The sequence below is a fragment of the Trachurus trachurus genome, assembly GCF_905171665.1.
Source record: "Trachurus trachurus genome assembly, chromosome: 16".
Taxonomy (NCBI): Eukaryota; Metazoa; Chordata; class Actinopteri; order Carangiformes; family Carangidae; genus Trachurus; species Trachurus trachurus.
The window spans coordinates 24,081,546-24,225,724 of NC_139902.1; the positions used below are offsets into that span (position 1 = coordinate 24,081,546).

General features: G+C 41.4%; 4 protein-coding genes across 4 annotated transcripts; 2 read left to right on the forward strand and 2 right to left on the reverse strand.

The window, feature by feature from the left end:
* Positions 1-322: 322 nt before the first annotated feature.
* On the reverse strand, positions 323-27,178 carry eif3ea (eukaryotic translation initiation factor 3, subunit E, a). Its single transcript, XM_083988905.1, has 13 exons — positions 27,068-27,178; positions 25,390-25,507; positions 25,032-25,149; positions 22,910-22,952; positions 21,768-21,872; positions 16,313-16,438; positions 15,810-15,934; positions 13,455-13,581; positions 12,747-12,848; positions 8,257-8,366; positions 2,258-2,360; positions 1,670-1,804; positions 323-492 (listed from the first exon to the last, which is right to left on the reverse strand). The coding sequence occupies exons 1-13, from the start codon at positions 27,155-27,157 to the stop codon at positions 457-459; spliced, it is 1,338 nt and encodes a 445-aa protein (XP_083845031.1). The 5' UTR covers positions 27,158-27,178; the 3' UTR covers positions 323-456.
* Positions 27,179-35,214: 8,036 nt separating this feature from the next.
* Positions 35,215-61,483, forward strand: emc2 (ER membrane protein complex subunit 2). Its single transcript, XM_083989763.1, has 11 exons — positions 35,215-35,262; positions 35,903-36,016; positions 40,081-40,145; positions 41,069-41,154; positions 42,950-43,007; positions 47,462-47,547; positions 47,857-47,916; positions 52,287-52,368; positions 52,626-52,736; positions 54,550-54,654; positions 59,810-61,483. The coding sequence occupies exons 1-11, from the start codon at positions 35,223-35,225 to the stop codon at positions 59,894-59,896; spliced, it is 894 nt and encodes a 297-aa protein (XP_083845889.1). The 5' UTR covers positions 35,215-35,222; the 3' UTR covers positions 59,897-61,483.
* Positions 61,484-105,680: 44,197 nt separating this feature from the next.
* On the reverse strand, positions 105,681-106,529 carry tmem74 (transmembrane protein 74; the record flags this gene model as incomplete). Its single annotated transcript, XM_083988832.1, has 1 exon — positions 105,681-106,529. One exon carries the CDS (start codon positions 106,527-106,529, stop codon positions 105,681-105,683), a length of 849 nt encoding a protein of 282 aa, XP_083844958.1.
* A 15,589-nt stretch (positions 106,530-122,118) lies between these two features.
* trhra (thyrotropin-releasing hormone receptor a) lies at positions 122,119-127,939 on the forward strand (the record flags this gene model as incomplete). The annotated part of the gene is made up of 2 exons (XM_083990316.1): positions 122,119-122,925; positions 127,514-127,939. The coding sequence occupies 2 exons, from the start codon at positions 122,119-122,121 to the stop codon at positions 127,937-127,939; spliced, it is 1,233 nt and encodes a 410-aa protein (XP_083846442.1).
* Positions 127,940-144,179: the final 16,240 nt, after the last annotated feature.

Below are 144,179 nucleotides of genomic sequence, written 5' to 3' on the forward strand. Positions count from 1 at the left end.
GGATGACTGGCAGAGAGTGTGACCACTGGTAACTGTACATCACCTCTGTTTGCCCCCTTCAGCTGACGTCCCACTCAGCGAGACTGCCTGCCACGGTGAAGCGAACCACTAAAACACCATAAAACCAACAGACTAAACAGCCATTCATCATTACTGCGCACACACATGAGCCGCATCACACACAGCAGTCTTAACTGTCCCACTCAGTGACTCAATGCACACATTAAAACTTCATCAAGTATTACCGATACAAAAAAGTCTGACCACTCAAACCTCAACCGCCATTTGTAATGTCCAGAAATAAGGCAATCATGGGTGAAAATGGTTTTGTTGGTCACTTTTATTGAACTGGTGATGACTTGAACCAAGTGCAAAACAGTACTGTGCTCCTTGAGAGACAAGTGTGGAAAAAGGATGTAAAATATTGAGTCGGATGGCTCCATCTTCACTGTGTCACTAAAATCCAGATTCCTGACCTGCCCAGTTCGGTGTCTGGAAGAAAGGCGTGAAGAAAAATAAAAGGCAAGTTAGACCATTTGAGGATCACTGAAAACGATCAAAACAAAAATTCTGCCGGAAATGTGAAAAAGCATCATACATGTGCAAGCAGTTAAGTGCTGATGTTTTTCCTCGTCGGGAATGTGTAATGTGTGTGCTCTGTTGGTGAGCGCTGGGTGGTGGTGAGGGCTGACAGGGACCCTAAGCAGCCAGCCCAGATGGCAGGCAGTAAATGTTCTCTATATGCAAGTGATTTGTAGCCTTGAGGACAGCAGGATGTAGTGGTGCTCTGTGAGTTGTTTGCAGCCTCTTTTGTCTAATTACAAAAACTTCTTAATGAGTGGGGCCGCTGCTTTTTTTTTTTTTTTTTTTTTTTTACAGGACAGGGTTATGGCAGCACTCCTGCTGCAGACATTCAAACAATAGGAAGGAGGGTAACTGAGCACATCAAAGATTAGCCACTCAAGAGCGGCACAGTTAAAAAGTGAACATTTAACGTGTCAGTTGTAACTCTGTGGCCTTGGTGCTGTCAGGGCTGTCGGGTGCGGGAGCCGGCCCATCAATCTGCTTTGACAGACGTGTCATGTCTTCATGCGGTGTGAAGCAACAGCTCTCAGCTTCAGTTCAGAGTATGCGTGTGATCATGACATTCTGTGTAGTTGCAGTGCTTGAGCGGTCTACATACCACTAAAATGCACAAGGTCAACATCAAAAACACACGTAAATGGGATGACTGGACCCTGAGCCAGACATCTGCAACAGGACCTAAGTGCAGGGAACTCTAAGCTTTGAGTAATGTTCACCAAAAGCCGGTGAGGGTCCACCTTATTTACGTTGCTGAGCTGAGTCACTGAGCTCAGGACTCGTTTTATGGTTGTTTGGAATCTACCTTGTCATTAGGCCTTTGAAGAGCAATGGAGGGATGAAAGCCTTCGCTCTGTTAAACTTGCTCTTACTGGCTTATTTCGTGTAAAGAGAGCTTTTGTTGATGGTTGTTCATCAACATTCTTCAGCCTTGTTCTTCTGAGCTGATCATTTGAGACACTTTGAACTGCCCTGAGCTCATGTTGACCTTCTAGCGATCCGATTGGTAAAGGGAGGGACGGTCGCCTCCAGCTGGGAGAGGTGGTATGTGTGCATTTTGCATTTACAGTATGTGTGCGTTATTCACCTCGTTCCTGGTGCTGTGGGCCTGCTTCTTCTCAATGTTCATGGCCAGCATCTGGCTGCGGAATGAGAGGCTCTTGGTCTTCTCAATCACCTGCTGGTATGGAGATATGGCGTTGTTCCCCATGACCACATGGCCCTGAAAACACAGATGAAAATGAATCATGCATTCACAATTACTCCAAAGAGCCAATCAAATTCGCTCTTGCAGACACACCATCTTACAAGCACCAATCAGAGGTTGCAAAGATCCCATTGACATCTACTGTAGGCTCATCCACATAATTCCATGTCATTCTGAAGGACTGATTACAGAGGACTGCTGTGATGTGTAGGCAAAAACATGCAGGGGACCTAACAAGGGTGAGATATTGTGGTTGCGATGTCCTTACAGCAGTCTTTACCCTTCAATTACAAAGTCACAGCACAAATAATGCCTCTTTATCTTCCCGAGGACGTTCAGGAGGAGCTCCTGTAAAGAGCTAAGTGATAATCACAACCACATCTGGATTGGAAAGGTCCTTTTGAAAAGCTTTGATTAAGCAGTTAAGTGCTGAGCTGATTGATTAAGGAAGAAGACAGGAGGTCTCACCAGTTTGGAGTCTATCTTGGCATCCAGCCTGGCGTTGCGGATAAGGTTCACGATCCATCTCTCAGCCTCCTCAGGCGTCATGTTCAGTTTGTCTGCAAGCATGCTGTTGAGAAAACAGAGATGTGGGGCTTAGACCTGGGTCTGGGTAGGAGTGAACAGAAAGGCTTGTCCGTCTCAGCGGTGTGCAGGTTCTGATAAAAACTAAAAAAGGGATTAACCTGGGTCTGCAGCACTGTAATATTATCGTGCATGAGGCCCTCAAAATGCATGAATCACCATGAATGAGTGAATTAATGCTATTCTGAAGGATGATGGGGTAAAAAAAACTTGACGTTTGTCAATGCATTCAGTTTTGGATGCAATATTGATCTGTAGGTTTGTCCACTCCATTGGTCTCAGACGGCCTTGTACCATGAATGTCAAGACATCCTTCACAAATCTTTGTCCAGACATTCATGGTTCAAGGATGTATCAAGGTGACTTTGGTGACCTTCTGACTGAGCAAAGCCATGAGGTCACCCCCCTCCCCCAATATGCTTCAAATGGCTGAAAATGAATGACACTGGTTCAATCTTAGCTATGGTTTGTGTTTAGTGCTAATTAGAAAACATAAGCAAGGTAACACACAAAGCAAAGATGGTTAATATCATAAACATGATAGCCTCTAAACACCAACACTGTCTCTGTGAGCATTTTAGCACATTGGCTCGTTAATGACAGACAAGATATAGAAAGGACATTTCAATGTATAAATCAAACCAAACTAAAATAACTACTGTTGATGTTACTGAACCGTCTTGGTTTTCAACACAAGATATGGCACAGATATTCTCTGCAGCTCATCGATATGATAGGTCTTCTGCAAACAGTGACTTCAATTAAACTGGGCTGCTCTCTGGACATGATGTATTCTTAAAATATGTAATAGCACCAAATAACTCTTAGTTAACACTACACTACATTATGATGGATGTTGTACATTAGTTGCCAAATGACTAGTCACGATTTTCATTTGACAGTTTTAATAGATGGCCAACATATTGCGCTTCAGGCAAAAGGTGTATAATATGAAGCACGTTCCAAAACACTTCTAATGGTCCTCTGCTAATGGGAGCTTGATTTACAGACTTGTATGAATAACTCAATTAGACGTGCTAGGACTGCCCCATGTTGTGAGCCTCTGTGGTTACTTAACCTTTTATTTTTTGAACCTCTGTCCAGGACACCTGGCCACTTAAGCTCGTCATGGCACACTGGTCCAACCGGTGACTGTCCCTTGAAATAAAAGCCAGGTTGGAGACTGGGCTGCTCTTTGATACAGCTATACGTGGATGTGTCACAGCGTCGGGAGGGGAGGCATGAGGGTGGCTGGCATTCTTTGATCCAAAGCTTTACCCAGTGCAGCTGGCTTCCCTTGTGGCTTTCAAAATAACTAGACCCCCTCGATATCCCCATCTAGACCCCCTTCCCGCCCCACATTTCCTGCCCCCTCCCCTCCTGTCTGACCCCCACCACCCTCCACGCCTACCACATTTCATATAAGGGCCCCAATAAATATCCTCAACCCCTCTGTGCACTGCCCACAATTACTACAGCAATCTTACCTCAAAAGCAAGACGTGGGCCCCTCCCACCCTTCGGAAAACCTAACACAAATACTGTAGGGACAAATTTGTCATTGTGTGTAGTCACTGTTTGTTTGCACAAAATAATAGGGGTTATAAGGACTATATAAAAACAATTTACTCAACTAATTATCACTTCCTGGTCCATTAATCATGTTTTGTGAGACTCCCTCAGTGAGTAAGCTTGAATCTACCCAGACCAAAACTACTTCTCACACCACGGCTCTTCACACAGACCCCACCACCAGTCATTTCTGATCGCAACTCAGGCCGACTTATTCAAGACATTCTTTTGGTGGAAAGTAATCTTATTTGGGATTTGCGATAATGTCTGTCTTACCTCAAGGCTCAAACAAACAAACAGAAAAAAAGGACTACCACTTTCTAACCCATGAATGTTTGCCAAATGGTGGCAAAACCACATAAAGAAGGGAAGTAAAATGATGTCAGTGTCTGGATAGGGGCATTAAAAGCATAAACAACAAACAAAGAGCATTACCTCAGCATAATGAGCAAAATGGGGTTTGGTCTCCAAGTGACAGTGCATCTCTCTCAACACTTTCACCGCAGTGAAGTGATGGAGGAGGTGGATAACAAGTAAGAAAAACACCAGTTGTGAGCCGATTCATGTTCATCCCAGCAGCCCAGAGGGAAGAGAAAGGAGTATAGAGAGACTGATTAACCTGTCACTCACATCAGTAAACTAGTAACACTAGCTCTGGTGGACAGATGATTACACTCCAGGTCACAAAAAACCTGGAGAAAACGACGCATGACAACAAAATTACTCCTACAGATTATTACGGGGACCTAACAAGTTCGGAAAAGTGTCAGCTGTCTAATGACTCAAGTTTGACTGGAGATGGATACCACATGTCAGCAATCATAGAGTGACACCAAGGTTTTAAGTCTGTGGACCTACATGTTGCTAGAGCAAGTGGCATATTATTAATAGTTGCACCTCAATATGATTGACTGGATATGAGCTTATGTCAAACAAACAGAAACACATTCCAAATTAATGAAATCAAACAAATTAATGACCCAACCTGTTGTGTCAAAAATGAACCTAAAATAGATCCAACATCCATCTGATAACCTGATGTGCCAATTGGTTTCTTACATTGAACCATTTGGGAATGTTTTGTGGGAAAAGTTTGGAAAAGGGGGAAGCTTCTTAGCCTGCCATCTTTAAAAAGAAAAATTGTGCATATATTTTTCCTTAGCTGCAAACAGTTCCTTTCTCATAAGATGCCGATTGGTCCTAACCACAAGTGAATAGAAGGGAAATCCCACTGCATTGTAAGGTTACCTGTCTGACATAGTGCATAAATGCTGCTTGTTACAAGCTTCACAGTATAGTAGGGCTAAAGCAATGGATGGTAATGGATTGCATAACAATGTATAGTTATGTGTTATGCCTAACCCAACATCTTCTCGCACAATCATGTAAAAACTACTAGAATAGTCAACTTCTCTTAAGAGCTCCACTCCATCATACTCACTGACATTCGGAAACACTCTTCACATATTTATCTAACAATCAAGTAATCTCGGTCAAATTTGAATGAAATTTGTTATTGGTTCAGATTTTACCCATATGATTAAGTGATTGCTGCACAGGGGTACTGGGTGTTTTGTTTGGCAATTCGGTAAAGTGGGGGCACAAGTCAGTCAAGTCCAGGTCAGATATGATGATCAAAATAAACATGGTCTGGTTTCCTCACAGGGGAGTTAAGCCATAACCCCTAACCCCTCTAAACGTGATCTGTGCAGCATAACACAGGAACAGAGCGTGCCCCAAAAGGCCCAGGGCCTCGGCCTGTACCAGTCAAAGTCCTCTAATCTAATTTATGAAAGAAAGTCTGGCAATGTTTTCCTCTCAGGAAGGACATTTGTATATCAGAGCAGGGTTACTTTATCTCATTGTCTCAGAGAGCTCTACAGCAGCTAAGTAAGAAAAGAGTGGGAGAAAAAAAAGGAGATGTGAGAGGGAACAGGTCGGACTCAAACAACCTACACTATTGACATCCTTTGGCCCTTAAGCCAAGCAGACAGCCTCCATGACTGGTTTTGTTTTACACAACCATGATCCCGTTCCTTGGGGGAGAGGGGATCACTTTCATTTCGACCCTTTACTCACTCTGGCTCCTGAGCTTTCGACTTGAGGCTAGGGGACTCCTGTGGGTCTCAGTACCTACCTCACACTTGAAGAGAGAGGTCAGGGATTGGGGTCTAGCGCACTTTGGGGAGAAAGGAGGATGGGGGCTGCTTCTCAAAAAGTAGCCCCCTTCTTAACATGGCTTGCCTGAAATGAATGCATTGTTAAACACTAACATATGATAGCGTTTGGGAGACTCGAAGCCATTTGGAGCAACCTTGCTGTTAGGCTTGGGGTGAAATTGATTTTTCGGGGAAACCGAAATGATCGTGTGGTCGTTTTAATGACTCAATTGTGAGGTGGAAAGATCCTCAGTGTTACATCCAAATACACGAGACGCTCCATCCAACTACCAGTAAGCAGTTGTGTACAAATACAATCTAGTAATGGGGAGGGAAAAAACTGCCCAAATGATCATGTCTCAAGCATTTACTCAAAATGTCAAAGGACAAGTGTGCGTTTGAGGTCAGTGCAGGGTCTCGTCACTGAAACGTTCATGGAAGGACTGAAGGAAACAAACCCTGTAAATCAAACTGGGAAAACAAAGCTAAATTGGAAACACACACACTCGGGACACTGAACAGTCTAGACAAAAGGATGTGTGTGTATGCAATTATGAGAGCAGGCTGAATCGCGTTTTCACTCCCTACAGTACATTTTACATAAGACTTTATTGCATAAAATAACTCAATTACGCCGACTTCGGGTCCACTTCTGTGTTCCAGGCTGTGGGCAAATGGCGAGCTAAATATCTGTGAAACCATCATGGCCAACAGCTGTAAAAATGTCCTCATTAAAAACAGCCATCAAACTCATTTGAGTCCACACTTGGGTACAGAGGGCTTCTGGGCAACGTACTAATGACATGGAATTTGGGTGTCTGTCAAAAAATAGACATGTTCTGTCCATCGTCATAACATCGCCAAAAATAAAGATGGAAATCCCTGAAACTGACCCTGATAAGTGTTCCTGCTTCGGAAACCTCAACAAACAGCGAGCTGAGGACACAGGAAAAAGGTGAAAAGTAGAAAAATCACCGTTCAACTTCCTCTTTCAGTGTTACCACTAACCTTTGTGGTCCTTAACAAGTAAATGGATCCAATTGCAGTAAGTCTGCCAAAAAGAACCAGGACTCCTAATCAATTCCAGACAATCTGCAACTGGAGATTTCGACAGGGCCTGATCATGTTCCACGGTTCAACCTTGACTACAGACCTCCACGGCTCTATATAACAGTCAATGCAATCATTTTCGTGTCAACAGAAGTAATTCATTCCCTCTTTCCACTGAACATCATGTGTTCGTGGACCATATTTGAAATGCAGACCCTGCTTCAAACCTTCAGCATTCATAGTATGCCAGAGGAACAGCACACTATGAATACAGCAGTGGGGAATTTGTACTAAGAATTAGTGAGAAAAAGAATAAACAATAACACATGCATTAGCTACGAGATTAGGTTCAGCAACAAGCTTAAATCCTCCATTACAAAGACGAGGATTAATGACTGGTATTGGTGAATGCCTCTTTATTTTTCTTACTCATTAAAACTGATGTTAAGAGGCTGCCAAATTCTGTAATCTATCTTAATTGTAAACAATCACTTTAACCAATTTCTCCTCTCTCTGCTGATGCTCACTGTAATTGGGATTGACTCCATTTCTTGGTCTGAGTGGTGACATCAAAAGGTCGGTTTTATTTTAGGAGTCAATAGAGATCTAGAGACCTCTCTGACTTCCATGCCTCAGAGAAAGGGAAGCTGAAATGTTCCTGTGTATTAGAGCAGGTAGGTAGGAACCTGTCTAAATCCTGACCTCTTGCTGGGAGAAGCCTGTCCGAATTGCTCTCGGGACAGGTGGTCTTAAAAGTTTAGTGAGCACAGCAACCTGTGGAGACCCTGGAAGCAGTTAAAGCTCACAATGCTTAATCCTCAAGATGTGTGCGGTCAGCATGGCTGTGTGTGGACGGGCAATAAACACTTATCTGTGAGGGAGACTCCACTCATCGCTAAGCCTATGTTCTCACTTCCTGTTTGCTGAATGCTTACATAGTCTGGAGATAGCAAATCTTCCTGACTAGTCTTTAAGGATGTCTGTCAGAATTCTGCTGAGTGATAACTGTAGCATCCCCCATATGGCATCCCCAACAACACTACTGCTACAGTGGCTCCCAAGGGTTAGTTTCACTTGGGGTGGTTTGTACTTAGTGACTAACCTGATGCTAATGCACTGGTGAATTCTGCAGAAGGTCTCAAAGATGAAGAGGCGGGCGTTCTCAATGAAGTCCTCCAGGCAAGCCACCAGGAAGAAGTCATTCACAAGAACCTAGGAAACAAAAACCATGTTATGTTAAAAGCAGTGTAAATATTACACAAAGAGTTATTTCTGGCCGTTTTTACAAGGGCCACTTCAAAGGTTCTCCTATAACAGTTTAAGGTTCAAGTTAGGACAAACAGTTAAACAGAGAGAAGTCAGAGCTTTTCTTAGACTCATCAGGGCAATCCATTGTTGTCCGGCCTAAAGGTCCCAGTCTGAGAGTCATGAGAGTCACAAGTTTCAATCTGTCTGCTCTACAAAGTAATGTCTCATTCAATTAGGCAAAAAATCTATTCAGTGAAACAACAGTCCAATCCATTTTTTTTATAAGTCCACAGTAAACAAGGCAGGTAGGACCAGACTGTCAACAAGTACCTCACCAAAAAATCTGTTTTGGCTGAAGTTTTATAATTAAATAGTTCCTTCTATAAATGCCAGCAACACACTGCCCGCATAGCATGACAATGAGCATGGAGAATGACATCGTTAACTGCTGTAGAGAGATGCGTGTGTGTGTTCAGCGTTTACTGCTGCAGCAGCTCTGAATCTCTACATAGAGTTTGCAGGTTACTGATGGGATTTATCTTTATAAAATATAAGTTTGTAATATAATCTTTTTTTTTTTTTATGTCTGTATATAGTGGAAGGTGTCAGTTTTGTTTAATAGACGAGAAGCTGAATCTCTGGATCACACAACCAAAACACAAGGGAAGTGTGTCTCATGCAGCCAGTCTATCAGCTCTAAGCCATTACCATGTGCACTGAAATGAAACATGTTCCGCAGCTGCCACGCTCACGCCACACATTCAGTGCGTTCCTGGCCAAAGTCGGTAAGTCTGTTCGTGACCCCGGGCCGTGCACGGTGCTTCAGATCAACCACAAATCTTTTCACTTCTACAGATGCCGTGTACAATACAGTGAAAAAGCAGGGGCCGACCGCAGAGGCGGCCGCATTGTCTGCGACTCGTCATCAGTCATCTGGTCTGGTGGTTCAGTGTCAACTCTCCTGTCCCGGATCACCAAATTTCATAGCTACAGTCATCCACCAGCGGCAGCAGCACCTCCAGTCCAAATAAACTCACAGATGAGAGCAAGTCCTTTCAGCCGTCTATATACAGTATCACCTGTGCCTTGTTACCAGTGAGAAATACGGCCCTGCTTGGACTCTTTGACGTCTGCTACATATGGCCGATTCATCTACTTCATCTACTGTAAATGCTCGTGACCCAGCTATGGCCCCAGAGGTACCACTGTGTGAAATGGTCCCATTTCTCAGTGCTCGCTGCATTCCAACTCTCCAGTGAGTGCTATTTCACATCACAGACCTCCATCTTCAAAAGTTCTCCGAGAATTACTCCGTGCTTGGTTTGCTTAAGCTTAGAAAGCCGCTATCTGTCCTGAGTTCTGCTTGAATAAATCCCAACTACATGGCGCTATCAGGCAACACGCATTTCAGCTATGACAACGCTTATCTAAGGCTGATAAACTTTGAGGAGTTAAGTGCCCTAATTACTGTCATCTGGGATTCAAGCCACAAAAGCTTAAACAAATTCTGAAAGGGGGCTTAAAGAGCCCTTTTATGTGCAATCTGAGGGCCTGACTATAGGTAGGCCTATACTTTTCAGTCTTTGACATGCAAGATTCAAACATCTGACAGTGATTCCAGATTCAGGTGGAGTGGGAAAGAAACAAAAAGAAAACTTATGCAGCCTGAACAGGACAATTTAAACCGAGCTAAACTCTCCCTCTGAAAGCACTTAGCTCAAACTATTGTACAGGGTACAGTGAACTGAGCACAGGGGAGCTGAAAACAATACCCATATCTTGCCATTACAGCAATCAGTAAATAGATAGGTGCCACTCTTCTCAATGGCTCAAAATTGATGCATTACAAATGCTCATCAAGACAACAGCCCATCCCAATGGGGTATCGGCTTACCTCAATCACCGAAACATCCTTTTACCTCTGAAATAATGCACTTTTTAAAGGCTTCCGTGTGAATTTCTGCGGGCGGAAAAAAAACTGCACGACAAACTTCAAACAGGACCATTTTGGGAAATGTTTGCAGACCATCACAGGCAATGCATTAAAGGTGCTGTTAAACACTTTTGGAACCACCCACTTCGCTAGACCTGCTTGTGAACTAAACAGAGTCAATAGAGGGCTTTTGTACCTACTGGACACGCTCTGTTAAGACTGACAGGTAGTCCAGAGTTTAAAGCACCTGGAATAACTTGGGCCTCGACCTCGGAGGTGGCCGGGACTGAGAATCTCTTTCCACCAAAGAAGAGTCTCTGTAAACAGGGTCCCATGAGGCAAGGTCAGGACCAATCCAGAGAGCTCCTAAGAAGTGCATGCAAGTGTTTAACAAGGTTGGTGATTGAGGGCGTGTGTCGTGTCTCAGCTGAAATAGGATACAGCTCTAATATTGTTGATAGTACATGTCATCATTTGGAGATGGCCCCTGGAGGCCTCTGCACAGGAAAAATCTCATTTTCTCTTGGAACATGCTGTGGATTTTTTTCTAACCACGATGAACAGATTTTTTTTTTGAGGGTATAACCAAGTAAAAACAAATCTGCCCAAATGAGTTTGGTTTAAACTTCCTCATTTGTTAAATAGTGCTAAAGCCCAAGACTCTTTGTATTAGCTTGAAAATAGACTAAAATGAAACGGAACCTTCACTAAACCGCTGACATGATTTATAAACATTTACTCCTGGGAAAGAACCATTTGATCAGGCCAGATGTTTTTCATTTCGAAGGTTTATCGTTGAGAGGCAAAAGATGAAAAAGGGGCCAAATAACCCTCTAGCCTTTTATTCCACTGTAGGTCCAAATTATCATGTCATCTGGGAAAACCAAATTACAGTGCATATGCAAAGAATGCACCAGTAGATCGAGTTACACAAAATATACATACATCACAACACCAGCTAGGACACCTGTTCTCTCTCTGAATCTGATTACCGTTCACTGATTGTGTCCACGGGATCTGACCAGACCCTCGTAATAGGGCCTCCTGGGCTTATGCCATCAACGCAACACATAATTTGCCATTTATCATTATTATGATCACGTATAGGTATTTGTGTTATTGTGTCCATCCTGTTTGTCCAGCTGCACTTTCACTGCAGTATCTGAGAATTCACACTAAGCAATTTGTAGAGTGAAACATCAAAGCCCCACAATTGCTTGTTATACTGACAACAGGTCCCACACATTAAATTAAGTTTTCCTTAAACAAAAAGGATATGTACTGACATATGACTCCTATTGTGTATATGTTTAGAAATAAATATATTGCATATACTTATACCAGTAGTAGGTTCACCACCTAGGTAGACTCAAAACATAATATTACATCATATTCAGCTGTTATTGTCAGATTATACTGACACTTTTTTTTACTTAAAGGGGGTGGACAGAGTATTAGAAACACCCACATATGGATGTGATGAGGTTAAAGCCTCTGTGCACTATAAAAGTGAAAATAAACACCAATTCAGCTTCAAGAAATAGGATAATACCTTCATTATTTTTGTGACTCATGGACTCGAATGCATTTGTTTCCTATTAGGGTTGAAAGAAAGGCAACTGTAATACGACTGATGTTATGGAGATATATGGAGAAGGTGATGACTATATCACAGCTGTTTACTTAGTGGACACAAAGGCATAAAAAGGGGTCAGTTTGTCAAAAAAGACCGGACTTACTGATAACAAGATCAATCGGTCAAATGACAAGATTTTCATTTTATCTTTCATTGAGCTATAAATATCATCCTCTAACGTTTTTTGTGTTAAGCTGTGTTGTCAACATAAAGAGTGGACTCCTACTGTGTGCTCTCAGTCCCATTCTCACATCAGGGATGACAGTTACATTTAGCCATTACACACCGAAATTGAAATTAACACTCTAAATGAGGGAGCTATGACAAATCTCCCACAGAAAATGAGTGTCTGCACGCCTCTGTGGAGACCTTTGCTTATAAAGGTTTTACTGTTAACTACTAGCCTGGTGGGTCAATTACAGGCCATAGTAAAATCTGACTGCAGCCTGAGTCATACAATGTCCGAGCAGCCCTCTATATCCGACAGTAAGAAACAAGGCGCAGGCCATCACCGTCCTGACCCACGCAGACCTCCGGCGAATAGGAACATTGTGTGAACAGGCAGAAGGTCACGTAGAGCTCACATGGTCACTAACCATGTTTACTGCCATGTTCCATGTGAAAGTTCAGGAGTCTGACCCACAAATCACTGGTCTTCAGAAGACCTCTGTATTGTCAAGGAGAGGCACAATAAACCCAAGACTAGCTCCTCCTCGTAGTTTGGGAAGAAAAGGTTGGGTTGAATGTTGTTGGGGTTACTGAAGTGGTTACTCACCGACTCGCACTCCCTGAGTTTCTTCTGAGCACTGTCGAAGTCAAAGTTCACGTACAGACACTCCACAAACTCTGTGATTGGATCTTTGTAGGTGTAAGACTCCTGAGAAAAAATAAACAAAAATCGAATCATCAACTCCACATGCATCTACTGTATATGCTTACATATATATTATGCAGCTCCCGCTCTTGTTTTTTATAAAACAATGTTAAGATGCAAATGAAGAAGTAGTATATTTACACAGACAAGCATACTGTATATAAGACACATTGAAATTTAATACATGATTTATTACAGTTACTGGGACGACATCCAAAGTGGTTTTGGAATCATCTCGTGTGCATTCATTAAAACAAACACACTCAATCTGAACTGGAACTTGAAAATGTCAAGTCCCAACCTGACCCGAGTCCAGTGACCAGAGATAGCAGTGATTAGATCTGTGCTCAGATCACTGAAGTACCTGCTGCCATTAGTGAGAAGGTGCACTGCAGGTACATGGCATTCAGTCCGTTCACCACCATTTACCAGAAGTAATAGGCTGAAGGCTTCTCCAGCTTGGAACCAAACGCCACCATTCACTCTCTGCTCTTAAAAGAAGTGCTAGCACTGTTCTTGGGTTACACCGGTCAGTGACTCATCCTTCAAAGTATGTACCGCCTGTAAGCAATGACCTGATAACTGTGTGAAAAGGAAAAAGTCCGTTACCTGCTGTATGACCTTCACCAAATCCTTCAGAACCTGCCGACGCTTCCGGACATCCTTGTTAGTGATGACCGCTGTGGTCAGGTAACGCAAGATGTGGGGGCACATAGTCTGGATCGCATTGAGGTATCTGGAATGAGGAAGGATAAAAGTAATCACTTATCAGAGCAAAGACATGATCTTTACAAGGACACATAATATAACATTTTGGCTGCTTATAGGGCTCCTGGCATTTAAAGCAGAGAAAAAGCCTTTGCAGCTGAACAGATAAATGTCCAAACAGGACTCTCACTGCTGGACATGGCTCCTAGATTTAAGCCGTCTCTTTCATTAGTGTCCTATGAGAGGAGGAGGAAAAGGAAACCCTGACAAGAAGATATAGATCAGTGAGCAGGGACCTGCCCAGTAGCTGAAACCCAATCCATCAGGGACTGATGTTTCAACCACAGGTCAACCGGCTAAGGGCTGAACACAAGAGACAGGACGCCGTTACAGGCTGATTATAATCCCACACCAACTCTGGAGACGGTGCTCTGTAAAAACAATGTGTACACTTTGCACGCACATGGACTCACGGTGAAGTACGCGCCATTTTTTATTTTTTTAAATTTTTTTTACAAGATGGCAATCGGTCAACACATCGACCGTATCACCAAAACTCCTCACTGGATTCTGAATGCCTATCTTTGAACTTCACCCTGCCTGCACTCGAACCCCCACTGACAAAAATGTAATCATAAAAGAGGAAGTGGAGAGGGCCCCTTATGGTCTCCTTTAGCTCAGTCCAGAGCAACACATGGGGTTCAGAGAAAGAGTGCCGACGACAGTTTAATTAGCTGAAACAATTAAAGGGACAGGGGACCTGTGGCAGTTGTGATGTTGAGTCTAAAAACAGAAGTGGGCTCTTTGGCAAAGCCGTCGTCAGCCTGGTTTTAGGGAGCTGGCTCCCCCTCCTCTCCCCTCCCCTCCCTCCCTCCCTTTGTAGTTGCTTGACTCCCGTGGAAGACCGCAACGCTCTGTGCTGTGTTCCTGATTAACTTACACCTACTCACTCTCCAGGGGGGGGTCCAATGGCAAGCAATCTTGCATGAGTCACTGTACCATATCTTGGGGCATTCACCCTACCCCACTTAAGGGACTTCATCTTTTTCTTTTTTTTTTAAGTTGAGTTTTGAAGCAACAAGCAAAGCTGCACTGGTTTGCTGAAGATGCTACTGAGGCATGCAGCCAAGGAATCAAGTAAGAGTTCAAATTTCCTCCGTTGAAGGGGGGGCTGTGGGAGAACACAGACGAGGGACAGACAGACGAGGTAACGTTTCACAGCTCATCAGGAAACGAAAATGATGTTCAACAACCAAACAAGTGATATAGACAAATCAAATGACTCGGTATGCGCCACCGGTTTGCACCTGTATCCTACTTAAGTTTGCATTATCTGCTCTGAGGTCAGTGCAGTCTGTCAGTAGTACACAAACAAGACGTTGGATGAACATCTGCTGACTGCAGGGGTAACGGAGGTCAAATGTGGAGCCGAAGGCCAGCCACTGGTCAACGACTTCAGCCAAAGGAAGTACTGGTCAAGAGATGGGAAACAAGAGCCAAGCCAAGCCTCAGTGGGGAAAACATGAGGTTTCTAGACTGTGAAACTGCAAAGCACACAAAACTACCTCAGTTTATCCACACAGATGGCTGGGTGAGCTTTTCATGAGTAATTATTGGGCTGGCCTCCTTAATCATCCACAATAAAATTAAAAACTGAGTAAAATTCAGGGAACCAGACATTTGAGAGTGCTGTGTTGTGGTCGCCTGTCATACTGTCTGTGGAGCCCAATCATCTGTACAATTATACAAGCCTGCAATCAGAACAGGGGGAGGGAGCAAATACATCAAAATAGGTGGTGTGCAAATTTTAACACAGTGTATAAAGTTTCCGATCTGCAATACACATGGCCTCGTTCTCGACTTGGAGAGTAAACAGACCACACGAAAAACACACACTTCTGAAACCACTTTAAAAATACCAGCAGGGTTCACGAAGAAGCCCACCACCCAAAAATGTGTTATTAAAGCAAATGGTTTTCTCTAAATCAAGTTTGTGCTATAAAAATGACCGATCTTTTTTCCAAATGCTTCTGGAGATATAGTGTAATAATAAAATTACTGTAATTACACACGCTGTACCTATCAACACAACTCAGAGGAAAACACACAAGTGGTCACAATGTAACAAAACTGGACTGGAAAAAAATGTCAGATTTGTCAGAAACAGCTGTTGTCAAAATACGGTAAGTAAAGAGAGATGTTATGCACTCAAAGTTTCAACAATCAAATTTAATACTGTATTATAAATGTACTTACTGTGGCTGATACAGAAAGAGCTCGATGATGTTGTCTCTTCCCTTGGGGTGGTTGAAGAAGACAAAGAGAGACCAGTGAATGAGCCATGTCCTCTGCTGCAGAGACTGGAGAGGAGAGCTGACGGACTGGACGAGGAGAGGACAGAAATCCACGCAGGCAGGAGGAACGAGAGGTGACAAAGCAAAGACGAGACAGACATACAACAAAGAAGATGTTAAAAACCTGTAAATTCACCTGGACCAGTCCTTTTCTCCAACAGGGTATACGGTTAAAAAAAAAGACAAAGAAAAAAGAAATGTGCGTGTGTGCCCTACATGGCCATCAATCAAACAAAGACAACCACTTAATTCTCAACTACAAGTTCCTAAGCAGTCGGATGAGTGTGTATGTAGGTCAGGAATAAAATGCCACAGCAGAGCTGCAGTCAAAGTGAAATGTCAATATGGAGGTCTATGTAAGGGAATCTAGATGAGGTATCAAATTCTGAGAAGTGGAGCATTTACGTTGTTATCGATAGTCTCCCTCAGGCGGGTAAGGTCCTCCATGGCTGCCTCCCAGTTCTGCATCAGGATCTCAGAGGCCAGTTTGCCCCACAGAGAGTTCAGGGCATTCCTGTCCGTCGATGGGACCTTGTGGACAGAAAACATGGGACACATGCTGAAAACTTACATTACAACATATGAAGCAGCAATTTTTTCCACAACCATTTGACAGACGTGATGCTAATTAAGCATCTTGTTATACACGCTGGCGGACTATTAAGTAACATCTGCCTCTGTACACAGCTTTGCCACTACTTGCTTGGCTTCAGTGGCACTGCTGCACAGAGCAGTCACTTTTCTTATTTATACTGGATAAACTGATTAAATTATGTCATCCTAAGGGAATGGGGCTTGACAGAAAAAGAGAAATGGATCATGAAAGACTGTTTAGCTTTTTATAAAACTGAATTTGCTGCACTTTTAGATACGACAGCCACTGCATTGCAGTTGACCATACAGTCTGAAAATTACCAGATCAAATAAAGGCATGTTTAGAGCATGTGTGCCACTACGCTGCCCAAACAATTTGCAAAAACTAAATCATTTTAATAGCAGTGGAGCTTGACTTGATTGAGTAATGTTGAACGTCCTCAAATCTAATTGCATATCAGCAATGATAGACTTATAATCAATGCCAATTATAATTTGGGCCTACTTACAGAAAACAGTTCAAAATGTCATTTAACTTGTCTGCAGTCAAAAATAATCCTGTGATTTAGTATCATAGTCCCAAATTAGTGCATCAGAAGTCCAGATATGCTGACTTTTATTGCTAAGTATGAATCAGATGACAGGACCATGATGCCAAAGTCTATCTCTGAAATTGCCATTTCATAGCACTGGTCAGATCCATCCTGATAAGTATTAAATATAGAGTGTAGTTATATCACCAACAAAAAATTTAAAACCAGATATTTGGCTCCGCCCACACTTAAAGCGCCAAAAAATGTATGATTGATTGCAATGAAATGAAACTGCACAACATAGCTGATCAATCACATAATCTGCTACATTGAAGAGTGTTTGTTATTATAAAATAAAGAATCACCATGGTTTATTATTTATTTACCCTTAAATATATTGTTAATTATTAGGTTTGGCAAGCCTGACTGATATTGTAATACAAGCCTGTGTTTATTATTAAAGTTTATTCAGTTTCTCTTGGCTCTAGGCTGTCAAGCCGATGAATAGGCCATCTAATAACCTGTCAAATAACAATGCCTAATATGTACAGTGCATTGAATGCAAGTTTTTCATTTTTTTGTGTGTTAACACACACACACACACACACGCACACACTCAACTTGAGAACAAACATTGCAAAAATTTCAATGCCCTGACACATGAACTGGCTCAGCTTGACATTACCTTCAGTGACTGTGGACAACTTTGTCGTTATCACAAGGTAATTAGGCTGAAATATGAACTGACACTAACAAGACACAACTTTGTGACGATAATCACCTGGAAATGTTGCAGGCTACTGTTTCTGATTTCCAGCACAGGCCAAAACAAACAAAAAAAGAATCAGGTAATGAAACACAGGTTGAGAATTCCTCTGAACCTCGGCGGCGCAATCACTCTGTAGCGGACATTAGACTACACCCTAGGGCTCATGGGAAACTCTGCGCCACAGTAGTTCACGATAACACCAAACACCAGACGCAGTGACATGAGTCAAGCAGGAAGTCAGGGTGGGTGTCTGCTGAGCGGCCAGAGAAACCTAGATGCTAACCACACGCCCCCGTACACCGACGGACAGCCGCTAAAGTGGACTGTGAGACACGACAGATGTGCGAGTGGAGGAAACACTAAAAAAAGAACAGGTTTCCGCTGGAACCCCAAAAATTGGTAAAATTATTCTGATATAAAGGTTCCTCTTTTTATCTTGGCAAAGCCCAGTTCCACGCTGATAACGTTTCAACAAAGTGCAATAATATGAAATGATGGCAGGTAAATGTTTGGAAAATCTCCTGTGGTATTCCACCAGAGGAGAACCCAGCAAGACGGCGTGTTCATCCATCCAGTCAGAGCGGCACAGTTTCTTTGATCAGGGTACAACTCAGGTATATTATGAATGATTCTTTTTTTCAGAAGTCAAAGGAGAGAGAGAAAAGAGATCAGTATTGTAACAGTTAGAGGAGAAAAAAAAACGGCTACACTGCCCGGATAAAAGGTCAGTGTTTCATCTGTTGAAGTGTTTTGTTTTGTTTGTTAGTTTTTTCCCTCTCTTGGAAGTCCCTGCCCGCTATGTTTGGCTAACCTCCAGGTCATTATGGCAGCCTTCTACACACACACACACACACACACAGTCTGGCTTTCACTAGTGGCCACGCTAGAAAAGTTTCAATACCTGGGTTTTTCCAGCAGTTACCTTAAGTTTCCATTGGTTTGTGAAATGGGCACATTTCACTGACTGACCAGCAACAATAAATTTACTGTGCTGGGGATCCGACAGGATACTCAATCTTTATTCTTAACATTCAATCCCTGCATTAAGTGATGATATGAATAAGTTGCTCTTTTCGGGCTAGGCCACACTGTAACAAGACCTGAGGCATGGATTTTGCAAGGCTGGCTTCCTTCGTTTAATTGACTGGGTTTCCCACGTTAAATGACTTTATGGAGCCTCACCTCTCCCATACGGGGGAGGGGGAGACAGACAAGGGGCCTGTGAGGATGGGAGGTCCACAAAACACTGAGAAAAGGGAAGGGGGGGAGAGCAGTACACAGACTCCCACTAATGAAATCCATTTCTACCTTTCCCCCCCATCTAAAAAGCCTCTTGCATTGTCAAGAGTAAGCAACAGATATCTAGTTACAGAGCCCGATCTGGCTGGAACTTAAAATGAGGGGTCTCACAATTTGAGGGGTAAAAGCAAAAAAAAAAACCCTCTCTCCTGGACTTCGAACAACATACCTCAATTAGAGCAATTTTGGTTTATTTAGACTGAGTTGCAAAGCCATAAACAACTGTTGCTGGAGCAGTGAGACATATCCGTTGCAAGCTTTTGAAAACTTTTCTTTAATGCTTTTTTTTTTTTTTTTTTGAGGCGAGGGAGTGGAAGTGGAAAGCCTGGGTGAATTACTTGTCATTTTGTCTCGGATGCAACTCTTCCTTCTACAGATTTGGGCAGATCAGTGAAAAACCCATCAAATGAAGTACCCAACTGCTTTGCGTTAAGAGGGTTGTTTATTGCGAAGAGGGTTCATCATTGCACAAAGTCACTGCCAAGTTTTTTTTCAGGAGGGGACACTTCGGCGTAGTGAATGTGCATGACTAGCCAGTCACTGACATTCGAAAGACAAGAGGCAACACAGTGCAGTATCAAATGCCAATTAGAATGGGAACAAAAGATGGTCTTAATGTTTTTCACTCTAATGAATAGACAAAATGTTGATCTTATTCTTGCCCATTCTTTCAAAGCTGGTTTTGGCTTGGGTCCTGGCTTTACCGCAAAGCTAAATGTTGAACCAAAGACAAACAAAAGCAAGAGGACAAGTGAATGACACTTGGAAACCACTGACTATGCAGGCTGGTTCCACTGGTCATTATAGGCCATTCAGTTGAGTTGAACTTACTCACACTTCATACAGCATCACACCAGAAGAGTCAAACATTGCTACGTTTCTGCTGGGAATTTGGTTTTATTCCAAATGGAGCAATAATCTAAGACAAGGAGCTGGACACAAAACCTGAAGATACTGTGCATGCGATCTGGAAGGAATCACTGGGACACAGTGATTGTAATTTTGAGCTTTGCCTTTGCTAGCTTCTTGAAATTGGACATGCTTGGTGGAGAGATGGTGGTTTAAGTGTCTGATTTTAAGGTTGCCGTTCCAAAAGTTTTTGTATTTGTTCCTCCGTGGCTTACTTTGGACTTGCAGGCATTAAAGTGTAAGCTTTGAGTCTTTCTCAATCATGGCGAACAGTCAGTCTGGGGAAGGTTATACGTCTCCTCACAGTTCATGGTTCCATTGATAGTTATTGCTGTTGTTGTCCCTCGAGCAGTGTTTTGTCCAGTTCATAATGTCAAGACTCACCGTGACTTGTGACTGGGTATTGGGCAAGTCCTTTCATTATGCCATTTTCAGGGATGAACAGTAGTTCTGAATTGACTGGAGAAAAGCCATGGTCTCTTGTCAACAGCACATTAACACCTGATAAAACATCTCATGTAAAATGCCCTCGCCAGTAGTAGTTGTTTCTCGACATGTACGCCACCCCTGGAGATTTTCGACTCTCTAAAAATACAAATTACTGCAGAGATGCAGCTGCTTGTGCCAGTGCACAGCTTCATTTGTAATTAAAGACTAGCCTCACACGGAAGATAAAGCTTAACGGTCAAATCGTAAATAAAAAAGATGAGGTGGTACCTTCCACACAATAAACAGCACATTATGAAATGAGATGCTGCTATAATAGCTCCATATTGGCTCCAGAAACAGGCCATAGAGAACAAGTTTTGGGAAGCAGCAGCAGCCCAGTCTCGCAGTCGAGCTGCACCTAGCCCATTCACAGCCACGTTCATCCTTCACTCATTTCCGAGGGCAACGGGAGAAAAACCACGAACTCCAGAACCCAGGCAACAAATCTCTTTGTTTATAGAGGAAATAGGGAGTGTGCATGGGCACTAACAAGAATTCTGCCAGCAGTCTCTGTGAACTGTAATTATCTTCCACTGCAAAACAACAAAACTTAGGAATTATCAGATTAAAAAAAAAAAACAGTTACCTTGAAAATAATTTAATCAAAACGTATACACATTTCTGTTCTTCTTCTTATCTTCTTTTTCATCACTTTAAATTAGATGAAAGTCCCCCGGCTCTAATCATACAGTACACCCACCCGCCCACCCACACACACACACACACACCCTTCCAGAAACACCTTGCAAAATGTGTGGAGCCCTCTTCGTGCTAACTAACAGATGCCTCGCATAACTAAGCACACCATAAGCTCAGAAGTCGTGACAAGGGACTCTTGGCCACAGCACTCAAATCAATAAAGTGTCTGCTGAGACCCGCCCCTTGAGGAGACTACAGACAGATTATGCATTCCGCCACTGATCACTTGGCCCAGTAAAAGATCCTACTCAAGTCCTAGAGCAGCAGTCTCCTCCTAATACAGAAGACGTGCAGTGAATTGAATAGGCAATGACGTAAGCTTTTCACATTCAATTACTTCTAAGTGTTCTTTTCCTATCCTGTGCGAGCATTGGCCTTTTGAGGAATTAAAGCAATCTGGCAGACGTAATGTGATGTTCAATTTTAATATGTCAGAGGAATGCCTTAAGCAGTATATAAATGAGGACAGTAAAACACTGAAGACACAGTTATGTGTACAGTTATCAACAAAAAACACTATTAATGTTAAATGGCATTGAATCAGTGTGATAAAAATCTGAAAACTTACCAAGACACGGAAGAAGTAAAGGTACTCTGCGGCGCCGGAGTAGTTTCCACACTCGTACTGGAACTTGGCATATCTGTATAGCGTGTCCAAGTACTCCTGACGAAACTTCAGGAGAAATACGATGTATCAATATCACAAACGGAGAACATGTGAATCGCTGACAGACCAAGTCAAACAATACTTCGGCATATTTACAAATGAAACACTGTGCTGTGCTTCGTCTGTAATTTTATGCAGCTCTGGTGCCTAAGGACATTCCAGTTTTGTGTCGTATCTGTTGGCGTTTCTTCAGAGTCAGGGTGTTGTATTTTTTTTAATCATAATAAATATGTCTGGTCTACACCAAATGTATTGTAGACCGCTGTGACTAAATTACAAATCCCATTTAATTTCATATTTACTTGTAGCAGTGACATAGTTTCCCTACTGTGGTGGCACACCACTGCTAAATGAATATAGAGTAAACACCGCTATATCATATCAGTGGTATTTGGCCACAGCAAGAGAATATTTAACTTTTGGAACAAATCTGCCAAGAAGTGGTCATGTGAACCAAATTAGCAATGCATACGTACATAAATATATAGGGCTATCATTTCAAGCCTACTTGTCTTCCTATATTTATCTGTCCTTCCTGCTGTCCAGTATCTCAGAGCAGTGTCTGCACTGACGTCAGATCTTTCACTAAGGTTCGGTTTAACTGTGACAGCCAGTGGGTGCTTTGGGCCGCACCAGGCCTTGCCCACAGCAGGCTGTGGGACCCTGAGCCTGGGCTGTGTGGAGGTGCACTGAGGACAGCATGCAGGTCAGCGGGATACCGGAGTGGGAGGGGACCGATGGAGGGGAGGGTAGGAAGCCAAACATCACGGTAAATATAGAACCTCCGGCATTCTTGCGGCTCTATCCACGAGTCCCGAGCTACTCCGTTTATTCTTAACAATTCACCACAGAATGTAAATGTCCGCAGAATTTGTGCAAGCCATACAAACCCTGAAAATGAGTTAAGGGTTTTGGGAAGTAATTCTGCATTTCCCTGCTCAGCCTGCCCCTCCTACTTCGCCCCTAAAACAACCATGGGTTCACACAAGAGCCATGGGAAATGCAGGGAAGAAGTGAGATGTCAGCAAATCAGGCCAACTTACGTTATGTTTTTCTGCCAAATAGTCAAAGAGCATTCGTCCATCCCTGCAACAAAAAAAGAAGAAAAAAAAAGAAGTTAAGACAGTTCCTGTAGTTAGAGGTCATTTAACTTGAGTCGCCATTTGGCTGACGTCCTGGTGTTTTGAGCCCCATTCAGGTATATTTTTCCACTTCTGGTCTAAATCAAGAGCCGTGCATAAATGAAGACCATTTCATATTTAAAACAGTGTGATGGGTTGTATATTACATTTGGTTTGGCTACTACAAATCTATGTTAGCCTTGTCTAACAAATTATGTCTGGTGAATAAAGTGAATCCTGATTTCTCAGCACAGCATGTGAGTCTTTATGGCTTTGTCAAGAAGGAATGCACTGGCTCTTCTTAACTGTCCTGTCCAAACTGCATTTTACAACTGTGCCTGTGACCTAAAATCTTGGTATTTCTGTAAACACCACACTGAAACTGCATGTCAATCAAGGGTATGTATGTGCATTTTCAGAATGTGCATTTGCTAACATTTGAGATGTGTGTTTAGTGAATTTCATTTAGTCTGAGGTTGGATTTCTTTACTGCTTTCGAGGGTCCGTCCACTCCGTTGCCTGCACAGAAGTTAATAACAGATCGACTCTATAAGCTCCTGGGTGCCTTCCCAGTAGTGCTGTATGTCAGTCTCCTGTCCACTGCTGAAACACTGACCCCAATAATATATACAAGCCACTCACTTTCCATTACTGTCACCACCAAAATCTTTTTTTTGTTACTTTTTAAACCCGTCTACACTGCATATAAATCCCTCATATAGAAACAGAGAACAAGAGAATAATATCTGCGCCATGTCCTGACAGTGATACAAAACATCTTACATTTTACTTTGCACTTGTCGAGAGATTTACATGAGAGCCAGCTATTGAGATTTACTGGTGGCAACTGCTCATGAAAACGTCTGCACAACATTACTGCCACCTTCTGCACTGAAAAAAATCCAAGGAGCCATCTGCAGCATGTTGACTCAAAAACTCAAAAAGTGGTTTCAAAGCTTCAACAAATGAGAACATATGATCCCTCAATGATCCCTCAACGCTGATAATGACCCACAGACTTGTATCTAATTGTGATACTGCTTATAAATGCAATAATAATAATAATAATGTTAATAATAATATGATTTACTATAATGGCTGGGCTTCTTTTCTGGCCTAGTTGTCCAAACAAAGCCTAGTAACCAACCAATTATAGGTAAAGAGACAAATAGGTTCTGTGACCCAGTAAAATACTTAGTAAATGTGTGTGTATTAAACCCAATAGACAGGGTATCAGGGTTGAAATATCAACTAATTTATGATTTTCAGCACTGGATGATTCTCTAATCCAAACTCAATGTCGAAAACAAGCAACTGCATCAAGGGTAATTTGGGCCGTAATGATGGAATAAAACTGTCCAAGTCTGTTGGCCATACAGAGAATTCTTCATTGACCCCAGATGAGTTTCCCATTGTTTTACGAATCCAATGGTATGAAGAAAAAATAATGTATAACTAAAGACAGACACACGATTCCTGATCCAAAAGGTAGATTTCCTTTCCTCCCTCCACACTGACAGCAAACTAACAATCACATAGACATGTGTTAAGTCAATATTACTATTATCAGGCCTCAAATCTCACATAACAGTTCCTACAAATCTGTGGCTTAAATAAACATATGTCTACAGCCCAGCTAAAAAAATATAATAAAGCAGTGCAAACTGAAATGAGATGAAAATGGAAAATGTTTTTGATTAACTATACATGCTCGCGCCAAGAAACATTAGGAAAGGATAAAGGCTGAATATGACCAAACTATTTTAATCACTGTAGATGACAAAACAGTCTTAATAAAGTTAACCACAACATCTTGCGTCTGTCTCTTTTTACTTCTGTCTTTGCTGACTTCGCTCAGTTAAAGCACTGAAAAAGATTCATTCAAAATACAGTTTCATGTTCTTTACAAAATCCCTTTGCAATGCTGCCATGAACTCTACTGTTTCAAATAACAGGTTTTTACTAATCCTCCAATCATGCCAGCTAAGCCCAGCAATAAATTGCATACTACTCTGTAATAGAAAAAAAAAAAAACAGGCTTTACCTGGTAGACTGCATCTGCCTCGTTGTCTCAGGGTCCTCAAACATTTTCACAATGGGCTCCGTCTCTGACTGCAGCTGCTTAAGCTGGGCCACAACCTCTGTCCTCTTCTCCTTCAGGGCTGACACAGGGAAGATAAAGAAAGTCATTACCAAGAGCAACAACATAAACTTGAATGTGCATGGTCTGTGCCCCAGCACTGAAAATGCTGTAAAGCAAAGTTTACTGCTAAATCAATTCTAAATGGAGTAGGCAGGCAAGCGCAACAGCATTTTATGATGTATATCAGGCAATATTAATACCTTCCTTGGTTTTGTGCAAGTTAGCTCTGGGGAAAAGAGGATGAGCGTGTAACACTTACTATGGGGTATTTCCTTATCAGGAAAAAGACTCCTGTACACGTCCATGGCGAAGTCCACCATGTTTGTGTCACTGAGGAGATCCAGTTTTCCATGAAGCAGCTCCTGCTCATTGTAGATCTACAATAAAAAAGAAAAGAAAATAGAGTTGAGGGGGGAAAGTTTGTACAATAGGTGTTTTACCTGACCAGGAGACTCTGAACAAGCCAAGTTACCAATACCAACACTTTTACATCGAGTTAGTGGATAATAGGTTTAGCCCAGTTACTTCATTCATCACTTCTGGTCAAGTGGATCAAATCAGCCTTCATCGGCTAATAAGTACAGATGCGTTTCAAATTAAGGGAATATAGTGCTTTATTAAGATGAAGAGTCACCATGTGCCACCAGAACAGTTTTAATGTTCCTTTGCATTGATTCATCAATGTCAATGTCAATTTATTTATATAGCACATTTCATATGGCGAGCATATAAACTCAATGTGCTCAAGTCTCTGAACTGTAACGTTACTGAAGGGATGAACGCTATTCTTCTTATTGATGATGGCACTGAAAAGCCCTATTTAACCAGTCAGTGCAAAACCTCCCACTGGTGTGTATTATGTGATTATCATTACTTTTGAATAGCTAGTCAAACCATTCAGTGACTCTGTATGCCATATGGACTGGGGTATCGTATTTTTAAACTAATTTTCAGGGTTTCTCATTTAATCTATCACTTAACTGTTAATATATACATATTTTTGAGGTTGTAATATTACAATCCACACAATAATTGTTATATTAAAGACCTGCTGACTGTACTTGACAACGTTAATCTCAACGTGGGCTGAACATAGCAGGCAATGCTAATGAACTGACGTCCATGTTAGCTCTCTCTGGCTAGCCAGCGCTAACAACAGTTTAAGCGATTCTGATGGATATCTATATCTATATGTCCATTGTCCGTGGACCTTCACTTCCCGTAGCTGTGTGGATTAATATTTCCCCGCTGTCAAGCCATACTTTCCAGCTGTTACCTTAGCGCACATTTATATTTATTGTGTACGTTTTGTAACCACTCTGTCAGCATCTATGGATTAGCATTGTCCCAGGGCTATGTTTCGAGCGTTTCAGTGCCCAGTAATACTTCATTTGGGCAGCAATATCGCTGTCTTACGGTATGGTAAAGTGTAAATAAGCACAACACAAGACTGTGTAAAACGTAATACTCATGATGCAATAAACGCGCATTCCTGCAAGCATCTAAAACTGAAAAAGCGCGTGGTTCTCTCGGCTAACGTAAAGCTAATCACTAAGCAATGCACTACTTCCGGTGTCGTATTTTCAAATGAAAATGTATATCAAAACATTTGAGGGTCGTGATATTTCACGACCAAACGTTTCGACTGTGTTTTAGTCCACGTGGATTGATCCTATCGCCGAGGTGTTTGTAACAGTTTTTTGTATTCCGTTATCAAAGGCCTGCTACAGATAACGCGTTTTCCGCTTTTGTTTTGAAAGGGGAGCGCTCCGTTTCCGGCTCCACGCCGGTTGGAGCGTGGGTATTTTACATAGCTGTAGAAAATGTGACCAACTCCTCAGCGTACACGGCGTGTACAACTGTTTAAAACCCATAAATAGCTGACAGAATTAACAAAAAAATACGCGCAAGCGTTTACATGTTGATATATGTCGTACCTCTTTGACAGATAGGAACTCCAGCAGCGGAAAAACGAGATGACGGTCTAAAAAGTGGGCAATCTTGGTGGTGAGGTCGTATTCCGCCATCTTTGCTCCGAGGAAAGGGAAGTGAATGTGTGATGCAGTTGTGTAGAGAGGGACCGACCAATCAGCGACAACCACTCAGCATCCTCAATGAGAATGATATGAAAAGGTTTGTAATGTCGATGTTTCAGTGCTAATATGAGTTTGTCGATAGATAAATACTTAGATTCCACACTGACGATTTATTTAAGAACAATATTAGATAGCCTATGTTTTTGAGCTGTGTAGGCATGATTTCAAAACAAGAGTAACCAAACAATCATTTGTCATTTCATGTTTTCACTTATCATTGGCATTTTATCCACTTTACATAGCTAATAGTAATGTGGAAAAAAATAATAATAACATATATATATTATTATTAGTTTTATATATATATATATAGGCCCAAATATTATATGACATTATTGTTTTTGTCTGCCAGTCAGAAGCAGACAGAACTCCAGTGTTGATTGTTTAGCTATTACTGGGCTATATTTTATAGATGAAGGATCTTAGCCATCAGAAGGCACCACTCCAAGATATGCTGTGTCTGCAGAACTGCGAAAAAAAACAACACAGTTTTTTAACACACACACACACACACACACACACACACACACACACACAAAGCTGCTTTATTTTACTTTTCCAGGTTTAACTGTGTCCATCTTTTAGAATGATAATTCAGTTCAGATAATTTGATCCCTGGTAGGCTATATATATATTTTTTTTAAAACACTCCTGAATACCTGAATCATAAGTTAGCAGAGAAACAAGCTGAGCAAACATTAGGAGCGGCTTAGCTCGCAACCCCTTTGGGCAATTTTTACATTGCATTACATTACATTGAGTTTGCGATGGGTGAATAGGTTAAACACATGAATCCTCTAGGATAATGTGTTTTGACTTATGTGAAAATCACAAGCTGGTATTAATAGCCTATGTATTTTAACACTTCATTGCCCTATCCCCTTGTTTAAATAATGTAATTTATTCTAATCAGTCGTCAGGTACTGTTTGGTAAGGTTATGCACCAAAGTTATTTGGTCACATTTAGGAAAAGAGCATGATTTGGGTTAAAATGGACTCCTTCACAACATTAACCATGTGTTGGAAGGCTGGTCTACCAGAACTTATTCCATGTGAGTCACTGAGGTGGAGAAGCAGAGCCTAAAAAGTCAGGTATAAATAGCCTTGTTGACTGCAGACACATGGGTGGTTGTCCATGCTATAAGCTACAATGCATGTATATGAAAATATGTCTTTCCTAATCAGTGAACGTGTTCTCATACCTCTGGTTGTATATGTTTGGTGGTTGCTATGCTGCAGAATAAATTTGGGACTGCCTGATTAGACCCCTCCCTGACCGCTCCCTTTGATAGTGTTGCTTGTGGATAAAAACCTAAACACTAAGTGCCCTACAACTTTTTTTTCTTTCTTTTTTTTGGTTTCTGAGAAGGATGCATGACTGTGACTTGTAAACCTTTCAGACTTCCCATAATTTCCTTGTGGTGTTGATACAGTGAAACATTTCATTTATAAAGAGGGATCCAAGTGAAGGTTCTGTTGAATGTGAAAACATCGGCTTTCCTCCAGACACCACCAATATTTCTCCTAAAAGCCTGTGTGTGACTTCTTTATGAGACGAAAACCATTTGAGGGTAAATATAGTCATGATGAACCCCAACTACCAGCCTGCTAAATTTTAATGAAAACAACCGGATCATTTCCAATCGTTTGACTTTTCCACAAGGTTAGAATGTCTTCACTGTGCATCTGAACCATCCTCTTTCCCCCTTCGTCATTTCAGCAGCTGCCTCATAAAGCTGCCCATGTGTTGACCATACATGGCCGACAACAGCCAATATCAGCTACTAAATGACCCATCTCTAATAGGTTTCACTACTACCTTGTTTTCTTGACAACCACACGGCACTGTCTTGTGTCCTCACACAATTCTGCCCTTGTTACCACTGGGCTCTCTCTCCTCCGCTTCCACTTCTCCCTGCTGCCTGACAGCAGGTAGAAATGAGTCATAAACAGACACCATTCACCATGGCCAGTTGCTGTTTTACTGGGTGTTTCTGACATAGTCAGCTCCAGCTCAGTGGCAGCTTGCTTAAATTGAAAAAGAAAGAGAGAAAACACAACTTTACTCATCTGAAGCCTCCTTTGTCTCGTCGTCTTCCTTTCAGTCACCCATGCAATCGTTTGATCAGTTTTGGCAAGTATCATTTGGCAATTTAGTTTATTAGATCATTCATGGATTTGATTAAAATAATTTATAGCCCTGCCCCAGCCAGTTTTGTTGCTCCTAAATTAGCTTCAAAAGGTCACAATGAAATACTTTTTTGTAATAATGTTTTGTAATGAAGCATGAAATAAATGTGAACAGCTAGTTTTTCATAACCCTTTTACTTTGTGTATTTATACATCCGCTATATCCTCATTCTTCAGCATTCCTTCTCAGTATGCCTTTGCAGGATTTGTTGAAGGTTTTTGTTCTTTTCTTTTAAAAAAAGAAAAATCTGTGACCTTAATTGTGTAGTGTAATTATTTTAACCCAAACTATGACCTAATAAGGTCACAAATGTGATTGATAATACTAATCAAATAGTTTTGGTCCCTAAACCTGAACAAACTGGGACTGTTACAGAACATCAGCCATGTTTATTATTGTTACCAAGACGTTGTGCAGCGTCTGAGTAGAAACCTGTGGTTGTTTGATACACAAATGGGGTAGGCCGATTATTCTCACATGGTGTGTGTGTGTGTGTGTGTGTTAATTTTTAGCAAAGTGATCAAAGCCCTGTTACATGAAACAGGCGTGTGCCCTATATTGTCCATTTCCATTGTAATGTGAGTTGTGTGTGGGCATTTAAGAGCAGGCAATAATACTGGTTATTACACAATATTGAATTAGGAAGCAGCAGGAAAGATCTTAACTGGTGCAGGCAAAGCCAATAAGCATTCTCAGATAAGTTAAATACCACAAGCTAAATCCAAAATGACAAGAAATCATGTATTTTAAACAGTGATACGAGGCCAAATTGCTTTGGTTTCTCTTGTTTCAACCAGCCAATCTTCACAAAAAGAGGTGCATGGGAGGTGGTCTTTTGGAGAAGTGCGCGGGGGAATTCTCTTTTCTTTCTCCTGATTTTGGTCAGTTCTTTGCTGACGCCACAGTCATATTGTTTTGCTGATAACATGATCTCACAAAAATTATGCTCAATCAGTTTATCTCTGCAGACTTCAGACTCTTGGAATCATTTTTTTTTCTGGTATACACTAACACTTGGTCAGTTTACATTCTCTGAAGTCTCAGATGGAGTACAATTAGATAGAGAAATTTGCAAACCAAACAGTCCTAGCCACTGAACACCAATACAGCCTGAACTTAACCAATGTTTTTTAAACCATGTGGTGCCAGCTTGCTCATCCATTCCCTTAGAGGAAAGCAAAGCCAAACCCATGAATGAAAATGGGCATAGGGAGATTGAGACCATCAATAAAGCAAAAACCATGGACAGATCCAGGTGGTTTCCCACAGGACACTTTCTAGTAATATCTGGGGAATTAAATATGGGAGGGAAATTAAAATCGGTTAAACCATGAAATATTTAGGGCAATAGTATAGAGTTGCCTTAAATTGAGATTGTATTGAGATCTAGAAGAAACAAAGTGTTTATTTGACAGTTTGGGAATTTGCAGAGAAGTTAGATACCTCCCATACCCGACCCTATTTGTCTTATTTATTTTATTTGCACTTAATACATTTTTGCACTTTTGTACAAGCTACTCTTTCCACAGGTATTTAAATAAGGTGTTTTACAAGCAATTATGTAATTGGATGTCTGCATGTTGGTGGTCTTCACAGGATGCTGGTAGACAGATAGAGCCAACTGACTCATCCATTTCCATTCTTATTTCAATGCCAAGCTAACCAGCTGCTGGTTGTAGTTTAAATGTAACGCCCACAGTCAAAAGAGTGGTAACAATCATCTCTAAGCCTTGAAAAGATATCAAATAAACAAATTTCCCAAAATGTCAAGCAAGGTAAAGCTGATGCTATTGTGCACTGTGCAAAATAATGCGGTGGACTATTGTTTATCAAATTTGGTGTGTTTGTGGATACAGTTTATGCTGATCTGTTCACTGACAACTATGTCTTGGCGACAGCCTTGATAGCTCCTCTCTCCAGCAGAGTGAATGCAGCTAATGATTTGTTCTCAGGAACACTCAGACAATACCCAGCCAGTGAATGAAGAGGTTTGAGCTAAAGACTTATCAAAACTATGACCAAAGTCCATAATAGCGGAGTAAACATAGCAGTCAGCCACCATTTCTGTCTCTGTAAATCAAAGCATGTGAGTATTTTTGTTGGCTGAGGCAGCTGCAGGCAGTGATGGCTTTGACCACACATGATACCCAGGTTCAATACTGGGATGGTGTCAGGAACACCAACACATCTGAGCATGCAAAACAGTTATCCATCATTCTTACGTGTCTGTCTTGCAGAAAATACTCCTCGGCCTTAATGGGATAAACTGAGAGGGGCGCTGGAGTGATGGGCCAAATATTCCATGAAAAACCTCAGCTCTCCAGTTCCCTGAAAGCTTTCTTGGTCAACAAATGAGTCGAGGAGAGGGAGAGGAGATGACACTGCCAAAGACACCCACCACTGGCCTCATACTAATATCTGTCAAAATATAAATCAATAAGATCTGAAGACAAATGACTCGATGCTGGATGTTGCAATGCCAAGCATCCCTGCCCTGAATCCGGATTCCAGCAGCTCATATGAATTTAAATTATTCTTTTGTAAACTTTTTAGATATGCATCACCTCACTCCAAGTGCGTGTCAGGTTATAAATCAGCGGCCCACACTCCAGATACAGAATCTAGTGCTGACTTCAGCACTGTCACACTCAATGGCAATGGGATGAAGGTTATCGACCAGGCCTATGGACCAGAAAAACAGCATAAATGTACGGCGAATACCCAATGGCATGGGGCATGGCAGCACATCTGCACAACACATGTCCACTGCACAAATAGGGAGTGACTTGTATTCACACACATCAGCAATATCAGAGGAAAGGCACACAGGGAAGTCGATCAATATTTGACCCCTATAATCCTTGCTCAACAAGCTCTGCTCCCAGGCTCGCTCCTCTCGTCATGCATAACTTCACTTTTCCTCTGCAATTTTCCTTGAAAACATGACATTACAGAGAATGTGGCGCTATCTCCAAATTTGCGGTCATGAGTATTCTTACCAGTAAAGAAAAGTGAAATCTGATAACTCCAGATTATGCTGTTTAGTTACAGGCTTGCACTGCACGGGGGATGGGATTTGAATATTCCTCTTCCTGTGGATTGAAAATTTCTGTAATAATTGCTATTGTGTGTATTTATGTAGCTAAGTGGAGGCCTCTGAATAAAACCACTCTTGAAATAGTGGAAAGAAAGTAAGACCAGTGAACAATAGCCACGAGTTCTATGAATGTCAAACCTCAACTAAGACCCCCCGAGAGGCTGTAGAAGTGCTTTATATTATTATGATTTCAAGTTGGACCAATACAAAAAATGCTGCTGGAATGACAGAACTTCCACAGCTGCCGCAACTTAGAAATGAAGATGATGTGATTCTTGGATTCGACATGGAAAAAAATTTCAATGTTTGGCTCGGAGGTGTGAAAATTCTTACGTTACAGCCAAGTTCTCCCTTCAAAGACATCAAACTTTCACTTTAATAAGACTCTATGAGGGTTATGTAAGAATAGGTTCTAATTTAAAGTCCACTCATATCACTTTTTTTTTTACTGTAATAATTTCCAGGAGGAACGCAGCAATGTATTTCTTGTGGAAATCAATTTATGGTGTCATTACTTCTAATTCCAAATTACCATCATTTCTTATGATGAATGGGGCACATCATCTACACTCTGTGCTGGAGACTGTCGGACGTAATCTCATGCATGGTGATGTTAAATCCTTCTTCAAATTGAATGAGATGGGACAATTGGTTATTAAAACCAATCTTGCAACACATAATATACTACATGTGGTAATACTCCAATCCACAATATGCAATCAGCTACTGCACAAGGTGTCATGGGAGCAATACATCCTCGGCCTTGTACGGTGTAAGTAATGTCAATTCCTAGCATGGTGCCACTCTGACGAGGGGCTGAATATTATTCTTGACACTGAAGCCAAAAGAGAGAAGAGCAAGAGAGTGAAGAAGCCCTAATTGTGATGTGTCATAATTTCCCGCTCAGGGCCTCTCGCTCAGGATATGGGCGAGGTCAAAGGTGCAATAGAGGGAGTCCATCAGACGCGAAGCGTGCTGAAGTCATCTGTACAGAGTTATTCGTGGTGAGGTGAAAGCAACTTGGTCAGACAGTGGACCTAATCAGATTTCAAAGTAAACACGGTGCCGCCGGCTCCAGAGGGCTGAGTCCAAACATTGTTGCTAATTGCATCTGTCTTCATTTTCCGCAACTCACTGTACAACACCAACGAAAAAGAAATCTAGATGGAACAGGAACTATTTCAAAACCACAGAGAGCACCTCAACCTTACCTCAATTTTTAGTCCACAACTGTTCATTTTAGAGATTGCCAACTCTGATTGCTTCTGTCAGAAATCAAAATATAATGCCTGTGAAGTGTTTCTACTGGAATATTTCTTTTTTTTTCTTCATACATGGAGACTGAAAAGGAAAATATATATATGCTTGTCCCGTGTGCCATATGTGGGGGCTTCCAGAGCATGGAAACCTACGTAAGCACCAGTCAAGTAGTACAATTTGGGTTTTCAGATGGCTGCAATTGATCTCCCATATTGTGACATTTCTGTAAAAGAGCGCTGCTCCAAGTTAAACAGACGCCTTATGTCAAGAGGCTTTTTTCACCACCACCACATCCAGCTGCATCTCAAAGTTATAGACAGCTTGTTCACAGAGTGCTTTTACCATCACGTCCTGAAATCCCAGGAGTCACACCCATTTATAGTGTTTATTGCAGGTCACTATTAGGGCCCTGGCCTTCAGTGGCACCTTGGCAGACAGGGGAAGCCCTCTACCCTAGAGGACAGTATATGATTGTATTAATGTGGCGGTGTGGTATTTTGTGCTTCAGCAAAAACCCAACCACATATCAACTGACTGCCATGTGCAGACTCGAAAATTACAAGTGCACAGATCGCCAAAGCAGAACGTAATTTAAACTGTGCACACATTATTATTATTTGTACTCCTAAAAAACTTGATGGCATTTCATCATTCTCTGGTGCACTTGCGCACCGATGATAGGCTACTAAGTGATTTTACTCTGTAAGTGTCCTTTAGAAAGAAAACATCTCCTTGTTGCCTTTACGCAGCAGAAAATCGGCAAAGTGTGCATTACAGGTAGCTATGCTGTGAGTGGCACTTGATATGACATCAGATCTCTGAAATGTCTCTGTAAGCAAGTTTATACAGAGTCCACATCAACAAGTGTGTAATGTGGTAAGAGGGAAGTGTGTGAGCGAGCAGACACAATGTGAGGATTAGATTCACAGAGGCTCCTGGGGGAAATCAGGATAAAATGGAAGATGTGCATAATTGCATATGGGCTTATTTCATATTTTTAGAGAAATCTGAAACTAGGCCCAGTTGATTCTCCAACTAAATACCTATGAAATGTAGCCTAAAAGGAGCACGAGATGATCTTGATCTCTTGTAGCCCAGCTGTGCTGTGTGTCACTGACTGCTCAACCTTTTGACTAGTAGATGTAGTTTTGTTTAGGTAAACAAGAATTTACTTTGTGCTTAAAACAGTGCACGTGCATTTTGGTCTTCAGAGTCAAAATTATAACATGAACCTAAATAAAGTCATGGACTATCTATATAAAAAAAGAATTAAGATTCTTTAATTAATGACATCACTGCCTATTTCAGGACAAAGCAAACAAACAAACAAACAAAAAAAAAACAGTTCACAACTACTAACTGCAGTACCGCTTCTCTTCAGGCCACGCCTGCAGCCGGCCAAGTCCGTGACGTCGGCGAACAGCGCCTGTTGTCAATAGAAAAAAAAGATGGCGTCGGTCTCTGAAATGTATGATGTAGGCTGGGAAGGTAAGACCAACGATAAAAATGCAAGCTTTCTCGGTGTCAGTAAGACGTGCATTTCTTTTTTCTGGTAGCATTCGTCCTTTTCTCCGTGTAAGACTACGTGGAAGAATCGTCGCTGTCGTAGACTGAAAAAAATACAAGCTGACGAGTCAGCGTGAAGTGGTTAGCTAATGCTAGTTAGCACTGTCAGCTAACTCATCGTGTTCATCCATACACTCTGGACCAGTGTCTGCTCGGTAGCCGTCATTTAAACACAGTCGGTGATTGCATGAATGCAGCGTTTATTGTATAGCAGGATGCAATGTTTTTCCGTCATGAGATATAGCCTACCTCTAATGTCCGAGTCGATCATGATGCCTCGGCTAACGTTAGCCATGGCTTATGGCTACGTCTCAATATATGTCTATGGTTCTGATTAAGAAATGCAGTACAACAGAGGCAATGACAATAATTAATATGTTAGTACGACTTCTTGTTCACCAGTGAGTATAGTCGTCGCACCGGCATAATTATCATGTTGAGTTCAAATGAAGATTGAGGATTCAGTATCAATGGTATTGCATAATTGCTGAGGACCTTGCTTGATTCACGGTGTGTAGACGGACGCAGATTGCATCTCACTGTTTAACATCTTATTCCACAGAAATGAGAGACAAGCTGCGTAAATGGAGAGAAGATAACTGCAGGAATAGTGAACAAATAGTGGATGTTGGTGAAGAGCTCATCTGTGAACATTCATCAAAACTGGGAGATGACAGTAAGTGTGGCTGAAATAAGCATGAGTCAACATAGGCAGTGCTGTTTATTATTATTTCAGATAAATGATGTTAGTGCAAGAATTTAAGATATCTTTAGGTATCAGTCTGTGTTAAAACTAGTTACTGTAGAGTCTCTATGATAAACTCTTGTTAGCACGCAAAACACCACTGTTTTGGTTAAAAACACAATGGGCGACTTGTCATTATTCCCTTGTGCTACATTTCATGTCACATTATTAGAGTGGGAACAAATATAGCTTTCAGTTTTAAATTTAAAAACTAATTTTGAATGGAAGTCCAAAATCACTGAGTATCCCTCAGTTAAAACAGGTGTATTTTGTCTTTTGGATTGAGGCCTTGAATCTAAGGCCTCATTTGCACCTGTTTGTTGAAATTTAAACAGACGGCTGCAGACACCATAGATGTGTACTAGACATCATTTTAAAAATACAACAAAGGTCAAAAAGTGTCTCAGTCAAAGTTAAGTTACAACTCTGAGCTGTAGCTAATAGCCTAATAACCAAGTATTCATAATGTATGCATTAGGAGTCCAGATCATTCCAATGCTTTTGTTGGCGCCGTAACATTTGTGGGTCAATTTATTTGGACTGTGGAGAGAGACAGGAAAGTTGGGGAGAGGGATAGCAAAGGGCTGCAGATCAGATTCATACCTACCTATGGCTGCTGCAATTAGGGGAGAAAAGCCTACATGATAGGGTGAGCCCCCCCAGAGCCCTCAATCAATAAAGATTCACTACCACAAAATGACACAATAGAACAGATTTTTTTTTCAAATATACTAAAAAAGAGGAATACCTGAAATATGACATTGATGGAAGTATCTCTGACTCAAATTTACCTCAGGTTCCTATATTAACCTTGATCATCTTTGAGATGTTAAAACATTTTGACAGGAGTCCAACTGTGCTAAATCCAATTGATTGGACATGATTTGGAAAAGCACACAAAGTCGTACAGCTGACCATGCATATCAAAGCAAAAATCATAGCAGCCATAAGTTGAAAGGAACTGCCTGGAGAGCTCAGAGACAGGATTGCGTTGAGGCATAGAGCTGGGGAAGGTTATGAACATTTCTACTGCATTGAAGGTTCTCCAGACAGTTCAGACTTTGTTCTGGTCACACAGACAGATACAGTGTTATTCGTACAGTTGTTGTCCACATCAATCTGGGGTTCCACACGTGCACATTTTCCAATCAACACTCGCAGTAATGCACCACATTGCAGACCCCAATAAAACGCAAAAGGCAGAAGAAGAGGAAGACAAAAAGATAATATAATGAGCAACAGCTTAGCCCAGAGTTCAAGAGGGATACAGTTGAAAGACAGGTTTAATGGTGTAAAAGGTGTATCAAAGGCGTAGTTTGTTGCCTGCTGATGCATTAAGTACAGTATACTGTTGTTTTCTTTAGATTTTCTTCTCGAAGCAGCAGTAAGTTTTACCTACCATAAACATATCAAAGGTCATGGTTTCCTCTATAACAGTGCTGTCCTGCTGCATTACCCCATAAAACTCTCTCTTTTCCCCAGCTGTTATGATTCATACAGTCCTTAAAAGAGGCGGATAAACACTTAACATGCCATGGTTTTATTGAAACCAGCTCTTAAATTGGCTGTGAAATGAGATGGCAATTATCAGAACAAGAGTTGGCATCATTAAAGTCAAGACAAACTTCAGGCATTTGTTTGTTTTGGCAGACCCTGTCAGTTTTTGGGTGGTGTTTGGTTTTATTTTTCTTCTCAATTAACAGGGGCGTTCATTTGGCTGAACATGGCCAGTCTTCCTGTCAAAGCTGTCTGTCTAACATGTTTTATTAATTCCATTAATTGGCTTGTGTAGCCAGGCCGTTAGTCAGTATGTTATAATGTTACAGTTGAGTAAATTAAAACACATTTTAATAAACATTACATTTCATGTGGCTAACCACTAAGTGAAAAAAGTTAAGGAAATAGTACTGTTGTTAATGATGAACACCCAAAAAGCCTCTATAATGTAAGCCGCTTTAATCATATAACAGTGCTAAAATTTCAGACTTGATTGATATTGGTTTTTATATGGGTCTCAAAAAACAAAACACATTTGACAATATCAACCACAAGGTTTCAACACGAAGGGAATGTCATTAAGCGTAATGGAGCAGAAAGTCGATAAATCAGAGATATTTAATATTAGTGCAGCTAATGATGCAACCAGCTACAGCCAAACAAAATGTACACATCAGCTACGTTGTATGAGGTCAACAGGGAAAGACAGTGACTTCATCTGGCTCCTTTATTTTAAAATCTAAAAGCTGAACTGTCAATCCTTAGTTTCTTCATGATAATTCAGAATTTTCAAGAAGTAATTGACTATAATATGGTATACAACGTCTTTGAATATCCTCAAGGACATGGTGTCACTTGGGCTATGTTCAGACTGCAGGCAAAAGTGGCTCGGATCCAGTTTTTTTTAGGGTCAAGTGACCAGGTCAAGTAGTGTGAACACTCAAATCTGGCCCATCAGATTTAGACCACTTCCATATGTGGTCCTGAATCAGATTCAGATCCAATTTTTTTCCAATGCGACCCCAGTGTGAACAGCTAAGGTGGATTTGATGCGACTTTTATGTCACCTTACAATGTTTACTCTAGGTTTTGTTTGAAGAACACACAAAACGGCTCGATAAAATGCCAGATAATTTGACGTGCAGCAGCGCGTGTTTACCGACAACAGAACAGTTGTAGTGAGAAGCTGAGCGCTGAATAAGAGGAGATTATGAATAAAAAAAGACACGTGGTGTTAAACTTTGGGTTGTAATAACCTCGTTGACGTTGTTTCTTTTGCGCATGAGAGTCAGTTCGGAACCGCAAACTGTTCACGCTGGAATCTGATATAGGCCACATTTTAGATGGTAATGTGAACAGCCCAACAAAAAAATTGGATCTGAGCAAAAAATCTGAATTGAGCATTGAGGTGTGAACGTAGCCTTGAAATCTTCCAAGAAACTCAAACTAAAGTCCAGTTGAAAAAAAAAGAATCTTTTAAGATATTATAATGTAAAGAATCTTCATGGTGGTCTGATATTAAAATCTTTTATGTAAACCTATAGGCAATTCTTTACCATTACCCACTGATCCCATTATTTTATAATGCTGTACATGCATACTGAGCATGTTTTTATTTATTTAAATTTTTAGTACAAACACATCATGCATTGTGTTGCCAAACCAGCCTCATTTAGCTGTTTAAACTTGTTCTTGGCATTTGATCCACTACACTGACTGTTAAAATAGTTGCAGAGTCACACCGCTGAGACTAGGCAATGAGAGTTAGAGATGAGAGAAATGTTAAAATTAGTTGGGTTTTTTTCTTTAAAAAAAAAGCCTCAGGTCTCATGTAGCCAACCAAATCACATTTTCTTTTACTCTGGTACCAATGAAAAGCCCCTTTCAGTGTCTAACACTGTTTTTAGTAGTGGACGGGAGGTTGGAAGGTAATATTGAGAGAGTACAAACTCAGCTTGAAATTGGGAGGTAATCATAACAAATGTAACATCTTATTTCCCTTAATTTCGTTAAACTTAATTTCCTTAAATGTAACATTTTGACTAAAATTGAATTAGTTATTTATTACCGCCTCATTGCGGGGCAAATCAATAACAGGGCTGTAATGGCTTACATAAGGGCGTTGCATTCCACAATGTTCTTGCATTTATGATTCTCATTACTGCTGTGCTGTCCAACTTTTAAATGAACGTATGTTTTTTTTCCAAGTAGCATTATCTTCACTTCATGCCACGCAGAAAACACTAAATGTAGCATTAAATGTTACATTTAATGGGAAAGTTCTTCAAGTGAACTCTTAAGCTTTTGATTCACATCATTGAAGCCTGTTTGTGTGTGTGTAAAAAAAAGAAACACACGACATGCAGCTGTTGAGGACAGACTCTTAGGTTTGTACGTCAAGTGTACAATTCAATTTATCATGTTTTCATGCTACACCAGACAGTGGAATGGAAAGGGCGTTAACACAGTCTTTTTTTGTCTGTGTCTCTTCTGCTTAGTATGGATTATTTATGAGCAGGTGATGATCGCTGCGCTGGACTGCAGTCGGGATGACTTGGCTCTGGTAAGTTTTTACCGCGCTTCCTTACACACCCAGGAGCTTCAAAGGCAATCGTTCATTCTCTCACAGCCATTCCTGTTTTGCAGCACCCGCTCTGCCAAATGTGAAAATCTGATTTTTATTTGGCCAAATGGTATTACTCTGTCTGTAGTTTGGAAAAACAATTTGCTGAGAGTTGGAATTAGAGGGTGTAGCAAATGAGCGGAGAAGCATGCTTCAAGTGTTAGCTGAACTTGGCCATCATTTATGGAGTTCAACTTCAACTTTTTTTTTTTTTTCCCTTCAAGATTTATTTGCCATCCCTGAAGCTTAATGTGATGCTTCTGAGTTCACGTTCTGAAATGTTCACTGCTCTGAAAATAGTCAAATCTGCATGGGGGAAAAAAAAGAGGTCAATATAATTGAAATGGTTCATCTCTAATCAGTATGGAAGTGATGACTCCTTTGGCATAGAAAATGAGTCATTGAGTACAGAGGAGGCAGAACTCAGTGATTAGAAATAGTTGTCTGTTGGCTATCCTCTCAGCCCTGCTCCCAGACTTTAAAAAATCAGAAGGACCAGACATCGGCTTAATGATTCAGATCACACTGCAGACTTGAGCATCTCATTCAGACTAATGCTGAATGTGATTACAGCTACTCCTACTGTGTGATCGCATTAATTCAGCCCCTGTATAGAGGGAAGAGTAAGCGTGGTGGTTGCCCAAAACGAGTAACATGGAAACAGCAGATTTTCGCTGGCAGTCTATTTTTATATCGGTGCGTTAGGTTTGTTTAGCTGGAACATAAGCAAAATCTGACATTTTCAGGACAGGTGGTTTGTGTTGGAAAATCACGAGTATCTGAGTGCGAGTGCAAGAGTGTAACATAAAGTTTAGTTACAGCCAACTATAATTGCTCTCTCTCCTCTGCCCACATCCTTACAGACCTGTCTACAGGAACTGAGGAAGCAGTTTCCAGATAGCCACAGAGTGAAGCGATTATCGGGCATGAGGCTGGAAGCTTTGGAAAGGTAAGCATTGGGTACTAAAAGCTCCAGAGAGGGAGAGAGTAAAGAGGCAAAAAAAAGCACAGCCTTGCTGTTATGTATGGTAATTTGGGAGGCTTGGGGGCGAGAAACTGTTAGCAGATCCTAAGTGGTACAATGGTCTGGGTGTGTGTAAGTACAGTATGTGTGTGTTTACGTTGGATCACCCAGAACTCCTTTAGAGAAGAGGGGAGTGGAGAGGAAAGGTTCAACACTGGGTAGTCCTGTGGCACTTCAGCCTGAGTTAGGGATTCCCGGGAAGGAAGTGGTCAGATTCCACTGTTATTCTGGGGGTCCCTCAGTCCTCTCTGGTTTCTGTTCCTTCGTTGTTTCCTTATTTTGTTTCTCCTCATCTCGCTGTATTTTTTCTCTCTTTCCTCTCCTTATTTTCTTGCTTTTTTTCCCCCCACTTTGTCCTGTTTTGGTCTCTGTGCAGCGAGTATGTCTTGGCCCTGTGAATATTGACCTGCCACCATAATCTCAATTTTTTTTTGCCCCCACCCCTCCTCCTACTCCCTTAATGGTGTATTTCATTTTTGAATCTCCAGTTTATTGAAAAAAAGGTAGCCGAATGGAGAGACTGAGCAGGAAAGATAAACACGGGGGGTATTTTAGTCTGTGCTGAGCTGAAGTAAGGGTAATTCAATCTGTTTACTACCTCGCTCATGTTCCCCACCCAGATCACAATTGCTGGTTTATCGGTTATGTTGGAGTTTATGTGATAATTGAGAGTGATTGCTTCGGCACTGTCAGATTAAATAAACGGCACACTAGGATCTAATTGGCAGCAGACAGAGCTACACTTGAATGACACAGCTTCAAACGGCAAAGGCCCTTCCCCTTCACACATGCACACACACACACACCCACACACATGCACATACACTTGGTTCCTAAATAAATAAAGCAAATCAAAGTGGCTCGTGAGTGGTTGCCTGGTGCCATCTGAAATCTCCCAAAGTGTGGCTGAGTAATAAAGTGAATGTGAGGGAAGCAGCGGCGCTGGAAGTGGGGCTGCTCAGTGCTAATGGAAACCAGAGTTGCTTCTGTCTGTTGCAGGCTGTGGGGGCGGGACACTTTGTGATCGCTGAGCCCCGCCTTTGGCTGCTGAAACGTCAGTGCTGCAGATTGCCCCTTGTAAACAAAAAAAAAGTTGAAAAATCATCCTTCAGCGCCTGATTTAACATGACAAGTGAGGTGCACATGCCTCCTATTCCCAGATTTCTTTACCGTATGATTTGATATTTACAGCCCCTAAATTTCCCCTTTAAACAAAGTCATGTGTGTTCAGTCCAACAGTTTGAGCAAAGCCATGTTGGATATTGTTGCTTATCAGGTTCACATGTGTGCATTGTGGTAAATATGGGCAGAAAGACAGACAACTGAACCAACAACTTAAGCTGCTGATCTGGACAGATGCAAAGGCAGCAATTTAATTTTGTTTAAAGGTGAATCAAACTGGATCCAATCAAATTAAAATACAGTCTTTAAAATAGTGCTCTCTGTTTGTATTGATTTCATGACTGTGAAGTGATATAAGCCTCTCACTATGTTGGCTGTGTGACCAGCAACCTAAACTTAAACGAGTGTTTATTTCTTCCTTTGGATCACCACTGATTTCTGTGCAGCCTCACTGTAATCATAGGAACCTGCCATGCTGTATATAGAAACTCGATTACCTTGAACTCTGTTTGATTTCCCTACCAACTAATTTTAACCGACCGGGGACTGGGATCGATTAAAAAGAAGCAACTTGATGTTCTTTTCTCTCCCTCTGAAGGTACGATGAGGCCAGCAAGCACTACGATAGCATTCTCCAAGACGACCCCACCAACACGGTAAGACCAAGAAGAAAAAGAAAAAAAAAGTGGGGAGAAAGGGAAAAATCCCTCTGCTTAGCGTTCTACTTTGCTTCACTTTGTGGTCTCAGCTTTTTTGGACGGCATTAAATCTGCTGAAGCACTTTGGTGTTAGCGGTGTGAGTTTGCTAAGTTAAACTCCCCTTGGCCTCTCTGACCTCAACCACAATGCTGATCAGCCTAGCACCCACACAACTGAAAAGTGTTTAAGAGGTAGGAGGGGGTGTGATTCATGGTCCTAGTCAGTGGCAGACATGTTTGGTGGAAGTAAAGCGTAAATAAGGCCCCCGGTCTTTGAAGACGGTGATTTACTGGACCTTTCAGACCACCACCCTGGGAGAACAGGACTGGGTGTCCCACCTTCTCCATTTCATCCACTGACTTCAGGTGCAAAGTCTGACGTGAGTTAGGCTGATGGGAACAGCTCTATCTTCTCGCTGTGCTATCTTCTCCTCTCAATTTACTATTCATCGCTGTGAAATGACTTGCAGAAGCATGTCTAGCTCGCGTTCTGCCAATCCCACACCACCAACTCAAAACATAATGTACCTGCTGTAAATTGTTTCCATAAGGACATGAGGCCATGCAGGGAAATACATCTTTTTTATACTTTTCAACAGAAACCATGGTCCCATTTATTTTGGCCACCCCCCTACCTCTCCCCTTCATATCAACAGCTGTCTGTTTAAAACAAATGGAAGCCTTACAAAAAAAACAACAACTATTAATTCATACCTCGCTCTGATGCGGCCTACCCTCCCCGCTTTCTTTCACATAGAGATGTAGCCTCCTCATCTTTATTTTGCTCAGTCAATACCCACAGCTGCCGCCTCCCACCATGCTCTGTCTCATTCCCACATCACTGTATCAATACTATCTCTGTTTATTTTGTCCCTTTATTGCTTTTGGAAGTTTGTAAGTCGGATTGGCAGGTCAGCTTTTAATAAATGGGATAGGGTTGTTTTCATGGGCTAGTCCCTTTGGTCATAAGTCAATTAAAATAAGTGCTCAGGAGGACACACTTCATTTCAAGGCAAGTGATAGATAGCTATATAGTCTTGGAGAGCTTTATGAAAATTAAAATGAAGATGTGCAATTTTTGATTTCAAGTATTGTGATTTCCATTGGCACTGATGCTGCCAAAAAACAAATGCCACACAACAACAGAATTTCTCAGTGTGGTCTTTCAAACATCTTTGACTTTCAAAAACATTTTTGTAGTGATGGTCTCCTTTCTAAAATTGTGCTGGTTGCTTGTTCCCTGCCATGTCTGAAAGGAAAATAACATTTGGATGCTGCAGTGAATAATCTGAAAAAAATTCGTACCATGTAAGACAAGACTGAAGCAAAAGCCATAAATTGTGCTATTCTTTTGCAACTCTGTCATTTTCATACACAAGATGTGAGTCCCACCAGCAAATGTATGTGCAAGTAATTGGCATAATGTGTAACAATTTGTTTGCACTCATCCACTGTTTTGACAATGGGAGTTGTAATTTGAGTGAATCCCAGGGCTCCACCCCAACGTGGTAAAGATCTTTTGGGAATTCATGGGACATCCTCGGAAAGGGAACGGTTGATTTCCTGGTGTCTGAATGCTGGATACTGCAACCCTAGCAAGGGTAGGCTTGTCAGTCAAACCTGGGGCCGGGAATGGAACAAAACAGACAAATAGCTTCTCTGTCCATGGGATTTTAACCTTGAAACCTTTTTCCCACAATCCTCGTCCAGTATGACTATGGGTGTAGCGGTGGAGGGTGGAGCGATGATATGATGACATTGTTTGGGTCACCTGTTTTGCAACGAGAGGCTATCTCCTGCTTGCATGTTCTCCAACATGCTCTTAAGAATTGGGCAAGGGATGGGCCTGAGAAATGGCGGAAAATTGGCGACCACAAGGAAGACTTGCGAGGCATCCCAGCATGCGAAGCAGAGATTGGAAACTGAGCTGTTGTAATTACAGGCTGTGGAATAGATGTGGTACCCATTAACCAAAATTGTTGAATCAACAAAAATTGCTCAAGGTTTTTTTGCCATGGCGGTGTCCAAAAAATGTTTCAAACTCTTAGCCCTTCCATTGCTTGCTATGTTCCAATACCTACAGCAATGATCTGGCAAAATTCTTGTCTGCGTGCGTAAATGCATTTTTTCCACCTTTTCATTTCTTCTTGTGAGTATTTTGGATGATGAAGTGCCCACAACATTTGCATACAGGGATGTACGAATTTATTAATTATTTAACATCAAACTGACCCAAGCGATTGTTGTATTGAATTTGAGTGCTTTAATTTCACCCTTAAATTGTCTACTACATAAAGCTAGAATTTCTTAAATAAGCCACTGAGGTCACAGGGATGACTCCTGAGGTTGACCCGCAGTCATATGCAATTACAGATTCATTGTAGGATACGATTAGGTTTGTGTGGGTGAGGGAATTTGAGGAAATTGAATGCCTCAATTCAGAATTTGATTGAAAATAGAAAAGGAATGTGTTATCACACAAGAAAAAATTATGATTTATCATAATAATTGAAAATGTATGCTTTCATTGCTGCAATGTACAAATGTAAACAAACCTTTAATTTGTCTGTTCTAGACTAGACTAGGTTTAAGTATTTCCTCTTCCCTTTATTACTCTTTCTTGCAGCTGTTTCAGGTATTTGGCGTGTGCTAGGTGTGCCACCCCGGTTGCAGTGTTTCTTATTATAAAGGAGGGTTGCGGTAGGTCGTAGCAAAAAGCCAGGGGTGATGTAAATAATCCACTCCTCACTCCTAAGGTCTCCTCAGTGCGCTAATTAAAAAAGAATCATGACAACAGACGGATCAGACCTACTGCCAGGTTTTTCTGGATCATTAGTTAGAGAAAGGAGGAGAGAGAGGAGTGGTTTGGAATTGCTTCTCATTTAATAAAGTGTTGTGTGACTCTCTGGGCTACCAACTTCCATATGTTCCTTTTGAGCCCCAAGTGGTTCTTTATCTGGGAAAAGAAAAAAAAAGAAGAGAAAAAAGCTGGGAATGAAGAGCACTGGGTGTGGTGATGGCGGGAGAGCACAAGTGCAAAAATCCACATTCAACATCACTATAGTGTTTGTTTTTTTTTTGTTTTTTTTCTGCTTCCCTTTTTTGGTATTGGACGAGGAACGCTCCCACATGCTTGTAATTTAGTCTGAAGTGAGTATAAATTCCTGAATCTCACATAGCATCAAGTTCTGGTGAAATGTGTTGGATGTAGTGTGGTGTGATCTCTGTTTTATAGTCAGAAAACATAAAAGAGGAAATAATGGGTTGACCTTCCGCTGCTCCTTGTTGCTCGATAACCTCATAACATATTTAAATAATTTGCTCTCAAGCTGCCTTCAGGCCACCAAGACACTAAAAATATACACTTCCCTCGGATGCGTGCAGCGTGTTTGGGAGTCATTACTGTTGATGTTAGAATCGTTGTTTGCTTTGTCCTGTTTTTTTTTCTCCAAGAAGTGAATATACTGCTTGTCAGTGGTGGAGGCTGCCGTGTCTCTGGAGGTCCCTGTCCAGGCTTGATGGATAAGTGGATTTCTTATGATGGAAGTGTCAGAAGGGCCCCAAATTTACAGCCCCCGAGACATGAGTCATACCCGGCCTTCAATAGCTTTGGTTATGCGTATAGAAGAGGAAGCCCCACTCAATCAATTGCCAGTCCATAAATAAAATAAGCAGTGACAGCGTAGTGCCCTTCTAATGGGGCTGCAGCCTCCTGTTAAGGTTTTCACTTACTACCAAAAAGAGGGGGGGAAAGGATTGGGGGAAGGGGGGTAAAACATTTGGAAAAGTCAGAGCAGCAGGACTAATACTTTCTAATTCAGATTGATGAGAATCTAATCCACCTTAAGGTCACTTCAACATCAAAACGAAGCGGAAAGCAATTTTCAGCTGATGTAAGTTGGGCTGGTGCAGCGCTAGATGCGTGCCGTGCCGGCAGGAAGACAGGCGTTGGGGTTTTGGGGAAGTGTGCCATTTTCCCCACTTGGTTAGGGGATGACTCACCACTTTATCTCAGACACTGAGCTCATTCCAACTCCCAAACATTGACTCATAATGTGTGTGCCCATCTTCTGTTGTACATGGCCACGAACTATCTCCATTTATATCTTGGCATGCGTAGATTCTTTTAAACTTCCAAGTAATAATATGAATGAACTTGACAAAGTATCTGCACCTTTTGTCCTTTCCTTATTTTCGCAGCTGTTATTGTAATGCACTAAAGTGCTGATTCATCTTATAGATTATCATAAGATGAATCATAGCAGAACTTTAAGCAGGATTGTGGTACACTGAAAATACACTAATGTACACACTTAAACTCACAACTCTTGCTCTCACCCGTCCTCTAACCCCCCTTCAGACAAACACTTGAGGAGCTGAGTTCCTAATCCTGTTTACTCTCTGCTCTACAGGCAGCAAGGAAGCGTAAGATCTCCATACTAAAGGCCCAGGGGAAGAGCACTGAAGCCATCCGGGAGCTCAACGAGTATCTGGAGCAGTGAGTTTTTCTATAACATGGGGAGAGGGTCAGGCGCCCTCTCCTCTCAACCTCTCCTGGCTTTATTTTAATTAAAAACTCAGTCTGCTTTCAATTGAGCTGGCACAACTCGTGCATAAACTGCTCAAAACCTATTTCCCCTGCCTTGAAAGTTGGATGAATGTTATTATAGGTATTGTAATAAGTAATATTACACTTGCATTTTTACTTTTCTATGTTACAAATGCTTTTTCTGTTTTGGCATTGCTGTAGTGATTTGATGCATGGTACAATGAGTGAGGAAGAGAACTTGTCATTTTGTGTTAATAGGTTTGTTGGCGACCAAGAGGCATGGCATGAGTTGTCAGAGCTCTACATCAACGAACATGAGTAAGCACATTTTTATATACAAACATATCTTAAAATTAGTTAGGCCAAAGCCCAACAGTGATTTACTTTTCATTTCCTAATGGCAGAGAACACCACAGTGACAAATTTGAAGTTCGTAAAAAGTTATTTATCACAATAAACAAAGCTAGTATGACCTTTTAAAGGTGCATTAAAATGCAGAAAAAAGTTGAGTCATCTTGTTGTATTCATTGATGCATTCAGCAACACTGTAAGATGTGATGTGGAAGTCCAACATTGCGTATATTATCAACTCTTTTTCTCTTTGCCTGCTCATAATACTGGGTTGAACCAGAACCTCACACTGTTTTTGGTAATGGTGATATCCACTGTGGTTATTACATCATAAAATAAGTTCTCATGTCAGTATTAATTTACGAATAATAAGCAGTTTTAACAGCACTAGCGTCAAAACAACAACTTTCAAAACAGCAAGTGCAAAAGTGAAACTTAAGGTGATGCAGAAAATTGGCAATATTTTAAGCTTATGCAATGATCTGTTAGATCTCAGCACACCCCTTATTTAAAGCAGAACTATGCAACTTGGCCGGAAATAGCTCGCTCCTTCGTTGGTTTCTCTTTTTTTCCCTCTCCGGGGCTCCCCCACAGTTCTGGGAGGCACATGTCACTGTCGTAAAAAAAAAACTCGCCGCCCCACCTCCTCCACCCCCTCCCTACATGTGCTTGTGTTTACTGCTGAAGGTAGAGAGCGGTGTTTGCTAAGCACGGAGCTAATGCTAACACGGAGCTAACGCTAACAGGGAGCTAATGCTAACACGGAGCTAACGCTAATACGGCCACACACAGACAAAGACACAAAGACACAGACATACACACACACATGAATAAAGGTTCCAAAACGCGAAGGCGTGTGTGTGTGTGTGTCATGATGTATTACATTATCTTATAAAAGATCCATGGTGTGTGTGTGTGTCTGTTAGCATTAGCTCCGTGTTAGCCACAAGCCGAACTTCATCAGTACAAACATGTTTCCATGGTTTCCTCCGACTTTCCGAACTCAAACCAATCACGATTCATGACATGCATGACGTCATCTGCGTTCTTATCTCGTACTGCCGTAAGGCAGTTTCTCGCGATAGTTCTATCCATTGATGAGATTTACACCGAGACGGAGGACTGATCTTGCAAGTGCGGTTTTCAGCCAGTGGGGGGGGTGAGCGCATTGGCCTAGACCCCATTCACCTCATAATAGGTCACTCTACCATCACAGTGACTCTGAGCCACAATAATTACAGCCGAAATCCTGCATAGTTCTGCTTTAAAGGATAGAGGAGCACCTACTACTTTTATTTATTTAATCTTTATTTTACCAGGCAAATTGCTTGAGATAAAAAAAAATCTCTTTTACAAGCAACCTCATATTTGTTAAAAAAAGAAAAGAAAAATAGCAGGACATTATCATCAATCATGCAGAACCTTATTTGATCAATCATAGTGGCCCCAAAAAAAAAAAAAAAACAACTTAAGAAAATAACGAAACATCCTCTGTAATAACATTCATACGGTCTGAGGTGTTTCAGCTGTGTGTTTCTGTCAGTCGAGAGTCGAGACCTTTTCCTGTAATCGCGAATGTTTGCCATGAACAAAAAGTGCCTCCCAAAAAAAGTAATCTGTTTCCAGTAAGGCCGCCACATGTTTGGGGTATATCTGTCAGTTTAACGGGGCTTCGCTTCAGACTGATGGCTTGATCTCTGGAGGGCCATTGGATGGCTACAATAGAAGGCGGTGAGATGCCTAACTCAGCCAGGGGTCTGAATGGAGCCCTGTCCATGTTTGTCACATAAGAGTAGTTTAATAGGATTTCAGTCTTAAGTCTCCTCTCCTGCATATGAGAGGAGAAAGACTCCACGGCCTCCCACTGATATCTCAGTCGCTAAGGAGAGTTGCCAGACAAGACAAGAGCATTGTAAGACAAAAAAATAATTTTATTTGTGTCACCTTTTATCCCTCCTTAATTGTCCTGGGGCTCAGAAGTTGCTGAAGCGGTATCTGTTGTTGGACTATAGTTTTGTATGTGTGTGTGGGCACGCTGACTCTGGCTGCCCGGTTGCTCCGGTACGAAGGCAGTGGCAGCAGGAATGTGTAGCACGGTGAGAAGGCTACTTATTGGATATTTCTTGCTTTTGTCTGGGAGGCTTTATTGCTGTAGTAGTCAGAGGAAATCCAGGGGTGAGCGGATTATCTCCCAGCTTATCCCAACACTTCTAATATCACACCATTCACTCCCACAGCCCCCTTATCTACAGGCGTGTCAATTTCTTTTCTTTGTTTTCTTTATTTTGGGTTACAAACTCCCTGTTTCCCCTCCTCCTCCTCTTCCGGATAGCCCGGCATTATCGCCACTCTTTTCCAAAAGGGATAGAGCGGGAGGCAGAGAGAGAGAACACTTGCTGTGAAATTCCCAGGAGAAGGTGGTGGCACTATAACCGCCCCCCTCCTCCACCACCACCACCACCACCACCACCCCTCACCCTTCCCACCCCCTCCAGCCAGAGAAAACAGAGGCTGATGGAGAAGCGAGCAAGAGAAATAAACTCTCCTCCCCTCACTGCACAACACCCTGGGAGCTAAAAATAAACAAAGCAGTGTGTGTCTGCGCTGCCATTGTTAGGGGTTGCAGCAGGCATCGGTGTTAACACATTAAAAATGTAACTAATAGCCTCTTAGTTGACACTGTTAAAACAACCCCCGATGCCAACTGTGTTTAGACTGGAGACTGTTTTGTCTGTTTGCAAGTATTGCATGGAGCCACTGCTGGAATCTGCTGCTGGCTCTCACTCTGAGCCATCGTATGAGACTGTTCAACAAAATTGGACTGGTCATCCGAAATTACAGGATAAATAGTAATAATTTTTTCAAACATACTTTAGACAGTCTGAATCCATTTTTGTCTTATATGCAGTCAGAATGTGGTATTGAAATGGGGGGAAAGCCACTGCTGATGGTTTTTACTAACCTCCAAGAGAAACAAATACGATTCTCTCAGTCTCGCACATGATGGTGGCTACAACCTTACTCGAGCGCTGTGGTAAGGAGCGAGCTTAAGAGCAGCCATAGCGAGCAGCCCGGCGATGGCGGGGTAAGGGTTAGATGGCTCGGGGAGGAAGAGCAGAAGAGGTAAGGGTCTGGCTCTGGTACAAGATTTTGGTTGATGGCTGATGGAGCGGGCTCTGTTGCAGGCCACGGCCACTGCACGAGCACATCTGAAAGTCTTTATGGAGAGGAAGTGGTAATTGTAAGCAGCCCCCAACCATCCGAGCCCTCTGATCTCCCCCTCCACTCAACCCCTTCCCCCTGTTTATTTCTTTCTTTCTCTGTCCGCACCTTCCTTTCCCCTCCTATGCTGTTAATCTTTCAGCTAGTTACCATGGCAGACTCTAAATAGACTGATAGGTTCTTCATGTTGTGGCAGGCAGCATTTTGATCATTCGGTTCCCACAAAAAACTCAGCATCGTAGCATTTCCCTCATTTCTCACAAGTAGAGAAAAAAAGGCCCCATCTTTAAGCGCCTGTTGACGCAAACAGGGCTCTTATGGTCTTTCTTTTAACTGCCATGGTTTGTTCAGAAGTGTATGAAATGTTGCAGGATGATAAAATCGACTACTCAAGAGGCTTTAAAGCTCTGCTGGAAAAAAACAACTCGACTTTAAATCAGTTTAAATGTGTTGATAGACAGCCTGTGAAACCCATCTTCAGCGTGTGGGACTGTTTCTGCCTCGGTTTCTGTGTGTTGGCTTCCATTTTGTTAGGTGTATACACGTTTTTATGGCTTTGTGTTCCAATGATATACTGTATCTTAGCTCATCTTGGCCTGGTACCGTGAAGGGGAAACTGTGTATTAGAAGTGGAGTGGCAGCAGATTAGTGTGAGGTCAACAGCTCAGCAGTCTGCTGCTGAGAAGTGATCTCATCTGAGTATAGGCACAGTGTGCCAGCTTTTACTGTAGTGCTGACCTCAGGAAGGTAGTTAACTACACATTAAAGGCTGAAAAAACACACAGACGGACAAGATTGATCCTCGGTGTCCCCAAAGGAGGGAGAATCACCACACTAGATAGGCTTCTACCTTTGCCAGCTGTCTGGACAGGGTAACCTTTACTGTAAACCTTTAAATAAACTTTATGTAACGTGGAAGATCTTTACAGATCTCCGCAACATCGGCTATAAGTCTGTCACGTATAAACTGACCTGCATCCCTCCCGTGTAGTTTTCAATTTAAGATTTATACCTGTTAGTTTATAGATGTTGTGCTTCACAGTTGAGCAAGCTAGAGGATGAGACATCCACAGCTGTATCAATCGCCTTACTGTTTCCCCTTGTCATTTCCACAGCTATGGAAAAGCTGCGTTTTGTCTGGAGGAGCTGATGATGACCAATCCTCACAATCACTTGTACTGTGAGCAGTACGCTGAGGTAGGTTGGACGTCCGTCATCAAGCATGGGGGGGGGGCAAACCGTGGAATAAATGTTAGCTCTCTGTGAATGGTGCCTCTCTGTAACACAGAGAGTCAGCGACGCACACTTAACGTCATTGGGAATATAGGCTCATGAAAGGAGATGTGTTTACATGGGTTTGTCACGTGTTGCTTATTCAGATGCCGTGCTGTCATTGCGTGAACTGCCTCTTTAACACAGCTTATTGGTCGTGTTTTAATGCCTCCCGAACACAGGTGAAGTACACTCAGGGGGGCCTGGAAAACTTGGAGCTGTCCAGAAAGTATTTTGCCCAGGCGCTGAGGCTGAACAACCGAAACATGAGGGCATTGTTTGGTCTGTACATGGTGAGTACTGCTTTGCATGGAGAGAAAGTGGGAAGAGAAATAAGAAGAAGAAGGAGAAAAAAAAAACAGTAGAACCTTTTTTGTAACCCTGTGGTTTGTCAAGGTTGAGGCTGCCCACTGAGTGTGTCAAGCAAGACTGTAGTGTGTGTGTGTGTGTGTGTGTGTGTAAGTGTGTTTTTTGGGGGGAGCGAAGAAGGGGCTCTCAGACAGGTCAGCTCATTGCTGACTCAGACGGTGAACTCCAGCATCGGAAAAGTCTGCCCCTCTGGAGCTCTTTATTTAAGTAATAATACCCCTTTGGTGAGACCATCTTTATGTTTATGACTTGAATAAATAAAGTAGGCACGGAGTTAAAAAAAAAAAAAAGCACCAGAGACAGAGAGAGGGAGAGAAAAAGAGAGAGAGAGAGAGCAGAACAACTGCTGTAAGCATTTTGTCACTGGCAAATTATCCAACCAGGTGCCAGTTGGATGCAGTCTTGGTCCGAACAGCACTTTCATCTACATATTTGTTTAAACAGGATGTTGTCTGCTCGCTCCAATGCATCATATGTAAGTGAGACCTGACATAAAAACACAAACAAAGCGGTGCAGGGAATAAAAGGTGGGAGAGGGGAAGCAGGTCTAACACAGAGAGCCCCAGTGTTTTCCTTCATGCTGCACTGGTATTCCTCAGGTACTCCAAACACACTCACAGCAGCCCGTACTTTGGGAAACGGCTCCGAGGTGTACTAGGCAGAGTACAGGAGGAACAGGGCAGGGTCAAAGCCAGACGTTTTGCTTCTGTTAAATCTCACTATGCGTCTGGAGACAGAGCAGGCCCTGTACGACTTCCTGACAAGTCATCTACTGACACTCCGCTCTTTAGTGGATACTTCGGATGGGAGTTTATTCTTTATCAGGCACAGATCTGTCCAAGGAGTGTGTGTGTGTGTGTGTGTGTTTTGCGGATTGTCAGCTCGTCTCGGTGGTTGAGCTCCTGACAGGTGCAAGAAGTTCAGTGTGAGGTCATGAAACTTTCACCATCTCAGACCATCTCAGCCAGTCCCACAGACGACCTGGTAGCACTGACCACAGTCTGGTTGTGGGTTAGTTACTCACAACACTTGCGTGGGGATTCCCCTCCATAATGGTGCACGCTGTTATTCGGGGATAGCCTGTCTGGGTTGACATCATCTTAAACTGAGGTTTCTCTCGAGTTGAAAAAAATAAAAAAAATAGAAATAAAGAAAATGCTTACTAAAAAAAATACAGAAGCCAAACCATTTTATAGAAAAAAACCAGGGCCAGGTTGATTGGTGTGTAGTTAAAGTTTCAGCACACTGGTAGGGAGGGCTTTGAAGTGCAGGCAGGGTAAGCCCTCTGGGGTTTGCTGTGTGGAGATGATGGCAGGAACATGGGAAAGACATGGGATTTGTGGTTCGGAGGGGAGCTGTCGGTGCAGGCAGAGACCGTGATTCACACGGCTCTGCTCTCAATGCGCGCCGGGTTTTCCTTTTTCGAAGACATACAAGGTCCTTTCATCACCAGGAATCAATGGTGTTGGAGAAATTAGGCCCCGTTAAGTGACAATTTACGTACGAAGCATTAAAACACTCACTTTTTCCCCCCATAAATGATTTCTCCTGTGTCATCAGGCCTAGGTCTGTTTTTTCTCTTCATTCTGCCACAATGACTAGTGGAGTGGTAGATGGTAAGAGTGGTTGCACATTCATCTCAATTATGCTTTTATTGCTGTTTCACCAAGTTTTGATATAAGAACACCCCTTCCCCTCTTCTCTCATTTTGTTTCTTCCTCTCGTTTTTTCCTCTAGTCTGCAAGTCACATCGCTGCCAGTCCTAAAGTCAGTGCCAAGGTGAAGAAGGACAATATGAAGTATGCTGCCTGGGCTGCCACTCAAATAAATAGGGCCTATAAGGTGAGTCACATATAGTTTGTCGTCATGAGGCTTAATGTAAAAGCATCTAGCTTTGTTACGCATTTTATGCTTGCCTTCATATCTTTGGTGTCTCTGTCCTCTACTGAGAAACATCTTTTTACTTTTTCCCACATCAGCCTTCATTTCGTCAGACACTTGAAACCACCAGTCATAGGACTGCTCTGTTGTGTTTTAGCTTTCGTGGGATATTTGCACACAACATCCCGACGTCCAGAAATCCCCTTCATTTGCATAGTATGCAAACAGCATTCACCGCCAGCAAATGACCCCTGAATGCAACGCAATCCTGAAGGATGCCTTAGACTCGCAGTCTTGGAATAACCGCCCTGGTGTCTTTCTGGTGTGTCTGGGTACATTTACTATTAATGTGTTGACTTAGGGCCACAATGTCTGCTAAGATTTTATCCCACACCCTGGCTTCACGGATGATCCTCTCGCAAAACCACAATCTCATTCTCCGAGGACAACAATCACACCAGACTAACTTTCGGTATCTGTTTTGTCTCTGACCTGTTGCCAGAGAAAGTTTGAAGAATGTGGGCAAATAGGACAGATAAATGATGATAAAAAAAAAAATGCACACGCGCCTTCATATTAGCATCTGCAAAAATGCAAAGTAAAGAGGGGAAAAAGTGAGGAGCGCCTCAGATGGTATCACTAAAATGGTTTATGCCGTCGTCATGGCAACCTAGGTATTAAAGCATATTTAAGAGAAAACTTATTTCCCATACGAGCCATATGTGTTGCTTATTTGGGCATCGACAGTTAAAACGTGTAATAAGTGGTTCCTAGCTCAGCATGTGTGGGTCCTGTTGAGAGAGAGGTTCCCTGCTGAGCCTCTAAAGACCTCGTCTCACCACACTCGGCTCTCTTTGCCTCATAGACACATTTCACGTGTCGAGCGCGTGCTGTTGCAAGTGAGTGTGCATGTAAGAAACATCACAGTTAGTGGCTTTTCCCGTTTGGAGTGAAGAAGTGTCGTAGAGAAGCTCTAAACGTCTGCTTGCTCATTTAGGTTTGATTTTAGGTGGAATAAAGAGGTTCAACTTATTTCTTTTATCAGGTTTATACCTTAATATACAGAGATAGATCTCTTTAATAAACAGAGAAATGCAGAGGTGGCTTCGGCCAACAAAACTGGCCCATCAAGTGTGTGCAATACTCCTCACTTTGATCCGTACACTTGCTGACCGTACCTCGCTGTCCTATGAAGTCTTTGATCCCAACAGGAGACAAGATGGATATCTCAAAGTGGAAACCTTTGATCACAAGACAGGAGGCCCATAGAAGGGGGGGAGGGATGGCACAAAGTGGTAAAAATAAAAAATCATATCTGGAGGAAACTTGGTATGGTCCGAATATCTGGAGGATAGAAATGAAATCCGAGAGGCATCGTGCTTTGAGGGGATGGCTGACATTTTGAAGGACAAGAGAAAGGGCTGCCAGCCAGATAAGATCCTACCTATTCCCTGTGGACATATTACACTAAATACACCAAGTTTTATTTGTTTATAAAACTCACTGATCTATAATAACTCATATATAATTCAGGTTCATAATTCTAATCATCGGTAGTTGCTAGAAAGAAACATCAGACACGCTCAGAAATGTATCGATACCGACATTAAAGTTATTACTATAGGGATTTACCGTACATTAGGGATGAGACAGTATCTTAACCAGTGTGTGTTTCAATGCTTAAGTATTTTCTTTGTTGCCAGGAAGGTGTGGAAGATGGTTGACTCACTGACAGGGAGCACACATCTTAGTGTATATCACTTACATAGTGATATTCGTTATTAACAGATGAAACAGCGTAGATGTCAGTGCTCTAGTCGCCCAGAGGAAAATAGTTTTGGCAGAGTTGTTATGATGACAGACTGAAATTGTTGAGCTGCTGTAAAAGACCCGTGGACAAAGCCGAAGTGTTGAACAGTCAGAGTGTGTGAGGTTCTGATCCCCTGGTGATAATAAAGAGATACTTCACATACAGTCACACCTTTGTCCTCGGTGAAACATGACGGGAGCATGCATCCCTCCCCCACCTTTTTTCTGCGCTCGTCTACAACCTCTTGTATTTGTTTAAGTTGCCTAGTAATAGTGAAGTTGTTGGGATTTCAACTGGTGTGTGTTTGTACAGTATGCGTATGCAAGCTTGGCATCACGCACATGTGCACTTGTAGATGTGTTTTATTTTTCGGTTGCTGTGTGAGACGAGTTAAATGAAAAGGTGTGCGGTTGCCTCCTGTATTTTTTTTTTTTTTTTGTTGCCCCCCCCAACACCTCCAGTTAAATGACTTCAGAGATCTTTAAAGGGAGCGGCGGTGTGGGCCTCCGTCAGACAGCTGCAGGCTGCTGTGGGCCAGCGCTGGCTGATTGATGGCCCCTTTAAAGTGTTGCTCGTGTCAGTCGTCCGCTTTTATTAGGCCCCAGTACCTGGTGATTGTCATACCTCAGTGTGAGAAAAAGGTGGGCAGGTGAGTGCAAGTGGGAGCAGACGTCAGCGAGAGGTCACGACTGACTTAAACAAAAAAAAAAATGTAATTACCATAGTGGGGGTCAACTGACATGTGAAAGACCTGGAGATGTGTGGCTTGTAGGTGCAGGGGTCTTTTAAGCAGCCCTACATGACTTGCCCTCCTGCCCTGACTCTCTAAACAGATTCTCTGATTAGCTCCTCTGTCACGGACCACGGGCTCCCACCGCGTCATGACTCTATTATCAGACGCTCTAAATAGACGTGGAGCTGTCTGGTCTGCTCCTACTGTTGTAGAACAGGGCAAGAGTTAATGCGGTGGTCTCACCTCAGGCTGAGGACATAATTGACTACTGGGCCCGGAGTAATGGCGCATTAGGCAGCAAGGCAATGAAATGCACTGATCATTATAGCTACCCCACCACACACACACACACCCTAACTCTAGAAGAATGAGTCACCACTGGAAATTGCGTAGCCGATTGCACACCTTAGCCAGCTGCCCTCTCTTAAGCTGGAGTTGGGCAAAAGAGAAGGGAAAAAAAAAGTTTTGCCATGGATGGAAATGGAGTATCAGTTTGGTTTCAGCTACAGTTGGTCCCTGTTTGCAGAAACTGAGGCTGGGCCAAAGGTTGAATGAATAAATGTGTTGCAGTATTAAATTCAGCACCTTGTTATAAATGTAGGATTGCTTTGATTATGTTGGAATATAAAAATAGCTGTGTGTGTTCAAGTATTGAAATTGTTGTGTTTAGAGTGTGCATGTGTGTGTGCCAGTGGTGCCTCTGTCTGACCGAGTGTGCACACACTCTCTTGGGGCTCATCTCTCACCTTGGACATGAAGAATGTGCTCTGTTGTCCAGGGGTAGTGTTGCCATGTGGTTGAAACGGTATCCCCCCCCCCCTCCATCCCTGTGTTTGACTTAGGGTGGGGATGGGGGGGGGGGGGGGGTAATGGTAATGGTATTTTCATAATGATTTAATTCAAAGGACCCTGCGATGCCGTTTGCCTCCTGTTTGTCCTTTGCTGTCCAGCTGAGTCAAAGCCGTTGATGACACATCCTTTACAGAGCAGCAGATATTATTCTACGTCGTGTACCTCGAGGGGGAAACGCTGACTGATGCGCTGCAGCGATCTGTCAGAGCTGAGCAGCAAATTGTTCCAGGGATCTTACTTACACAGGTCTTAAATTGCCAGTGATGTATCAGTGTCCGCTGCTATCAGCCACTGTACCTTGTTCGTGATACTACCACTTTGTAGAAGACTAAAGTCTTAAAGTGACATTTTACACTTTTTATTTTTTAGTCTTCTAGATTTTATTATGTTTGTATTTAGAGCCAATTACCAAAAATGTTGGCTTGATAAAATGCAAATCTTAGATAGTGAAGATGAAAGACATGGCATCAGTGCATTATTATGTTGGCATAGGCATTATATGCATGTTAGCCTTCAGATTGAAGCACTGCTGTGTTCAAGTACATGGCTGTGGTTATTATAGCCTTGTTTGTTTATTCTCAGTGCAGCTTTAATTTCCATCTCACTTGCACTAAAACTTGACCACAATGGAAAATAAGAAAAACATATGGTGGAACTGCAGGCCATATCGTCTCATATCATAATGAAGGCTGCATGTTGATATGCGTTATAATATTGTAGCATATAGTTTAGGGCTGACCCAAAAAAATCGAAGCTTCGAAGCTTCGTTCGTTGGCATGGAAAATTGATCATGAAGTCCGTGATCGATTGTTTTTTTTTCTTCCTTTTTTCCTTTTTGACACCGGTTCTCATCGGCACTTGTTACATTACAATGAATAGGCTACTTGGCATCCTCGAAACCTGCCTGATTTTGGATATATGCAGTGTTTGTTTGCCATTACTTTCATTATCCCCCCCCCCCCGGTCAGACGTTACGGTCGGCCCGATAGCACACCCTGCCGGCCTTCGATTATCAAAATATGATAATCGGGTCAGCCCTAATATAGTTTTATATAATTTTGGAAGGATTTCATAACGATTCGTGTCGGATCTATAAATGTGGGTGAGGCGAGGTCAGATTCACTGACCCTGTATCATCTCCCTGCTCTCCTGCCTAAGGTTCAGGAAGTCGTGTTTCTTCTTTGGTATGTTTTCAGGGGATGTCACATCCCTTTTGCAAAAAGTTTAATTGGGTAGAAAAAGTGTGTGCCTGTTATGTGCATGCGTGAGTAATCATGTATGTGTTTGTGGATTATAATTTGCGGCACTTCCGGTGAAACCCCGTGGACAGTGTTAAAATTAGCGTGCAGTGTTATGTACTCCTGTACTAGAGGCGATGGAAGTGGACTAATGTGGGCTTCACACACACATACACAATGCACACTTACTAAAATGGCAGTTACTTAACAGAGGAGGAAAAATCCTTAATTTAGAGATAGCGTTTCACTTTGCATGACTTGTTGATCATTTCGGTCTAATTATCGTCGTGGCTTCAGTCGTTGTTGGGTACAGGAAGGATGAGGGCATCGATGCCTCCATGAGGCTGTCTTCAAGTGAGTTTGGCTCTCCGTTACTTTAGTTGGCAGAAACTCTAATGAGCTGATGTTCTCTTTTCCTCTCCCCTGCTCTCTTTCTCTCCCTCACTGTCTCTCTGCCTTTCACCTTCCCTCTCTGACATGCAGCTGGCCGGTCGTGGGACCAAGGAGAACAAATGCTCCATGAAGGCGGTGGAGGAGATGCTGGAGTCCATGCAGATCACCATGTCCTAGGTTTCCTCCTCGTCCACACCTTTCTTCCTCCCTTCTGTTCACACACAGTCACTCGGAGCAACATGGCAGCTCAAATAAGCCTTTTAATGTGACCAGAACCAGATCTTATACAAAATCTTCTTTTCCTCTTCAAGTTTGGTTCGGTAATTGAGTGAACTTGACATGGACGATAGAAGACACGTCTTCCCCGCGAGCGTAAAGTTTTTTTCCCCCCACCCATTAGGTACTTAGAACAATAGAATCAAACTACTCCAACTTTATTTAACCTAGTTCTGCATAGTATTAACCTAGCTCTCAGGTCTATACTACCCCTCCCCATCCCACACTGTCTTTGAGTTTAACCTTGAATTGATATCACTAATAACTGCATCCACATCAAGGCTATAACCATGTGACCAGAAAAGATAACAAACTGTACAGTAACTGATATTTATAAAGACAGTACCTGTCTGCACTGAGGTCCTTTTTTTTTCTCCCATACTTATCTGTAAATGAATCATCTTTAATAAAAAACACTTTTTTTCTTTTGTCAAATGTATCTAAATGTCTTAATACAAGTAGGACTGATTGCTGAGTGAAAAATGTATTTTCTTTGAGTGTTCGTAGCCATGTAGGAGCTGAGTTAGCAGTTTGTTTCTCTGGTTTTCCATGTATCTTAATAGTCACGTTGTCCTCGGCAGTGACGCTTATTGACACATTTGAACCTGTCATAACTACCCTGGAAAAGCATAAGAGACATTTGTCATTATGAAGGCAGCAGTGGCAACAACAGGGGCCTCTCCATTCCTAGTGATTCCAGCTGGGAAATCCTGCCTTTCAATTACCCCGGACAGCAGCTGAACCAACTTCAGCACAGTGAAGAACACCTCTGTCATTTCAGTTTAAAGAGCCTCGGAGAACGCTGCCAGTAATTAACACGCCACAAGTTGGAAAGAAAAAAAAATCTATTCATGAATCTGGGAACACGCATGACAGGCGGAGGAAGAAAGACATCTTAGTGCTGCGAGAGAGACGGGCCTGGTTTCCTCTGCCGTCAAAGCAGGACACTCGGTTCACTCGGTCCAGTAATTCTCAAATCTGAATCGATCCAAATGATCATCCTAAGTTGTCGCTCACCCGTGCAGGGTCAGCTGTTACTTCCATTTCTTTTGTTTATTAAGTCATGGCAATTGTCTCGTAATTTCACTCTTCGGCTGATGGAAAACTTGAGCGTTGAGTTTATGGTCCTTTTTGGACAGCCTTTAAATTGAGAGAGGTCACCAGCTCAAAGCCCGGAGTGTGGAAAGCCGTTTTCTCAAGTTTTTAATACTTTCTGGCCGTGGTCAGTGGATGAATGTGTCTGCATTTGATTTGCCTCACCAATCTGGCGGAACCAATGAAAGCCAGGGGACGTTTGAGCATAAACTGACTTGAGTTATTTTTACAGGAAAAGGGCTGAGACTAAATGAAGAGTTGAAGTTTGAAGAGTTGCAGGGTGAAAGCTGTTTGATTTCAAACAGAGTGGGTTTCTTTTTGTTGTTGCTCCCATGTAAATATTGCTGTACTTGCAAAGGTCGCTTATGAACTTGTAAAGGAAGAATAAAGGTTGTCAATCAGTTTGGTGAGTCATCAATATGAGATACTGCACTCCGGTGCCAACCATACTGAGGCAATAGTGCCATCTGTAGACGGGATGAAGAACTTGTGTATTTGGGAGAAGCCTTTAACTGTGTGCAGCAGTGAGTGACGGCATTGCATGCAGAGGCAGGTGACAACTGTCAACTACTTAACTTAACCTAAATGTAATGCTATTTCTTGCCTGTGCTGCTCTGATTTGCTGAGCAAGGCAAAAAAAAAAGGGGGGCTATGTACCATTCATCAGTCATGCATTTCATAAATCTCCTTGCAATCAGCTGTGCTTTCCAAACATATCCTTGTAGAGTCAAGAAAAACAGCACCTTGGCCGTTTGCATGTACCGCAGAGTCAAGAACGATTCTGAGCATCACTTCGCACCTTCAGCCGCCCAGTGCCTTTTTCACCCTTTGTCCATACCTGGTCAACAGAGCCAGCGCAAAAGACGGCGAGGTGAGGACAGAGCCGTCTAACCCCACTAAGCTGCTGGCTCAGCTTAATGTATGTAGGGGAGTTGCTGCCCATAATCCTGGATTCCCTGGGAGATTAGCCCCTGGAGAGGGTTTGCTTGTCCTCAGCAGCGGAGGCAAGGTGAGCTGAACAGGATGAGCCCCTGGATGATAGGCTTACACTGGTATAGGGTTGTGCCTGATCAGCCTATTTATCAAAAGTGAGTGGTGATGTCAGTGCACATCTGTCCAAGACTTATATTGACACAGAAATTAAAATATTCATCCAGTAGTACAAAAACACTGTCTATTTAGGTCTATTCTCTTTGGAAATATTAATCTTTTTAATATTAAAATAATTATAAGAGACATGTCAAATTACAACAGATTTCTCATTGCACATTGCTCTTGTTTACCATTTCCTGGACAAGATGACTGACAAATATTGAAGCGGGAGGCAAAAAAAAGTTTTCATCTTGGCCTTTAAAATAAGTAAAGTTTCCTGTGAAACCACACAACTGTCAAATAAGGATGATTTGCACACACGAATAGATGCTCCTGGAAGGCTGCTGTGCATATTTCAGGCTCTGTGGATGGCAATGTTGGTCTGTTAGTCCACCACTTTGGTCCAGACTGAAATATTACAGCAATTATCAGATGGATTGCCTTGAAATTTTGCACAGACATTTCTACTGGATTTTCTGATCACTTGACTTTTACTACATGGTCTCTAGCAGGTTAGCTTATTAAAGCAGTCACATGTCTTAATAACAACTGGATGAACCGCCATTGAACTTTGTACTCTGGATATCTACGGTGTCCACAGGACGACCCTTGAAGACTTTGATTATCCCCTGACTTTCCCTGTAGCACCAGCAGAAGGTCAACGCTCTCACTTAACCAATAAAATATGACAACATCTGCTGATGGATTGACGCAGAAATTTGTACAGACATTCATGGTCTTCATGGATCGTAAAGATTTTGGTGATCCGCTGGCTTAAAGGGACTGTGTTGAAGCACTTTAATCCAAAGAATCATAGGATCATTGTTTTGCACTGGGACAATATACAAGATGTGAACATGTAGACAGGAAGCGCCAGGATTTAAACCACAGACCTGAGTGAGCTTCAGAGCCACTGGCTGACAGATGTGCTAGCACTGCAAGTAGACTCTTGTTATTTGAAATCAGTGCTAAGGAAAAGGCTGAAGTAGGAGGGGGAAAAAGCAAGCTCAAAGTAGAAGAGATGATTCAGTGAGAGTTGGGATTAGAGAAAAGGTGAAGGAACAAGAAAGTATAGCATGACAGAGGAAGGAACAAGCTGCTCTACGATGCTCAGGATGGAAGCTGAGTAAGTTTCCCAAGGTGAAGGAGTGGAGTGGAAAAGGGGAACAAGGCTCCAGCTAGCTCATCAGTCTCTGTCTGTTTTAGGGGGTAGATGCTGGGAGTGCTAAAGATGGATGAGGCATGCAGTGCTAAATCCTGCCCTGTCCAGTCACACAAACTCGCCTGGTGATGAAATAGTGTTTTGGCTACGAGTAGGGACAGCCTGACCCACTCCCTCTTTTCTGGGAATGGGGATGCAGGAGAATCAGAGAGTTGGATCGGCGAGGATGGATCAGTCAAATAACACCTGACATGTAGAGGAGAGTTGTGAACAGATACGCAACTGCTCCATTTGTCATGCCATTGGCCATCCAGAACTCGCTTGACAAACGCACAGTAATCTGCAAGTATGAGCACTTCAAAGCTTTTGATCCATTTCAATTAGGTTTGAATATTAACACATGCACTCCGCAATAAATGCACATTCATTTCTTTGGTGTTTTTTTTTTTTTTCACTAGGACTTGCTTGGCTTGTCATGTCATATTAACTGGGTTTTCATGATGGAATACATTTTGTGGAAAATAATGTTTGACAGGCATGCATTCATCAAAGGAAGGTTTCTTTTTTTTTTTCCTTTTGGATACAGTGCTGAGAGTTGACCACATTTCATTTATCCATTCAAATCATCTAAACCGCTTTACTACATACTGATAAGGAGGTGGGATGTTTACGTGGGAAGGGGGAGTTTTGCGTTGCATAATGAGATGCATGCACCATGAAAGCCGTACAGTCACCTGGCAAACTGATGCTTTTCTTTCTGGTCGTTGCACAATGTTTCCTTGTAGTTTCTGTCTTATTCCCCCCCCCCCCCCCCCCCTACACAATTGCACCAGCATGAATGCAAACTTAATTTTTTCTCCAAGGGCATCAATGCTGGGAAATAATTTCCTCTCAAGGCAAGAGAACATCCCTGAGCAAAGATTTTGTGTGTGTGTGTGAGAGAGAGAGAAGGAGAGAGACAGAGGGAGAGGGAGAGAATATGTGGTTATGAAAGTGTGATTATAAAATGTTCAGACAATGTGCAGGCATGCCTTTGTGTCAGCTTGAGTTTGTATGCGCGTGAGAGTGTGTGTGAGACTATGTGGTAATTTCAGCAATATGAAGAGCTTTTGCCCATGGAATTAAAACTATTGGCTTCAGGCAGTGCTTGTACTCCTAAGCCTCTTGACCAGGAGGCTCCAGACTGCTGCGATCTCTTTCCAGAGGATATTCTGCGGCCTCCACAGGCCTTTCTGGTTGTTGCTCCGGCTTCTCCGCTCTAGGCTCTCTGGCAGAGGCCTCGACCCGTGCACATGTTGAGGCTGCATCCTGCCTGCAGACTCTGTCACAGTGTAGCGCATGTGTCAAATCAGAGAGGGGCAAGTTGCTGGCTCCAAAAGACAGTTGTTCTTTCCAGCCCAGGCTTCCCAAACCGCAAATCCCCACTCAGAGCGTCTTCTCAGCCAGAATGCACGAGCTTACCCCACACAAGGCCCGGGGCCTAATTACAAAAAGGAGGGAAAACCAGAATTGGCTACTGATTGAGCTTCCTGGGTGAATGTTAATGGCAACCACAGAGGGATATTTTATATCCTGAGAGGGAGGCAGCAGAGACTTGGAGTATGTGGAAGTAGGGGAGGCTTGGAGTTGTACAGACAAGGCTTTACATGGGCTTATGAATACAAACAAGCAATAACATGTTATTTTATTCCATAGGCACTGTGAGATCTCACACTGATAATACCATCCAGGGATGGTAAACACAACTGTACTATAATGTTGTCAAAGGAATATGGCATTATAACACCTGGGAACAATGGGACACACATTCCTGTACAGATAGTGTGGGAACACTTTCCTTCTTAGATTTTGATTACCCACATACCATGGTGTCTATGACTGCAACTAAATAGCTACACTCAAGTACTTAACTTTACTATTTCCGCACTACATGCCTCTACAGTACAGGAAAATGTGATTGACAAATATTATCATTTTTTATAGAAATGCATTTGTATAGCTGCAAGAGTTTTGTTTTGTTTTGTTTTTTTGAGAACATATGCAAGCTGGTGAAGTTAGCTTGCTACTATCCAGTAAAAGCCTGACGTTTGTGTTTCTGCATTTCACTTTTTGTGCAGATGACCATCAAGTCCAAGAGCTTGTTAAGAGCTTGAGTTTAAGAGTCGGTAGATATTGTTAGCCTTGGACAAAAACCCAGACCAGCTCCCCATTTCTAGTCTTGCCAAACTAAATCAACTGCTAGGCTTTTGTTGACATCTATGGCATTGGTATCAATCTTTTCAGATAAACCCTAGCAAGAAACCAAATTAAAAAGCTTGTAAGTGATCTGCAAAGAGGCTGGTAGATAGATTTCGTTGGCTCCGAGCAGTAACAGGCCAGTTGTTGCCCTGTTTCTGTTAGCTGTAGTTTTGCATTGAGTTTACGTCAATGTGAGGAGGTGAATTGTGTTTATGAACTTCAGATATCTTTGTTTTTAGATGTAATTAGCGTGGGACACTGCCAAGTTAGCTATGTCTCACATCTTTATGCTAAGCTAAATTAAGATAAGCTGCTGGCTCTAGCAACACATTTAGACACAGGAGTGGTATCATTCTCATCTAACTCTTACCAAGAAAGGGACTCAGAGTATTTCCCCAAAATGGCCAACTATTCATTTAAACCGCTTTTTGCATTCACCTTGGCCGATCTGACAGGCCATAAATTTCCCACCTGCCCTAAATATGTAGAGAAGCCACACAGATCATTCAGAGGTCCAAGAACACTTAGACGGATATTTAAAGACTGATAAAAAAAAAGGCTTCTTTGACTTATATTTGACAGATATGACAGTGGTATCAATCTTCTCATATCAATCTCTGCCAGAAAGCGAGTCAATATTTCCCAAACTATTCATTTAAGTAACAAATGTGAATTCTTCACACACCACTGCATGCTTTCAGCTCCTGACTCAGCATCCCTCCAGTAGGCTACCTGTTACACACCATGAGGTTGGGGTTTAAGGCTCAGGTCCATTTATTCCAAAGCATTTTGCTCTACCTCTGTGTTTTTCCTTTTCAGTAGGCTAATCGACAATACGATTCAAACTATATTGTTATTAATTACATCCATGTGTGCTGCGGCCATGCATGGCTTAATTTATCAGTTGGCTGGTTCCTCTGTCCTCATGGTAGCCATTTGTCTGCTCCACTGCCCCTGGGGTGGCCGGTCTGGTTAATTTCCCCAACTATGATAACTGGCAAACACTGAGGGGTTTAATAAACACAAAGTTCTCCAAGTGAAAAGGTCTGACTCAGCCCGGTGTTGTGTGAAATGTGTAAATTATGGCATCAGTGAGGGATTCAGACCTCCATCTGCAGGACATACTGACATGCAATGTGGTTGCTGACTTGCTTTGACTTTATTCACTTCCCTGACGTTCACTTGCTGTCTCATTTTACAAAATAGTAAGGTTACCATATTACATCCTTTCTCGCATACATCCAGTCAAGACCCATCACTTTCTTTCCCCGTGACATGATCTGTATTAGACACGAAAAACATACAGTGCACCCTCTGTTGTGGAAGATAAGGGGAAATTTTCAAGTTGCCTTTTGCGATGGATGGGAATGAACTCTACCGTGTTATTGCCACGTACAATTTTATGTGCGGTCACGCACACACATATGCACCAGCGGATACTCGTGTCACACATGCACATTCTCGTCAGTGTAAACTTGGCAGGCTAGCGATGCTACCATCTGCTTGTGGGGAGAGGGATATGGCAGGCGGGCGACCACAAACAGCCAAGGTAATAGTGATGGGTTCCACTCAGTCTCTATCTCCCAGACAGCAGTAGACTCTTCAGTCCGCAGCATTTGGACTTTGTACAACGTGGGCCACGGCACAACGACAAAGTGCTTCTCCAGTTTGCTGGCAGCTACTGTAACATTTCTCAGACATTTACGTAGTTTTTGTAAACCAAACAGAATCTCTTATTCATACAGCTCTTACCCATGTAAATCTTAGAGCCAGTTTCCGCACAACACTTCCAGGTAGGGATTTTTTAATAAATGCTAATTGGGGGAGAGTTCTGCTTGTGGATGATTCTTTTGCTCTTGGAGACATGTTAAGAAAGGAACAGAAACACAGAGAGAAGCTTGAAACTGAGAGCGATAGCCAACAGACTAATAGAAAAACAGAAAAACAAAATAAAAGAACTGGTTTATGAGCTGGGTCCTCAACAAAATGAATAGTTAGAATCCCTGCCAGAGTATATAAAGCCGAGGCTACAAATCCATTACCTATGGCAGCATTTTAATGGACACTTTGTTCATCTGGCCTGTAGACAGCAAACACTCTTAATTACGCACTTCTCTATTTCAGGAACACTAAAACATCCAGATATTCATAGGGCCACTAATGATACTTGTTAAATCTGATCACATTTAAGTTACAGGCATTTATCCAACATCATGTTTCTTCAATCTAATATACAGTAGGTGTAAATTCTCCCATATAAATCATTACATTTCCTATATTAAAGGACACAGTTGATCAGCTAAATTGCAGTTGCCCCCGTGACCTTCCCCCAGTATTAGTATTGGCTGAAGTTTGCAGGTTTTTACTTCACTTTCTGTGAGAGCCAAACCATAGAGTCTAATTTCACCACACACTCCTCTTAGGTCAAAGTGGGATTTTTCACATGAAAACACATTATGAAGGTGCTGCATGGAGGATTTCACAGGCTCGTCTCGTTGCAGTTGATTAACATGTTCAACACTGCTGTTGTATTGCACTTTGAAGAGAAGATAAAGCATTAAGATCAATATTGGCAGTGATCCACTTTGGCCGCTTTTAATTATTCATCAGTTTTGCATCAAAAGCGGCGAAGAAAGGGAATAAATATAGACGACCTGGAGGCAGAGAGCATATACAGTATGTGACATTGTTGTTTCACGACAAACGCAAATGTTTCCACAGGTTAGCTGGCCATTTATGAGGCAAAGTACATGGTACTGTGGTGTAAGTGCAAGTAGGAAAGTATGCGCAATTTAAACCTTCTCGCCCTTTCAGCACATCCTTTTTATGCTTAATACTTCTACCACCTTTCAGTTCAGACAGGAAAATATTTCACTTCTGCATCTAAAACATTTATTTACAATAACACATCGTTAAAGATTAAACCAGCGGCCCCCTTACTGGCTTGTTCGGGCACCCTGACACATTTCCGTTGTGTTGGAAAATAACTTGTTTATATGATGTGTTGTTGTTTCGACGTGTTTATGATAGCTGTGGATCGCCAAACGTGAGGGCGAGGGGAACAATGCGGGGCAAGATGTGATAATCACCAAATGTAAGGGTAATGGCTTACACTTCTAGACACACATTTATAGTGTTGCACTCATTTGTTCATGTGAAAAAAAAACTGACAGAAAAAGTTTTATCAGATAATAAATATAATAACTGTGTGAGGTTTAAAAATAATCATTATGCCTATGTTAATCAAATAATTTTAAACATGGGATATATCATGTCCATGTTTTTACTGCTGATAATACTTAAGTACTTTGGAATGCAGGGGTTTTACGATAAATAGAGGTATTTTTCTGTTTTTGTATCAGACTTCTTCTTCTGCCACTGAACAACAACATTTGGACTGTAAACCGTCTTTTGAAGGAATATTATCACCCAGGTTTTAAGCAGAATCACTTACACGACACCAATCTGGATATTGCAGTAATGTATCAGCACATCCAGGAGTATCAACAACACCACAGAAAGAGAAAGCGGAGATCAGGTTCCACTTTACGGGATCAAATTTTGCAAGGTCCAATGAAGTTTACCTTCTCTTTGGCAACTGAGACACTTTAGCGGAGCTCAATAATCTCAATTGCCACTGCCCGCTCACATTAAGAACACTGCACCCTACACGAGCGCAACACTTGTAAAGATCTGGGTATAAGTAATGCATATCACATGCTGAGTGATGCATACTCGTCAGGAGGGTAGGGTTACCTTTGTGGTGACTGTTTGTCAATAATTACACTCTATATACCTCTGGAAACTTTCTGCACGAATTTGCTCCCTCCTTGGAAAATAATCATTGATGCAAATTTGTTTTGTTGTGGAGGCTATGATTCAGTCCAAGATCGAGACCGGTCCGGTTTCCTTGCAGCCCAAATTGGACTATTTTTCCTCCGAGAGGTCTCAGCGAGTTGGATTAAATAACCGAAACTATTAAGTTTCTTGACTAAGAGCATTACTGTTTTGCCCTTGTGCGTCAACACTCTTATGGTTCTTATTTTCTTTTGATACATTGTTGGAGTGTTATCAAACCCTGGAAGGAGTAGAGTCTGCAAGTCTACCTGAATGCTTGGTGGGCACACTTGAAGCAGGAAAGACAAAATGCCTTTCTCTTCTCTAAATCACAATTAGAGCAGATGGTAACATAAACTTGGACTGTGGTATATCTACATTTGAATTGAAAGCCGAATTTGACTTGTGTTTGTAAAAAATGGGGGAATGGGTTGAACTTAATTGGTCTGAGGGGGAATGAATGAGGGGGTGGGTTGACCTCTTCCTCCCACAGATCAGCTGAATTCATATGCCATACATCTGAAGGGTAAAAGGACCCATGCTGGTCCCTTTTGGCTAGGAGCTGGTCCCTGGAGATTAATGATACAGGCTCAATCCTGCAGACACTCTCCCACAGACACCACTATAATTCAACCTGACAGATCAAGGGTTGGCACTTTAGGTATATTTCACTGGAATAAATAACTCTCCCTGGTGAGACATTCCATCTCATTACTTTTCCTCACTGCTACTACAGACGTCATTGCCACCATCACCCACTCCCATTGCCACAAGGGTTAAATGTTACTAAGCTTTTCTTTTTGGGGGGGGAGTTTGGATCGAATGCTCCTTGTCTGTTAACAGTAAAATAAGAAAAGCAAATGGTCCATCATCAGCAGGCAAAGAAGCAGTGATTTGTTCATGGCTGTCCAGTCCAGCCTGTACCAAATCATCCAGAACAGATGCCCTGATCCAGCTCACTGGCATCTCAGCCCACGCTCCTCTCTCCTTGTTGGCTGGCTCTGGAGTCTGGGAATCAGGGATGCTGTCACTCATCGTCAGCCAGTCAAGTGGGAAGCCAGAGCTTTATATGGATGCCGAAGTGGAGAGGGTTAGAATGACAACAAGCCAGCGGCTGCGAATCCCCAGCTGCTGGTACTGTTATTTTTAGTTGTAGCAAAAAAGTGCAGCAGCAGTGATGTTTGAGTAACAGATGCAACTTCCACTGATGATAATAATCTTCTGTTTCTTATGCTTTTAACTGCTACATTTTGGATGAATCAAATATCATGTTCTGACTAATTTTTTAAAAAAAGTTTAAAGTTAAAAAATGAATGTGTAACCCTAACCCAATTTTCTATCATCAAATGGCTGTTATACATCTGTCATCCATATTTCACCTTTTTTTGCCATTCACTCTAGTGCATTGATAAATATCAGAGCCAGTGTGCCAGCAGTAGCATATTTGACACCATATTTGTATTTTCACACAGTGAAATCAAGCATAAACCCAACAGAGCTGCTCGCTGGCAGATTGTATAAGTTTTGACTCAAACAAATAGCACATTTCCACACAAGCTTGTAAAACTGTGCCACCATCCCAGGGACCTTTCATTGGCTGACAAATGCTCTCAGAAAATAATTATCTAGATTTGATGTGTCATCAAAATAAATAAAAGCTGTCATGTAATAAGCAGAATTAGTAAGTAAACCTCCTGGGGATTTTTGGTTTCCTGGAACTGTGTGTATGTTCCTGACCGCACAGAGAAATCAATTCAACATCCGTCATGGCCCCTCCAATAACCCCAATGGCTCAATACAGGAAGTGTCAAAGTGCTGTCTGAGGATCCAACAAGATGTTTCCAAGAATTTTCTTGATCTGTTGACACTGACTTAAAGCAGTGAGTCAACACCAACACCACTGTGTTCATACATTCTTTGAATTATATTTCTGAGAATCAACAACAGCAGTTGCTTATTTTGACCATATGAGCACATTACTATAGTTTGTTTTTCCTTTTTCTTCAGAATAAATGACCATGTGCTGATGAGCTGACAAAACCATAGTCCACTATTAAACTCATGCACCCTTGGATCCAGACACTTTCGTCACGCTTTCTTTGCTGAGGCTTGGCAGTCGCGTCACACATACTGAACACAGTCTGATCATGGTGGTCCTGCAAAATGAAATACCCAAGCTGGACTAAGTGAAATGTGACAGTTATGGTGTGAATGTGAATCCAGATTTTAGGACTCTCAAAATTGCAACCCTAATTCTGTGTTAGACAATATTAAGTATGACCATGTGAGTGTCATTGGGCACTAATTGGCACTAAAGAGCAGTAGACAAAATGTTCACGACAATACTATGCTATGGCGTACAGTTTATTGATTTCAGTTACTTAAATAGTTACGTAATAGTTCAGAGTCTTTCATCTAAAAAAAGTGCATTTAGGCGTGTCCATATCCTCTTAAGCTACTTTAATGGTAAAAAACTGTTGCTGTACTACATATGGTTACTCTCTTTTTAAAAAGTTTTTTTTTTTGCCTCTATTTATATGGTGTGTCAGGCAAAGAGAGAGGGGATGGCATGCTGCAAAGGGAGGCAGGTCTCAAACTCTGGTTGGCACAGGACTAAGCCTCGGGTTGGGCTGCCTCTTAATTAATCATGGGAGTGTGTTGGGCGTTAACATGCAGTAAACCAACTAGAGTGCCATCTCTCATTTTAAAAGTCAGCCATAAATTCTGTTTGTGGATAATTGAATACATATCGTGACTGACCGGTAGTCCCGGCACATATTTATTTTTATTTATTTATTTATTTATTGAACAGGGACAGTGCACATCAATCAACATGTCAGTTCTACCATCAATGTAAATGTGCCAGAGTTAGCCACAATGGCTAATTTTCATCTTTTGTCCCTGTGATGCACATATTAGCCTACTATATTAATAATGTAATGTAATAATGTGCCTTTAAAATGAGAGATGATGTCATTGACGCGGATGCAGGTTTTGATGAATTGCAGAACTTCCTCTGACTCAAACAACAATGCGCCTGACCATACTGCCATACTGTACATCGTTTTAAGACCAACACACCCTTGGGTGCAATGATGGATAGTGCAAGTGTATTTTATTTAGTATACAGACTTTGGACAGGATCTGAAAAAAAGCTTTAATCTGAAACTAGCAAAGACATTGTGCTTTGTGACACTTTGTGTTGGGTCTAAGATAGGGCTAGATGCTGTTTGAGGCTGCTTAGCCATACTGTACAGGGAGGTGAACATGCTACAGCTGGCAATGCTAAGATTCAGTGAGCAATGTCGATCATGGCCACCATCCTAGTCTCGCATGTTAGCAATGTAAGATTTGGTAATTAGTAAATAAACCCAAAATACATTGGAGGCTGATGGGAGTGTCATGGGTTTTTACCCCTATTTGGTAATTAACCAAAGCTGGTAATTAAAAGGCAATGCAATTACTGAGACGAAAAGTCAAGGGATCACCACAGTCACCACACCACCATCCTCTGGTAATTCATGGATGGCTGAACAAAAATTGATGCCAATCCATCTGGTAGATGTTGAAACATTTTCTTTGTGGTGCTGCAGTAAAAGTGCGTCTGTGAAATCATACCTCGACAAAATGTCATGCAAATTCACATCCATCTGTTTTCAAGATATTGCTCCAAAAACCAACAATGTCGTCAACCTCATACAGTAGGTATGTTGCAGGAAAAACCAGTGGATCACCATTGTCAAATTTCATCTTCTGAGGACCACAAATGTTTGCACAGAAGTTCAGCTATTCATGATATTTCATTCTGGATAACAGCCGATGACAGACTGACAGTCATGTCATGCCAGACATGCTCTTAGCATGGCTCGAAGCATGAGGAGGTGCAATCAGCTGTTTCAGTTTGGAGCTGAAAGCTTGACTCTCGCTCGTTGTGGTGGTCCCTCAAGAGTCCTTTCAGGACACATTTCAACCTTAAAGTCGACATAACAATTAGCAAGTTGTTGAATAAACAGACTGTGGTGGACAGAGTGATTTGACCTGTTTCACTTTTGTGGAATCTGTGAGAATGTGCTCCAGGTCTCCATGTCAAATTTGACTCCTGGAGAGCGCTTGGCTCAACTGTGAAAGGCTCTGAGTTACTAAACAGAGCCATTAGTGTTGAATAGACGAGTGGTCTGGCCTAAGGGCCTCACCGAACGGCAGGGGTCCTGTGGTAGGAAGTCGTGGTCTGTAGAAGCCAGGCAAGGGGCTTGGGAAGCGTGAAGCCCCATACACATGGCCTGCTGGTCGGACTGCAGTACGAAAGAGATAGAGTATCTGGGAAAATATGTGGACATTTTGGATTCATCACATCTAGAGACCACAGAAAACATGGAATCTCACAATCTATCTTCCACCAGAAGTCTCTCGACAAGCATAACCTGGGGATCATTATTGTATAGTATGCAAATGTTATTTCATCCTCTCCTTTTTGCTTTCTCTCTGTTTCCCCTTGAGTAGAAAAGAAATAAGAATAGGGGGATTTATACTGGAAGTACTCTATGTATTGTATATCACCCAGAGCATGTGAGAATAATTGTATCATTCAATGAAACATGAAGCACAGAACACAGGTCAGTGCACTATGGTTTCCTGTTGATCTGAATGTTAAAGACCGTGTAACTCTTTCTGAAAATAGCTCCACTTCTACTGAATGTCAGCAGATAAATGTATTTCATCATTGTTTTCAGTCTTGGATGTTATGATCTTATGACCACGGACGTTGGCTGTACATTCAGGGGGGGGGGGGGGGGGGGTGGGGGCAACAATATTGTGATGTGGTGTTTTTTCCAGGGTTATATCTGAATCATTTCCAGCTATCATCTCAGTGCTGCAAAATTGTATTTGTATTGAGGTAATATGGATTGCATTAATGAAACTTTTTTCTACTTTTCCCCCCTCGATTTCGTTTCCTAATTTGAAATATGCAGGTCAATTTCAGTTATTCTAAAAATCTCATATTAAGTAATGTGCAGCAGTTTGGATTCCAATCTCCGCTCCAGCATTTTCTGGGATATGAGAGCCAGCTCAAGGTGGACAAGACCAGCTGGAAATCTTATCTTGGCAAGCAGTCACCGGTGGCGCTGATGTCTCAAAGGTAATAATAATATATTAAGTCATATAATAGATTATATTACAGACATTTATCTCCCATAAAATAAACGATGTGAGTGAAGCATATGCACACTGTTGTTATTTGGCAGGCTGTGGCCTCAACAGGCCCCATCAGCAGCAGGAGGGAGTGTGACAGGTGGGTGTTGGTCTGAATGTGGGAGCTTTCAGGTGAGTTGTGTGCTAGCAGGCCTGTTAGCAGAGTGAGTGTACTGCCATGTTGGAAAGGATGCTTTAGAAGTTCTGTTGTATATTACAGTGAGAGAAGTTCGTGTTGCAGCAGACTTCACTACATAACTGAAAATATGCATGAATAGGAAGGCTTGTGCTGGATTTTGTTTCATTGTAAATATTATAATGAGAAGTGATTACAGTGAGTGACTGTATAGTGCAAATTTGAACTTTAAAGCTCTATTTGGAGTCTCATACATTCACACTATATTGTTTTTCAAACTCTAAAAACTGAGAATTTTGGAAAAGCTCCCCTGTTTGCCTTTGGAAACTCTGGCGTTGCATCATACTGGACGGGCTAAAAGTGAGACCTTTGGAAATGTTGATGTAGACACCCACAATCGCTCCCTGACCAGGTCTTATCAACCTCAATTATATTAGCGGTGGTGAATCAGCACTGTTCAGTTTCTATGTTTATTTTATTACTTCATTGTATTTTTCCCCTCATGCTGCTATTTCTCATTCTTATTTTTTCCAGTCTTGACTTGTCATGTATCGTTATATCTATTTTCTTACACATACATGAACATGAATTATTACCTCAATTGCCTTTGCCTCTACCTTTTGGTTGTATTTGGGGCAATGGAGATCCATTTTGTTTTACTGTACCTTATTCAGATTTAAAATATAGTAGTCTGGATGTATCCATTCACATCACTGTTCATAGCAGTGGGCCTTTCTCCTTCTCATGTCTTTATGTATGAGCAGTGGATCTGGACAGAACCTGAGCTGGTCTTGGAGAGGCCCAGTGGTTATCATTTCAAACACACACACCACATCTTTTTGCATCCAGGACGGCTTTTACCTGTGGTTGTATGTACTTCCAACTCTAATGAAATCCCACAAAACTTAGGGCAACATAAAAAAGCCAACTGCTAATTTGTTTACTTTCAACAGCTCCCATTCCCTTTCATGTTCTCAGGAAGCTTCTGGCACCTGTCAGGGGTTTTCTTTGAGGTAAGGGTCAGCCAGACTGTCCTCATCACCCCTGTGGCTCACTTCAGCCACACTGGACTAGGAGGAAAATTAACTCAGGCTGTGGTTCTGTATAAATCCTGGCGCGCTGAAACCGTGATATCTTTCGAATAATGGCTGCGGTGAGCAGCGAGATGGTGCCATGTATCACATCCTGATTGATTTTGTCATTACATTAGTCTTCTTGATTGTTCATTGTCATCTCATGATGAGAGTCTAACCACTTACACATATTCCACACACACACACAGACACACACGCGCACTCGCTTTTACAATAATTCAAAGTTGCTGAGTGAATAAAGCACTGCTGAAGTGTCTCTCTAACTTAGACAAATCAAATCAGTGGCATTAGTTCAGGAAGCAGTGTATAAAATGAAACACCCTGGGCCTTCGGGAGATGACTGATTCTCCAAGTTTTTTTTTTCTACCTCTCTCTTGCTCTGCCCTCTCGCTGTCCCCAAGGAAGGGGAGGAACATCTGAAGACAATCATAGAGCGGGTTAGATGCAAACCTCTTCTTGTAGGGGCCCGACTGATGCAGAGCTACAGTACAATGGAGGGGGGTCATCATATCTGTGGGGTCTTGGCAGGATGACTCACACTGGGTTATATATTGGTCACAGCTGGGCTTCCGTTCTGGAGTTCGCCACACTACTCAGAAGATCGTCTTTCCAACCACCATAGGGCTACATTCCTCATGTGCGTGTTAACTTGTGCTACTTTCACCTAAAGCAGGGGGTAGAGAAGAGATGGACCAGCAGGTGTTATCTGTTACCTAAAAATGAAGATGCCTTTCCCTCACAACATGAGACAGATAAATGGTTTAGGGCAAAAAAAGAATGAACTGACTAGAACAGAATTTAGAAAATAAACAAGTCCAGACTAGTACATGTGCTTGCTGAGATAAAGGGGATGATTTTATACAGATGCATGCTGAAAACTTTATTGTGAAGATTATGTTTACCTTGGTGCTTCTATATCAACCCTGATCCTCCTTGTACATAAAACAAGAACTGAGTGGGATACTTCATCAATTTGACTCCAGAAAATGCAATTGAATTTGCCCTTTAAACAACTTCTTACTGACATTACTTCATTGTTAGTATACAAGACATTAGTCTAATTTCTGTTTTCTCAAGGGGAAGCACTTGCCTAAATCATGACAAGTTAGATGATGCACCACTTACTGGATATAATGCAGATGTGTTTTCGTCTGCTGGCTTCCCATTTAGATGAGTCTGCAGCTTAGGGATGAGTCACTACTCGATAACATCAGTGAAATCTCTCTTTTACCAATTTATCATATGCTGTCGGCCATTTTGCCAGGAGATTCGCAGCCAAATGAATCCTCACAAGCCACATACATGTTTCCAGCCATAACCTTCTCGTCTTTACCCGATCACATCCTGACACACCGACGGCCTTTAGCCAATCGCTTGTGCGCTGTCAAGCTTAGCTTTTATTCAGCACCAAAAACAGTTTGTGGGCCTCCTCTGCTCTCTTCACCACCTCAACCATGGCAACAAGACTATCACCAATCAAACCATCTGATCAGAAGTTTCCCTTTTATAAATCCATTCCCATCCTACAGCTTCATCCTCATCACCACATTCCTCATCAGCACCACTGCTGTTCAGACTCCAGGGGAAGATTTCCTCTAATGGGAAGCATCTTACTCTTAAAGCCCATAAGACATGGTGATCCATTTCTTGCCGGGTTTAAGCACAAAAGTATTTTCATACTGTTCACAATATCTTCTGCATTATTTCTCAAATTCTCTTAGTAGTCTCTCCTAAGTGAATTTTCATGATGTACTACCACTTGGAGCACATCATTACTCCTACAAAATAACAATATGTGACCATACCAACTTGTTTCAAGCAAATGCAGTATTAGTTATGACATCAATTTTAAACACCTGTGCCATTCACAACCACACCACTGTGGGAGTTTGTGTTTTTACACCTGCTGAGTCATCAGCAGAGCTCTCCTGCACTTACTCTCTGTGTGTATTAACATCACACTGTACAAAGGAGGCATCTACCGGTAGTTAGCATTAGGAGTGAATTCATGGCTGGTGACAGCAAAATGACCACATGGTCAAAACTGACTGCAGCAGACAATCCTGTGACCACAGCACCCTGGATCTCTGTGATCTAAATCAAAACGTACAGAGGAGAGGGGGAGGCAGAAATTGCACGGTGCAAATGCACTGGCTAACAGTGTCAGCCCTGCAGCTGGTTAACTGCCTGTCTGCTGCGACTGAAGTTGATATTATGAAGTATTTTTATTCCTGTCCACACAAATATTGCACCAATCATATAACAAGTACAGACACTGTCAGCTGGAATAAAACGTTCCTGCTGCATGAAGGGGAACAAAGGTATTGTACGTTTTTAAAATGAATTTTATTCCTTTCTAAAATAAACAGATTTTTTAAATGTGAAATGGTTTTAATTTCAGTTTGACTTAATCGCAAGTAAATAGATGTGTTTACTTTGAAGGGCTGACCAGGCTCCAGGAGATGGCTTGAATTATTGAAAGAGGAGTCTTAGATTCACGCTTTGCTGTTGCACAACGTGTCCTCTCTGAGTGATTATCATTTACCACTCATTGATCTTTACTGTTTTTTATATTGCCTGTTTTACATCAGAAGCACTACAGTTTAATTCTCTGACATGTTCTGGAGGCTTTTCTGAAACGATGCACATCTATACATTTTGTTATTCCTGTAGCTTTGACTTTAACGTTCTAGCTTCAACACATTAGGATTTATGGAGGAGCCATTCTAACATCCACGAGAGGTTTATGAACCCCAGTAAAATGTTATTTTGTTCAGTCTTCCAAATGGTCAGACCACAAACCATCCAATCGTGGCATTAACAGTCAGTATTGACCTGTTTTTCTGCTGCGGCCTGCTCCCCTTGGCATCCAGTCAAGACTCTGAAGACAGGCCTCCAGCCCAAACCTTTGCTTGGATGGAGGGAGCAAACTGAGCCAAGCACTTCTTATTCTACAACAGTCCAGAAAATTTGGATACCTTCCATTGTCTTTTATTGGTTCAGGCCCTTTGGGCTCTTGCCTTGATCACAGCATCAAACTTTTTAGTTTTCGTGTGAACCGAGGATCACATGAGGTCAGTTATTTCAGAGCACTCCATGTGGTGTTTGCCATGTGTGTTAGTCTATGATAAAAATCTTTGTTCTGTATTCTTGCATCGAAGGTATGTTGTTATTCTGACTGAGGTGAATATGGATATTGACAGCCATCTTGGCTAACCCGCTCAGTTTTATGATTTTAACATTGAACAGGAGAATGAACTCAATAAAGTTCTCAGAATATTGTATTTCAGTAAGTAATAACTTCTGCATTAGCTATCATTATTTAATTTAAATGCAATGTTCTATCAGATTGGACAATAGAAATTACATATTTAACTTGTCAATTTGAAGTCCTGCATAAGTTTCATTATTGACTGTTACTTCTGCCCATTATTATTGCCTTACTTCTACAGACTCTGATGCTTACACTAAAACCACACAGAATCATATCTTTGCACAATTCTGGCTCTTCCCAGTGATTGAAGATGACATGAATGGAGCAAATGGAGACACAATAGCACTGTGTCTACATTCACATTCATTTAACTCAGAGGGAAGAGGCTGCGTTTTAAATTCAATTCCATGTGGTTGTTTACAACGATTCATCCCATTTAGATGATTGACAAACAATTCTATACTTATCTCTGAGTGAACACATTTTTTGTAATAAATTCAGCATTAAAGTTATTTCTACCATGGGAATTTCCCAGTTTATTTCTGGCACCAACAGCGTCAAATGCACTGTTATCATTTCCAATGAGCAATAAATCCATACGAGAATCCTGCGAGTGTGGTGTCCGAAAATTTGGCGGAAAGAGCACAACATCTTAAACTGTACAAGTGAGAAATACATTTTCCCACCACAAAAGGATTACATGACTAGAAACAGGCAGTGGTTTGACATAGAAATAGCACAGTGGAAAGTAAGGCTGTTGTGGTTGGGATAGTGGAGGGCTATGTACTTTTTGCCTTTAACGGCAGTGACCCAGGTTCAATTCACAACTCATTACAAGAGGGTTCATCTGCAAGTGGTTGTTGTTGTAATTCACTTTTTTCTTTTTTAATATTCAGCCTAACTGCACTAAGTATTTAAGCTGTGTAAGCTTTACCAAATCATTAAAGGCCCATCTTTAAGCCTCATTTAGCTCTGATCTTAAATCAGCTAAAAATGCTTTTCTTTATACATACAATCAATCAAATTAATACTGTATGTCTAATTTGAAAAAACCTCTCTATAGGAACACCTATACAGTAACACTCCCATAGGCATCTATACTCAGGGTGTAAATAAGCCAACATTTGATAGTCCTGTCACCACCAACTTTGACTGATTGATTGACTGATAAATGCAAAAATAAATTCTTCTTTGTTATTTATGATAAATGTCTCAGCTAATGTTAATTTCCATTTGTTTCCATATTACCTGTTTCTAGTCCGAGGACAAACAAACCCTTTCAACCCAGTGAAGTGCAGCACGATGTGTAGTTAGTTACCAGAATCAACCTTTCTCTGATGACGCAAAATAACATGCTCCAGAGTTGTCCATCAGCTCATATGGCGTCAGTGCTTTGAGGTGCATGTCATTAAAACACCTTTTTCTTTTCATTTGCCTCAGGGTTGGCCTTTACTGGCCTTTGTAAAGACTGCTGGAACAGAAAAGAACATTTATAATGTACCCATGGGCCTTTTGTATTAATAATGTCAGTTATTAAACAGAAAAGCATGGTGAAATGATGAAAAATCATAATGGAGGGCAAGTGGCAGTGTGCCTGGTCGGAGCTGATCCTGCTATAATTGGAAAGCTCCAAGATTTATTCACACAGGTGTCCGCTGCCATGTCATGAAAGCCCCCTAGAGATGCACTGAACACCTACGGGCTCCTTCCAAATAGACTGCATTGAAATAAGTTGCAGTTCTCCAAACACAGTGACCAGAATAGTCTGTGTTTGTAGCTGATGCAGCACAACCGCATCTTATCTTCTGTGTTTCCAAACTCCACACACATCATTGGCACTACGTGAGTAAGGTTAGGCTTTAGAAACATTGTTGCCATGGTCACACACACTATGACAAGAACATTTCCATCTGTTCAGTACTCAAGGCAATGAATCAATCAAGCTTACATGCAATAAAAGAAAAAAGGGGGGTGCGATTATTATTGCACTAAATACTATGTTGTCGGAGTGCCGTTTTTTTTTTTTTTTTTGCTCTGCTGCTTCTTTTACTGGTGGTCACAGATGAGTGTTTTACGGCCCCACGGCCCCCAGCGCATGGTCTTGATGCAGTAATGGGGGCCTCACATTCCCGTAAGACTGCTTTTTTAAACATACTGACATTATAATTATGCCTGGCAAAGCGCTATGACACAGCAAAAAGCGGTGTGGCTATCTTCATGCGGCCTGTGTAAAAACTTCTCAAGGAAGTCTGGGGCCACACGGCTGCAAGGAAGACCTCTGCACCCGAGAGCTCACACGACCCTCGCTGACGGCTCGGCCAGCAAAAACCATCCTGCATGTGTGTGTGTGATTTTTTTTTCTTTAAGGTTCTGAAATAACAAGGAAGAACAATGGAGGCGCCAGGCCGCAACCCACTCTAATATGGACACACCTAGTGCAGCGTTCAACTGACGTTCAGTGCCCTATACTCCGAATTACTGCAACTATGTGGTGCTTGTATTCTGAAAGAGCAAGGAGGACAAATGAAAAGAGTGTTGGCGAGTTATGGGGTGGCTTATTGGACTCCGGTTGGAGACCTTGGCCTCAGCAGAGGTCCGAGCTGTGAGGTCATCCAGACGGAGGGTGGGATTTTACACGCTAGCGGCCGTCGCTCAGTGGGTGGTGCACAGCGAGGACGGGGGCCAACTTATTAGCTGTCATACTTGTACCCACATATTGGATTTCTGTGAAATAATATTTGGGTTTCCCAGTGACTCCTCCTGCCCAGCATTTGGTCCAGACTGTTTGCTTGGCCCCAAAACCCAGGAGAAGCATGTGAAAATATCAAAGATAGCCTCTCAAAACCAACGAGAATGTGTAACAATACCCAGAGGCTAAACTTGTGTTTCCTTTTATTTCATCCACTGTGTTTCCTTTGCAGCCTGACAGTTTGTTTTATGTGAAATTTATTCTGAAATGACAGTCAGAAAATAAGTCATTGTGTTCTCTAAGTGAAATAAACCATTTCCAAAAATTATGAATGACTTTCATAAGAAGGTACTTGGGAATAACATGTCTGTATGTACTATGATCTACATTCTGGCAGTGCGACCGCTATTGTGTAAGCTTCTTGTCCTCCTTCCTTCAAGAATTGTTTATGAGGAGATGAAGTGTAAGCAAGGCACTAAAGGTGATGAGGAGACTTCCTCAGAGGCCGAGGCGTAATGGAAGAGGTGCTCTCGCTGTGTGATCGGGCAATTCACATCTCATCTTACAGTACAGCTTCCTCACACTTATTGGATGGAGGAAGGATGAAGGACATGGTATCTGGAGTCAGTGTGCCTCTTTACCTTTGTAACTTCCAGGAATGTATAAAGCACACCCCTGGGTCACTCTTCGGTAACTCGTGTAGTCTTCAGCAGCTAAGAGCAGCACGATTGGCCCCTTAAAACATAACCAAAATTTCTCATGCACAAATCTTGAAAGAAAATGTCAAGTTGTTGATGCTGCTGCTGCAGTAATCTTCAGCTGAGGCAGTGTAGTAAATCTCAAACAGGAGACGAGGATTTTATTTGACCCAAAGGAACTTGGTATTTGGCTAGACTGAGGACTTTCCTAATTGTCACTGTGAGTTGTTTTTTTTAAAGTTGTAATAAAAAAACAAACTGATCTCTACTCTGCTCCAATTTGCCATGTTATCTTTCTCTTTTTACTGCAAGTTCACAGACGGTCAAGCAGTTAAGTTCGTACAAATAACATAAGGCAAAATTACTTTGCTTTATATCTTAACACAGTTTACAAGGTGCTATAAGGGAGGCTGGCTGGGACAGTGAACCAAAAAATGTGGATTAAATGGATTGGTACTAACATGGTGGTCACACAAGTTTCACAACTGAACTTACAAAAAAGAGTTGCTGAGAAAGAAAGAGAGAACGGAGAGAGAGAGAGAGAGAGAGAGAGAGAGAGAGAGAGAGAGAGAGAGGTCCACAAAACAGTTCACAGTAATTGTTCCTGGAAAAAAAACGAATTCACTCTTCTCTACTCACTATACATCACCAACATAAGAACATTATCACGCTGTAACTTTAATTTTGATATGAAATCTTATTCTTTCTCTATTTCCAACCCTTTAATATTTATTTACATGTAATCTACATATTCAGAGCACTTATAACTAAGCGACCTTTTGCCATTTGTATTGTGGCCCACAAAAATTAGAATATCATCTTAGTGACCAATAGACACTGTTTGTCTTGATGCACTGACACCACTAGGGTATAACCACTCCTGCTAAATTTGTCAGACAGCAGTATGAAAAACCCACTTTATGAGTGTGAAATGAGTGATTTCAAAGCTGCACATGTAAAGATTAAAATGGATGATTTCAGGATCCTGTTATTGTGCGTGCAGGCCATGAATTGCGTGGCCCAATGTGTGTTTTAGTGTTTTCTTTAGGCCTGTGCTTATTCTCATTTGTCCAGATCATAGTATCTCAAAGGAGGTTAAATCGAAAGCAACTGTCCAGTTGATATGTTAAACGAATGAATCATTGGTTGGACAACTGTCCAGTTGCTTTCGATTTAACCTCCTTTGAGAGTGTTTTCTTTATTTTTTCTAGACACTGGGAACATAGAGATTCATAACACACATCTTATTTTGCAACTGGGTGTCCTCTCCACAGTTTTACAGATGTCTCTTATCACCCAGCGAGGTTGAGCGGCGGCGCTGTATACAGCTCTTTAATACATCCATGATGCTGGCTCACTGTCACTTAAACACAACAAAATGGAGCCATTGTTATTGTTAGTGACACCTATGTTTTTCCTGTTATAGGAATTCAAAATGCCTGCTGTGAAAATGGCCAAAAGTTGAAGTTCCCTACTGGTTGACTGTCAGCAGGCTGGTCACCACAGCCGAATCAGATATCCGTTTCCCTTCCTCTACAATTTCAGTTTTTGACAGAAACGCCACTTATTATGACTATGAAATGAAGGGAAACAATGGTACATCTTCTCAAATAATCCTATTTCTCATTAAGTGTCATTTGAAGTACTAGTAAAAATCTTGTTCCACTTACTGGAGAGCAGTTGCACTCTGCTGGAGACAAAGCTCCAGAATAATTCTACGGATCAATTTTCTGTTAATTAGTGCTTGCTTATTCATTGCAAAAAAATTTGCAAGACATGGTCCTGATTTCACTGATTTAACAAAACACCACAACACAGTAGATAGACCTCACCCCCCAGTCAGTAATCGCATAATAGGAATTACCACATTTCTGACTGTCTGACTGTGAAAACAGTCATGGTTAGCAGTCATAAAAGAACAATAGCAAACCTCCACAGTAATAACTCTGCCTCGGAGGCAACAGAGGCACTAGCACGAATGAAGCCACCGAAGCTGAATAAAAACGGAACAACGTCAAGGTCACAGTGCCACAATCCACTCAGGCACACTGCTATGGGAAGTGGGAGATGTTGAAACAGATGTTTTTCATATTGGCTTTGTGGCGTGGAGTTGATGAGTGCTCCGTTACATTAGCGCAGCATGCTGTGCTGCTGCAGGAATCGCATTCAATTTCATCTCTCCCTAATTAGTCACAATAAGCTCTTGCTCTCTCAGCGTCCATTCACACAAATCCCTCCCAGGACCCGTGCTGCCAGAAGAGTCATCAGCCACCACGTGCCCTTCTCAGGCTTAATATAGGTGCGTTAGACTATCCTCTGAAGGTCCATTAAAAGGCCCCTTCAACAACATCATTTACACAATTTACATTTGAGTATCAAATGAAAGCAACGTGTTTCTTTTTATTTTTTGAGCATAAACCTTTCCCATGAGAAAATCGAAATGGAAACCAAACATTGAAACCCTAAAATAAATAACTTTTAATGATTAACTTTATTGACCTGAAGCGGAGGTGGGAATATTTTAGGACTTTCCGACCTGGACACCATCAAAGCCTCTGGGCCCTTGATTGCCAGGACATTTTATATTTGTCCTGCTGTGCCTTTGGTGCACCTGGCTGTATAAACAAGACAGGATTTGTGCTTGGTTTGTTAATGATGTTTGGAAGCTTGGTATGGGTCATGAAAGCAGTAGTTAAGTAATAAATAATGAGCGGATCTCATCCAAAGTATGTGCGCACTCTCGTGTGGATGGATCTGACATTGTCCAGAGCTGTCAGACATATTTGTGTTTGTCCTCTGTCTCTCTCCCCTCCGACATAGTACATGCACATACGCACAGAGCGCTGTCCCGGCCTGGCAACAAATGAAAATGGACATGCAGTTAATGATATTAAAAGGAGTCCAACGCTGGCTGTCTCCATTGCCCCTATGCCTCCGTCTCCTTCCGTCCCGTCCCCTGGTTTCAATGATAAAGTGGGTTGTTTTACCAATTGCATCACTGCTTTCCCTGCAAAGGCCAGGGAACAGCCTCATCCATGTTCCATCATTTGTTTTCATCAGTGTCGAAGGCACATATGATGCTCTTTTTTTTTTAATGGCTGTTTTGCTACTGTAGCAAAGGAGTGATTCAGTGAGTCAGCCTGCGTCCTGATTGTTCTTTCCAAGACAAACTCTTTGCAGCACAGGAAGTGACGGGTTTATATATTTTGATGAGTAGAAATAGATAGCGAGTAGGTCTAAGATTGTTATTCATTCAGACACTATAGGACCTTTACAAAAAATGTCATCAGTCAAATGAGAGATGGAAAACGTTGATTTGTGAGGAACAGTGCAACATATTGTTCATCCAGCCCACCCACTGTTCACAAAGACTAACTAGCCTGCCCCTTCCCAATCCATATGCAAACACTTCTAATGCTCACGCTAGATCCTCTTAACTGTAACTCCCCGGCTGTTGCTTCATATTGAAGGCCACATCCATAAGAATGATAAAGGCCTAACTAAAATAACTGTAGTGGCAAACACTTTAGACTGAACTTAGTTTTAAAGCCACTCAAATTTTAGCGGAATGCAAGGTTCAGTTGGCTTGACTCATGTACGTTACTTCCACACTCACAAAACACCGGAGCCAGGTCGTCCTATTGTGGGTTTATTTTGACGTTCCAGTACACATCCAATCATCTATTGGGTTTACAATGGTCAGATAATGCGTCCAACTGCAACATCTGTCAATAACGTCTTAAAGTAACGTAAACGGTCAAAAAACCTTTTTATCCTGTACCTATAGCACCTCCGCTAATCACTGTATTGACCTCAGATATTGCTCTTTAGTTCCTTTTTATTTAAAGCACATGCGGCGTGGTTACTTCAGGTGCTATAGGAGATTTCACAACTACGCAAAAAGCACTCGTAACATAACACACTTCAAATACTTAACTATAAAACAGACTGCAAACTGCAATAAAGATTTCAACTCTCTTCACAACAATATTGGCTCCTACAATAACTACTCAACAAACTCTAGACAAGAAAGCAAATATGTACCTCCCCACAATGACTAACTTAATGTATGGGGAAAAAGTCATATGATTTTATTTAAATTTGGTGATAAGATGAACAGATTGATAAGTAGACAAACAATTTCCCTCTCTTTGTGTTTCAAAATTGTTTTGAGAATTGCTAGGAGTGTTGAAAGAAATACTAGTTCCACTGTCACCTTTATGTACATTTTCTTTTTAAAATCTTGTTTACATATAATGTAAACAAAAAAAGAAAAAGAAAAAGAAACACATCATGAGCGAAATAAGAAGTCATGCAATGACTGCATATTTCCATGAAGCTGCTTAGGAATATAGCTTGTAAACTTGCAGGGATGGACGGCAAGTAAAATAAACCTGAAACCTTGTAAGTACAGAGAGTGATAGTTAGCACAACTCTTAGCCGTGTGTCAAATAAAAGAATCTGACACATAAGAGACTGCATAACAACTATTACTACTCACAGATTTTGGTCACAGGAGACTCCTCATGTGAATCTGGGTCTGACTGAAGCTCACACATGTCGATGAGTCTTTGACGTTTCCATCTTGATGCACTTTATCAGCAGAGGTGACGAGCAGAATCAACAAATTGAAGAAAGGTGATATAAAGAGACACAACTCAACGGGCCACATTAGCACAACACACACACAGACACACAAAGAAACAAAGCAGAGGCACAGTGGAAAATGTGCTGTCATTTGGTATCATTTTCTGAATCCTGTCTGGCCAGGTTTTTTTTTTTTTTTTAAATGCCAAGCCAATGGAAACAAGTGCTACTCCGGACTCCAGAGATCTCAATATTGCTGCACTTTTTGAATATAAAACAGGTCGAAACAGGCAACCCGCTAACCTATCATCTATATATAATGTTACACTTTCTTTTTTATCAAACACATTTGCAGTGAACATGGGTGACTCATCATTTTCACAGGGAGCATCCCCAGCACACGTCAGAGCTCTCCTCCCCTAACCATCACCCTTTCACCCCAGAGGAGGGTGTATATTTCAGTTCAGTGCAATACGCCAACAGCCCTCAAGCCACACGAATGCTTCTTATTTTCACTGCAACCTCTCTATGTCTCTTTTATGAGGGTTTTTGCCAGAGTGGGACGGCTCTTTGGGTTTAGGAAAGAAAAGGCCCAACGGCTGCCAAAAACGATCAGTGGTTGAGAAACAATGGCACGCCCTGTGTGATTCTCACTGCTCCTCGAACCCCAGACGTCCTCCTTGCTGTAAGCCTCTATTCCTTTTATTCGTCAGATCATGGTTGCCTCTTCCAATTGGTTGTGTCAGCTTTGGCCCAGGAACACTGAGACGACCTGACCAACATGGTCGTTCCTCTTGCCAAAAGGATGGAGAAGAAAGGAAGCGGGAATGAGAGAAATGCTTTAATTGCTGCAAGAATCTAGACAGTTTGGGAAAATTTGGTTGAGAAATGTGCGGGTAATAAGACAGAGACGAGGTGAAAAGTGGCAGTGTGATCCAGCGGACTTGGATTCGCTTGCACTTCCACTTGCGACTTGTGTGGCAGACACCCCTCTGCTGGGCCTGGGCCACGCTGGGACAACGGGGAAGAATCAAAGCAATTATAAAAAAGTGTGGGTGCATGTGTTTGTCGCAGAGACGGGGGTGGCGGCGGTTATGTAGATGCAGGGGAAAGCCATGGGTAATTGATGTTGACAGTTGCGGAAGAGGTCTACGTGTCCAAGATGCAAAGGGAAACAATCGAAGAAAGATGACTGAGCAGAGCCAACTCCCATAGACATGAAGTCAACATACCACAGCCTGCTAATAACACTCCAAAGTATGATTTATTTTGTCTTTTATTTATGCAAAAATGAGAGGAAACTCTTTCAGGGCTTGATGTACTTGGAGGTTGTTATAACTCTGAAATATTTTGAATATTGTTGATCTTGGAAGAATTATCCAGACAGTAGCAATTAGTATTTTATACAAATACGTGCAGAAAGCTGCTTCAGCCTCAACGGTTTGGGATTACAGAGAGCTGTGAAAGTGATTACCGCTGTGGTTTCTGTCTGCGTTTCAATCGTCTGTAGCTGTTTCATTCTGTTTGTTTGATTCGGACAGAAAATATGTGAAAAAAGCACAAAATTGTGTCATCAAATACCTACACACTCATTCATTTTGGAGAGGTTTGGAGCGAGGAGACATTTACGCCTATTTCAGTGAGTTTATTGGAAGGGACGCGCTGGGAGAACAAGATTAATGGCTTTAACTTTATCTTGGCAAATCAAATTCTAATAAAGCTCAAAGAAAAATTAAAATCTGGCTAGTGTGGGCACTACACTGTGACTTGATTGATGTGTGAGGGTGAAGTGGTTCCAAAAGCCTGCAGGTGATTCTTTTACAGGCCTGATATCCAACTCAAACTGGAAGTTTTATTAGCGGCCGATTGTTGATACAGAGACGCTCATTTCCTAAATGAAGTGCGGCTCACCTGAACGTGCCTGTCAGAGAAAAAGATTTATACTCTACTGGTTTAACGTTTCAAACTGCTGCGTATTTAATGAGAGCTCCTTATTCTTTGTTAAAACACAGATAAATTGGGGAAAACGAGCTCAGCATGCAGGGTCACATTTTGAGCCCCCTTTTGGCTGCTATATGTAATGAATTTAACAGAGACAATATTGTTACTTGAGACTGAGTCATTCATAGATACCGAATACTAACAATGGACACTGACATGTGCTTTTGAGGAAATTGAAACAGTTACTTATTGTAGATTCACGTATCCAAAGCGGTTAGTAGCAAACATTTCCAAATAGCTTTTCTTTTTTTTCTGCAGAGTTCAAGCAGTTCAGTGTTTTATTTGGGATTTAGCTTGTAGCTCAGAGACACTTCAGCAGGGTGAATCTGGGGATACCAGAATGGGACTGGAACTATTGGTCTGACCAAACATGGTCTGCACACAGAGAAACCTTTGTTTGATAATTTGATAGTTTGATGACTCAGGCTTTTCTGTGTAAAAAACCCATGTCACATTGTTGTATATAATCACTGACATTAAAGGCACCTCTCCAGCAGAAGAGTTTTGATCATTTCATAATGAGCTTCTCTATCTTTACTGCTGACGGTGACTTTCTTATTTTCCCCCTGCTCTCCATTTCATCCCTGCTGTCCTCCTCACGTCAATGCTGGCTTACATCTAGTGCTCATGTTCTGGTGGATCTTACAGTACTGTAGGTCGGGCTTGGGCCAGCTCTCCTCCACCTCCTTCACTGCCGGAGACCCTGCTGGCTGTGGGGTTCACGATAAGGGCAACCAAGAGATGGTTGCACTAGTAGAGATACTGATAGCTGAGGCCGAGGGCAAACCAGAGGGAGGCCTGATGGATGGAAACCATTATGGGAGTATAGGGCCCCTTCAGGCCTGGGTCAAATAGGTCCAACAGAGAACCAAACTAGATAAATATGGATGACCTGGCAGGAAAACACGAGTCTAACCTCTTTCACCCCCACCGAGACTTTGGACCATTATCTAAACTGATTATCTTTTCAAGTCAATCATAACAGTACAGATAAAAATAACTGCCAAAGCATGCATAAATACGCGAACACACACACACACTCCTGCCATCACATAGACAGGTCTAACAGCGCACCAGCCAGTCCCACATCGAGACTGATGCTCATTTCTAGCTTTTGCGGGACCTCAGGATAATATCCATTAACACCGTTGCAGGGGCATGGGGCAGGGTCCGGGGGGTGGTGTGGGGAGCTGGAGATGAAGTAGATGCCAGCGTGGTGGCCTGTGGTCGGGTGCCAGTCAGGCCATCATCGGGAGAAGGCCATCCCCACGAGAGAAGATATCACCATAGCCTGGTTGGCTGACAGCTTCAGGGCCCTTATTGAAAAATCAATGTCCATTTGTGCGTCCAGCTCACCTGGCCGTCTGCCAGCTCGGCTGAAGTCACCTAATGAAGCCTGATCCCGTTACCTGATTCCTGATTCACTGAGTCAAAGTGACTTTGCAGCTGAAGTCATCCACCCATCAGGGACCTCAGGGTGAGTTCAACATGAGCCATGCAGCATGTTGTTGTTGTTGTTTCACTTTGCATTCTTCTGCTCTTTTCATTGTAGAGCAGCATCCTGACATGTAGATCGGCTGGTTCCATTGATCGCGTGCAATTATGGTAATAGTTGAGGCTTAGTTTCATGGTTGTTGAAGCTTATTGTAGATTGGACATATAATTTTCAATGACATTCAAATCTGTTACTCCATTTACAGACATCATCTCTAAATTTCCAGTAAGGTCCACAAAAACTTTTAGACACTGGTCGCAATCCATCTAAAATGCTTATAGCGCATGTCATCATAAAAGTTGCAATCATAACAAGGAAACTCACATTTTTTTAGCCTCAATATGTCTGACTTGATAACACACAAGTGCATGAAAACCAAGGAAACATCTCAGTGCACAGCATCTATAATCCCCACATAAACCAGTGAGTTGGGTTGACCAATGACAAAAATGTTCATGGGATTTTTTTGGACTTCCATTCTTTGAGGCTTGGATGCTCTGGTAGATATAATTAGATGAACTGCTTCCTGAAGAGTTCTGATTGTCAGAGCTCACCCATTTGGCTACCCATACACTACATTATGCAGTCATGCTGGCCAATCAGTGACCAAGGACATGCATGATTGTGGGAGTGTACATACTGCATGTGGTAGACACAAAACAATCCATGCTGACTACAATTTTTATAATTTTTTCACCGTGCAGGCAAAACGTCACAATGTCACATGGCACGAAAACGTTGCAGGAGCAAGGCACCTGCAGTTTTCACTCCTGCAGCTGAACAAATTATATAACCAAATACCACCTGTGTGATGGCAGAACAAGGTCCTGATTGGCTTAAGACATGACACACTATGTTCTTATTCTAAACTCTGCGGATCGCTTTTATGGCTATATCTTTCCCAGAGGGCATGCAGTTTATCTGATCTCCTTCTACTGACAGCTCATTTTTTACATGTGGGTAGCCTACCAACACTACACAGAGAGGGAGAGGGAGAGGGAGAGAGAGTTGAGTGGCCAAGTATTTCATTTTCATTTCCAGAAAGAAAGCTGTAAAAACAGTTTAGCTCAGGAGTTTGTTATTGAAAACAAAGTAATGTTCATTTCCCTCTCCTGTCAACATGGTGGTCTGTGTTCTTGACAGTATTCACATGTCTGTGGTTCACAGAAAAATGAAAAATAAATCATTTCTTGAAAAGTATTGCCCTAGCAGGTGTGCCATGTGTGACCTTGCCTTTACACCTCTACCCATCAGACTAGATGTTTCCATAAAACATTACATGATTAAATTAAGGACTGATATGATCTGACTTATTTCCGTGTGGGTTGGGGATATATTGAGCTATTAGTTTATATACTGAGAAATATCATCGAGCACCTGTGTTTACTTCTATGTGTTTTGGTGACAGAAGTTGAGTATAAAACAAGAATATTTCACAGATTTTGATAAGACAGAGGGTGAGGAATCATATGCTGTGTTGTTTCAGTATTGGAAAACTTGGGTAACCCCTCTGTCTAATAGCATACCGTAAATGACTCATACCAGGATGAATTGCTAAAAGCAAAAGGCAGCCTGTATCCTAGACTATACACTGTGCAGTAGATTGTAACTGTGGTCATCTTTTCTAGCTTTGCGGATAAACCACCATAATATCACAGCTGAGACTGAGGCTTTTCTTCCAGTCACTCCACTCACAGTTTACCATTAGATGGATAGAGGGACTCCACTATGGTATTGTGTATTGTGATTCATTTTTAGCCCATGCGAGGACTGTGGTCTAATTGTGTCCGGGAAACCTTTCCTGTGTGTAAACTCTCGGCCACTCTGACTGATCATTATGCTAAATGTCAGCTGGCTTTAAAGTTGTGGCTGAGGCAGCTGAGTAGCAAAGCCACCCTTCTTCGGTGGATTACTGCTCTCTGTGAAGTTTCATCTGTCCACGGATGAACGGCCGACAGCGGCAGCAGGCTGTAATCCTTCAGGCCACAACAGCAGTGCCTGATCCAAGGTGGAATGAAACATCCAACTGTAAAACCCCAATCAGAATTAAAATCCCAGTAACTCTGGTGGACTGGGGCAGCAAGCTGATCCGGCGGCTGGTGATTACTATGGTACATGACGCAGATATACGATTCCTCTCCGTCTGGCTGGGTGCTGCGTACTTACCTCCAGCCTTGGAGAAGGAAAAGGGGGTTTCGATGATGAAGTGTTTAGAGGAGCATTCCTGATGTACCTTCGCTGAAGGGTGAGTCATATCGGTTGGGGAGGGAGGGGGCGAGGGAGGAGTGAGGTCAGTGAGGGTGAGGAGGAGAGAACGATGAGGAGGAAGTTGCTGGAGGAAGGAAAGGAGGAAGAGGAGGGGAGGAAAGCACGGCTGAGGGCATTGCTCATGATAGGAGACACCATCGTCCAGGCGGGAGAGTGCTCTGCCTTTAAAGTGGCCGATGCTCTCAAAGTTGAGCTGGCATTCATTACCAGAATGACGTAGTCTGTCTGTACACCTTGTCTATCCCCAGTTTGACCCTGAATTCACACTGGCCCCTGCCTCCTCTCATCGAAGGGGAACCGAGAGAGGAGAAATTTTGAGTAGAAATTCCTCAACATGTATGCGACTTTAGGTTCTCTTCGAAATTCCTCTCGATATTGGGAAATGCCCCCCCCCCCCCCCCTGGTGCGTTCAGCTTCCCTTAGCGCCATCCCTGCAGTTCTGACTCTGCTGTCCCCCATTCCTCTACACCGGGGAGCCTCATGGGGGAGGCAGTGTGTAATGCAATTTGGTTGATTAAAAGAAAACATTAAAGCACTACCTTATTGAATTTGACGGCACGTACGGATCCGGATCTCACCGGCCACTCTGTTTTATTGGCCAGGATAAAGGGGATCACGTCATTCCCCATCACCTCCCACCTCCACACCACCCTCCCCACCCAGCAGCCCCGCCCTCCTTACATCCCTTCCAGGCCGAGACAAACCTTGGCAGTAGGACGTCCTGGCAGGACAGAGATTTGTTTAGACCCCCCTCTCCCTCTCTTTTCCGACTCACCGCCCTTTCTCGTTGCGCCTCTCTAACCTTGGCCGCCACACCAGAGAGAGAGGGGGACAGAGTGACAGAGCGAAAGACATTACACAGAGATGAAGAGAGAAAGTGAGAGGGACCCTTGGCATAACTAAAGAGGAGTCATTTTGTTTGTGTCAATAAACAGGCTGATAGGTCATTAATCTCATGAGCGGATGGGTTAGAGGTAGTCACCTCCGTCACTGTCTGTCCAAGATGACTCATCCGTTGTTCCCAACAGGTTCCAAGTCTTGTAGTCTATAATTTAGACTTCAGACGTGCCTTTTTAGGGGACTGGGGGACAGAGTCGCAAGGGGGGTAGCCTTCAGTGAATATCAAACACCTGCCAATCTCCTCAGCGGAGGCCAAGTATGCTCTCAGCTCGCCATATCCAGTCCATTTATTAGAGTTATGGTGATGGGGCTGGTCTGCCCGGTCATGTACGGGAGCAACAAAACAACTTCTGAATGGAAGTCCTGTATTTAGATGACATCATTTGTGGCCGCTTCAATTACGCTGCAAGAAATGAATAACAGCACACAAGGGGTGACGTAATGTATCGGCACAATGTTGAGCCACTGAATTTAGACTTTTAATCCATATTGGCCAGTCAGTGCATTGTTGACTCCAAAGACTTCATTACATCATCTACAGTCTGTCTTTAGCATAAGAGCAATAAAAGAAAAAAAACTTTTTTTTTGTCTGCAGACGGGGTGACAGCAGGCTTACTTTGTGAAATTTGCAATTGAAGTTCACACTGATTGAAAGTGATCAGTGTATTGATGAATCAATACTGTCAACTGCCATAATGTTTTATCCAATAATAGAACAAGAGATGACAACTGGACATTCAGACGATTCCTGTAATCTTAGCTGATATTTTAGGGGTCAGCTTGTTTGTAATTGTGCTACATCGAACCCCAAAACCTCGGGGACATGAGCGCTGCCTTTTGTCATGTCCCACGCCTGACTCCAGCCTTAATTGTCTGAACCTTCTGGGACCTAAAACGTCCTCCAGCATAGCTTTCGGGGTCTTTGAGACATACAAGCCTCTCCACTATGACTAAGGTAACAGCAGAGGAAGAAAGCACACTTTGTATGAATGGGTTTGTTGCAAGCACACCCCAGCCTTTGGCACAGTGCTCGAGATGGGGGTGGGAGGAGGCAACTAGCCCTCATGAAAAGAAGAGAAAGTTACCCTATTGTTTTTATTTTGTCTGTTTTGTGTTGCAAGCTAATCACAGATAGACTCAGGAATCACCTGGGTTGGTTCGGAGAACAAACGTGAAGCTGAAAATTCAAATTAAATAGATGGACACTGGCGGATTGTTGTTATAGATGTCCAAACTGCTGCTTTTTAGATCAGGTTCTGATCTTGAAGTGCGGGAGAATCTGAGTTCAGGGCCACACTGATGCAGAGGAATGAAATATTAACTTATTAAGTGAGACAATAACTCCTGTTGTTGAATAAATTATATTGTGTTATGTTTATAATGTGCATAGCGATTCGGATGACATCATCATGCTAATCAGCAAACTTTGGCACGGTCTCTACACTGTTAGCAAACTCGGACAGAATTATCTTGCTTCTTCTCACTGTATGTGAAGTGAACTGTAACAATGTTAACTGTGGATGTTTGGACATTCAGTGTGAAACCTTGGCAGTGGGACATTGTCTTTTCTGTGGGAGAAGACCAACAGCTGTTCCTGAGCAGACCCACATGTTTTGCATTGTCGAGGGGAAGAAGGGGATACAGCATCAATTAGCAGAGGAGGAAAGTTTTATCAAAGCAAAATTCCAAAATCATTAGCAGAACAGAGACACCCCTACAATTACATGCTTGACATGGTTGACAGATTTATAGGCCACATGGAGGTCTTTTAGGTCAAGCAATTACGTGCATGTGCGTTATTTCAATTCCATGCTGTCACTTTCCGTACCTGATTTTCCTCTGCATCATTGCAAGGTGGAGCATGAGGTGGGTGAGTATAGGAAAAGGAAATATGAGAGAAAGGGAGAGAAGAGTTGCAGGGAGAGAGGGGGAGGATGAGGTGGTGGAGGAAAGCAAATTTGAAGGTTAGGATGATGAGAATGCACTGCCTTGCATCAGAGCGCGCTGTGCCACTGGGAAACTTGAGATGTGAGCAGATACGATTGTATGATAGAGTTTCCCGCAAAGAGCCCCCTTCACAGCAAAGCATCGGGGGGGGAGGGAGGGTTAGCAGGGTGGAGGTATTATTATGTTAAGACATCAGATCTAGAGCATCATCATCATCATCTGTATATCAGTTGCATAACACTTTCAGCGCCAATGCAGAAAGGTAGAAAAAAAACTGAGAAATGAGCGACAAAGAGGGGGCAAAGGAAGAAACTCTGCATGCAGGGAGATAAAATACTTGTAGTGATTGGGAACCAACAGAACGAGGACAGAAGTTAGAGATAGAGAAGGTCAAGAGTAAAAGTGGAATGTCTTTAAAGGTAAAGTAGTGTTTTATAACCTCTCATCATCCCAGACTCATAGACTCGGATGAATTATTCAGTTTCTGGCTGGTTGATCTCCTCTGGGATGGACGCTCGCTCTCCTCGAATGTTAGAGCACCACTTGACGGTAAATGCTCACTGGGACAAACAAGAGGTCCTTAAAAAAGACCTATGCACTTAACTCAGTCTACAACCCCCCCACTCCCAACCCCTTCTTCTTGACCTCAGCCAAGATCAATACTCAGTTGTAGCCAGATGTTGCACAATACCACACTGGGGAAGGAAGGGCTCTAAGAGGAAACCTACAGAGGAAGTTGTGTTCCTGCATTTATACATATACTCATGACATGAGCACGCCAACAGATTGTAGGGGAGTGAATTCATTGGCGAGAGAGAGAGAGAGAGAGCAGAAAGAGAAACTTTCATGTATTTTCATTTTTTTTTAAACCATGTACATTTTTACAGAACCACAGTGATTTACAGAGCTCAGCGCTGTAATCCAGAGATTTCACACAGCCTATTCTCAGAGCATCAGACTGCTGATGCTGACAGGGCAGTAAGTGCAAGGCACGAGGTTCAGACTGGAGGTTGCGTTGAGAGGTCCAATGCTGCCATCTTCAGGCTGTAGTCAGCCGTTAAGATGGAAGGATGCAGTTTAAGAGATTGTAAAACTGATGAGTATGGGTGATTGAAATCAAAGTGATAACTCCCAGTGCTTATTAAGATGACATTGCTCTGAAGACTCTGAGGCATGCACATGCTGCTTGCTACTGGTACAAATTGATAAAATTAATCAAAGCAATAATTCATGAGGACGAAAGTTCTGCTGGCTCCTCACATTCCCGATCATGATCTACATCTGTTAAATTAATATCATTTTTATCCTAACAAGGTTTCTTTTTCTTCTTTTTTTTACAATTCACGAGTGTAATCACAGCAAATACAGAAGGAGTTTTAAGTGGTACGACTAAATATGACTCCAGTTTCTAAAGTCACTTGTATCCAGGTAGATTTAATGATTAATTTGAAGATTCCTATTTACTTTTAGAATAATGGAAGATAATTATTGGGCAATGCAAAGATATGTCAGTGACCTAGAGGGAACATGTTTCTATTTCTGGACTCAAATGGAAAATATTTCTTTTTAATTTTCCCTATTTATATGTTTATATTCAGCCAAGACCACTAATAAACTGACTTTTAAAAAGCTTGTTATGGAGAATCTGGTATACTCTTCTGCTATGTTATGCCTATGTGGAAGATTATAATTTAGGAGATATTGGTGGATGTGTGATGAGGATTGTAATTGTTGCTGTTCCGCCCTATGCCTTTATTCTTTCTATTTTCTTGTAGGTTTGACAATTTTTTAACTATTCTGCCAACTTCTTTTTAAAATATCTATTAACAGTTGTTGAAAACTATCATTATCCTTCCCACATGACTGCACTCCTTTTTTACTCTATATTTATTTTCTGATCCCACAATTTCTCATTTGCTTATGCAATATTAAATGCAATTTACATCTGCAATTTGATTTTCTTCTACTTTACTGAAATCGGTCATGTATCAGTGACAATACTCAGATGAAACAGTAATATAACACAGTTTTTATGACACAGTTTCTTTTTCTTTTTCTACAGTGATCGATGAAATATCTCTCTGTAGCTGAGTCTAGCTGAAAGGTTGTGTGTCAGAGTCCATACATGCGTACAGCTGTCTGAGTGTGTACATGCATGTGTGAAAAATGTGTAAGTGTGTGTTCCTAATGTGTGTGTTCATTCTTTCGGCGTCTTTTCTCTCCACATCCTGCTCGCTCGCTCTCTACACCAGCCTGTATCATTTCACAGCAGCGCGATGCTCGCTGGTAACACAACACTGGGGGCAAATGAAATGCAGTGCAGACAATCTGCTCTGCAGCACCTGCTTTTGATCTGCTGCCTATCCTCTAGCTGCTGCCCAGCTGATTGTGAGACTATAGCACACTAGAGGTGCTGGTAGCCACAAATAGACACACGTTATTGTGCACAAGCAGATTGGTCATGTAGTTCTAAATACATGTCTTGGTGGCAGAAACCTCTGAGGGTGCGGCCAACAAGCCACAGTTTTGTCTGAAGACATTCTGGATAAATGGCAATCTTGAATGCCAAACAACTCTGGTTGAAGTATATATGAAATTATGATGGCAGTGGCATTTTTCCCATTCCTCTATGACCATGGCAATCACAACTGTGTAAAGGTCACTACCAGCTAAGCCAGTGTTCAGACTTGGAACAGCAGCTTCTTGCTGTTTGTAGCTGAGCTAGCAGCATGGCTTTAGGGAAGGCGGTGTCGGTTCCACAGTCTGTTGGTCAGACTGGTGACAGCTTTAGTCTACACTAAAATATTTCCACAACCACTGGGTGGACCCGTCATACAGATGCTCATGAGCCAGGATAGTGAAATATGTCATCAAGCATCTATTAAAAAGACTGGCACTTTTTTGTCACATGTCAATTGTTTCCATACTGTATTTCAATTTATTCTTAGTGATATGCTTACTTTTTTTTTCTAGTATCATGATCATGTCCAAATTTGCAGTTATCCAATATTTCAGTTTCTGACAACCCACAAAACTAATGAGAGTCATCAACCTTTGTTTTAGCCTATGTTTTTAGTGCTAATTACCAAATCTTAACATGCTATAACATTTCAAACAGTGATGGTGAGTGTTGTAAACATTGCATCTGCTGCACACTCACATCAAAGTGTTGGCTTGGTTGTTATGTTGACATGCTAAGCCAGAGTACAACCTGACATGTGTCTGTCAGCTCATGACCTAGAGATTCACCCTCTTGCCTATTTTCCACAGGTGCTGTGCACATTTAGAAAAAGAGAGAAAAGTCTTCATCAAAGACCCGCTGATGTCATACTTACATCATACCAGCAATATTACACAAAACTGACACTTTCTACTATGGCTGCCAGTGTCTATTTGAACACGATACAGCACACACATGTGAAACAATATGACTTGTAATAGTATACATTATTAACATATTTATATTTTTGCAGCTGTATGTCACTGCTGTTATCTGTCAATAATAAGAAATCAATTTGTGATCACTTCAAGTCTACAGTATGATGAGAGATGAAGCTGGCAGGAGCAGCAACACAGCAGAGATCCAAGCCTTATGTGAACACTTATCAGTGCTCATGCAATGTGGACAGTGTGTTCCCTTTGTTATTTGGCCTTTGTATTGTTGGTTGGATTTGGGTGGCCAACATTTTTGAGATTTTCAAGTGGGCCATGAATTGATAAAGGTTGGGAACCACTGCTGTAGAGTCTTATTTGTTAAGTCTTGGCTCCCCGAGGTTAAACTCAACCTATAATGTAGCTGTTACCTCAGAAACATGTGTAGCAAAATACAAAGAGACATGATATACTGTGATAATGCACAGCTTTGTCAGCATGCCATTCCATTGTGTTGTTAAGATGTAAACAAGCTATTTTCTTGGCTCACTGATGTCTAGAAGCCACACGCTATAGCCCACTTACAGTATTTACTGCAGCAAACAAGCAAGCAATCCTTATTTACTGTAATTAGAGGTAAATGCATAAGCATAATGGGGGAAACATGCATACACGGAGGCCATGCATGACGAATAACTGCATTAGCAATTTGATACAAATTAAATCAATGGAGCCCAGCACGGCTGTGTGATTTACAACAGAGGGAGCTTAACAGCGAGGTGATCAAGAGGTGAACTGAGCTTGTGATTTGTTTGAGCAATATATCTACATTAACTGTATCGGCTAAGCTGATGAGGCATTTAGCCCCATTGAAAATATGATGGTAATATTATTGTTAAAGCAGCCGCCGTAACCACGTTGCTGCCAGTGCAAAAAGCCCATTTAAAAAATTCTCAGTAGGATGATCCGAGAGGCTGAGACAGACAGAGATGTAACCTGTATTGGCTCCATGGAGCAGTTGAGTGGTTTTACTGTAAGATTGATCCAACCGATCACCTCATTTCCTCTCTGATCTACCATAGCAGCCAAAGCACTGATGGTTTATCCATCTGAGGAAGTGATTTTAAGGTGCCAAGTACAACACAGGAAATGGCTCTGCAGACATTCTCATGTTGGGTTATGGCAGGCTTGATTGCCGGCTGCGGGATGAGGCAGCTAAAGAAGCATCAGTGAGGTTGACCATCGAGCGGGTGACAAAGCGCTTCTGAGGACAGTTTTAGTGTCGACCAGGGATATAAATCGATTTGACATGGAGCACTAGCTGTGGTCTTTTCTTGTAAGAATAGGGTTTTGTTCAGTCTTACAGTCTTGCAGCGTATGTGGGAAACTGCTGAGTCGCTGAGGGTTGCAAAATAATATGACACAAGCAAAAGGACAGGACAAGAAAGTAAAGTACCTATGAGGACAGAGTATCTAATAATACACTGACTTAAAGAGAGCACACACACATATGCAGAAAATGTAAAAATGAAAACTACAGGAAAGGGCACAGAGGAGGCTAAACGGGGATGCTCTTGCAGGCTAAATGTAAAACAGCCCATCTAAGTGCATCCTGAGCGATGAGCTTTGTGGACTACATTTACAATACAATGAGCTTTCCAAAAATGCACATTGACTAAAAATATCCTGTCTGAGTAGGGCCATGGAGGATGAAGTCATGTCCCTGCAGAGTTTGGCTTTAGTCTTCCCCTCCTAGGCAATCAATCGGAGTGGAAACTTGTTTTTTTCTCTGAACACAATTTTCATAATTGGTTACCTTGCAGGAAAAAAAATAGAAACAAAAAAACAAAAAAGTGAAATATGTACTTTAGTTTTCAGATATTGTTTTTATTAACCTGATTAGATAGCAGAGATGTAATTAACCAATCAGATTTCTTTGCTCCTAAAAGTGAGTTTTGTAGCGTAATTTCTTGGCTCAGAAAACATGTGTGAGAAGGAAAAACGGCTATAAAATGTTAATAGACGGTAAGAATTAAGTCCAACCATCATTGTGTATACTTGACACACCAAATAGTGGTGTTATACCAGCTCGAATGTCACCCGTCAGGTGCTGAGGATGAGAAATCCCAGTGAAAGAGGATACATGCGGAGGATGTGACTAAGGATGCTTTGAAGCACAACATCCAGAAGAAAGCTACTACCTCAGTGTTCTTCAATGATCCAATGCCTACAAATAGAAGCTACTACTCAGGTACAATGTGCCTCATCCAATCGAGACGAGCGTGTCTTGGATCTGATCCTGAGCCAGATTTGAATATCAGCTCCTAGCATCAGCAATAGTGTGTGTGTGTGTGTGTGTGTCTCCCCTCCAGAAGTGGGAAATCACAGCAGAGTGATTGGCCTCCCAAGACAACTTAAAATCACACATCCACGCTGACACACACACATACCGACACATACAATGGCCTAATTAGAGCTGACAACCTATGAATTTTTTTTTTTTTAATTAAAAACTCACAGAGAGTGATTAGGAAACAAACTATCCACTGATGGACGGAGGGCAAAGTTACCACAGACATGAATATCTACACACAGCACGTAGCTGCATGTAGGCTACTGCAGGAATATTGTGACATTTTGGTAAATATGCTGAGCTAGGCAGGTTAGCTTAGCAGAAAATCTGGAAACAGGGAAACAGCCTGGCTCGGGCCAATGATAACAAAATCTGATTGTAGCTAGTTGGAAGCACTTTTATAATATAAAGGGGCAGATATAGTGAGAGACCCCTTGGAGTTTGGGTGTTACATTTCCAAGCATCCAATGGAGACAGGATCTCACTGCACCCACGAAAAAGAAAAACCTTGTGGTTTTTACACTGCTTTTTTTGTTGATATATTAAACAGAGATTAAATTATGTTTTAAAGGAGTTTGCAACATGGCCTCTATAGTCCCAGAAGGGTTTCAATATCATGAATGGCCAATTTGTTTCAATGTCTAGCAAAATCCTAATCCTATTTATAAACACAGGACTCTCCCAGATGATAACAGTTATAAAGGTTTACTGTTACCGCCACCAGTTTCAATCATTTGCGAAGTTATGTTTTATCTGACATCATGTTGTGGTGGATGAGTCTAAGTACTATAATACCCATGATGTTGTATATGAAGAGTATGCCAAAGCCACTGAATACAACCAAAAGTGTTTTTAGTTTCCTCACCGATATCTACTGTTGACGACTCCCTCCCAGAACTTTGAGCTTAATCGCCAGACAATTCTTGCTTAAATAAACCGAGGTTAACTGCATTAATATCAACCTCAAAGTTAAGGTCTGTGTCTTGTATTTTCTAACGCAGATTTTAACTTTTTGTACTGATGATTAAACCTGCAGTTTAAAGCTGATCCAGGTCATTGAAAAGCTCAATCCATGAGTAACATAACATTGTCCAGGACAGCTGGGACTTTTACTTCAGGGGTTCCTGAGCTTTGAAGCGTGGATTTTGTTACCACTGAAAAGAGCTAGGCTAACCATTTCATTTTTCTTCTTTATGATAATAAGCTAAGATGATAACGTTACAAATCATACATTTTCCAAAATGTTGAACTCCTCCTTCTACTCCATATACGGCATTTACATTTCGTGTTGCCCTCTGGTTTCGTTTTTCAGAGACCCATGTTGTTCCCAGGAAGGGAGGCTTATTCAGACCATTGTCGGACATAAAATACAGTATATTCACACAAATGGTCTGAAATTGAATTTTTTAGGTCAGCAGCTTTTTAATCTAGAGTAATACGTAACACCTGAGCAAAGACATACGAAGAAACACTTTCTCTCTCCCACACACGCACAGAATTATCATTGACAAGTTGGGGGAGTGTAATAACACCTTGGGGAAATTAGCTGATGGCAGCAGCTCAGCTGCTCCTCGGCCTTACCTGAAGGGATCGACTTACGGAGCAGCCAACCAAATATCAATAAGAGGTGATTTAGCTGTGCACTGCTCAAGGATAAAGAGCTTATGCATGAAACCTCTGGAAATACACTTGAGCTTGGCGTGTAAAATGCTGTCGCTTCAAGCAAATCCCTGATTAAATCCCCCAAACACGTTTAGTTGGCTGTATGAGGGGAAGCCTGGTGTTGGCTATGAGGCACGGTGCCAACCATGGAGGAGGACAGAAAGGAGAAGGGGGGAGGATAAAGATGGAATAGCAGAGAGAGAGGGGGAGGACTAGTATATGTCTAAAAATCTACAGTGTTGTAGTGCATTACAATACATGCTGCAGATGAGTCTGTTTGAAGTCTGCAGTGTTAATGGTTTCCCTCCAGCCTCTCTGATCCTGTGTCTATCGAGAGTGACATTCTCACAGAGGATGCCACCTCTGAATATGACTTTGACAATGATGCACTGAAAGACTGCGTGTGTAATACAGCCATTACTAAGTTTGAAATAGCCACTCAATATTATCCTTCATGATTTTTTGCACAGGTACTACATCAATGTTTTGAACAAGTTTAATTTTATATGAATATATTGGCGAGTCTGAAAGGAAGGAAGTGGGAAGAAATGAAGTTGGGCGTCACACCATGTTTCCACAGCCAACAACATCAGGAGTGCTTGCTAAATGTAATATCACTTACACATCTGTAATACTGGTTGTGAATTTACAGCTTACAGTACGTGAAGAGAACAGCACGACGTTGCTTCATTTGGATCATTAATTTTTATTACCCTTCCTGGAAATCTCTTCATTTGGCATTTGACTGACATTGAAAAAAATCTAATGGTTGATTTTTTCCCCCCAGTGATACATGCTTGTCAGCTCTGTGGTCACAAGCAGAGAAGACAGAAAGCTGTAGTGACACAGACCTGCATTAGTTAATTAATGATTTTTTGAATGATAAAGCTGGTTGAGTACTTTATCAGACTCCAGTGATCCTATCCTCTCACTTCAAACACCCTGGTTCCTATATGCCCTGACTGACTGGCTCTTACTACATGTATTTGCAGTGACAGCACACACAGAAGCAATGTGACTGAATGAAAGCACAGCAACAGTGTGGCCCGGAGCTGTTTACCATGGAGTAATCAGCCTACGCATCTCATTAAGACAGCCTGACTCATATCGTTCTGAATGTAAGCCTCGAAATAGGGTCACGCAGCCCTGGAAAACGATAGGACAAGAAACCAAGGTAACACACTGACACCGCATAAGAGTCATTAGCACGTGTCTTGCAGAATGCAGCGTTCTGGCTCTGTATATGAATATATGCAAATACAGAGGAATTGTAGTGGTTCATGCATGATTTATGAGCCTCACAGGGAAGCCTATGTGGAAAAAAGTGACTTTGTTTTTTAAGAGAATTGCATGGCACCCTTTATCCTTTTCTGCAGGCCTCCTCAGGCTGTAACAATAATAACCCATGGGGTTGCTCATACAGTACATGAACTTATATTAAGTCAAGACGCTAAAGTTTTCCTCTACCAAGACAAGAAAGTTTGTCTGTAACCTGTCTGCTCGTGGGGGCATTAGCTCATTCATTTTTAGCAAGTTTGGACATGATAAACCTCTTTTCTTAAGCTCTTTGTGTCACTCATTATGTTTTAGTCAGCAAATCATCATGATAGCATCAAATATGACCTTTTAGAGAAGAATGATACCTCACTTTGGGGGAGTAATTTGCTCTTTGAAGTAGTGGTGGCTTAAGGTTTTGGAAGTAGGGCAACTCTTTCATGTGCGATTAGGTGTTCCTAAGTACATCCTCACATAGAGAGAGAGATAGAAAGAGAAAATGAGATGGGTAAGGAGAGGCCTATCCACCTTGAAATGTCACAGGAACTTGGCTATTGGTCATCCAAGACCCTTCCCACACACTTTTGCAGTGTTCTAGGTTGAAGAGAGCAATAAGTCTCAGATAAAAAAAAAAAACAGTCCCCTGAGGCGGAGACTAGGGAGGATGGAGGGGAAGAGGAGCAGAGAGGATCAACATAGAGCCGAGGAGGGCGCACAGTGCATGTCAGCACTGTCGAATGCAGTCAAATTGTTCAGTACAATCAGACCGACGTGGAGCTTTGGCTCAGATGCACGACGCCAGGCTTACTGGCTTACCTCAGCACTGCACCAGAGAGGGACTGTCACTGGATATTACCATGTGGACCACTGAGCTGATTCCCCCACATCAGGGTGGACAGGGACAGCCATAAATCCCTCCTTACTCCCACTCTCCTGCCCTGGGGACACACATTTGCTTTACTTCCTGAAATATGTCCGCGCACAATTTTGCTGTTGGAAACATTCGCATTAAATATGAATAGGCTCAATAATAAATGGAAGCTTTTAGACACTGTGTCTTGTGCAGAAAGAAAAAAAATGAACCAGTGTTTGTGACACAAAGCTTACTTTTATGGTGTGCTGCCATTTTAAATCATTTGCGAACAATTTGACATCATCATCATGTTTTTCTTGCTATTGCTCACTTTTCATCAGAGTGCCTTTCTTGTCCATTCTGCCTGCCTGTGGATACATGTATATTTGATCTAGATTGCTACAGGACACAAAATGTTGCAGACTTACACTTTTAATACAGTTTTAGGCTATGACATGTTAGAGAATGTGTGTGGATGGCATTAATTCCTCTGTTATACACAAAAGGTTTATATGCAAAGCAGCTTTTTAAGTTAAAGTTTCCTCCATTTCCTCCTCCAGGGACAAATGAACAGATGAGTGGCTGGGACTGGATCTAGTTTTCAGGCTGATGGAGCCGTAGAGTTTGGCCGAGCGCTTGGAATAAGCGATGACCTTTCTCCTGTACATTTCCCCCTTCCACATGGAGATCATCAGCAGCGTGGACAGCACCACGCCGCCCAGCGTGAGCAGGCACAGTCCCGCTATGACGCACCGATCCAGGTGGGCGCCTATCCGAGCGCTCTCCATCTCCAGCTTCTCCATCTCTCTCGCTGACACGCTGTCGCGGTCCACCACCACATCACGAGGCACTGCGTAGGAGATGATCACCAAGGAGATCCCAGTCACCAAGAACGTGACCGCACTGATAAAGCCGTAGTCTATAGAGCTTCCCGAGCCCTCCCCGAAGGAGAGATCGTCCTCGGACATGAAGGAAAGCTCCGGGAACGTCTCGGAGCATGGCTCGCCGTTGCGCACGGGTCTGTGAGCGCTTCTGCAACTGGTGTCGGGGCTGGCCAGCCGCAGATTAACATTCTCATCAATGTAGGTGAAAGATGTCTCTAGTTCCTCGTCGCAACAAACTCGGACTTTCTCCTCGCCGAGGTGACCGAGTTTAATCTCCGCGCCCCCCTTGCGCGGCGCCGTCCTTGGTGCTGAAAGGCACCTGCCATGGCAGCTGCGGGCCGGGTTACAGCCGGCCTCCCCCGGGAGCGCTCCTCCTGTTGATCCGCCCGATTTACGGACATGCAGAGCGCTGCGAACTCGGTCAAGGACGTCGGGAGTATCATCAGACTGTTTGCCTCCCTCATCTGCGGGAAGCAGCTCCGGAGAAGCCATTGGCTTATCGCCGCCCGCTGGTTCACTCTGAGCCTTCCTCCCACGGTGTTTTCACCCCACAGCATCCCTAATAAGAGGACACAGCTCGGAGTTAAATGGTGCATCTTAATTATAGCTCGCCCTCACTACAAAGCCTGAAACATGATCATGCGCAAAACTTCTGCGTAACACTGGTGCATGAAATGCACATACATGGTTTTACCTCCTGAAACCAGCACCACTTAAAAGTTGATCAGATCGTCTCAGAGAAATCCGCGGACCCTTCTTGAAAGGAGCTTATAGCGGCTGTGATTAGCCAAATACCTCTGTATCCAATTAGGAAAACAGCCCACGTAGAAACAGAGTTTAAGCTGTAGCCTGTTCTAATTTCTTTACTCCGCCTGTAATGCATTAGTAAAAAAAAAAAAAAAAAAAAAAGAAGAAAAAAGGGGCTCAAACTAAATCAGATGCAGAAATCACAGCTATAAAATCAACACAGGCTGTGTAGTTCGTCTACTTCCGAATGATTATTAATCATGTGCCTCGCGCATTTACAACACTTCAGAATACACTCCTGTACACTTTTCTTTGAATCCTGCAGAAGATGTGAGATTCTCTTCTGCATAAGGGTGGACCAGTCATCCACCCCGGTTTATTATTTCATTTTTTTTTTTTTTTTCCAAATCGGATCTGTATCAGAAACCTCCCTCAGACTGCTCCGATAAGAACAAATCAACTCACCGCGCTATCTCAGCATCCCTTCCGCCTTCTCCTCTTCATAGGCGAGTCCACATTAAACCAGCTTTATCAGTGAATTTGCTTTGAACAGCCTCGGCTGTGTTCCCTTCCCGTGCTCGATGCTGTGGCGTGCAGGCTGGGCTGAGGGGAGCTCTCCGTTGGTCCCTCCCTCCCACACACACACACAGTCACATGCACACAAGCTACACACACGCACACACAGCATCAGCTGCTTTGCCCAGCGCTGTGGTGCTGAAAGGAGCGCCGCTATCTGTGAGCCGATTGAGATCACTAGCAGTCAGTCAACATGCATGAGGATGAGGATGTGAGAGGCTGAGGGGGAAGCCTGGGATCTGACGAGCACATTTTCTGTAGGAAACATCTGAGGAGGAGCTGATGGCACTGCAATGTCTGTGAAGGAGAATAAAAGCTCCAGTGGAGACGAGATAAGAACTGAGTAACACAGGAGAATTTACAGGAGCTCAAATGCCTTAAAGTTGATGTCAAATCAACACGGGTATAGCCTACAGATGTTAAAAAAAAAATCCTTTCAGCATCATACAAGACAAGACATATTGGTGCCAGTGAAAAACAGGCTGCACATCCCAAGTCACAGCACACAAACACACCTAACGGCTATTTTAGGGTTGTCAAAACAAATTTGGACCTGCATGAAATAACGTGCACTGTATGTTGTCACCATCATTTCAGAAAACTCTATCCAGCTGTGCTATGCAAAGAGCATTGTCAAACTGCGAGTATTATGCACCATCTGTTCTTTCACCACTGTGCTCTCTCAGAAGATTACTGGTCACTATGTCGAAGCCATCCTAATCCATGTTTAATCTAGAGATCTAATAGGTCTGTGACCCCATGTAGGCTAAATCTTTGGGAGGTTCATCTTTGTACGTCTTAACTGCCTTTTGTCTTAGTTGCATCCTTTAAGATGAATGATAAACAATTGACGCAGCAAATGGCTCGTTTTGTTTTCTTCTTCATAGGAAGTGTCACTTAGATACAAAGTGAGGGCCACCATCAACCATTTAAGTGCTTAATCCCACTTTAAAGTGACTATTCATTTGCTGACTGTTCCACCTTCTTTAGCACGAGCAGGCAGCGGCTATAAATATAGTCGCCACTTTTCCTGGAGTCCTAGTGGCTGGGTGAACGGCTTTGGCTCATTTCCCAACAAGACTCCATTTAACAGATGAGTAAAGAGAGAGAGAGCAGAGAGCGAGCTAGAGAGGGAGGGAGGGAGTGAGGGAGGGAGTGGGGGAGAAAGGGAGTCAGAGGCAGACAAAAGATTTACTCCAACATTTTCGCTCCAGAAATGAGTTTGCAGAGATGAGAGGTACAGATACTCTCCCGGGTTGTTGCCTCATAATGGATCATAATGGTTTATGGTGTGTTTGGTCAGGCTGCAGTCAATCTTAGTCGGTCTCACACAGAGAGACCGAAAGAGGAAGCTGAAATCTGACTGTGTGTTCATCTGAGGTGTAACAACAGCCAACTATCAGATGCTATCTGTCTGCAACAGTGCACCACTTTTCCTGTTGGCAAGGACACCAGGCTTCGGGAGAGGAGGGGCAGCAGGAGAGTCAGTGCTTCTACAGGCTATAAATCCACAGTGTGTGTGTGTGTGTGTCTCCTGCCACAAGCATGTAGCCAAACACAAAGTGTAAAAGATTACGAAGCATGGACGCAGCACTGCTTTGTCTTTACTCAGTATATAGCAAGAGAGGAGAAGTGGAGGTTCTTCCAATAGCTGCTGTGAAAAGAGGAGGAAAGATGGAGCGGTACATGCGTGGGAGTGTGAATTATGTAGTGAATTAATGAGAATGAGGGAGTGACTGGGTTCACGTCACCTTCAGCTGCTCCTGGAGCTGCTGGAGCCGGCGGTCAGTGTCAGACAGTAGCAGACCGCTTGGCAAAATAAAGTAGATGAATACCAATGAGAAGAAATTACATGAATGTGAAAGAGGTCTGGAAGCCCCCAGCATCAGCGCTTTGCAGTTATTAGTTTTGGGGTCAGTTTTGTGGCTTTATGCGATAGGTCAGTGGAGATTGACAGCTTCTGAGCCCACATGGTACGTGCCCTAAACACTCAGCAAACAGGCCACCCCCGAATCAATAAATTAAAACAGCATGCATCACGCAGACAAGTTCTCCGACAGAGTTGCCATTAAATATTAAAACAAACTGCAGGTTGTAAATTCATGTTCTCATTACATCATTCAGGGTCTGATTATAAGCATAGAAATCAAGTCAATCTGTTTTCAATATCTAAAAAAAAAAAAAAAAATCTTAAAATAAAGAACCGAGTATCTCATTGACAGAAGCACTATGCTATGTTTCTTGAAATTTAACAAGTCACAAGTGCCTCCCTTTGAGATGTTTTTACACCTACACCATCCCACTGTGGTAAATTCACCTGACTGGACATGATTTGAAAAGACACCCCTGTCTGTATAACACCATAAGAGCTGAATATAATATAGCTATTAGAGCAAAAAGGGTGGAGGGGTCTCACTACAAGAGCTTGTTCAACCAATAAAAAAATAATCCAGTGTCACAGATTTGGCTGAAAGCTGTAAAACGTTGTTGCATTGAAGGTTTTCAAGCAGAGTGGCCTCCATTTTTCTTAAATGGAAGTATTTTTGAACGAGTACAACTGCGAGCTGGCTCAGCATTCAGGGGAGAAGGGCCTTGGTAAGAAATGCATACACTGCACAGGAAGTACTCGCATCTCTGTCATCTCTGCTCTCAGAAGCCTGAAACGTTCCCTGTCTAGGCCAAGGATTTCATCTCAGGCTCCAGTTTCGTCTGGGCTCCTCCGTAGAGGTTCCACACATTGATGACCATCACCACCAAATGTGCATTTTTCATCTCTGGAATCTGAAGCTGAACTTGTAAAGTGGAGACTATCAAATAGATCAACACCTCCCATGAACTTGTATGTTTCAACAACAGCTGGTCTGGGAGCTATTATGTGTCTTTTTGGTTTCTTGGCGGCAGAGTTTCAAGTTTCCCACTGGTTTGATGCCAAAGAGAGAAGAAAGTAAGTTCACAGCTTTGTTGCCAAAACCATCTTATGATGATGTTGTCATGGTTTACTCTGAAATCCCACATGCCTAATCTTTCTCTATTTTTTTCTTTTTCAAATCTTTTTCTACTCTGTCTTCTACTCTGTTTGGACTGTTCCAATGAAATCCCCTTTTAATGCTCCACCAGTGGAATTGATGCAATTATGATAGCTGTCAGCAAAAACCCTGTTTGTCCAATTAGTTCAATTGGACGGGTTGATTTTACGACAACATCTTCAGTAACACTAACATCAGATTTCCCTTTGGATTTTCTTAAGTTTTTTCTGCCTTTTTTTGGTTAAGCTTTGCTGGCATAGAGACATGTAGATGAGTTTTTCCCTTGATGGTACAGTATACTGTAATTTAATCTCACTTGCATCATTCAGGACGTGTACAAAGACATTGTTCTTGTATTTTCTGTAACCACAGCCAGAGTTTCTACAGTTTCTGTCCTCACATCATCAGACACATTGAAGTGAGTCAGTGTCAGCAATTTTAAAAATTGGCCTCTCCAGACATTACATCTCAGAAATGTGGAGCGCTTTGTTTCCATCTTCCTAAAGGTTTGTACATCGGGTATATGTGCTAAACCCTCATGCAATCTACACCCTGCTTTCTTTCATAGTTGCGTTTTCTGACTTTCCATCTGTCTGCACACTGTACAAGTTTGTTTGCTCTCCAATTTTCCATAGCATTTACAGAAACAGCTGGCAATGTGTGTGGTGTCAGTTCACACCTGTCTTCTGAGGCTTCCTCAACACATTCATCAAATTCAACAAATGGAGTTTTGTACTTTTCAACATTTCTTCCTTTTCTCTCTGCCCATTGCTGACTGCTTTGTTGATGAGTTCTCTGTTATTGTTGTTGGACGCCTTTACCTCAGCACTCATCTGGTTGATAGTTTCATCTCTCAAGTCCTCCTCATTACTACATTCTGAGATGTATTCTGCAATCATCCTTATCTTCCCCTGACTGCTCCATGCTGCTTGAATTGCCATGACACAGATGACATTTTGAACACTTTGCCTTTTTTCCATAAATAAGCATAAAAGACTAATTGCTGTGTATTCCGAACTTCTTCAAATTAATAAATATAACATACAGATTGATAGCCAAGGTATTTTTAGCACATGCAGAGTAAAGATATAAAAAATACAAAAGGTCACTCTAAATATATTGTCTTATTCCACAAATTCAGTTAAATTGGTTTAATTAAATTCTAAAAACTCACACAATAAAGACAGATAACTCTAGCTTTCATTCACCCACAGGTTGATGAGAGGTTTTTAAGGTCCAAGTAGGACATCCCTACGTCAACATCCTGCAGATCCGGATGCTGTTGAACTTCAGCTATTACAAACACCCACAAAGAAGAGGGGCACATGTTGAGTCTTTGACCCACCAGCCAAAGCATGCCCTCAATTATGCAGAACGTTAAGTCTTACTGAAAATTTCAACAAGCACAAGTTTGCTGTTCAATTCCAAAACATTTGCATATATTTTAGCCACACTCTCAAGTGAAGTACAGTGAGCTTTGTAAAAGTTTAACTTATCTGCCAGGACCTGTTAGGCCGCCACTGAGCATAATTAGTCAGACAGTAGGCTAGTCAACAGCAGTGGAGTTCATATGTCGTTTACATCCTGGACTACAGCTGAGGGCAACAACAAAAGTTTAGCTTGGCTTTACCAAAAAAGACATAGCAAAATGCAAAATGCACCACCAACATCAACAATACAACAAAACCTGACTTTGCCCGTGCCAAATTTGTAATGAAGGTAGCCTAGAAATTTGCACAGATACCAAAACTGTTGTTTGTACCAGGCTAAACAGATTTATTTGTGTTGTTAAGTTTGTCATATCAACATTTGGAGCCAGATCCCAGTGGCCATTCAAAGAAGTCTTGATTTTGGTACTTCATTAGCTATTTAGCATTAGAAGTTGCTTAGGTGTGTAACACTTATATTAAAATAAAGTAGAATAAAATAAAAAACAAACGGTTAGTTCCTCCCCAACTGCCTGACTGACTGGACCACTGAAGACCTATTATTCCTATTAATAGATTGATCACATTAGCTTTGTGCTATTTATTCCCACCTCTGGTTCCTGCTGAGCACCCATCTATCAGTCTGAAGCAGTGAAGGTTGTTTGAAATATCTCTCCTGGGGTTTCTATCACTGAGGAAGAACATGTGAACCAACTAAAAGCTAAATGATACGGTTGGTGACAGTGCTGCCAAGGCCCTAGCTGCTTGTTTGAATAGGATACATGTAGGCTAGGCTATAAAACATATAAAAAGCAATCTACATTTTTTTTGTCTTTGCATTTTTTCATTCACACACATGCACACACGATAACTGCCTGACTTTACATATGCCTAGATACAGTATTCAAGCCATACAGTCTATTATTCAAGCTCAGTGAATACCATAGACTGTAAAAATAAGGTGAATACCTACAGTATCATAGAGCTAGGTAGATGACGTCATGCAATCCCAGCATGCAACAATCGAAACCAAAACAAGGCCATATTTGACATTTAAGCGCGCTTTTTCACTCCCAAGCAAACATGAACATGGTGGACAGCTGTTGTGACCTCAAATGCCTGGGATGCGGCCAGACGTTACAGTCGGGTAGCTACAAGCAAAGAGGAAACATTTTAACGAGTCCGAAAGATCCAGAAAGAAGACAGTGAGTGAGTTAGCCTACTGCCATAAAACATACACACACTGCACAAATTCTTCACTTCGACACAGATAAGTTAACACTGCCAACATGATACACTGCCGTGCATCGTATGCTAGCATAACGTAGCTTTTACTAACGTAATGCTACGTTGTGCTAAGATACATCAAGTGACACTTACCCATCCAGTGACGACAGAAGTATCTTCAACTGGTAGACTGCAAAGACGAATATATCACGAAGCCAGATTATGTCCACCTGTGGCCCCTCTAGGCTCTTGTATGCTTCCAGAGACTCTGTGTAGGAGATGGAAAGTTTATCCCATAGTATAGCCTATTGCAGGTCTGGAAAATTGTCCGCTCCGTCTGTGTCATTACGTTATGTTAAATGTGTCAAGGTTTGCGATATGCCGCTCACTTTTCGTAGTGCGCACTGACCTCTGACGGCTTGAAAATGTAATCAGCACAGCGCCATTCATTTTTGCTGGGGCTTGTCCTACCAACATGGCGGTATAAACAAACCAAGTCAGTCACGTGACATCCGGAGCGCTTGTGGGAGCTCATTCTTCTACTCTGGGAAGTGGGAACCCCCTTGCTCAGCCCTCACTTATAAATAGTCATGTTTGTTGGGTGGTTGCACCACCAAAAGCAACAACAACTTGTTTTTCAGAAATTGTGTTGCACTACAAGGAGGACATTACTATGTTAATGTTATTTTACAACTAGGCTACATATTCAAAGCAGGTGTATAAAGCAAGATTATTTAATATTTTCTGCACACTCTCATGGAAACTATAGGCTACTTCCATTCAACTGCGTTTTCTGCCATCACTATGGGACAGATTGGGTCCTGCACTGATTCAATACAGGAGTCATCCTTGTATTCTCGAAAACGAAAAGGTGAAATATGGTTATTATATTTGTTCAACAATAATAGGCACTCTGGCACTGCCAAAGCTTTTTCCTTTGTCAAAGTTAGCATTTAAAGAACTGTATAACATGGCTCATTTAGCTTTAGGAGCATTATATACATTGTTGTAGCTAAGGGCTATAGTCACTTCACAGATGATTTGATTATGTATTGCTGTTAATCTGTAGGAAGTAAATGAGAAAATGTCATATTTTAAATAAATAAGGCAGTCTTGAACTGTAATCTTGCGACAAGACATCCAGGCTTGTTGCAAGCATACAGTGGGCTATATGCTCGCTCAACTGTCACTCATACAGTAGGCTAGCAGGACACCCTCGAGTGCTGTATGCAGGATTCAGCTGTATCAAAATTTCACTAGTTGAGTTATATAAAAAAAAACATCCAGTGCAGTTGTCATGATGGAGCAAATTAGCTGTAGAAACCAAAATTGTTTAGTTTTGTTTATGTGCCATGTTGATTTGTGCTGTAAAGTTGGACTTTTTAACACTATTGACTCAGTCTTGGAAAAAAGTGCTGTTTAGTTCACATTGGAAATATTTGAAATTGTATTTACCAACAAATCTCTAATTACAAAGTTCTAATGCCAATAACATCTCACTTTATAAAAACCCATAATAAATACATTATCTTCCCTATTCATTCCTGGCTAATGACGTTGAAACACATTTCTCCATGTGTGCATTAACAAATAGGGAGGTAATTATGTTGTAATGTGAAGATGTTACAAAGAAGTATAGTAGGCTGTTTGTGTTTTTTGTGTTAATGTGAAAAGTTTCAAATAAATTACAAGATAAACATAAAATCCCTTTTATCCTGGGGAAAATCTCTGTCTCAGACACTTCCTCTGTTGTCCCCGTTGGGACATTGTTAGTCTTGAGCCATGGGCAGGGAGGTGGTCATGGTACTCACTGGGTTTTCAGACTGTGTTTGATGCCTCAAAACATTCAGACTGCTGAAATTGCTAAAGAGACAGAACAAGCCCTGCCTTTTAAAATGTAATTCATGTAATGAGATGTTTTGGACTCTTTAATTCAATCTTTGCTTTTTGGCTGCTATTTTGTTGAATTTGACCTTTGATACAAATATAATTAATTATATGAATATAAACAATAGAATGGTATTCAGGAAGGCTCTCATAATAAATGTATTCACATACAGCAGACAATTTTAACTTAATCTTATCATCATGGTTTTCTTGCAGCCTTAGTCAGAAGAGTATAGCTGAGCGAACAATAGGCGACCACAGCGCTCCAGTTTGTCCTGCGGTCATCCATCCTTTTGATCTGGTCCTTAGACAACATGCCTTTTTTTTTGTTGTTGTCAAGGAAACAACATCATGTTAGACAGCTCTGCTCTGTCAGACAAATAGAACAGTATAGTATTAACAATTAATATGAAGACTTGCAGGAGACATTTGCAGCCATTGAGTATTGTCTTGCCTTTGTTTGATAAAACATAGGGAAGTATAACAGAGTGAATACGAGAAATTACCTGGGTTTACAGCTTTACCTCCTTCCAGTGAAGACTCCAAGGTCTGACGTTGATGGAGCTGACTCCCTGTAGTCCTCTGCCCTGTTTGACAAGAAGCTGAAGCCTGACATCCAGAGAACAGACTCCTCAGGGTTTTTCTCATCGTTCTGCCTTGGTCACCTAGAATTTCCCTGTTTGGTTGAGTCTGTTCCCCTTCTTGTCTTTGTGAAGGAGCTGAGGCCTGACGTTGAGGAAGCAGACTCTCCCAACCTTTCCACCCAGACGGTCTGTTTGCTGCTCAGAAAGCCTCTCATACGCAACAGAGTGCTGGACCATCATTTGCTGAGGAACGTGATCAGGACATAATGTGAGAAGCACTTGATTTTACATTACTGTTCAGCTACTACATAATTAACAGCTTTAGGGTTACCATGATTTGCATTTAAATTCAGTATACTGCCTTTCTGATAAAGCATAAAAACACTACAGTTACTTGACAGCTGATATGTTGATCGAGATATTGTCCGACGAGTCCATCGCCCCTCGTCGGACACAGTCGGGAGAAAGGAAGCAGTGAAACACACCGCCCCGACTACTGCCGACCAGAGCGATTGATATAACAGAGTGGCGACACTCCCATAGGACTCCCATAGAAATACCAACCAATTTTAAGTCATAAAGTGGTAATAATCTTTGCCATGTACAGTAACCATGTTGACTTAACAAAATAAAATGATTAGACTGATCGGTTCATTGTAAAACATTTATTTATTTACGTAAATGTGACAAAGACAAAGACCTTCCTTAGCTTGTGTGAATTAGGAATACCTGGTGCTGTCCAAACCAAAGAAACATAGCGTATGATGTAGGTCAAAGTAAACTTCCATCACAGTAGATACTGTATGTTTATGACCAGCAACCAGAAAGTATCTTGAGGTCTTTGACAGGTTAGTGTGCCATGGAAGCAAGGCTCTGTAGATTATTAATGAGCAGGTCTACACAGTCCCCTGGGCTCGTGAGGGCAGTCTGGCACGCTAACCCTGCAGTAGCTTTTAAAATGCCTTTCAGAGTGGAGGGTGTAGGCAGACATCAGGATGACAAGAGAATTAGGAGTATGGCAGGCAGACAGAGGTTCAGGCTGGGCTTTTTTTCCCCTCTTCCTTTTGAAAGGGAGTACTGTATGTGTGATGGTGGCAGGCACTCTTATGAAATATTCAGCACTTGGACCTTCAAGTTAATTTACAGTGACTTTCCTAATTGAAGCGATGCGGCTGGCCTCAACACAGACACTGTGGGATAATGGAAGGATAATAATGGCTTTCCTACTGCCTTGTGTGTGCAAAGATTTATGCTTCATTCAAAGATAAGACTTCACAAAATAGAAAAAAAAGAAAACACTTTTGGCGATTAAGCAAGCCGACCCTGATAATTAATTCCACCATTTCATAGAGCCTTCTTCTCTTTGTCGCCTTTTTCTCATAATTAATATGATCTTATCCCACATGCCACAGCTGCTTTTGCATTATAATGGCCCCACTAGCGCTTGCAATGTTCATCATATCTTTTGCATCTCTGTCTCCATCTGGACCAGTGATTATCTTACAGCCTTTCTTGTGTGCCCAGTTTTAATAGCACCCTAATTATACATCAACAAAAAATTTGTTTTAGCTGCTTGGTCCCATTTGTTTTGACTAATATACAGTCAGGTTCACTTTAGCTCTTGGTATCCTTGTGTGCAATGAATGGAGTCAAAGCAGCTGTTTAGTATGGACAAGGCAAACATTTCAGGCAGGATGGGATGAGTTTCATTCATTAGGTAAATGAGAAAGTCTTGAGTTCAGGCCAAAGATGTCATTTATATTTGGTGAATATAGTGAGCCAAGCCTCTGAGTAATGTGCTGGCACTACTGGTAATGATAAAATGTTTGCCTCTGAGTTTCTGTTGGAGTGTTTACCTTGAATTTTCATTTAGGGACAAGAGGACCTCTCTCCTAAAAGCTGCAATGAATGAATAATGTATTATATTAACACAGACGTCACTGCTGAGAATTTGTAAAATGTAAAATAGTAAGATTCAGACATTTGTAGCCGCTCACTTCTTCAGACTGTCTGGTAGAAATAGACGAGTAGTATTCTCTTCACAGCTTTAGACAGCTGGTTCTCCATCACGGTGTGTTTGTTGTCCTTCAGTGATTGTTCAGCAATAGAAAAACCTCCCTTGAGATGAAATACCAGCCTTCAGAAAGTCAGAAGGAATGCATTTCATAAATATAAATGAATGTGGAGGCAAAGGGTAGAAAACCTCTCCAAACCTGGAGAAAAAGGTTAAAGAATTCCAAGAAACTTTTGCTCTACAAAGTTCATTCACATTTTGCAGGCTACAAAACATTTGTTTTTGGCTTCATTCCAGAACAATTGGCCTAAACTTACTTTAACGCAAAATGTTTCAAAGTAATGACTGAAACAAAGCTGTTGCAGAAACGTACATGCATTAGTGCTCACAAACCCTTAGACCACAGAGACAAATGGCGTCTTTGTAAGGTGTGTCATGGGCTAAGTATTTACAGTAGCTTGCCTGCCCTCTCCTGTTCTCTCCTGTGTGTCAGTGGAGCATTTAACCATGAGGTGGCAGTGAAGACCCACTAGGAATGTTGAAAGAAGGGGAGAGAGTCTCAAAATCAAGATTAAGGCAGAGGAGCACTGATCACGAGTAGAGAGCACATGAACTGATGTTGTAGCTAATCACAATTTTGAATTATTCATACTTTACTAATGTCATTTAAATGCTTCTGAATCATTTTATTACACTACTTCAGAGGGGAACATGGTGTCACTCCACTAGATATATTCAAGAGCTGCATTTACTTTGCAGATTTTCTTATGATCACCATAAAGCCCTGTGTTAGAGATAAAACTTTATAACTCTAAAAAATTATAATTACTCTGCCTCAGGCAAGTAGAACAGTGAAACACCCCCCTTATACGTTTATGGATGATGAATATGGCACATAATAGTTCTGTATTGTGTATGTCTTCTATGGTTGCTGTAACAAACAACAACCTGCTGTTTTGCACAGGAGTTTTGTATAGAAATATATGTATTGCAGGGGATTGTCTTTGTGTTAGGGTATGCTAACTGGCTGCTGGCCATAGTCTCATGTTTACAAGAGAGACACAGGAGTTGTATCAGTTTTCTCATCCAACTCTTTTCAGGATACTGTATTTCCTCAAATCAAATGTAAGTATTACTTTACTTTACTTTAGAGGAAACCAATGTCCAATTCAATTCAGAGGGCAGTAGAAACAATCTTTATTAGGTTAGAAGCCCAGTGGCATTGCAATTATGTTCATAAGCACATATTGAGGATAACAAAAGCAGCTGTATCACCTGCGCAGCCTTTGATCGTTATACGTATCACCACGGCCTAACGGCATAACCATTTCCATTAATAAAATCAAGATTCTTTCGAAAAATAACTGTGGCAGGCTTGTCGTCGCCGACACCTCGGGTGGACATATTCTACAGATTCATATTCTACAGATGTGATTACAAAAGTTTTCACCCACCTGCAACTTGTGTGAGCCACTTGACCCCCTGGGGCTTTGAGGCGTGATGATTTTACCTAATCAAATATTTCATTTAGCCCTACTCTGATATGGCTTAAAGGGATACTTCACCCAAAATTGATAGTTGATGTTGTAGTACAGTACTGTAGCTCCCAGTGGCTGCGCGAGATTTGCTGTGAGATGTTCTTCCGTGTTTACATCATACATCCAATGGTTTACAACGACGAATGAACATCTCGCAGTAAATCTCGCGCATGCGCACAAACATCAACAGAGCCACTGGGAGCTACTGCTACATAAACGCTAAAAACAGAGATCAAATTATTTTTTTCCAAACAACTTTTTCATGTGGCGGCTTCAGGACACTTTGGTCAGTATGGACAAGCAGTATGGAAGTTTGGATGTTTCATAGTGTGTGTTTTGGACGATTCAAAAGTGAGCTCTATCTGCCACCATTATATGAAAATCTGTTGGCAGTCGGACCCCCCCCTGGAACTCCAAAAGGGTTTTGATGACTCTGAAAGTTCTCCAAACCCTTCCTTGGCATGACGGTGAGTAGAAAATTGGTGAATTATTGATTTTGGGTGAAGTAACCCTTTAATAGACATGGAGGGGATCAATACAGAGGTGACAATGAATCAATACCACATGTGTACACTGACATGAAATCTTTGGAGGTATTCTGGGTTAACTCAAGAGAATAACCTGCTTGAGATCAGAAGACTTAGGAGCACAAGCTCTCAAAACCACGACAATCCACTGGTGACGTCTAAAACACTTTTCCACCGATCTGTCTGACAACATGTACACAGTCCAAAAGGTAACCTAGAGACTGAGGCATGTTTCCTTCAAGGCTGTTTCCCTGCAGATTTCTTTGCTATTGCTAAACCAGCCTCCTGGGAAGGTTGTATCGACAGCAATATAAACAGCTGCATCCCCTACAGCGCTGAAAATCTGACTAATTTTCATCGCCTGCCTATTTCACTTGAGCCCATGCAGCTTCCCCAGGAATAACAATTCTGTTAATCTGGACTAGTGTTGAACGACTGCCTGAAACCTCTGCCAGTTTGTTTATCTTTTTGGCAACAGGACTAAAACACCAGAGGGCGGGAGAATGCTAATCAGAGACAGTTAAATCATCAACATGTACGTCTCAGTTTTTCATTCCACTACGGATATCCTGCAGATGGAGATGACTGCCGACAGTAGAGGACTTTTTCTCCCACTGAGAAGCAGCTTCTGACACATGTCTCCCTCAGACCTTCAATCTAATGTTACAGGTGTTTACCTTCAGGGAGGAGAAAAGCTACAACACCACCCACGGATGTTGTGATACCACCTGAGACCTCAGCCCCTTGTTTCTACACGGCGATGCTGTAATTTAAGTGAACAGTGTGAACCTTAATTTCCTCTCCCTGTCAATGAGGTGTGAGAAGTCAAGTGGAAGCAGGTAAACAACTGAAAGAGAGAGAGGAAGGAGGCAGAGAGAAACACTGAGACAATTGAGACAGGCACTGAGGAAGAATGGCCAAGATCCGATTCAGATTTCCTGCTATACATATTCACACGTTAGTCAGCCACTTTAAATAAAACTGTACAATACTGAACTGCAGCCCCAGATGACCTGAAAAAGTGCAAAAGAAGGAAGCTGTGCAAATATGGCAGGCAGTGCTGTGAGTATTCTTGAGCCACCACTTCAGAAACACACTATAACAATATTGCATTAAAAATATTAAAGTGACCATTCCCTTCTTTATGACATTTCTGTCTCCTTCCATCACCATAATGGTCCTATAATAGCTTAATATTGCACCCATAGGACTCAACAACAAGTTTAGAATGACCTTATTGTGCTTTATGGGGTGATTATTTATTTTTTATTATCTCTTATATTACTAACCTGTATCTGTCAACTGAGTCACTTTATGGCATTTTCTCCTCCCACTGTAGAGGTGTGTGTGTATATATTTAATATTTATACTTACACTTACAGTGTGGATCCAGAATATGTTTTAAAAATTTTACTTAAAGACACAAATGTGAGAATAGAAATCACACATTCAGAAACATACAAAACAACAATTGGTGAGTAATAAGTAACAACGAAACTAACTGTGCCCAAGTGGAATTTTATTAAAACAATGAATAAATAAATAACACTCAGGTTTTTTTCTTTAAGTCAGATTCACCTACAGCAAAGTTATATTTATATAACATCAGAAATGCAGGTGTAAACAGGAGTAAATGGGATAAAAAAAAACATTACTGGCAGTTGATGATAAGCATTTACTTTAGCCCACCAAGCACAGGTACTATAAGTAAAGTGTAAACAATGGTTTACAACACTCACACTAGAAACTAATGCATTGTATGCAGATATAAAAACATTTTAAGTCACCATACACACATTACAGGAGTTCTGTTTTAATAGCTGCCTAACCAATAATTTAAAGCTTCAATAGTTGCACTTTCTTATAGCTAAATTAAATTGTGTTTTAGTGTGTTGTAACACATCTAATAATGTAGCATTAACTGCTAATAGTAGATGATGTTAATAATTAACATAATAAGATCAATAGGTAAATTCAGCGCCAGAAACAAAATCCCTAAAAACAACACCTTCACCTTCACACACAGTAAATTTTATGATGGGGTTTTGTGGGAGTCGCTGACATAAGAACAAAGTTTGTGGCTGCAGTGTGTCACCGTGTGACTTCACTGTGAGCCATGCCAGAGACTCTGAGGAGCAGAGAGGCAGAGGCTCTGCAGGAAGCAGTGAGACAGGAGCAGGGCGCAGAGCTGCTGCTGCTGTTGCTGCAACACATCATCTCTCTGCAAACTTCAACCAACAAGCCAAGACAGCCTTCATTCACTTCATTCTTGCGTTTATGGAAAACGCTTTGGAGTTTCATTTGATGGATTTGCAATGTCAGAAATTGGATTTCATGGAGAGGAAAAGTGAGTTTGACTGGATTATATGTGGATGAAATTAAGTTTTTGGAGCATTTCTAGCCGGGCTCCTGTTGGAATTTGGACGCCGGGCCCGTGTAGTTTATTGAGATGAGTCTCTGTGGTTTTCTTTTTTGAATGCCTGGTGTGATTTTCGTAAAAGCGCACAGAGTCACAGCCTCTCTCTGCCATGGAAAACCTCACCATGGATAACGTGACCATGGAGAATGACACGTCGTTGCAGGACAATCAGACCCTGGGTGTTTGGACTGACTACACTTTTGAATATAAAGTGGCCAGTGTGTTTTTAGTGTCCCTTATATGCGGGGTGGGGATCGTGGGGAATGTGATGGTCATCCTGGTGGTCCTGACCACCAAACATATGCGGACTCCCACTAACTGCTACCTGGTGAGCCTGGCCGCCGCTGACCTGATGGTCCTGACGGCCGCCGGGTTGCCCAACATCACCGACGCCCTGTACGGTCAGTGGGTGTACGGTTACGCGGGCTGCCTGGGGATCACCTATTTCCAGTACCTGGGAATAAACGCGTCCTCCTGCTCCATCACCGCCTTCACCGTGGAGCGCTACATCGCCATCTGCCACCCCATCAAAGCGCAATTTCTGTGCACTTTATCCAGGGCAAAGAAAATCATCATGCTGGTGTGGGCGCTCACTTCTGTCTACTGCGTCATGTGGCTCTTTCTGTCAGACACTAAAAAGTTGGTGTACGACAACGTGGTGCTGCTCAGCTGCGCCTACAAAGTGTCCAGGAGTCACTACCTGCCCATCTACTTCACAGATTTCGCGGTGTTTTACGTGCTGCCTCTCATGCTGGCCACGGTCCTGTACGGACTGATCGCCAGGATACTCTTCCTGAACCCGCTGCCGTCGGATCCGAAGGACAGCACCAAGAAGTGGAAGAAGCAGACGAGTCAGGGAGGGAGGATGATCAGCGCCAGCTCCTCCAGCAGCACCACAGCTGCCTCCCGCAGACAGGTGGGTTCTGTTTGTTCATCAACATTTATCAGTGTGTAATCAGTGTGTGTGAGAAGGAGGTCAATGGATCCAGCTGCACCACAGGTCAGGTGTAGATCCTCAGTTTAGAAAGAAGTGAGTGAGTGCTTCTCCTCATCTTTATTATGTTTTTATTTAGGTGGGATAATATAGTGACATCATACTGTAGTAAAACTGACCCCACAATATAGATTTAATACATCAAACTTATTTGGTTAACTTCCACCTCTCATTGTTTCTTTTCTATATCTCATCCCTGTGTCTTATATTTCAGTGTTATCCTGAAACTGCGTTTTCACCAAAATATTCTATATTCTAGCTACTTCCCCCAAACCTCTAACGAACAAAAAAAAAAAATCAAATAATAGAAAGCCTGAGAAGTTTTGTAAAAAAGAAAAAAAAAAAAAAAATTCATTGCATTTAACCATGTTTTACAACTGGGGTCTATGACGGCCCCAACAATAACATGTTGTCCCAAACCAAACAATTCTCATAACATTAGTAAAAACCATGATGTAAGCTGCTGCTGCTGCTGCTGCTGCTGCTGCTGCTGGTGGTGGTGGTGGTATGGTGATTAAACTATGTGTCCTTTTTGAACTGTTCTGTTTGGACTCTCTAAAGGTCAGCTGCTGGCTTATCTGTAAGGACATGTGTGGTGGTAATTTGTGAAAATATGCACTTTGTACTAAAGGAAAATATTCAAACATCTAAGTACAGAACATCAAAGTGCTGCCGGCTCTCAACTCCTTTCATATCAAGTCTAATGAAGTGCAAACTCGCTTTCCACTTTTTTTTTCAAAACTCTGAAGCATAAATTTATAGCTCTGCTGAGGAACTAACTTAAGTGACAACAGACCTATTTGGAATCACATGATGGATGTTACAAAAGAGTTTATCAATCCTCTGCTTTAGCTTGTTTTCTTTTTGTGCATTTGTGTGCACACTGGAGAAAGGGAGAAAAACAGGCAATTTAAAACAAAAACACATTGACATAAGATATTGTGAATTCTAACTGTCCTGTATACGAATGTTTTCATTCCATGCTGTCAAATAAAATAAAATATAAGGTCTTATTTTGTTAAAAAATAAATAAATACAAAAATGCTCTGAAGGCACATACACACACCATGCCAGACACACAGGTACCAGAGCTAGATGTTCGTTTATCTGATCAACGGAAGAAGGCTTCCCTTGGAATGACAGGAGGTGTGGTACCCTGAGGGAGCTCCATGCTCTATTGGATAGTCTAATCAGTTAACCCCAACTCAAACAGGCTTTTGGCTTTTTCTCCCCCAGTTTACCTTTGTTTTACCTTTGACAAACACACACCCACAACAACACAATCATGTGTTTCTTGTGGACAAAAGGAACGATCCACGCTGTTATGACATGTGTCACTGAATTAACCCAAGGAGGAAATAATGAGAGTTCAGGTATTTTACTCAGTGATGACAGTGGCATTGCCCTTATCCGATCCTATTAGACTCACCTCACTGCAGCCAATACAACGCTACATAAATATAGATACGTTTTAATTATGTACAAGTTTCACAGCAGGATTATCACTTGCTAATTATGAGAACAAATTTTGTCTTTGTTAGGTTCCGCATACATTAGTACCCCACATTGAAAATCAATCAACAGCACCTGAATGAACACTGAATGGTTTATTTATGGGGTCAACACTTTGGTGTTTCTAAAGTTGCATGATAAAGTCTTCCTCAAGAACACATCCTCACCTTTATTGTCCCCGGAGGGAAATTTGCCTTGGACAATCAATACCTCCAGCAGCTGCATATAAGAACACAAGACAGACATAACAGTACATAACATCAAACATTTTTCATTCACTCCTGAGTGGGTACAGTTCATACACAGACCAGATATTGCACAGCCCTTGTTGCCTTGATTGCAACCAAGAAGGAAAAAAAAAAAATCTGCGTTTGGAATGGATAGTATGAAACAACAAATCAAAATTGTTGGGTAAAATGAAATGTTTATTTTCTCCAAAACAACATAACAGAGCTTACATGTTGGAGGCATCATCAGAAGATCAGTAAGATCCCTTTTTAAAGGATACAGTCAGTGGTCAACAGGACAACAGTTACACCTGTAAGATTATAAATGTAATGGAAAAAGGACGACTCTTGGTCCAGAGGTTTATACTATGTACAGTATATTTGGCCGTGTGGTACTATTGTTGTGTGGAAGATTTCTGTACCCTTTGTCTGGCCAGAGCATTTCTACTGAAACTGCGTCATGCGAATAACCAGTTCAACAAACTAATGAGGATGACTCACGGTTTTCTTTTACATAGTGTTTTGCCCTAGACTCTTCTGTGTTTCTAGTACTAATTGGAGTTTTATGTTCAATAGTTTGTCACTTCAGTGTATCTATATTATTTTTACTACTACAGACATTTTTGAAAAATATTTTTCATAGCTGTTGCTGACTTTAATTTCCAGGCTCAGTGATAGATTGAAAGAGTTCTCAAATTCAAATGACATTAATGATTTGTTTTTGAATGGCTTAGATATGGACCCAAAACTATTTTTCAGCTTTAGCTAGTTTTTAATGTTCCAAAAACTGTCCAAAAGTGATGATACTTTTACCTTTAGTGTACATACGTTTTAGTAAGTATGTTATGTAAAGGTTCATTTTAAATTTTTAAGTTTTGTTCGCAGTTTGGTATAGTACACCTTTCTAGGTTTGTTTGGGCCTATAAGAACTGGATGTAGCTCTCCATGATGATACAGGTGTAGCTGCTTTCCTGCTCATGCTGATTGGCACTGATGAACGCTTCATATTGTGTCAGCATGTGCTCCTACAGTAAATAAACTGCATTCATATTAGAGTGAATCCTTTTTGTCTGAAAATCCTCAATCAAACACACTGAGCTTACTCTTTAAAGAAGAGCACCTAAATGAATATTAAGTGCAGGAGGTGGTTTCCTCTTCATCAATATTTGAGCAGCAGTGTTTATCAGATTAAACATACTCAAACCGACAGAAGTGAGTCAAGTGTTCAGGTGTTGGTGCAGCTGTGTCATAGAGAAGACACTGCAGGTTACATCATTTGGTTAAACAAGAGTAGGTCAAAATGTTGTATTTGAATTTTGCCAAGTGTCAGCTGGTTTCAGCCCTTTTATCTGTTTGCTTCTCTCACACTGTCTGCTCACATATACTCTAGAGTATTTTAACACAATGAAGCTGTTCTCGTTTGGTCCTCTGGTCCTGTCAGATAATTGTACAAGGATGAAATTGTGACTGAGATGCATAAACCAGTAGCCACATCTAAATTGTTTCCAAGCTGCTGCTCTGCTGCTGAAATCCTTATTGCACTGAACTGTAAAGTTGAAGAATGACCTCACAGAGTAGCCTAATACTGGCTACTCTACTGTATATAACAGGAATGAGCTAATTTTGTCCACAAAGTCCCTAGCCAATCAGTGGTGTAACCTTATCAATTCGACTGACCAATTAGTTTAGTTTTAGTTTATAAGTTTATTTGAAAACAGGGACAGTGCACATTAATAACATCACTGTAAATGTGCCAGAATTAGCCAAGAGGCTATTTTTCATCTGTAGTCCCCAGACGGATGTTAAAAAGTCACCCTAAAAACAGAATATGAATATGATTAAAATTACAAAGTTATTAGCCAAGGCAATCTATAAACATGCACAGCAATTAACAACTTGACAAAAGAACATACAACATGACATGACAAAAGACAAAACATACATAACATCAATCAGAAAACATAATCAATACATCCCCATGCAGCAAAGACACATGACACAATACACATCACACCACAGCATGCAAAGCAGAAGCACAGACACAAAATTGTGTAACTGTTTCACTCAGTCAGTAACCCCTGACCCCTTCAGTGTGGACTCCATTGTAAAAATGTAAACCACCATACCTCCCACCTAGAATTCTTACTGACAAGCCACTTTGTCAGCAACACAGCAAGAGCAACTGGTGCATCTATTTAGAGTGCAGGGAAGAAAATTAAAGTTGCTTTCATACCAAATTCAGTCACTAATTATCAATTTTCCCTCATGTAATGAATGTCTGTGATCAGTCTGTTTTGTAGTTTTCCACACAACAGCATAAGAAACAGCAGAATGTGGTAATTTAGTTGCTGAAAAATTGGCGATGTGGAGCCTGTTGACCGTAACTTTTCATCTAACAGCTGTTACTCCCCACAATATTTACACAGTAATCAATGTCTGATGAAATGCAGAGAATTGCCACCTTGTTTTGTATCGCCTCCCACTCATAATGTCACAGTATCATCTGTGCTCTATCTGCGACCGCTTCACAGTAAAAGCCTCCCCTTGTTAGACCAGTTGGATGCCTTTAATGTAAAACAGGAGGATATTTTCTGTTTAGTTAAAAATCAATTGGCATCAAGATAAAAGTAAGAGTGTGATTCTGTTATATTGGTACGATGGATACTGAATCATAACTTCAAGAGTTTTGGCATGTTACATTCTGAAACCATAGGTTGATAATAGTAAGATACAAAATAATAATAATTCAACTCATGATTGAACTTTACCAGGTGACCAAGATGCTGGCTGTGGTGGTGGTCCTCTTCGCCTTACTGTGGATGCCTTACCGGACCTTAGTGGTGGTCAACTCCTTCCTGGAGAAGGCCTACCTGGATACCTGGTTCCTGCTCTTCTGCCGTCTCTGCATTTATTTAAACAGTGCCATTAACCCGGTCATCTACAACGCCATGTCCCAGAAGTTCCGTGCCGCTTTCAAGAAGCTGTGTCACTGTGGCCCTCAGCGCATGGAGAAACCGGCTTCTTACAGTGTGGCACTCACCTATAGTGTCATCAAGGAGACGTCCAATGGGGAAAGTCCCGACCACTTCACCACGGAAATGGACGAGCTAAACACACCGACAGATCAGTACCTACCCAACGCCAAGAGGATCCCATACGAGGAGCCTTCCCTGTCTGGAGGTAATGTCAAAGCCTGACTGAAAACAAACCTACTCCACCATCAGAGAGTCTGACAGCTGCAGTATGGATTCAGTCGCCCACTGAATACGTTTTAATTAAGTATTTTGACACCTCCAGTTTCTTTCATTTGATAAGCACATTTCCGACATATTGGTAAAAGCAGCTATAATGAGCTGTCCAAAATATCTTTGCAGAAATTCTGTTACTGTAATATAAAGTGCAAGATGTGATAAACTTAACCCTTCATATGATAAAAAGCAGAGACACCTTAATATAAATATTCACCTAAAGTGTTGCAGGAAAAACCGGCAGGAGAGCAGTTTGTCATCGGGTTCATCCTACATTTTGAAGACTGGTTCGGTTTAAACAGACCACCTTCCTGAAGTCTCTTCCTCTCTAAACTCTAAACACAGCCAGACCCTGTTAAACCACAAGTGGATAATTTAGGCCTGGGTGACATTAGTGTTTAGCATTATACTTCACCATACAGTACTTAAAGTTTAGGGTGCGGAACAAGAAATAAATCAGAGTAAGCACATTGTAAAATAAGTATATAAAGGTGTACTGAGTTAACTCTGCCAACGTTGTTTCCCATCTTAGAAAAGATACTATCCCTTTCTAAAAGACGCCAGTGTTGAGTGGAACCATATTTGCCTACCTTGTAACAGGTTTGATTGCTCATCTCCATCAGGCTCTGTTACATTGACAATTTGCAGGTGAACTGGTAGTTTGATATGAGGCTGATATCAGTTGGGGATGCATTTGGTTGTTAGGAAGAAAATGCAATTCTGAAATCTTAAGTTTCTCCACATTTTGTGTCGCATTAGCTCTTTTTTTGGTGAAGTTACCTCCTGTGTTAGGATGCATTCAGGGATGAGCTGTTTTTGTTTTCAGTTGGTGTGTCAGAGTGTTTTTGAACCCTGCTGCTCTACTGTGTGAACAGAAGTTCACAAGAGTGTTGGACACTAATGTCAAGTTGGCTGGTGATGCCAACCGACTGTAGACTGGCTGTTTGTTAAACCACAATTAATTATTTTCTATTTATTTATTTTTACAGTATTTTGTCCATAGTTGTTTTCTACAAATGTTAAATACATTAGATGTTACATTTGTGTGTCTAATGTAAGTGATTACTTTTTCTGTTGAGTAATTATTGAAGTAACTTAGTTACTTTTTACATGAGTGATCTGTATTGAGTAAATGACACTTTTCATCTGACCGGGTTGGAAAGAGCTTTGTTTCTGTGTTGTCAGTCACGCATTGTAACTTACTGTATTAAAGTGTCTGATTTCTTTTTAGCTGAGGGAGTTTTCTACAGTGGTTTGTGTTTTTAATGTTTGCATCACCCGGTCCTAGAGTATCATTGTCAAAACTCGCCTGTACACAGGTTACTCAGATTACTGATAGAAAACATATTTCCTCTTTGTTCATGTACCTCCCAACCAAAATACATGTAAACCAAATGAATCCAAATTCACAGCATGGTGACATTTTAATCTTGCTACCACAGAGAAAGCACAGACAGCATTACATGACCTTTTAGAAAGGTCCAAGAAAAGAGAGGGGACAGGTATTACAGACACTCGCTTCATAACCTGCTGTGTTATTTCAAAAATCAACCGAACTCTAATGATTGCTGCAGGGATACAGTCTTAACAATGACGGACACACCAAAGCCTTATGTTGCTTTGGTCATTGTGAAGATGAGACGCTGTGGACTCTCTGTTAGGAGCCTGTGAAGGTCAGCGGCCAGAGTGAAATAATGAGGGAGAGATGTGTAACCCTGATGTGCAGACCAAGAGGCTGTTCGTTGAAGGGTCAAATAACTGTCGGGGCAGTAATTCACTGATATTGGCTGAGACTGCAGAGTGCAGCACTTTTCTGTGATTTATCAGCTCAGCAAAACCCACAGAGCAATGACAGAATGTGTAAATAGATCACGACAAAGTGCCATACTCAAGCTGGTGCAATTCAGTATGTATATAGCTCACCCTGCTATTAAAAAAAATAAATAAATCTCCTTTTTTTTTTTTTTTTTAGCTACATATACAGTAGTATGTGCAAATTGAAGAGCACTCTGTGGGAACGAATTTTGAGCAAACTCAATGAAAGGAACCTGTTTTATATTGAGTAGCAGGCTTTTTTGTCCATATTGTAAAGATGGCTTAAATTGATTGTGCAGTGCAATGTGAAAAATAATTCAATATTGTGTTTTAATGTGTGCCAGCAAGTGCATTTTGAAGATAATGGCTTATTTCAACCACTTTTCCATCAGTGTGTTTTCTATCATTTCAAACCATTCAGTGGAAGCTAAATGGAACAGCTGTGAAAACATAGGTGTTAGTTTTGTAGTTTAAAGTACCTCTAAGTCATGCACTTTTTTCATTTCTGCCTTTGTTCTCACTTAAAACATATTTCATTTCTTTGGAATCTACCGAGCAGTAGTGGCGGAAATGTTGTCCATTCTGCACGGCATGCTGTCTCCAGCATGAGCACAAGCTTTTGTGATGTGAACACAAAGATGACAAACCCTGAAACCTGATGTATTTCCATCTGAGACGGCGCTTTATGCACATTTCTGTCTCCAGGTAGTGTTTCTCTGCTCTTTCTGTTTGATGGATTGTTTTGTATTTTGTATTGTTATTTGTCTAAAATAAACACGGTAATTTCAGCACCTTGTGGATGGTTCATTATCACCATTATCGCCATTAATGCCTCATCCTGCTGTGAGTTCTTTTGTTCTCCAACCCTTAACATCACGACCACCATTGATCAGCTAACTATCAGCCACTGAAGAAGCTGTTTCATCCAACACAATGCCATGAATCAGGCACAGACAGCTTCTCGTTGAGCAACGGCCGCACTAAGGACATCAATCAGAGGGGTTGATGGTTTCATTTTGAAGTTACTCAGCATGTGGTGGTCTGCCTCGACTCAAATTCATCTTACTAAAGCTGTCTGAGGCCAACTGTACTCAAGAAAAACAATATGACACTCCCATGCAATTTGTGTTTGACTGCTGTCAGCAATGTCACTCCAAATATCTGACTCATCAGACACCCTTCAATTTGGGTGAGTGATAACACTTATGTCTATATATCATAGTAATTACCCATGTAATGTTACAGAGCTGCAAAAAGCCTAATGAGCTGGGTTCATCCTTGAAACACACAGGCATTAATTGGCAGTGCTTCAACAGTTAATCAGCTGTGGGGATTGCAACCTTGAATTTATTGCCACACGCTGTTTCTTTCATGGTGTAACAAGAAGCTGTCATAGTTTTCTCTGCTCATCGAAAAGTGGTGTGTCTTTTGCAGTCACAAATTACATCATTTTTTGTTTATGAAAATATTAGCAACATTTGCTTTCTGCATCCCAGCAGTGAAGTTAATGCAAACCTTCAAATGTCATCGTTTTGATAATAAAATTCATCCTGAAATCAGATGCCACAATATGAGCTTGACTAATGCAAGACTAGATCAGAACCAAGTTGAGAGTCTGTTTTATCCTGTTCAGTTGTTTAATAGTGGATGAAAACCAACCTGTGACACCTCATAATATCCAACGAAAAAAAGAGCCTCAGGTCAGAATTTCTGGCCATGCTCTGACAGAAAGACAGTCTTAGTCTGTCAGTCAGTCATCACTTTGGTTTGGATGGAAATATATCGCCATGACAGTTGTGACGCCCGATGTGTGTCATCCTCTGGGTGTGTCTCTCTGTCCATGTGTCTTCTTCTGGGTGTGTCTTCTCCTGTCTGTAGGTGGCTTGAGTGGCTCAACACTCTTGGGCCCTGTGTGGTGGTGGAGTTACTTAAAGGGATACTTCACCCAAAATCGATAATTCAGCATCGGCGGGTGAGTCATCTAGTCTTCTTATCTATGCCGTTGACTCGCTGTTTTGGTAAGCAACTGGAACCAGGGCGAGAGAGACAGGCCTTTCTGTCAAAATAAAAGCACCAAGCTAATAAAATGCGCTGAAAAATTTTAATTGAAGTAATATAATTTACAAGAAAATCCCCAAGCCATTTAGTTAACCTTCTTCTATGGCTACTTACAAGATATTGTCTATTTTATAAGTTTTATGTTGGTGAACACTATTACTTTGGTGAATTTGGTGATTTCCGGATCCACTAGAAGGCCAGAACCAGAATGCAGACAAAAGTCAGAGTAAACAGGAACCAGGCTCTTCTCTCTTAAGAGCCTGGTGACGCGAGGCAATAGGTTTAATTTGCCCGGAATTGTCCTTTAAGCACTGAGCTTAAATGACTGCTGTGTCCTCATACAGTCTCACAGTCAGCCTTGTTTCCACAGACTGCTCCATGACGGCCCAAGCATTGAGCACTCCTTCATACACAGCTGTGGTGAAAGTGGTTGAGTGAGCAGCACTCAACCATCATATCCGCCGAAAGGTCAGCATTCATGTGCAACATTTCCAATTCACATTTCTGTTGCCATATGAAAGTTCAAAAAGTGATTCGACTTTTGGGTCTATGATCGACTCTTTCTTTCAGAAAAGTATTTGTCCTAAAGCCATATTTATTCTGTATTGTTGTTGTATTTTCTTATCTTGACCGATTTATCCAGTGTTTGTAGTGGGGTAAAAACAACAGAAAAAACACTTAGTAAAAAAAGTGATTGTTCCATTAGAGAAACAAGTGAGCACTTTCCAGTTAGTAGAAACATGTGCAAAAGGGAGACCCATTACTGAAGTGTGTATTTAGCTACAAAACAGGATAAATTCATGTTAACGTAATAATTACAATTTGCTTTGACTAATGCTGCATTCACTCACTAGATCTAGACCAATCTTTTAATTTATTAGAAATTAAATCCAGTGATACCGAAAAAAAAGAAAGAAAAAAAGATATACTGGCCAGGGAAAGCTGAGACTGATTTGGCAAAAGACTTGGAGATCCAAATGTGTGAAAATGAGCCACTAAGCGGGCATTGAGTGGTCTAAAATCTGAATAAAAGCCTCAGCGGTGGGCAGCTGCACCAATGAAATGGTCTGGCTCTACAGACCTGATTTGTTTGCCCGGCTCTGCCTCCCAACCCTATTTGATTTGCAGTGCTGTACATTTTTATGCTCATTTTGACGATGGGGAACAAGAAGGAAAATGATGCTTTGCCAGCAGAATGCCAACAAATTTGCATGAGCAAAGAACACTGCTGTGATGATGAACATTTTCCTCTTGAACAGGATTCCAGCTTTTGGCTCTGACAGTGAATCATGTCTTTTATTCCCTCTGCACAGATCATTTGCCTGCTTGTCGATTTATTCAGCCATTCTCCATATAATTAGTCTTGGATTGAGGATGTTGTACAAGTTGAATGCATTTTCATCCTGCAGATCTATGGCTTAAACATTTTTGTGATGTAAGCAGCAACACGGTTGACAAAATGATGCTTTTATCTTGAAATGTACAATAAATATAACGCTTTTCAAGGTTGTTTTTCATTCCATCATAAACTTATTAAATCTACATGTCAGCCAGGTCAGACATGATGTGCATATATATGAGGAGAGCTAAGAAAGCACAACTGACATTTACCTCAGTCTCGGTCTGTTTAGTCGTCTGACATCGTCTGACAGGGGAATTTATCAATAAAATCCAGGTCTATTAATGAGGAAATTTGTTGTTTGTTTTCATATAGTTGCTGAGGCTGACAAGCTCTGCAAGAGTGACTCTTCAGAAAAAAAAGCATTCACGCTTGACTTGACCGCTTTTTGCACCAGCCCATAATCATTACTCCAGGATGAGCTATTGAGCCGCTGTGTATACAGACAACAAAACAAAGGAAACAGCGTAAGTGTGATTGATCAGGTTTCTGAACGTGTTGCCTTTCACCTGTCATCCTTCACTCAGTCTCTTCTGCTTCGTTCATGGTAAACTACTGAACCTAAACTGGTTTGGTTCAGTCCAATCAACGGTGGTGTGAGGGTGTTTATCACTTTTTAGAACAATCTGAATGCAATGAGACAGGTGTTCAAGTACAGTATGGTATATAGTCAATGCAAGATGAACTATGTCTGTGTTTTTACATAGGGGTGAGCATTAAACTTCTGTTTATTGGAAGACGTTTCTGTTCTTGCATTATTATGTTTGAGATTAGATCTCTTTTCTCAGATAACTAAATGTACTTTATCATAATATTATTTCACCATTTCAAATACACAGTGGGTATTTTAAAGGATCTTATTAGAGAAAACTTGTAATTATTCTGCACCTGAAATCAGAAAACCTCATTCTTATTTGTACTAAATTGTATGTAATCTGCCTCCCTCTGCTCTACCATACCTTCAAAAATTGGTAGGCAGTCATTTTTTCACGTCAGGCATAATCATCTTGCAGCCCATTGAAATTCAAGTGACTTGAGAGCAAACTAGACATCTTCACCTCCTCTTCAGCCTTCAGAAAATGCATAGATGAGAGACTTTTGACCAATTACGTGTCTTTTCAGAGAGAGAGAGTATGCTCCTATTGGCCGCTCTGCAAATGCAAATGAATCCAGATGAAAGCCACGATAAGCTCGGTGCTTAAAGTGAAAAGAAAAGTGTCGGTACTCACCTGTATGTCAACCCATAAGAGGAAAGCATTATTAAATTCTACATTTTTACAGTGACTAAAAGACACTAAGATACCCACTGGTGTTCACAACACAAATTTATTTTCTTAAAGGAAGTAAAGTGTTATTAAGATGATGTATGTGTGCACGGCTCTGTGTGCACAGAAATATAACTCATCTGGCTTCAGATCTGCAATGGCGTTACTCCACATCTATCAGAGAAGGCATTGATAGTCTCTTCATATCAAACTGTCTCCATGATCCCTACGGACACACTTTGGTTAATTAAACTAGCAGTGATTTCAAATAAGAATCGATGGACTTTACTAGGATTAACTTGATTGGTTGAGAAGTGGACATGTGAGTCATTCAGGGTGATTGATACTCTTTTTTAATTAAAAGCGACTTATGTTTTTTCTTAGGAGAGCATTGCAAAGATTTATGAGGTAAATGCATCAGTGATAGGCTAAATCTTCAGTCTATCAGCAATTTCCAATATTCATTCACCACAGTAGGAAATCACATACAGCTGCAGAGGAAGTTTACACCCCCTGGACTACACTGGCCGTTTTACAGTAGTATTCATATTGTGTTTTAATGTGTGCCAGCAAGTGCATTTTGAAGATAATGGCTTATTTCAACCACTTTTCCATCAGTGTGTTTTCTATTGTTTCAAACCATTCAGTGGAAGCTAAATGGAACAGCTGTGAAAATATAGGTGTTAGTAAGTAAGTAAGTACCTCTAAGTCATGCACTTTTTTCATTTCTGCCTTTGTTCATTTCTTTGGAATCTACCGAGCAGTAGTGGCGGAAATGTTGTCCATTCTGTACGGCATGCTGTCTCCAGGATTAGTATTACTGATTCTTCAGTGGTCATATAGCCTACTATGTGGCATGTGCACACACTTTGTTTTTATGCCTTTCATTGGCAGACTGGATATGGATGCCTTTTAATATTTGTTGAAAATCTGAGCAGCTCCTTTTTAAAAGAAATCCATATGGAAGCAGTGATTTATGACCTTACAAGAAATAGGGTGTTAGGTGTTTGCCAAACCAATAACCACACCGCTGTCTGTTTCCATTTACCCACTGATTGTCTGAAAGGAACAGACTTGATGGGATTACGAGCAGATGCTTTGCAGGACACCTATCTCTTGCTTTGATTTGATTGTTGATGAGAGGGGTACCTTTTAGTTTAATTCTGTGATTGTATAAATAACATTATTTTCTCACTTTTATATGTAAAAACATTTACCATATCACACAACTACACAATTAAAGTTAAAGTACCCAAAATGTTACATTTTGTACATAAGTAAAAAAGCAAATCGTAACCACAGACAGTTTAATTACCCTGGTTTAAAATACATTTTTGTGAAATGGTTTATATTCATATTGGTTTTCCAGTCGCATCAATCACCAATGGTCTCCATCAGTGACTGTAAAAAACTACAAAAAACATGTGCACATCACATGGTGCAAATGTAGAAGGAGCAGTTCAACAACGTTTTAGATGTTTTCTCCTACAGTATAATGAACCATTCCCTAAAATACATCTTCCAAGCATTACCACAGCGAATAAGGGAAAATTATACAAAGTAACCTCAATAAATTGTTCAAGCTTTTAGAGAGCCATCCTCTATGCTGAAGCGTAGGACAAAAGCTTTTAGTTTAAGGCATAATACTGCAATAAAAGAGAGAAATGACAAGAGAGAGAAAGACAAAATAGAAAGACACGGGTCTCTGGTGAGGTTTTTCTGTGCAATAACAGATAAGTTGCTGTAAAATTTGTGGTTTGGAGGCACATCAGTCTTGTGTAACTGTCAATAAAGACTCTTTTGCAAAACTTCTAAGACAAAAAGCTAAAAGCCATGACAGTGCACCAAGTCAGGCATGAAAAATCCTGACCGAGAAGAGGAAATTAAGACCATGCAGGCTAATTTTTCCATCACCTCAGCCAATCAAATTGTAAACAGAGAGCAAGAGAGGCTGTGGTATTAAAGAAGCTGTGTAATCACAGCTTGTTTCTCAGGCACCCCAGGAAACCTCTCACAGGAGTGCAGCCTTTATGAAACATGTCAGCAGTCGATAAGACCGGAGGGGAGGAGGCTGGAAACAATTTGTGAAAACAATGAGCTTGTCACCCATAAGACTCGGCTTTGTGGAGAAGGTTGTAGCTAGAATTTCACTTACCCAATGATGTTTCACAAATTCACTGCACCGAATGAAATGCACTGAAATACAGGTTACATGTATCCCTAAATGTGAAAATTTTTCCACTATTCACCATGGTGGATAGGAACGTCATTAATAAAGTGTTTTTATTCATTTTCATAATAGATTTCTATATACCTGTGCCAACATAGGATATTCTTAACCTGTGCCAAGGCTTGGGACTCATACTGAATCCAAAATTGATAGAAAACAGCTACTTATAAATTAGTCTCTCCATCACTGTATGTAGTAATGAAGAAGTTGCCTCCTGAAACTAAAATATGTCTGTAAAACTTTTTACATTTTTGGAGAAGCTTCACTAACTACATCACACTAATGGCTCTTCTTCTCTCATTTCTACATCCTCCTCATAATAAAACTTTACTCTAATAACTCTCTCTGCAGTCCTTTAAAACACACTTTCTTTCTCTTACAATGCAGTACTCCTGACAAGCTGACAAATTAAGCTCAGTGTTGGCTTTACAGAATTACCGTGGCATCCTCCTCTTTGGTTAATAAAAACAAAAACAGAGATTTAATCCAATTTTACTATGATGCCAGGATATTAGAAGTGATTTGTATCTTTATCTTGTAACTTTTCTTTGTCCTTTCATTGTCATTTTCTATTTTTTTTCCAGTGCTACAATTCTTTTTAATGCTTAGCCAACAAACAAAGAAAGTTATTGCAGGTGACTGCCACTGCAGGTGCAGATAAACAGAGCGTGCTCCCCACAACTTGCTGCCACCATCTCAGCATGCCACACAACATGACGTACCTTCACATTTTCTATTAACATTGCCAATTACTGTATCACAAAATACAAAGAGCATCTAAAGATATCATATTTTGGACACAAGTGTAAATGGCTTGAATTTTCTATGACCTTTGACCTTTAAGGTATAGCAAATGTGTGTACATGACAGGGCTGGTTTTAACCATATTAGCAAGAGTTATTAATTCAGCTGACTTCAACAAGTGCTTCCAAGCGTGACAATGTAAATTAGCCTACATTTATTTGGGCATGTACTGTACCTGGGAATTTCACGTGAAGCAAGTCACAGTAAAATAAATGAACTATCCTCCACTATCAGCACCACCCACCACCAAGATGATATACTGCACAACATCAATCAAGACGACAGTGGGTCAGTAAAACAGCAACAATAGCAGACTCCTGAATGTATGCCAGTTGGACTAATGCTTTTCTCACGGGAGCCATTTCACTACAGCAGAGGCCTGTGTGTGTTTCCTCAGCTGCTTCTTCAGATTCTGCTCTTCATGTGTGAAAAGTGACATATGGATGCATATTGAGCTTCAGGTCATTTAGCTCCTGTCTGTGAGGATGCTCTTACAGTGCAAATACCACAGACCTGTTACTTGGGAACATAATGGTTTGTCCGCATTTGTATGGCATTGTTACTACAGTAGCAGCTGTATTAGTTGTTTTGTCATCGGTGGATATTTCTGAATATTAAACTAAACACAGTGAAATAAAACCATGAGTATAAAAACATCATTGCAACATTATTATGCTATATTTTGCTGCAGTGTAAATATTTTTCTATCAAAGTAAAATTTCCCATTGAGTAGATGGAGCAGTGTCAGGTGTGTGTATCTGCACAGAGTAGCACATTAAATGTCAGCTCACATTCCTGTCATATCACCGATGGGGTGAGCAGCAAGGTGCCTTGCTGACCTTGGCCCTGCTTGTCTTCCTTTGACGGATGACGGAAATGTTGCTAAGCAACAACAGCTTGCTGCCCCTTCCAGCCAGAGCAACATTGTAGAGATGTAAATGACAATTTGTCAAACTTTTTAATCATATCCTTGAACCTCAATCCATAAGGACAATATAGTATATATATTTTTTTATACGGCTAACAACATTTAATGGATCAAATCACTATTTATTTTTATTTTTTTGAAAGGTTTTGTAGGTTGGGTCTAATTTCTCTTGAATGTTCCATTGTTCTGAAGATTAATTGATTTTCTCTCGAGAGTAATTTCCTCCATCCAAACGTACAACAATAAATGACAGCTGCCCCCCAGGCATTTCCCAGAAAGATCAAGCTAAACATCCACTCCTGATCAAATGCTGAATGTCTGCTGAACCTCCCTCTCTTGCCCGTTCCCTTCATCCCTTTTCTTGTATAGTAAGTAAGTATGAATGATTGTGTACAAAAATAACAGCAAGATTTATATTCTGTAGTGTTGCCGGAGCAGAACCAGTTTCATTACAGTACACCTAACCTATTTTCCAAGGGATTGTGTAACATTTTTAGTTGCCAAGGTGGACCAGAACAAAGCAAGAATATGTTTCCTTTTGCTGTTCCTCTTATTGAATGAAGGTTAGTCTAAAAGCCTCTTCTCATCTCATGTGAGTGTCTGATAATAAATTGTTGTACTACTGTGAAGTCTGTTCATTAAAAAGGAGAATATTGAGATGCTCTTCTTTGTGTCATGGTTTTTTTTTTAATTATCTTTATGTAAAATGCACTCCGCTGAAACCTTAAAATGATCAATGGCCAGTAGATGTTGGCCTCTTCATTGCAAACATCTGAGACATCTTAGTGCTGCTTGCAGACACACACACACACACACACACGCACGCACGCACGCACACACGCACGCACGCACACACACACACACACACACACACACACACACACACACACACACACACACACACACACACACACACACACACACACACACACACCACACAAGAGTAGGTGAACAGAGACAACATCTTTCATAGCTGGTCAATAAAACATTTCCTCAATATACCTTTACTGTCTCTATTAGATTCAAGGCCATACCAGGTTCAATAAACCGTATTTGTGCATGCTGACATGACATCCATCACAACAATTTCTCAGAGAAAAACCTTCATTTGTCATGTATTGACTCGCTCCCTGGTGCTATAACTCGGCATAACTTCTGGTGATCTGGCAAGGACATCTGATTTGATGGTTTGAAATTGTAAACCTAATGGGGCTCCTTTTGAAGCTAATGACTTTGCAGTGGAACTGAATACAATGTAGTAAGCATGCCATTCATTCAGTGTCACAAAAGTAAATACTCTGTCCTTGCACTATGGCCACTCAACAGTTGCCTTTTATGGTAGAAAGCAGCGCTTGCAGTGCCAACCTAGCCGACACACCACCATTCCCCAACACATGAAAAAAAGGTATATTCTATTTATAGCTGAGTTTAAGGCATCAAGTGCAAGGAAACAATGAGAACACATAACAAACTGTGCAATAATAGAACTATCATCGGATCATATAGCAGTTATTATTAAAGGGAAATATATTACCATTCATTTTAATCAAATTGCAATCAACAGATACAAGTACTACAGGAAGTACATTTTCTTTTTTAATCTTTTATGAAAATGTTTTATTTAAATGTTTTTGATTTAAGTTTACAAATGTTTTTTGAATTGTTCTATTTACACTGTAAAAAAAAAACAGTTTGAAATAATTATTTATTTATTTATAAGTAAAATATAACACCACAGCGCTGTCATTGCCCTTTCAATGTCATACACCCCCTAGTGGCACCTTGTGCACCACAGTTTGGGGATCTCTGCTCTAAATGATCTGATATTACCGGTCTGCGTTCATATTTCTGTAATTAACTACCTTCTTGCCACTGAACTGGTGTTTGAGAGTTGAGCTCTTCAAGGTAAACTTCTCAAAAGAGTATGTTTATATCCAGCTTGATTTTTTCCCCAATACATTTTCAAGGATAAATAAACATATTCAAGGCTCTAGCTAACACATTGACAACACAGGGGTCACCATGACCTCAATATTTCTGAAATTTTAGCTTGTAGTGACCTCTGGTAATATTTTTTCAAGTTCAGGTAGTCCATGGTTGTTGTGTTATTCATAACTTGGTGGATTTGTCGATCCAATTTCAATGCTTTGAAGGGGATCTTTAAAGTCTGTGTCCAGTGGTATGCTTGAGTCTCTTGAGCATTTTGGTTTGGTTAAATGATAAACATGTCCTGTCTAAACATGGTTTTAAGTGTCTTTGATCAATATTTTTGATTACAGGCTGATGAAAACAAGCAAAAATATTTTCTCAGGGGTTGATGGAGACCAGAAACAGAGATAAAAACGTAAATATTGCACCATCATTTTTGCATTCCAAATGAAAGTGATTACAATATGTGGATGCATGCAAATGAAAACATAGACTGAAAAAGTGCAAGTTGATTCGACCTGACTGACAGGCTGCTCAGACAATCGGCTGTGCTGTGCTGTTGGCAATCAATCATTAATAACTGATATTTATTGTTGATAGCAATTGTGTTATCATTACCCACCCTCACTCCCTTGCATCAAACAGGCAAAATCAATGGACACTCACCCCATAGACTTCCATTTCTGAAGTTTGCTTTTATATATTACATGACACAACACTGACATCAACAGTTAACCAGTGACTTCTTCCACACAAACACAAGATCAGCAATCTCTTCCAGCCTGCAGGTTAGTTATTTCTTTATCAAAAAGGTCAGAGGAGTGGAGTCTCACTCAGGTCTGGACACGCTGATTCCCCTCCATCACTGACTGAAACTGACAGGCAATTTAGTCCTTTTCTCCCTTAGCTGAATTCCTTGGGATTTCTTCCAATCATACACTGAATTGACAAATAATTGCATGGATGTGTTCGAGCGGTGTGGCCTCTCATCTACAGAAAAACTAATGGTATTGACAACCTTGTTTGTGTGGCTTAGTTGAAATAAAATCATTGACAGCATATCCTGAAGAACCTGACACATAGCCTACCATTACTGCTCAAGCAGTGTTTTTCATTGTTATTGTGAAAAATATATTATTAGATAAGCCTATCTCCATAGTTCACACAAATAAGTATAAAGCGCAGAGATACAAAATAGAGGAAAACACAAATAAGATAATAAGACTAAGCTTGTTTACCACTGCCTTTGACTAGGCTATATATTATAATGTGATGATTATATGATCACTCAACTCAAATATATCAATTACTGACTGTTTTCAGTACAGTTAATGCAATAAAAACCAACCAACAAACAACAAAGACAAAAAAACAAACAAAAAAAACAATATGGAATAAAATGTTTTAGTTTAGCATGCCCTGTAGGTGATTTTTTAGGACAGATCACTTTGACTGAGAGTCTGTTAATAATTTAGTGCACAGTTGATTCTGAAAATGTCATTTCAGACTTGTTGCCTCGACTAAGATCGATTACAAAATGCAAGAGTTGGTACATGTTAGGATGGAGAGGGATTTTCCTTCTTCCTGAGATGAAAAAAGGATTAAACTAGAAAATGTCTGTCAACATAATCAAATGAATAACCTTAACACCAGGGTCACACACTGCAGACAGAGCTAACCAGACAGACACATGATCATCATGTCTCTCTCTGGACACTGACATGAGCGAGCTGTCAACCTGTCCGTGTGCATTTGTGTGAGTCTGTGTGTGTATGTTGGACTTTGACTCTAAAGAAAATGGTTAACAAACAGCCCAATACACACATGACTCTGTAGGCTTACAACTTAAATATCTCAACTGTTATCACATAAAGTCACCTGTTTTAAAGTTACAGTACCTGTTTACCTGTTTTTGGGAAAGACCAGAAATTTTCTCCACCAAGTCCTTACAATTGACCGCTATTTTTGGGCTATTTCTATAAATTATGACACAATTACTTGTTATTTCTTGGCTATTTCTTGACATTATCATATACATGTATGGAAAAAACAGATAAGAGGTTGATAAACTGCAGAGATATCAGAAGTAGTCTCTAACATGAGGGTGATGTTCATGCATTTGGCCTTATTGTGACACAATGGTAGCTCATCTCAGAACAAGAAGCAAACCATGAGAGCAAGGGGCCTCCCCAAACACATTGATATGTTTTTGATGTTTCTAGAGTAAATAATTTGGAAAGCCTTGCGAGCTAAATCTGTTCTAATCTGTTCCAAATTTTGTATTGGAGTAAAATGGCAGCTGGATGGGACTGACCTCACTCAGATGCTCATAATTAAACTTCTGTATGTCTCTCTGCTGTTTTGTTCACATACTATCCAAATGACAATCACATAAAGTTATAGAAAATATCTGATGAACAACTACAGCTATTGAAGACCCTGTTATATTTCATACAATGGATGTTGGATTTTCATTCATCAGGTGACAGGAAACCCAACTCTGTGAATGTTATTGTTGCTTTGTGTCTACTGGATGAGTAAACAGTGTGCTAATAATAGTTAATAAGCTTTTTATAAGGCCATATTGTCATCACTATTTGTGTAAACACACCCAGACTTTCATTTGGGAAAATAATATTTGAGATAATATCTTATTTAGTGTGGGAGGGAATGAGTTCTTCTCTGTAATGATAAAAAGAGAGGATTTGAACATGAAATCCTGCCAGGGGCGGCTTTACCAGCGGTATGGTCTGTTAATCATTTTGTAAAGCTCTAATTCAACACAGTTGGCCTAGATTTGTTGTCTTCAGTATCATGAAAGATGTCTTACTTATATTTTGCAGTACATTTTTTGGATGGCATTTTATGTGTTCAAGACAGGCCCAAAACAGACTCATGTTCTGCACCGGCTTATTAAAAAAGACTCGATATGGCCCTGCCATTTCATTTTGTGTAAACGACCTTTTTTCAATTTCATTAAAATAATAATTATCCACAGTGGAGGCTGAAGAAAGGTCATATGTGTTTGAGACTCCAGACCTTATTTTCTTACTCACAATGAGGTTTTGTGAGTTGGTACTAGGAACTTTAGTGTTTTTCTTTATCATCATCATAATTTTGCAATTCAAAAGGTAATTTATTTAATGATAGTCATCATCACCAAGGCAACGCCTGGGACCACAGTTAGTTCACCGCCACTGAGTATGTTTTTTGTGACAAACAGGCTGATATAAGTTCCCTGAATCAGCAGCGACCCAACCAACAGCAGCAGGAGTAACTTCACACAATGAGCATGCAGCAAGACTTAATTCATCAATATTTAATGAAAATTTAATAATGCATTTCACCAATCAAAACTAAAAAAAAAATTTAATAAGTGCCTTAAGCTCTGTATACACAGTATAAAATCAACTTAAAAGACTTCAAAGGCCCTGCACACTCACTCAGGTTGGTTACACCTTATTCCTGTGAGGAACAATTCTTGATCATGTTTCATTGCAGTTCGTCTGGTATTTTACTCAAAACCCCAGATGTCAACCTCAACGCAGTGCTGGAGAAAAAGTCAAATGATACTAAAAGTTTTTAAACAGCTGTCCAAAGACCAAGCAGGTCCTACTAACACTACTCTAACTGATGTTTAGTTTAAAAGGAGGGGTGCTCTTGCGCTTCAGCCGGTAAATCGGTGCTCTCAGACAGGACCGGTAAGTAGGAAGGTGCAATTGGGTCACTTCCACGAGGACTAAACCCAATGGGACAACCGA

Coding starts and splice junctions, on each gene's coding strand:
- emc2 (XM_083989763.1), top strand. CDS start 35,223: ATGGCGTCGGTCTCTGAAATGTATGATGTAGGCTGGGAAG. Junction 36,017..40,080: donor ATCAAAACTGGGAGATGACA/GTAAGTGTGGCT, acceptor TCTTCTGCTTAG/TATGGATTATTTATGAGCAG. Junction 41,155..42,949: donor AGGCTGGAAGCTTTGGAAAG/GTAAGCATTGGG, acceptor CTCCCTCTGAAG/GTACGATGAGGCCAGCAAGC.
- eif3ea (XM_083988905.1), bottom strand. CDS start 27,157: ATGGCGGAATACGACCTCACCACCAAGATTGCCCACTTTTTAGACCGT. Junction 2,361..8,256: donor CACCAGTGCATTAGCATCAG/GTTAGTCACTAA, acceptor TTTTCTCAACAG/CATGCTTGCAGACAAACTGA. Junction 1,805..2,257: donor CCAAGATAGACTCCAAACTG/GTGAGACCTCCT, acceptor CTGTGTTTTCAG/GGCCATGTGGTCATGGGGAA.